The 106,972-nt window shown below is 50.8% G+C and overlaps 4 protein-coding genes and 1 long non-coding RNA gene across 9 annotated transcripts; 4 read left to right on the top strand and 1 right to left on the bottom strand.

Moving 5' to 3' along the window:
* Nucleotides 1-2,190: 2,190 nt before the first annotated feature.
* Nucleotides 2,191-22,756, top strand: TRA2B (transformer 2 beta homolog). 2 transcript variants are annotated; one of them, XM_027464592.3, is made up of 9 exons: nucleotides 2,191-2,352; nucleotides 9,005-9,138; nucleotides 13,049-13,211; nucleotides 13,981-14,169; nucleotides 15,584-15,699; nucleotides 16,946-17,029; nucleotides 20,642-20,704; nucleotides 21,424-21,497; nucleotides 22,356-22,756. In XM_027464592.3, exons 1-9 carry the CDS (start codon nucleotides 2,317-2,319, stop codon nucleotides 22,364-22,366), a joined length of 870 nt encoding a protein of 289 aa, XP_027320393.1. In that variant the 5' UTR covers nucleotides 2,191-2,316; the 3' UTR covers nucleotides 22,367-22,756. The 2 variants fall into 2 exon arrangements, with proteins under 2 accessions (XP_027320393.1, XP_027320394.1); XM_027464593.3 differs by lacking the exon at nucleotides 9,005-9,138 and having other exon boundaries at nucleotides 2,198-2,352.
* Nucleotides 22,757-29,969: 7,213 nt separating this feature from the next.
* On the top strand, nucleotides 29,970-50,382 carry IGF2BP2 (insulin like growth factor 2 mRNA binding protein 2). The gene is made up of 16 exons (XM_038183827.2): nucleotides 29,970-30,159; nucleotides 30,620-30,680; nucleotides 37,719-37,767; nucleotides 38,227-38,278; nucleotides 38,699-38,762; nucleotides 40,044-40,316; nucleotides 43,885-44,019; nucleotides 44,240-44,362; nucleotides 44,523-44,658; nucleotides 44,836-44,964; nucleotides 46,895-46,963; nucleotides 47,147-47,263; nucleotides 47,568-47,642; nucleotides 47,790-47,921; nucleotides 48,005-48,118; nucleotides 48,671-50,382. Exons 1-16 carry the CDS (start codon nucleotides 29,970-29,972, stop codon nucleotides 48,764-48,766), a joined length of 1,815 nt encoding a protein of 604 aa, XP_038039755.1. The 3' UTR covers nucleotides 48,767-50,382.
* A 2,461-nt stretch (nucleotides 50,383-52,843) lies between these two features.
* Nucleotides 52,844-72,979, bottom strand: SENP2 (SUMO specific peptidase 2). Of its 3 annotated transcripts, none has more exons than XR_005267914.2 (17): nucleotides 72,820-72,979; nucleotides 69,910-69,965; nucleotides 68,363-68,496; nucleotides 67,427-67,502; nucleotides 66,806-66,884; nucleotides 65,484-65,628; nucleotides 64,563-64,666; nucleotides 62,584-62,681; nucleotides 61,530-61,587; nucleotides 59,819-59,882; nucleotides 58,980-59,129; nucleotides 57,416-57,547; nucleotides 56,806-57,009; nucleotides 56,585-56,664; nucleotides 54,979-55,063; nucleotides 54,177-54,309; nucleotides 52,844-53,546 (listed from the first exon to the last, which is right to left on the bottom strand). XR_005267914.2 is itself a non-coding variant. In XM_027463958.3 (17 exons), the coding sequence occupies exons 1-17, from the start codon at nucleotides 72,939-72,941 to the stop codon at nucleotides 53,484-53,486; spliced, it is 1,746 nt and encodes a 581-aa protein (XP_027319759.3). In that variant the 5' UTR covers nucleotides 72,942-72,979; the 3' UTR covers nucleotides 52,844-53,483. The 3 variants fall into 3 exon arrangements, 1 of the variants encoding a protein (XP_027319759.3); XM_027463958.3 differs by having other exon boundaries at nucleotides 54,177-54,272; XR_005267915.2 differs by having other exon boundaries at nucleotides 53,532-53,546; nucleotides 54,177-54,272; nucleotides 54,925-55,063.
* Nucleotides 72,980-73,129: 150 nt separating this feature from the next.
* LOC140003189 (uncharacterized) lies at nucleotides 73,130-74,451 on the top strand. Its single transcript, XR_011811389.1, has 2 exons — nucleotides 73,130-73,752; nucleotides 73,835-74,451. It is a non-coding gene; the product is annotated as an uncharacterized lncRNA (long non-coding RNA).
* A 10,328-nt stretch (nucleotides 74,452-84,779) lies between these two features.
* On the top strand, nucleotides 84,780-92,532 carry AMOTL2 (angiomotin like 2). 2 transcript variants are annotated; one of them, XM_072042482.1, is made up of 10 exons: nucleotides 84,780-84,946; nucleotides 85,541-86,292; nucleotides 87,613-87,841; nucleotides 88,672-88,816; nucleotides 89,058-89,150; nucleotides 89,896-90,191; nucleotides 90,289-90,581; nucleotides 90,757-90,929; nucleotides 91,098-91,247; nucleotides 91,427-92,532. In XM_072042482.1, the coding sequence occupies exons 2-10, from the start codon at nucleotides 85,607-85,609 to the stop codon at nucleotides 91,483-91,485; spliced, it is 2,124 nt and encodes a 707-aa protein (XP_071898583.1). In that variant the 5' UTR covers nucleotides 84,780-84,946; nucleotides 85,541-85,606; the 3' UTR covers nucleotides 91,486-92,532. The 2 variants fall into 2 exon arrangements, with proteins under 2 accessions (XP_071898583.1, XP_027320197.3); XM_027464396.3 differs by having other exon boundaries at nucleotides 87,610-87,841.
* Nucleotides 92,533-106,972: the final 14,440 nt, after the last annotated feature.

Raw genomic sequence — 106,972 nt, 5'->3', positions numbered from 1 at the left:
ATGGCCTGCCTGTGGCTGAGCAGCTGTGCATAGCTAACAGATAACCATGAGCAGCTGGAGTAGAGGAAAAATCCACTCCCACGAATAATGCAAGAGGAGGAAAAATAATTATTTTGACACGTAGATCTTTGTGATGTGGTGATGCTCATTCAGGGGTTGATAATAACTTTGGCACTAACTAAGTGAGCAATAAGCAGTAATAACTAAGTGAAATATGACTGATATTCCCAACCTACCACTATTTAAAGCAAAATTTGATGTGGGGAGTCAAATCTGACTTATACAGATACACCTAGAGGGGTAAATTTGACACAGGGAGTAGGCTTTAGGCATTTATTTCCCATGGATGTCACCAGCTCAATCTCTTTCCTTTTTACTGAGGCAGCAAAATGTTTGAAATCCAAGTGAGGTGGAAATATTCCCCATATACTGATTTTTTCTCAGATAGCGTCCCCGGGAAGACGCATCAGAGACTGCACACATTCAAGTCCCACGTCAACGACATGCAGATTCCCCCTCGAATTCAGATGCTTTCAGCCAAAACCCTCCGCTGCGCATTTTGGGTGAGTATTACGGTTTCTAAACACAGCCCAGAATTTCTAGGTCATGCTCCTGAATGCTAAGCGGCTATGACAGCTCATGTCAGATGTTTCCCAGTACAGGATGTTCCTTCTTCCCTTTGTTACAAGCAGCACAGAGAGAAAACTGATAATTTTGGTGAGCTTTTCAGTGATTCAGTAAACTTCGGGGGTGCTTTCTGTGACCACAGCCCTCCAGGCCTGCTCACGTACAGCACTGGCTGTGCCGCAAGGCCAGACGACTGCAACGTATTGTGATAAAACCGTTAAGAAGCAGCGTTAAAAAAAAGCTCTGTGGTATCTTTAAACCAGTGAAAGCTGAGGAAATATCGCTCATCTTCCTCTTTAGAAGTTGATATATTCATCTTCACGTTCTGGGGCTGCGAGGGAGAGGGAAGGCAGCTGAGCAGCCTGCAGCTTGTCTCTTCTCATGAGTGTCAAAGGCAATAAAAAGGGAGCTGGGCCAAAAAACGAAAAACGGAGCTGAACAGCCCCTGGGCGCTTCAGGAGCCATCACCCGGACATCTGCAGAGCCAGAGCTGCTCAACACCCAGCAGAGCTCACTGCTGGCCAAATCGCTGCCTTCGCTTTGCTGCCTAAGATTTTACTGCTGGGGCCCCCAGCTGCCACCTTTTAAATTTGTGTGGTGAATACCCAGAGGAAAAAAATAAAAAATTTGAAAGATACCAGGCCGTCCAGCTTTCTGCCTTGCTGCCTGTTTAATGGCAGGCCGCGCGCACAGCATCACCCCTACTCTCACTACACAGAGAACACATTTAAGTGAAAAAAAGAAATTGATGTTTTCGTGCCAGGTGGAAGCAGTAGCAGAGGGGGATCTCGGCCTTCAGGGGAGGTGTGTGGAGCTACTGGTGCCGTGGTAGGTGCCAACTGGGACCGACCCCCTTGTTCTAAACACCTCCACCACCACACAGACCCTCTGCTTCCAACAGCACTTGGTAAGTCAGTGCAGTGTGGGCAGCGTTTTAAGCAGTGTCAGTTCCCTCAGTTGCCCGATTTTGGGCTCCCTGTTTGATAAACACGCAGCCAGAGCCGCGTTGCCCCTGTGGGGATGGATGGCGGTGCTTTACAACCTCTGAGGGGGGACGAGGGTTGTGTCTCCCCGCAGATGCACCACGCAGGGGGTTTATGACGGATTTTGTGAAGGGATTTAGGAAGAAACGACTGAAGGGCTGCGCAAAGGAACTGTGCTGATGCTGTGCTGCCCTCGCGTGGGTCTTTCAGGAACATCCCAATCCCCCTAAACGAGCGCTGTTCAGCACCTCCTCCACAAAACCCAATGAGGCGATCACGGCCATTTTTTAACCCTTCCCGGAATAAGAACTCCGCCTGGGGAGGCGGCTTGGCTTTAAAGGCAGCGGGGGACCCCTGAGGGGGCTGGGAGGGGACACACGGGGGGGGGCGCGGGCGGGAAGGGGGGGGGGGGGCACCTCGCCTCAGGGCGGGCATGGAGGGGGCGGGGCTTATTGCGGGGCGGGAACGGAGGGGGCGGGGCTAACTGAAAGTGGGCGGGGCTTAACTTAGAGGGGGCGGGGCTTATCTTAGAGGGGGCGTGGCTTCCCCTCAGCGCGGCCGCCGGGGTGGGCGGGGCGTGGCGAGCGCGCGCGCGTCGCACGTCACTTCCTCTGCGGAGAGCGCTGGCGCCGGGGACGGTCGGGTCGGGTGGTGTCGGCGCAGCGGCGGCGTTGGCGGCGGCGGTGGGGAGCGGCGCGGCGGGACCATGAGCGACAGCGGCGAGCAGAACTACGGCGAGCGGGTAATGCACGGAGCCGCCCCGCGCCGCCCCGAGGGCAGCACCATCCCCCCCCCGAGCCCCGCTCACAGCGCTCCGAGCCGCCTGGGCTGGGCGGGGAGGGCCTCAGCTGGGGGCCGGGGCCCGGCTGGGCCCGGCGGGGGGAAGATGGCGGCCGGTGAGGGGAGGGGGGGGGGAGGGGAAGGAGGGGGGGGGGCGCGCGGCGGGGCCGCCCGGCGCCATCTTGGGCTGGTGACCGGGCGCGCCGAGAGGGACAAAATGGCCGAGGGCGGGCGGGCCCCGCCGCGCCGCCTCTACCCCGCCGCCAGCGTGGCGGGGACGGGCTGGGGAGCGCGGAGCCGGAGGGATCCTGCGGGATCCTCGCCCTCCAGCCGGCTCCCTGCGGCGCTGCCCCCCCCCCCCCCACACACACACAGCCTGCTCGCCACCCTCCCGGCGCAGTCACAGCCCCGCGGCCCGGTGTCCGGGGCTCTCCTCACACGCAGGCGGCGCTGGGTGTGCAGCCTGCTCGGTGTGGCCTCGGGGAGCTGCCGGGCTGCTAATGCCGCAGGCGTGCTGAGCTTCACGTTGGTAGCCAAATCCGCCAAACCCATAGCTCTTCCTTCTTTAGGGAATTGGGCTCTGAATATTTTTATTTTATTTTTTTCCTACCACAACACACAAGTGCACTGCAGGGGTCGTTCCTGGGTTTTGTCCTTCTCGGCATCAGACTGTAGCTTTTTAGCTCGTCGCAGCATCAGAGGGAGGTGTGGAGGTGGCAGGAAGTTGGGAATCTGAACCTTGGCTAGGGCACGCAAAAATATTAAGTGCTGACTTACTAAAATATCAAATAACAATCCTAAGAGAAATCGCTATGCCTTGTAGTGTTGTTCTTCGGGGAACGTGGCACTTCTTATTCAGATTCACTCTGCTAGGCCTCAGGATGGGAGCGGTACTGCTTTGGGGAAGTTAGGCTAGAAAAATTTGGTCTCCTGGAAACTGAACTTGCTAGGTGGAATTGAACACCGAAAGGCTGCCATTGAAGGATTACGGACCTGTTCTGCCCCAGTCAATCCCATTTGCACTGATACCGCTTCTAAGAGCAATGTGAAGATCTGTTTTCAGTGCAGGGAGCATTCCTGCTCGCGTGCTCAAGATGGATTCCTGCATGTTAATTAAAAAAGTTGATCTAATTTATGTTGTGTGAGTCAGGCAGAAAACCTGCTTAAAATGCTAGCCTAACTTTGGTAAAACTTCTCATGCTAACCCGCATTGTATTTGCAATTAGGATGAATGCAAATGTTAAAACCCTTATTGTAAAGTCTTGTAGAAACATTTTGTATGGGATAATAGGACAGCAGTTGTCCCATACTCTTCTCTATTTTTATCTTCTGTGAATTTTATTTTTTTTAAATCATGGGTGGACAATTTTCATCATGAACAAGGCTTAAAATAAGCTGCATCTGCTTGTTTAGAAGAACGTTATTTCTCTGTAACTGAACTTTTGTGATTCATAAATAGGTAAGTTGTATACAGCATACTTGTGTTGGTAGAACTACAAGGTAGGACCATTTAGCTACAAGCCTTCTATTTCAGACCAATTGGGAGTGGCTTTTTGAATATTATTACCAGTGTTGTACATGCTTATTTTTGCCTAGTTAAGGCTTATATTTTACTGAGTCAATGCCTTTCTACTTCAAGCTGGAAGCACTAAAGTCTGCTCTTTGCAGAGTAGGAACGCTGCTTGGGTAAATAATCTAGGATATGACTTTACAACTGTCTGTTAAGCTGTTCCAGGTCCGTGCTGCCAACAAGAATTGTGCTCCTGAAAGTGTGTTCCTGCTTTCTCCCTCGTACTGCTGTTTGTGTAGTCAGTCAGATCTGGGAACTGAATCAGCTGAATTTTTTTCTGATTCCATTTCCAGCTGCGTTGGTTTGCAGACTTGACTTGATGATGTAGCCACAAGTCCTAATGTCAGCATTACAGGGACGAAGAAGAAATACCAGGTGCCATCCCAAATAATGGGATGTCCCGTTTTGGAGGCAACTTAACCTTAAACTGACTTTATGGCATAGGTTAAAAAAAAAATCCCTGTCAAACGATTTTTCAACTTATGAATCATGGTGAGATAAAACTAGAAACTTTTTTAAAATGAAGAAACCATAAATTTCCAATGCTGCCAATACTTCAGATAATGGATTTTTGACAGTGCACTGAAGGAAAAGGCCACTTTTTAAAGACAATTTTGTTTTCATTCATCACTATTGTGCTCACTGAGATGTGTGTAATTCAGGCATGGAAAGGTTGGAAAGAAGGGTGGCTGAAGTCTTTTTTCGAGTATTTGCAAGCTGCAGCTAGCCAGTCTCATCCTGGGAATGCGTGAATAGTAACAGTTGTTACTTGGTATCTGCCTCATCAGAAAGTATTTAATACAGTATTATTTTACTTTTTTTTGGTCAGAAGCACTTTAATGTTACAAGTGCTCATTTTGTAGATCTACTTCAAGTACTTGGTCAGTGTTTTTGGAAGTACAGCCTCTAGTACTAAATTGTGGCCTAAAGAAGCAACGTGGGCAGGTTTAGAACAGCCTGATTGATAGCTTGGTGCCACCAAAGGGACAGGTCCTTCTCCCTGTGCCTCCTTCATGAGCTGACGCTGGGTCTCACCTCTTGGTGGCCGATTGAGCACCCTAAGCAGTCAGAAATCTGCTTGTTTTTCACAGAGGGGTTGTTCTGGCAGCTCAGCGTGCCCAGGCGCTCACCAGGTCAGTGTGGCAGGGAGCCGGGCTTGGCGCCGAGGGTCTGTTAGATCAGCTTTGTTTTTCAGAGCACCCTCCTGTCTTTTTTTGCTGGAGCTTGGAAACCGTTCACTAAATCAAAACATTTAGGCATTGCTTAGAGTTTTTTGGGGGCAGATAATAGTTACTGAATGGCACATCCCTGGATTTACCTTGCATTAGTACTGCTTCTTGTTTATAAATCGGCTCTAACAGGGGCCTCGGCAGAACGCTGCTGTGTTTCTTGTTCTGCGGGCTGCTGCCAAAAGGGCTTGCTCTGCTTTCCATCTGCGACACGGATCCCCAGCCCCCAGCAGCGACCTGGTGATCGCGTGCTTTGCAGCGAGAGGCAGAAGCTGTTATTTTTTTTGTTGGATCAGCTGCTAGATTCAGTACTAGCAAGGTTGAATGAGTGTCAAGTTAGCCCCCTTGCACATGGGATGAATCTGGAGTCACGTTAGGTAATGCACGATGGGGGGCTCTGCCTTTTGGAAGACAAGTGGGAATTGCTCAATCCCTATAAACTTAGCTTAAATCATAGTAATAATTGTGTTTGACTGTATTTTAAGTTGTGAAATAACTGAAATCTGTAACTTGCATTCCCATGAGGTTCAGTTGGATTGCAGAAGTACCCAAAAAAACTCAAATTCTTGGACCTCATTTACATACCTTACAGCTCCTCCTGCCTGTGGAAATTTTTATCTCCTGTCCCCAAAGTCATTCTGCTGTTGTGGCTTTCCATGCTTAGAGGTTACTGTAACCTGTCCTTACAAATGTGCTCAGAGGTATTAAAAACAGTCTGTAATGCTGCACGGAAGATATTTTAATATGTCTAAAGTACGGAAAGAATAATTTGGAAACCACAACCCTGGACTTCAGGGCTTCCCCCTGAATTCCAGTGAGGCCTGATGACTGGGAAGAGCTGCAGGTGAAGATCAAGGGGTCTGGTGGTTGTTAAAATCCTGCACTTCAAAAAGTCAAGCTTAGAAACACCGGCTGGCTATTTAACGGTGAGCACCGGCTTTGATCCGCTTCCAGAAGTGTTTGCATATAGGTGGGACAGAAGTTTTTCATCTCTCTTCTTCCACGTGTCATGACATGAAATTGTTTTGCCTTTTTTTAAAGCTTAAAATTCTCAAAGAGCAAAAAATAGAAAAGGAAATCACGGTATTCAGAACCAAAGCAAATCGTAACTGCTCTGCGCTTCAAGCCAAACGGGGGAGAGGTTTGTGTGAACCCTCAGCGGGCATCAGTCTTAGTGGGGTACACACCAAGTGCAGGGTTTGCAGGCTCCTGGTGTAACAAAATTTGGATAGGTGAGGTTTGCTTGGGGGCAGGGTGGGGAGGGTAGCAGCTTTGAAACTTCAGGAGCTGTTACCAGTCTCAGTAATATCCAGAAAAGATCAGGTACAGCCTTTTGAGGATGTAAGCCTGTAAAATGTGACAGAAGGTAAGGATTTTGGAGAAGGATGGTCCAGAAACAAAATGCGAAGGCTGAAAAACAGGAACATTTCGTAAAGTTTGAAGTTGGTAGAGGGAAAATAAGCCAGCTGTTTAATTTTGTTTTAACACACAGGTGTCTTCAGGTTTTTCCTAAACTCCTTCCTCCGATGCTAGGCATCCGGTTTCCCCACACGTGCTAACATAACATAGCAAAGATTATCCTTTTTTTAAAAAAAAAAAAAAAAACAAACTATCAGCGATATGAAGACTTCAGTCATTTGCTTATGTGAATACCTCTTCACTATATTTCCTCAAAGCTTATTGACTTCTAAAAGCTCTGAAAAAGGTCCGCAGTGCGCTCATGGGCAAGGTGCTCCCTGCTGCTTCCCTCCCGCAGCACCATGCGTTCCTCGTGTCCTTCCCAGCCTTAGAGCTGCTGTCTTTGGGCATCGCTCCTTCTGCCTAGCTTCAATCTGCCAAGAGTTACCTCTAGTGAATGGAAGTAGTTTTCCTCCAAAGAACAGCAGCTTAGTGCTGTTTTTTACCCGTTCTTCAAACCTTGCTTTGTCTAACTCTAAGAATGCTAAAGGCTTCTTGTGGCTAACGTCATGCATTTGCTCAGAACTCAGCTCCAGGGGTTTATTTTTTTTCTTTTGAAGGTAGTAATGGATTTAGGGTAAACTTGTTATTTGTAACTTAGTTCTCGATGCTTGCACTGCCCTCTGCAGGGTCTGTAAGTGTGGTGGCTGTCGTTTAAAACACTTCTGTACACAGATTGATAAAGAATGCAGCCTTGCCGACTTTGCTTTATTTCTGTTGCTCTCGGTATTAATTCAAAATCTGCTTCATCCTGCAAGTTCCTCCACCCCAACTGGTACCAGTGTGGTAGGCAACTGCCAATAGCTAAACGGGATCGTATGTCACATGGAAGTGGTTTAAGCACAATTAAATATCGGTTTAGCTAATGAATTTCTGAATGCTTAGTCTGAAATGCCTATAAAGTTGAGTGTTCGGATTTAAGAGATGTTACAGAGATTAAAAACAAGTGGTTTGGAAGAAATAATGGTAGTCTGACATTGTTAGTCAAGCTCCTGCTTGGACTTGTCACAAAATTTGGAATTGTTCCAAATAGATTTTTGCCGCTGAATTTTAAATTTCCTCTGAAATAATACCTCCTAGGGTGTTCACGCCAAGCGTCTAAGCCACGTGACTGAAGTTGAGCATTATACTGCTTCGCAAAAATAAAAGCTGAGAGCGCTGACTAGGTTAGGTCACCACCAGAATCAGTGGCAAGCACATAGCAGAGCAGAGGGGCTGCTGTTCCAGCGCAGCGTGCGAGCGCTTTGCACAGAAGTCTGGTTTCGCTCAGGAAAGCTCTCCCTTGGAAGCTCGAGCCCTGCGCCTGTAACCAGCCTTGCACGGGCAGCGTAGCCGTGAGCGTGCTCATCACAGCGGGCTGCCAGCCTGGAAGGCTGCCCCCGGCATAACACCGAGTGAAGTCGCGGGAAGACCGAGCGCGCTGTGCTTCCTGCGTTCCAAATCCTGGCAGCTCGAGGCGTCTCTGGCCGCAGCAGGGACTTAGCTTGGCTTACGGCACTTCTTGTTGATTTTGTCTAAGTGTGTGGCTGGCAAAGTATTTGAGTTTCCGAATGCTAGAATCGATCAGTAGACCTTCAGTTGATCTGTTGTGCACTTGCTGTTAAATGTAGGCATAAATAGCAAATCCAGTTGCTTAGTGCTTAAAGTTAAACTGAATTGACTGAACCTGTTTATAAAATAGTAGGGAATTCGGTAGATTCAATTCTTGAACTGCATATATAGTAAAAGTCCGCAGAACATTTTTTTTTTCTAGTTTCAGTTTTGGCACTAGATTTTATCCTGGAGTTTTTAAATATTCTTCATCCTGTTCTTTTTCTATTAAGGTTAATGTTGAAGAAGGAAAATGCGGAAGTCGCCATTTGACAAGTTTTATAAATGAGAATTATTTGAAGCTCAGGAATAAGTGAAGCTGAAATTTGAAAAAAAAGAAAGTGAATGCATGCTAATTATCAGACCAGAAGTCCCACTTGGTAGAATATTGAGCAATTTGTGTGAAGTGGGGAAGATGAAAGAAGTCAGAATTTGAAACGGAAGAATGAAGAAAAGGAATAAAAATGAAGTTAAGATAAGAAGTAATCTGGAATCTGAAAGCACTACGCTAAGTAATTACTAGTCTGTTTATGTGTCCCTGTATATTTTGCTAAACATGCATGCATTATCTGTTTAATAGCAAAAGTATATGCAGGGTAAAGAAGTGTCTACCAGGGAAAAACTTCTTAAAAATCTAGGCAGTTCTAATGCCAACTGCCCGGACACATAGATATGAATTTTTACCATTTATTTCACTGGAGCTTGTTTACAGACCTTAGGTCAACCAGAACTTGTATACAAATTAGGCTTTCAATATCTGCGTGCAGGAATCCCGTTCTGCTTCCAGAAGCGGAAGTGCTCATGGGTCTGGCAAGTCGGGGAGGCACACCCCTGCAAGATCTCGATCTAAGGAGGATTCAAGGCGTTCCAGGTCAAAATCTAGATCCAGGTCTGAATCCAGGTGAGTTTACTTTTTACCTCTTCCTCCTCTTGCAAGTCAGTTGTCTTTGGATTATTATGTCAGAGATGAACTGAAGTCCTCTGTAGCCCAGTTCTGTTTGCAGAGGTACCTGGTGATCTGTGCACGCCGAATGCAAAGGGGCATGTGTGGTTTCTGGATTTGAAAAGCTAAACTATTGAGCTAGATCTTTGCAGCTTTTTCTGAGAGGTATTCTGCTACGAAGGCTTGTATCTCTGCAGAAGTAGTGTGTAGGTGCCCTGCCTTTTAAGTTTATCTTGAAAAAGAAAAAAAAAAAGGCTAGCTTCTGAGCGGAAAGCGCTAGGGGCTCTAGATCCTAGTTTTTCTGTGTGTTAAAATAAATCAGTATATCAGCATATTTTACACTTCAGGTCACCTTAAAGTGTTTTTTTCACTGGAAGCAATGATGCTTCCAGAGTAGTTCATGGTATATTCCACGAGAAAGACGCAGATAAGTATAATAAATGTGAATGTCAACTGATATGTCTTACCTTTAAATATGTGTTAATTCAACTTGAAAACTAACAAGCTGAAAAACTTGAGGCAGCTTCCTAAGTGCTCAGAAAAGTTGTAGAGAAAGTAGCTTAATTACTGTCATTGTTCCACAAGTGGATGCTATGAAAATGCCTTTCGGGCTGTATCACCAATCCTTACCTGTTAAACAGGCTGTACGCAGTGACAGGATTTCTCTTGAAACTGCTAACAGGCTTCTAACCGAGACGTAAAATGTGCCGGGAGCCTAAAAATAAGATGATAAACGTCACTGCTAGCCACTTAGCGTTGGACTTAACAGGGGTGTTGTGTAAGGGGTACGTATTTAAAAAGAAATGAATGGAGAGGCAACGAAGCCTGTAAATGGCTGAATGACGTTATTTTTTCTGAAGAGTCTAGATAATGCAGTGCTGACTACGGAAATAAATGTGTAGGTGATACCTTTAGTCATTCGTAAGTGTTCAGAGAAGAAAAACAACCAAAAAAAGCTCGGGTTTCAGTGGTGGGGTTTCCAGCTGAGCTGCTCACAATACATTTTTGTGTATGAGCACTGAATTAGGCTTACCAAAGCCTGGGGGTAAGGGTGTGGGAAGGATGACATCTCTGGAAGACATCATGCAGTCACCCATGATAGAAAACAGTATTGAATGCTGTGTTTATCCCTGCTTGCAAGATCAAAATGATCAGTTTGAAAGGCTTTTGTGAGAAGGTAAACACTTTAGAATTTTGACAGCAGAGAAATGGGTTTGTTTTTTCTGTGTATTTCAGGCACAGTCACAAGTGTCAGATTATGCACTTGAGAATCCCTGCAGTGGGAGAACAAATGTCAGGTTAAATGAAGAGATGCTTGGAACTGCTAGCATCAGTAGACTCCTAGGACAGCCTAGGAAAGGTCTGGTCCAAACCCGTGTTCAAGACAGATTCATCTGGGGGTTCAGGTGGTGTTCCCAGGGCTTTATCTAGTTGAGTTTTTAAAAGCTTTGAAGGTGGAGACCACACATGTTCCTTGGCCAGCCTTTTGCCTTTTAATGTGGCCAGCAAGTCAGGACAATCCAGCATGCCCTTCTGCACCCCAATCATAACCCCTTGGGCTTCCATGGTCTTTCCAGCACTCTGCTTCCCACTTGCCGAATAACCACAGTACTACCTAGGAGTGCAATCACACACAGACTGCAGTCTGAAGTGACCAGGCAAATCACTTGCTCTTGCAAGGACTCCTTTAAATAGTACCCGGGCATCTGGCACTTTGCTTTTCGATGAACAGCAGTAGATGCTTATGTCTACGATGGCTTCCTGAGCATTTAACAGCTGTCTGCAAATTCCTGCAGCTGGAAATACTGAAAGTATGTTGCAGAGTTAATTGATTCGTTAGCAGATTTGAGTGGAATTGTGTCAAGGCATGTGTTTCGAACCAATATACTTGATTCTATTTTCAGTGCCATCACTCATCTGGATGTGATCACGAGCAGGTCACCCAACTGGCTCTCACCAGAGATAACATTGTGAGATCTTTCATATTTCGTGGTAGCTTCCATCGCAAATATATTTCTGAGTCACCAGCTTCATAAATTAAACTTTGATTGACGATCAAATCTGTGTCGTGGCGTATTTATCAGTTGGGGTGTGGACATACTTGATTAAAAAGTCCAAAGCTGTTCTTATTGAAGTTTTCATCCACAATTTAGTGGAAACCCTGTACAAGCTTGTTCTGTGTGTTCATAAAGTCTAAACAATTCTTTGCACCTAAGGCAGCAATATAAGCAGTTCCTATTTAACATAAGCCTTGCTCTCAGTGTTTTGTGTAGTTTAGGAGGGTCCAGCTTTTGTTTACTGTAATGGATGCATACTGTAACCTGGAACATCGGTTCTGTGTTTGTCTTCAGGTTTTCTTTATCAAAGGCTGAAATGTGGCTTTGTGCATGTGTAGAGCTTCACTTACGTTCTTACTTCATTGTCTTTCTGTCTCAGGGAAGTTTTCTGTTTTTTTCCTTTTTTTTTTTTTTAACTTTGTTCCCCCAAATCACTTGTTCTTTCTACATACATAAGTGTTGTAAGGGGTCCAGCTGAAGTCATTTCTCTGGGACATGCATATATGCTTCAGGTCGAGGAAGACAAAACTAGCTGGCTCGCTTCTGAAGAAATCAAAGGCATTTTTTTGAGGCCTGTAATGTACAGAGTGTACGTCCCGCAGTTTGGCTGTGTGGTGACACTTACCTGGTGACAAAGCCTGACAGTGGAAGAAGCTGTTAAATGCTCAGGAGAGTAAAAACTGGTTCACGTTGAGAGCAGCGTTCATGCTGGTGTAGTGGTTGGCTTACTGTGAAACACGATTCTGCAGCAGTGGCTTCTGGTCTCAGTCAGCTTCCACAAACAGGGGCAAGGCAATTAAGGTATAAAGAAGAGTATGTAAATTAATATTTTATGACTAAGAGCCTTTGAATATTAAACTGTTTAGTGTACTTCTAAGCCTTGCAGCAGCTTTCTTTGTGCTTGCCTGACATGCAGATTAGTGACTGCAAACAGCAGACCACGCTCGGGCATAATATTCCAGTGTAAATGCCTGCCCAGCTTTTCAGCAAAGACTGCCCGTGCTGGGAGAGCTGAGGGAAGTAGAAGAAAATGCAGTGTTTGTGGCCTCGTCTCCACAGACCTGGTGCTGTCACTTCCAAACGCTTCCAAAGAGAAGTGGGCCAAAATTAGGGAGCAGTTGCACCTTTGCCTAAATACATTTGAAGGGTGAATATATAAACATTTATGAACAGCTGATGTTAAATAACTATTGAAATACCATAAGGTAAATAAACATTCTACCACTTAATTTCTTCAGCCCTCTTATGCGCTGTTTCAGATGTGTTTAGCAGATTGCTGTGCTTGTAAATATGCACTCACAAAAATATATTTGCTTTTCCATGTCACTGAAGGCAGTGTTATTCTGGAATAAGTAGAAGTGTGCACCTCTGCAATTGTGCATGTTCGATGTGAAGCCGTATTTACTGTTTACTCCTGTTCCATTTTTCTGTTAAGTCTTCCAGAGAGAACTCTCTCAGCTATTTTAATTTTACTTAGACGCTACTGTAAATGCTGTGGATATTCAAAGCATGTACTGTTTCAAACCAAGATATCCTTGTTAGACAGTTACAAGCTGCTGAGGAGTTAAAAGCTAATTGAAGTGGATGTTGAGGTTACTGTTTTGCAGTAGATATGCTCTAGAGCATCTACTGTAGTCTTAATTGTAAAGATTGAGTGGTCAGGCTTTGAGATTAGTGACTAAATTGATTACATCTTAATTGTGTAGTGCCTACCCCAGGTTCTGAGAAAATGGCTGTTTAGACTTTGTGAGTAGCTGTTATTTTTGAAGGGTCCAGGGAAAAAAACACTACTTTTTATTTTTTTTCCTCAGATCTAGATCAAGGAGGAGTTCCCGTAGACACTACACAAGGTCACGCTCTCGTTCCCGCTCTCACAGGAGATCCAGAAGTAGGTCATACAGTCGGGATTATCGGCGACGACACAGTCACAGCCATTCCCCCATGTCTACTCGCAGGCGCCACATTGGAAACAGGGTACGTACCCTGCAGAGGAGGGGAGGAGGTGTAAACAGGCTTGAGTACATCTTGAAGTCACTACATTCATTCCATAGGGTTTTCCACAAAATCATTCTGCTTCCTGCATGGATCTATTTAAAAGGTATTGGTGAGGTTAATTGTCATTTGTTTTTTTGGTAAACCTTGGATTTCCATAAGTTTGCCTAGGAACCAGTGCAGGCTAATATCAGGATATGTGCTGTAATAAACGAGCAGCTGTATGCAGTGAAGGGCAGTGGCAGAATTAGGAGGGAGGATCATTTGACTTTACTTGAGAAAGGCTGGAGAAGTAAAATATTTAGTTAAAAGCTGTCTTGACGTTCTCTTTATTAAGTGAGAGCATCCAGTCTGGCTTGATTTTAGCTGCTGAGAGTCTCAGTTGACAGAAAGCAATGTACTTCATGATAAAGTTAGGGGACAAGTGATAACTAAAACGAAGATGTGATCCAGGCCGTTCTCTGTATCCGTAGTCAGTAGTCACCCACTCTCTCTGGAGAGAAGACTCCAAGTACAGTAACTTTGTGTGTTCTCACTATAGTTGGTACAGGAAAAATGCAAAGTATTTCTGTGAAAGGGTGCTTGTGTATCTGTAGGTTTTATTGTAATAGAAGTGTATACTAGCAAACTAATCCAACCTCAATCGAAGCAGTGTGTTGTTGCTGATATTTTCAGGGACTCAAGTTTGTAAAATATACCACATGTTGCAAATGCGAGCATTTTTATTCTGATCTCTCTCTCTCTCTTTTAGGCAAATCCTGACCCAAACTGTTGTCTTGGTGTATTTGGGTTGAGTCTGTACACCACGGAACGAGATCTGAGAGAAGTTTTCTCCAAGTATGGTCCAATTGCTGATGTTTCCATTGTGTACGATCAGCAGTCGCGGCGTTCGAGAGGATTTGCATTTGTGTACTTTGAAAACGTTGAGGATGCTAAGGAAGTAGGTTGGGGTGTGGGCTGTATGGCATGTTTGCTGGGATGTATGTTCTGTCCCAGGTTGTAGCCTAGGAAAGCTTTCTGTTCGACCTTTAAAGTGGCATAGGAACCTTTTGCGCTAATCCCTTTGGCTAGGTGAAATGATCATAATGCAAGCTAATGTCACAGTATCTTATCTTCCCTGCCTTCTCAGGGCCTAAAAAAAAAACTTCGCACCTCATAATAAATGTCAGTGTCTTGGTTCAAAAGATATCTTCTGTGTACCAGAGGAAACGGTGAAAGGGCATGAATTCTGGTCCCAGTGCAGGCTGAGTTGTTGTATAAGTCACAAAAGCAATCTTCAGCCTAGCATGGTGCAACTGTGCCAACAAGAAAAAGAAAATAGAAACACATGTTCTCTTCAAATTATGAGATGGAAGTTCTTTCCGAGCTCCACGTGACCCTCTGTTTAGTATTACTGCTCGGAGTGCACCAGACTGATATTGCACAGTTCTCAAACGCTCAGGTGCCCTGTAGGAGCTTTAGCATGCATCCTGTTGACTTGTAGAGCTTCAGAAGGAAAGTGGGGAAGTATTTTTTTATGAAAATAAAAGGCCAGGCAAATATTTCTGGCATTCCTGGTCAAGTGACTGCCTGAAACCCTAAAGGACTGGGTGAATCGAAGTGGTGTCGATACCATATAATAGATTACCAAGTGTGCTCATAAGTGCTATGGAAATGACATGGGAAGGGGAATGCAATTCTATTCTTGGGCCTGCCTTGGATGGCACTGTGTCTGTGGACTGTGATCAGGTTTATCTTCTGCATGAGTTCTAATTCTTACCATCTGGGGTGTCTTTTTTTTTTTCCAAATTCAGCGTAAGACTTCCATGGTAGGTTTAAGCTTTGAATGTGGGCTGTGCTACTTGGCAGAAAAAGTGGTTTCAGGCTTTTTACTTCGTGTTTGCTTATGGCTCAAATACTACTATATTCAAGGATATGGTAGATTTTGAGAATGTCTTTGGGGGGGGGGGAAGAATTAAAAGAGCACCGATACATAGACTTAACGTCTAAGTATATTCTATGTTTAGTGTTCCATGTTGGAGTTGTTACAATTTCCCTACACAAGCACTTTTTTTCAAAGGCTCCTCTTAATCATGTTAGAAACAGTTAATGAAACAATTGGTAAATTATGTTCCTCTTAGGCATTTCACGCAATGTAAGTCACCTTTAAGTAATTACTGAGGCTTATATCCAGCTAGTTAGAATGTCTTAAGAGTTTATGTTCGGTATGTAAGTATGGGGCATATGTGAAATCTAGACTTGGGTCTTAGTTGAGCTCTTCTGAGGCCTTTCTAAATATTTCATGCAGTGGTTAGGAGCTTGTGTTGGTACTAAAGTTCATACCTACAGCTAATTGTATTTTTATCTCTGCTTAGGCAAAGGAACGTGCCAATGGAATGGAGCTGGATGGAAGAAGAATCCGGGTAGACTTCTCCATTACAAAAAGACCTCACACACCTACCCCTGGAATCTACATGGGAAGACCAACTTAGTAAGTTACCTCCTGATTTTTTTATCCTAAAAAAAAATAAGGGACAGGTTATATTGTGTCCTGTGTTTTAAAATAAATAAAACCCACAGAACCCCTCTTGTATATATTCCTTTGAGACCTGTTTCTGTGTGTTTTTCCTAGTTTATCAGGCTTTTACATTAATGTGCTATTCTGAAAGTTAGTGTCTACATGTAGTAGTTTGGTATGTGGGCACAAGAAGAACATACATCCTTGCTTCTGGTTTGCGTGCAGCGCAGTAAGTGGATGTTTCAGTACTGGGAGCTAAAATATGAAAATCGTTGATGCCTAATCATATTTTTAACAAGTCTCTTTAGGAAGAGCTGTGCTAACACTGGTGTGGCTGTTTGGCAAAGCCTCAGAAAACTAGAAACTCAGCTGATAAAAGAGGTTCTTCAGATTTATTTAAAAAGGAAAAACTCACATGGACTGCTATCAGTAGTAATATGTATCTTTCTACTCTTTAGTTATAAGGTGTTTAATTTATATAGCACTTGTCAGAGACTGATGCAGTGTCAGTCTGGATTGCAATAAGCAGAAACCTGTGTTCATTAGTTATGCCAAAACATCAGTTATCTAAACATATAAGTCTGCAGTAAGAATCTTTGTTAATTTCTAAACTATTTCAAGTTGTTTCTGATTAATGGATGTTCCCCTACGTGTTCTCAAATGCTAATGGCTTTGCAAGCTCTAGTTTTCAAGAGTACATCAACAAATACTATTGTGCAGCTTTGCAGTTTACCCTATCCGAAGTGTAAACATTTGACGAAGTTTCCAAGAATGTGAGTTGTTTTCCCAAGTGGTTTCCCAATTGTTTTCCCAAGACTCTCAGCGTATGGTATTGGTGGCTGTGTAGCTGATGTTGTATTGATGCTGTAAGCTTTTTTTTTTTTTTTAATAGAGAAGTTCTTCTAAAATAAGCTTTCTGAGAGTTAAAAGTGAATGAGGAGTTGCTACAGAATGGAATTCCTCTTGTGCCTGTGATATCCAAAGGTTAAGAGGTTTCAGACAAGGAAGAAAGTAGCAGTCTTAAATTTAAGCATTTTAAAAAGCAATCTTAGGTAGATCTGTCTCCATCTGCATAGGTGGGAAACACTCAGCCATCACTTAAACGGTGAGGACAGGAGGTAGTAATTTAAGCCAGTTAAAATGGTGTGTACTTGACTGGATGCACTGCGAACAGTGCTTTATATTTTATTAAATGTAATTTCTCTTCCATTACTTGTAGCGGCAGCTCTCGACGACGAGATTACTATGACAGAGGATATGATAGAGGATATGATGATCGTGACTATTACAGCAGATCATATAGGTGAGGCAATATTTGTAATTCTGGACTACTTTTTGAACTGTGCTTTCTCATCTATGTTTCTACCTTCAGAAGTATGCCAATATATTTTTAGGCTCATCTTAATTATGGTTTCTTCGTACAAAATCTTTACCAAGGAGGCTACTTGGTGCAAAATAGATTAGTGGGAGATACACTTCATGCTGTTTAGCAAGAGTTAATCCATAATGCTTTTTTCAATCATCAGTAAGTTCTGAAAAACAAAGTAACATTCTCTGTACTCTTTTTTTCAAAAATAATTCTTTGATTCCTCTATTACCATTAAAATGGTGGCAATATGGGTGCTCGTTAATATTCGAGTTTGTGTTACAACACCAAATTACTTTCTGAGTGTAGTAGACAAAAAGTAGGAAGTGGTCACCAGGATCCCCTGTTAACAGTGGACATTTCAAGCACTGCCAATAATGAGGAATCAGAAGTTGGAAAATGACCTGTTCTATACTGGATATTTTCATGAAAAAGTTTTGTTTTGTTTTTAGCATGCTCTTGTCAGGCTGTGTGTAGATGATCTACTTGAGGGACTTGCGTATCTTTCTTCTGTCTGCCTTCAGTCCAAACTTAAGTGTTCAACAGTAGCTAGCTTCACCAAAAGAGGTGTGAATGTTCAGGTGGCAACAGATTGTCAGAAGGTTAGGGAAGTTAGTACAGAATCTGTTGAAAATGCAGTTGGTACTTCATTGGTTTTGGAGACAGAGCTCACTTATCTTCAGCATTCTCCATTTTGACTGCCAAATGAGCTTGTCCCATGTGAAATTCCCAGAATTTGACTGGGATGCAATTAAGTCGGACAGCAAGATGACAATTCATTTTTTCTGTCTGTAATTGCCCAATGTTTAAGAGCGTCACTTTAAATGGTTGTGGAACCTTTGTTCAGTACGTGCAGCAGCACTGAGCTGTTTGGCTAGCTGTAACGCATCGGCACTGGGTGCGTTTGTGACCTGCCTGCTGCCAACAGCGCATTGGAGATGCGTGCGTTTGAATTGCGTTATCCTATTACACCTCAAAGATGATGAAAATGCTCAATTCTGTGATCCTCCTAGCATTCAGTATGCTCTTCTGTTCCTTCCTACATGTATAAGAAATATATTCTATATGCTTACATTGGTATTTGTGTGGTGATCCTCAGTCACTGAGGGCAGCTGTCTTTCTTACCCCTCCTTCTACTCTCAGACACTTACTTCTTACCTTTAGCCATTGCTTCTGTTTCTCACCTCCCTGCCTTGCATGTCTGATCTAAAGCAGGGGCCTTGCTTCTTCAGGTGTTTCAGCCCTGCTGGAGGCAGGGAGAGGTGCTCCACCTCCTTACAGTGAATGCGGGAGACACAAGTGTTCTGCTCACGGCTCTGGGAACACAGGGTATTTTCTGCCTCTATCCATTTCCCTACTGTGTCAGCAGCTTTGAGTGTTTTGGAGAACTGTAGCAGGATAAATCTTACTAAGCATACACCAAGACTTACTGGTTTTGCCTTGCCAGCTGTTGCATATAGGCTTTTGTGAAGTAGCTGTGACACAAAAGTGTATCTTTGACCAAACTTTGTTTATTTCGGGGCACTAGGTGCAAAAACTTCCCCAGGATAGTTACTGCTATAATGCCTAATTGCTTTGCTAGATTTCAATTCATTATTTTTAGGACATTGCGTGAAGCAGCTCCATAAAATGCTGGGGAACAGACAACATGTGTCTTAAAACATAGTCCTTGAAATCTGCTGTTTGTTGCTTGTGTGTTCTTGAAATGTAATTTGATCGAGGTTATGGTATGACAAAAGTCTTCCGCTACCAGGTGTTACCTTTTGTTATCCCTGATGGTGCATTGTGGCTCGGATCTTTGTAAAGCAGTATCAGAAGTTTGAATTACTTCACTTCTGGGTGTGTGCTAGTCAGCATAGTTGCAGAGACTGACAGTGAACAACTGATAGTGAGGAGGATGTGGATTAGGAGAGGAAAAGCGCGCTAATAAGAAGTGAAGTGAGAAGATGGGCTACTTCAGTTAGTGTAGTTTGTGTAGTGTATCAGAATTCACAGCTATGCTTTGGTTCAGCGCTTCGAGGCAGTCATGCTGCAGGCGATGTTCTGACTTTCCGGTGTGCTCTCCTGTCCTGTGTCTGTCGCGTGAATTAGGGCTTTGGGGGAGAAATTCTCAGAGCATTTGACAGGTCCAGCAAGAATGATTTCCATTCCCTGAAAAAAATCAGGTAATTTTTAAAAGCTTTCTGCAAAAACTTTGTCTTCTTGGATATTGATATTGCAGATATTGAAATCTAGCAGATAAAGATTGAAAGTAAGCCACAGATGCACATGGCTACTTAACAAATGCCATGGTCTGTACCAGTTAAATACCTACTTCTTATCCTGCAGGTGTTGGTTGAAGGAGAGAGAAGAATAGAGTTGCATGCAAAAACGTGTAGATACATGGCTTAGTGCCGTGGTTTAATGGTGGACTTGGCAGTGCAAAGTTAAAGGTTTTAGCAGGTGATCTTAGAGGCCTTTTCCAACCTCAGTTAATTTATGATATGCCATGGGTGCTCCCTCGACAGGAAAGGGTCTAGGGGATATATAAACTTAACATCTGTTTTGTACTCTGCCCCCAGAAAATCAATTGGTAACAATTACTTTGCATTTTCTTTCTTCCTCGCCTGCTGTGTAGAGAAGCCTTAAGGGCATTTTCAGGACAGAGTTCTCGTACTGAAACTTTAATTTCCCCATAATTTTCCCCGTGTTGCTGTGGGATGCTTAGTCTTGTCTGGAAAAGTGTCTGTAAACTGAAGAATAACCTAAGAAGTATGCACACTGGCTATCTACCAAATGGGGAGGGAGGACTTCTGGAGGAAAAAACACAAAGTAAAATAGACCTGCTGATCGGAAATGTGGTGGTTTTTCTGTCTTAAAATTATAGCCTTTTTGAGCTGCTGTGAGCCATCTGTGGTGGTCATCCCTGCTCTGTAATGCAGGCTTGATGCAATCTCCTCCCAGTAATGCTTAGCTGTATCTAAATATGTGGAGGTACTGGACTGGCCACTAAATACCATTCAATATTACGATCTATTGTTTCAGTTCTGTGCAACTTCTACTGCTGTTTTGAAGATGCCCTTGTTTAAGCGTGATTAAGTGAAGTGTTAAAATAAAAGGGTGTCTGCTTTACCCCTGCCTCAACCTTGAAATCAACTTGCTCATGTTTCCTCAGGACAGCGAACTGATCTCACTGCTTTAAAAAAATTAAATAAAAAATTGCTTGCTTGGAATGGGTAAGCATCTGAGAACAGGAGTGCTCTTAGAAGCAAAGGCTCTGTACCAATCTCAAACTGCTGCTCGTTGGAGAGTATGCCATTGTAAAATACAGCAATGGGCAGCTGAGTGCGAGTCCTCTCTTAACTGTTCCTTGCTACTGAATTCAGCCAGCTCCTCCCAGTGATGCAAAGATGAGTGTAATGAGGAAGTAATTTTGTCCAGTGTAGGTACCAAATGCTTTCTTGTCTTCACATCATTTTCCTGTATTTGACAATACTTTTGCTTGTATGGCAATATTTTTATTACTTCACTTTATACATTTTTAAAATTGATCTGCTTTTGTATTCGCAGAGGAGGTGGTGGTGGCGGCGGAGGAGGATGGAGAGCTGTTCAAGACAGGGATCAGTTTTACAGGTACAACAGGAAAGCTTTTTGTTTCTTGTTTAACAATAGAGATACTCGTATATGGTATTTTGGGGATGTTTGAATCCAGTCTGGGATAGCTATAAACATACTACAGCAGTCGAGTGGCTGCTGAATGGTTGCCACTTTGCCGTGAGCAGTACAATTTATTTCAAAGTTTCCCTCATCAAGGGGTGAGGTTAGTATAGGGTCAGGCTAGTGCAGCTTTGCACTAGTTTGGTTTTCTTGAATGACAATTCAGGGGATTAGTGGAAACAAGCAAGGAAATGCAAAACTTTTGCCTGGATTGGAAGAGTATCGTAGAGTTGAGGGTGAGATTTGGGAGGTGGCAGCAGAGAGTGCTGTTCAGATCAACTCATCATCTAGAACAAGTAATTTAAAAGTTAAGGTGTGATTTGGCTTACTCTGCTTGTTTGGGATGCTCTTGGCTTGAAACACAACACTTGGACACAGTCAGATGCACAAGAGAGCATATTTCCTTTATTAGTCAAAAGTAGTATTAATCTGACTGCTTGCTCAAAAAAAAGGGTAAGAAATTTCAAATGTTTGCTCTGTTATCCAGTATAAATGTCGATCAGCTCTTCATGTGCTCATTAGCTTCCCCAACTATGCTCCTGATAGTAGGATTGAGAGATACCCACTAAAAGCTGCTGCCACTCATCTGCCACAGGCTTTAACGAAGGGATTGTTTCTGTTCCTTTCTTCCACAGGAGGAGATCACCATCCCCATATTACAGTCGAGGGGGCTACAGATCTCGATCCAGATCTCGATCCTATTCACCTCGTGAGTAGTTACAGCTCTCATGTCAAAAGCAAATTTCCACTTTGCCTGAACTTCTTCCTTAGCTTTTCTATCCCCTAATAACTTCAGTTTGGTTGTTTTTTTTGAACTACGGTTCCCTTTAAAGTTTCATTGAGCAACTGGCAACCTTGAGGGCAGAGCAAATATTTAGTTTGCAACAAAATAAACTAGGTAACACCACTTTTTCTTTTTTAAGAAAAAAAAAGTCTGAAGTAGCACTTTTTTCTTGGGAACCCAGTTACGACAGCACTTTGTAGCAGGTTGACAGTTTGGTTGAGTCTAGGACAGCAAAGCCAAATTGCAACCAACCCTTGCAGGTTCTGGTACTGGAACTAAAATTCCTGACAAGTTGCTGAAGAGAAGGCTAAATCAGTCTGGGACCTAAGCGGTGCTCGTCTCCAAATTGCTTATTTGCACGAAGGATAAAGCTGTGCTTTTGCAGAAAGTTAATAAAACACAATAGCATTCCTAGCATGTTCCCTTTGAAATGGATGCACCCTGAATGACTAGGTTCTGTTCTCACCTTTACCATTTGTGTCCAGATGAAAACAAGTGTAACTGCTTTGGGGAATACATGGGGAAACTGGCTTCAAGCCGTTACAGTGTGTATTGCACACTGAAACATCAGCCCTGTGCATATATGATGTGAACTGGGCTTTTTCTTCAGGAAGGAACTTCCTGACAGAAGAGTACTGACGTCATACTTTGTTGTAGACAAATAAATCACTGGGCACTTGAATTTGCACATTTGAGGCATGTCTATAAAGTTAGATATGGAACTTGTAAAATCCGTTGATGCTTGGAAGTCTAATTGTATATATTGTTGTTTTTTTTTTTCAGGTCGCTATTAAAGCATGACATGTAGAGGAATTTCTAGCTACAGCCTTTGAGTTGAAATTGCAAGTTTGTGGACAATATTTTTATTGTCTCTTCTGTTTAAACAAGTGAACAGTGCCTAGTGAATAGGTGACTTTTACACCTTTTATGAAGACTACTTCTGTGATGTTAAATGCTGTTTCATTCTGCATATTTGTGTAGTTTGGTGCTTCGTTTCAAGTTGTGTTTTGAAAGGAGTATGTTTTGCATGTATTTTTTTAGTCTCAATTTTGACTCCTGAAAGGTTTCTATTGTAAAGACAAACTGTTCAGTTAGTTTTTTCTACTGATTCCAAGGTATTCTGAAGATCAAAACCTGTGTAAAATGCTTTCAAAAAGTGAAAAATAAAATAAAAAGAAGTTTGATTTTTTTTTTTCCTACTTACTTTTTCCAAGTCTAAGTTACATATTGAAAGGGGACTGCTGTACTTACTTGGTATTCCATAACCAAACCATAGCAAAAAAATCCAGAAGTAAAATTCACACTAAGTTTGTGTTGTTGGGTAATTGCTTTCTAGGTGTAATGCTTCAGGTCTGTAAATCCAGGGTGTAGGGAAGTCCATATGAAACTTGTACAGTAGCAGAGGGAAGAAACATTGTTCAGTCACACTGTAGACAGACATGGAGCAAGACTTCTTGTAAACTCAATGCTGCTGACCTTTGATTGAGGTGTGTGAGCCGTGAGATTCTTTATCCCATGTACGATAGAGACAAGTAAGGAGCCCTCAGAAATGGGGGTGGTTGTCTTTGGAAGTAGATAACCATACATTTACAAAAGGCAATGTCGTAACATTTAGATTGCTTAGATTTCACTTCACCAACAATTGTCCTTTGAAGAAGTACATCTTTATCTGCATATGTGAGTAAAATGCTGGATGCAATATAACTCAAGTGCTGCTTTCCTACCATCTTTCTCCTTAAAATAGTCAAACGTACCCTTTTTGCTTACATGTATTCATGATCATCATGCACCTGCATGAAAATTACATTTGAGAGTTGAGAGCACTGTTGAACTAGAACTTCCCTCAGCCGGGTAGCGCAGGTGATCAGCTCTCACACTTGTCCTCGTTTGGATTCCTTTTAAGCGCTACTGAGCGAAGGCTTTCATATGGCTAACTTCCAGGAGGTCGCACCAGAGGAGAGGATCCATGATCAGAAACTCTTTCCTGCAGAACACAAAACGTGGCTGTATGAACTGCTGTGCTGGCACTCGGTGAGCAAGAGAAGTGCCACCAAAGCCATTGCAGGTCAGGATTTAAGTGGTAAGATTTATTACTGTAAGCTTGTCATACTCCCCCAGAAACATGTAACCTGTGGGAGCTGCTCTAGTAGTCCTGTTGACCTAACACAAACCAAAGGCTTTAATTCAGCAGGTACGTGCATAGCATCTGAGCTATACCCCAGTTCTTTTAGGAACAACCAATTATTTGCTGTCCTGTTAAGGACAATTTTAATTTCAGGTTCCTCATAGCTATTTAGTGAAAAAAGGCTATTTTTTTCATTTTAAAAACTGGCACTGGATCACTCATTTTGGTTTTCAGCTATTAAGTTATCTGTTACATTTTAAAAAGTCTGGGCAAATGCCATCTTACTGCGTAGTAAGTGTGTGCAGTTGGATCTGTGATCTAATGTTAATACTACATGGTAGAAAATGTATTGACCTTTCCATGTTGGTTCATAGTGAGCGTATTTCATGTGGATGCAGCAGTGTACTCATTTCTGGTTATATTCCATGCTGATGTAGGAGAAAAACTTGCCTTTCCATTTTGTTCTCAGAAGGATAATTTGTCAAATTCTGTGCAATTGCATGAAGCAAGGCAGCAGGCTGGAGGCTGAAGAAAGAAGCCTTACCTGCTGCAGCTTTGCAGAGGGCAGGAACGCTGACATCAATATGCTGGATGTTTGGTAAAGGGAAATTTCTGTAGATGCTTTTTTAAAATCCATTTCAGTTTTTACTGTGGCTGTAAGAACTGACAACAAGCTTTTAGCAGTAATTATTTCTAACTGAAGTTAGCAGTAATAATCCCTTCCCTAACCCAGCTGACACCTCTGTTTAAGCTTCCCCTGGAGCATGTAGCAACGTTCTAGGCTGGAAGCTCATGCGTGGTTGCTGACCCATTGCAACTTGAATCCCTGCACGAGGTCCCTGCTCGGTGTGGCTCTCAGGGCTGTGGTTACGGACACAGGAATGAGTTATCCCTGCAGAGGTGGAGTCACCGGGTGGTGCTGACCTTTGCAGAGCAGAGGGAGGCTGTTTGTTCTTTGGACCACATTTTGTTAGTCATGATCTTCTACTTCCTTTGACTCATTAAACAGGGGGGTCGACAAAAGCAGAGTCAAGAACATGTGTCCTCCGGTAAGCTTCTTCATATTTTAGTAAAATGAGGATTTCACAATCTGTGGTGCAGTTCCTGGCAGCTGAACTCATCTGATGGCTCGTCGCTGCCCGAAGGGTGTCCTCCTGCTCCTAACCCCCACTCCTGTACCTGATAGTTCTGGGAAGACCTAAATCCCAGCAAGGAGGATCAGCTGAATGCAGGGCTGGTCAAAGTGTGTTCTCCTGCACTGCCTTAGCCTTGCCATCTGAGAGCCTCCTCTCTGCTTCCTGCTGCTGAATCACTGGAGCTGCTCGTCAAGCCCAGAAACCAGCCCCATGCGAGATGCTCCCCAGCGAGCGTAATGCTGCCCTGGTAGGCAGGAGTGACAGATTGCTGTGGTATGCGATGCACTTCGGAAACACGCCTGAATCACTGCGGGATGTCCCCGTGCCCTGCCAGCGCTTCACACAGAAATTCACCAAGCAGGGAGAATCCTCAGCTTCAGGAGAAGCCGCCCGAGTGGTGGCGATGCCTCTGTGGACCAGAGAGACTGCAGGAAAGGATGGGAACGCCGTGTGGGACAGCCCTGGCCCCTGCCGCGGTGGGGGCTGTGAAATGTGGGTGTTTTTCTGCTTGATCTACTGAGAAAACTCCTCCAAGCCCTGCGCAGGTGCTGCCGGTGGCAACCAGAGCAACATCTGTCGGGTGGATGTGAGATGCTGTGCCCTGCGCTGACCCTCCTTCCTGCGGGACTGCGGCAAGCAGCAAACCTTAAAAGCACGTGGGAAACAAAACACGGCAAGGGAAAGGCTACAGAAAGAGCTGATGCCTGGCTGCTGTTTTGCTGTGCTGGGAGCAAATGAAGAGCTGCAGAGGCAAGGTGTGAGTGGGGAAGGAGCTGTTACCAGCAGGTTTGGGGTTCCTAAAGAGGGTTTGGGGTCCCCATGGTTTCATGAGCTGCTGCACATCAATAGTCAGTGCTTCCATGCACACAGTGTCCTGTCACAACTACGTAACTTGGATTTAGGTAGCTTATTTTGTTGCTTGTGTACTGTTTCCTGCAAACTTAGCCCAAAATACAGGTGGCCATGTGTATTGCTTCCCCTAACTGCTGGGTGTGCACCTCTGGGACCTGGCCTTTGCAGGGTAGACTTGGTCCTACACCAGGATCATGTTGGGACAGTCACCAAAAGGCTTAGCCTCTTGGGAAAGAGCTGTTAGTGCATCGCCACCGGCAGTCCATCATTCCACTGTGAAAACCTTGAGTGCTAGTACTCGGCTGTGCTCAGCCCCTGCACAGCGGGAATGCCTGGAGAGGCTGCACTCAAACCCTCGTAGTCCACCTCTGGGATCTCCCCATGCTGTTTTGTTCCAGCCTGGAAAGTAACTGGGTGGGTTTTCACTCGTGTTGAAGCAAACCGAGCAAGAATACGCCACCATTTCTCTTTTTTTCCAACCAAATTCGGAACTTTCTCAAAGCGGGACTCATAGTGCTGTCTGCAAAGACCAACCCCATTTCCGTAGCAGCTGCCTGGTTTTCTGCTGGGAGGTTTCTGAAAGCCAAGGGATGGTTATCAACGTGATTTTAGAGCTCAGTTCCTGGTCTCTTCCCAGCACAGCGTTACGGTTGCAGTCATCGTCACCGTCGTGATCCTCAGCATTGTGTAGCTCCACTAAAAATACACCAAGATTTGGGAGGAACGAGGAGAGACGGGGATGTTTGTGTGGGGATTTCTGAAAATCCATCCTTTGTTAGAAACGTGGGCAGGAGCAGCAGTGTTTATCCCATAAAATTGGAGCTGAATTTCTCAAACTCTCCCTGGCTGTGCTGGATTCCCTCTGCCTTGGGTCTGTGGGTCCTCGACACATGATTCAGCTGTTTATTTTGGGATAAAAAACCTGGAATAAACCGTCTCTGACCCCACAGCTCCTTGGGCAGGCTGCAGCCTCCCTGCTGCACGTTCTGACACCTGAGGTCACTGCTGTGACTTGGCCAGAAGGAAAAAATCAGTCACTTTGCAAGGGACCTGAATCATTTTGGGAGCTGGAGGGGTTCTTTGGGTGTTATTCGGGGCTTTTTGTTTGGCGCTGTTCTCTGGTGGGCACGGCTTTTGGCCAGATGTTTGTCCCACCTGCTCCCAAAAGCTCCAGCCAAGGAATGTCCCCGGCTCCTTCTGTCCTGTGCCCGATCAACAAAAGCTCTTTTCCCCAAAAAAGTTTCCAGCTTTTTTCAAAGGAAAGCAGGGCCGTTATCTTCTCCAGCCTAAACAAACCCTCCCTTGGCGTTCCCTTGCTCTCACCTGTTTTTTTCTCCATTTATCTGTCTCGCGGCTGCCTCCTGGACTTGTTACGCATCCGACATCTTTTCGGAGAGGCGTGACCTTGTGGCACACCCCACCTGCCCTTGGGAGAAGACCTGGGTCCTGCAGCACCTTCAGGACCATCGACCCTCAGCCCTGCCCCGTGCACTTGTTGCCTCTCGAATAATTCTCTATCGGTGCTCTTAAATCCTCCCCTCAGAGCACGTCCTTCTCTTGGCCATCACATTGATCGGGACCGAGCCGTCGTTTTAAATTCTTGCAAGGTTAACAAAACTCTGGGAAAGCGAGGAGGGCTGTAGGGACGGGAAGGCATCTGAAGAAAGGCGTCGAGTTCCTTCTGCAGAGCCAAAGCCGTGGGCAGGGGGATGAGCTCACGCGGGAGCTCCGTGCGCTAAGTATTTGGGCAGGAGGAGCTGAAAATGCGCCTTCAGCTTTTCTTTGCCAGTTTGATGAAGGTGCTGGGCAGGGACAGCCCCATCCCTTGGGATGGGAAATGGGTTCCTCAGTGTCACCGAGCCCTGCTGCATCGGCTTCAGCAGAAAGGGAGCAGAGAGGGACACACCGGGCCCTAAAAGCACCCCAAAAATAAAAACAAACCCAGCTCCTGATGCTGAGCCCAGCAGGAGCTGCGCTGGGAGCAAAGAAGAAGAAATCGGAGGAGAAGGGATTCTTCTCGCTTTGCATCATCGCAGTCCAACCACATCTATTTTTGCAGTACGCATGGCATCAGGCACCCGTCACTGCTATTCCTACTCCATCCAGCGCATCGGCACCTCCGCATGACACGGGAGCGGCGGCGGCGAGAGCGGCAGGCGGGTTTCGGCGCTGTTCGCCCAGCTGAAAATCCCGGGAATCCCATCGCCGCCCTTCACCCGGCAAAGGACAGCTGGCACCGGGGCACCGCGCTCCTCTCCAAGGACACTTGTCCCCTCCCGCCAGGCCAGCGTCGCTCGCGCACCTTATTTTAGGCTCCGCTCACAGCCCTGACGCCCTTCCACGAGGATCTGGCTTTGTCGTCTGGAGGAGAGAGAGGGAGAGAAGTCAGCTAACCCGGCCAGCCGGGGCAGGTAGTGGAACCAGCTCTCGGTCCCTCGTTCCCTTGGGGCCATCCTTCCACGTGCCCCAAAGCCCCGGGCTGAGAGCAGGCGAAACTCGCTGCCGGGATGCCGGCCGTGAAGGCGCTGGGATCGCATGGGGCGAAGGCAAAGCAGAGCTCAGCCAGGGAGGGGCCGTGCCGTTGCGTTTTCCAAAGCAGCACACTGAACACAGGCTTCCCTTTCCTCTTCCTCTCTGTTCTTTCTCTTTTTCTCTTTCCCTTCCCTTCTGCTCTTTTCCTTTTTATTTTCTCCTTTTTTTCTTCCATTTTTTTCTTTCCTTCTTCCCACTCCCTTCCCTGTCTTCTTTTTTCTTTTTTTCCCTCTTCCCCTTTTTCCCTTCATTTCCGTTTTTTCCCTTTTCTTATTTTCCCTTTTTCTCCTTCCTTCCTTTTCCTTTTTATCCATTTTCCTTTTTCTCTTCCTTCTTTGCCTTTTCATTTTTTTCTCCCTTTTCCTTGTCTTCACCTTTTCCTCTTTCCCTTTTTCCTCTTTTCCTTTTTTTACTTTTAACCAATTTTCCTGTTTTTCCCCTTTTCCTTTTATTTTTTCCCCTCTTCCTTTTTTCTTTCATTTTCCTTTTTCTGTTCCATCTTTCTTTCCCTCTTTCCCTTCCTTTTCTTGCTTTCATTTCCTGTTCTCTCCCTTTTCCTTTTACATTTTTCTCATTTTCCCTTTTCTTCCTTTTCCCTTTCCTTTTTTTCTTCCTCTCCCTCTTTCCCGTTCCTTCTTTCGTTTCCTGTTCTCTCCCTCTCTCCTTTCCTTTTTTCTTTTCCCATTTCTTCCTTTCTCTTTCCCTTTCTTCTTCCTTTTACTCTATTTCCCACTTTTGTTTCCTGTTCTCTCCCTCTTCCCTTTCCCTTTTTCCTTCTTTTCCCTTGTCTTCCTTTTAGTTACCTTTTTTCTTCCTTTCCCTCTTTCCCATTTTTCATTTCCTGTTCTCTCCATTTTCCCTTTCCTTTTTTCTTTTCCTTTTCTTCCTTTTCATTTCCCTCTTTCCCTTTCCTGCTTTTGTTTTCCATTCTCTCTTCCTTTCCTTTCCTTTCCTTTCCTTTCCTTTCCTTTCCTTTCCTTTCCTTTCCTTTCCTTTCCTTTCCTTTCCTTTCCTTTCCTTTCCTTTCCTTTCCTTTCCTTTCCTTTCCTTTCCTTTCCTTTCCTTTCCTTTCCTTTCCTTTCCTTTCCTTTCCCTTTTTCCTTCCTTTCTCTTCTCTCCTTCCTGCTTCTCTCCCTTTCCTTTTCCCCTTTTTTTTCCCTTTCCCCTTTTTTTTCCCTTTCCCCTTTTTTTCCCTTTCCCCTTTTTTTCCTTTCCTTTTTTTTTTCCTTCCTATCCTTCCCCCGCTCTCTCCCTCTTTCCTCTCCCTTCTTTTTTCTTTTCCCTTTTCCCTTTTATTTCCCCTTCTCTTTTCCCTTTCTTCCTTTTCCCTTTCTTCTTTTCCCCTTTCTTCCTTTCCCTTTTTCCTTCCTTTCTCTGCTCTCCTTCCCTCTTCTCTCCCTTCTTTCCCCCTTCCCCCTTCCCCCTTCCCCCTTCCTCCCCTCTCCCCCTCTCCCTTCCCTTTGTTCCCCCCTCGCCTCCGCGACGCCCCGGGCCCCCTCCTCCCTCGGGGGGCTCCCTCCACGTGCGGGGCCGGGGCCGAGCCCCTGGCGGCGGCGGGCGGCGTGCGGAGGGCGGGGGCGGCCGTGCCGGGCTGGGCTGTGCGGGGCTCGGGGCGGCTCCTCCCGCTGCCCGGCGGCGGGGCGCTGTTGCAGGCGGCTGCGGGCCGGGCCGGGCGGGTGGCGCAGCGCCGTGCCCGTCTCGCTGCGCTTCTCGCTCTCCGGCCGCGGGGCGGGAGGAGCCGCGGGGCTCCCCATGAAGCGGCGGAGGATGAACAAGCTCTACATCGGCAACCTCAGCCCCGCCGCCACCGCCGACGACCTCAAGCGGCTCTTCGGGGACAGGAAGCTGCCCCTGGCCGGCCAGGTCCTGCTCAAGTCCGGCTACGCCTTCGTGGATTTCCCGGACCAGAACTGGGCCATCCGGGCCATCGAGACCCTCTCGGGTGAGCGGAGCCGCGGTCCCCCCCGGCTCCCCCCGCCGGGCCCCCCCCCGGCCGCCCCGCTCCCCCCCGGCCCGGCGGGCTCCGGCCCCGGCTGATTTTTCGCTGATTTTTTTCTCCGATTTTATTGAGGGGCAGCCGAGAGCCGGGCGACCCCCCCGGCCGCCCCCCCGGCACCCCCTCGCCCCCGGGCACCTTATTACGAGGTGCCCTGCCCCAACTCGCCGGGGGCGCCGAGCGGGGGGCGGCCGAAGGGGCGGCTGGGGGGGGGCAGCGCGGAGCCGGGCGGCGGCGGGAGAGGACGGGGGGGGGAGCTCCTGCGGGGCTCGGGGGGGCGAGGGGAGAGTTGGACGAAGGGGATGAAGGCCCGGGGGGGTCGTCCCGGGGAGAAACGGGGGTTTTGGGGGGGGGGGGGGGGGGGCGGCGCCGAGCCCCGCCGCCTCTGAGCCCGCTGTCCCCGCAGGTAAAGCGGAGCTGCACGGCAAAGTGCTGGAGGTGGATTACTCCGTGCCCAAAAAGCTCAGGTGAGGCGTGGGATGGAGGGGGGGGGGGGACACGAAATGGGGGGGGCGCACGCCCCACGCACACGCGTGGGGGGGGGCAGCGGCGGCAGCGCCGGGTTTTACTTTCGCTACGCTCCGCCGCCGAGCTGGGAGCTGGGGGGGGGGGGGACGGGGACAGCGCCGCCACCGCCCCTGGGGGCTGGGGGACAGGGGGGGGCGTGGGACCCCCACGCGTGTTTTGCCTGGACTCAACCCCAACGCCTCATCCGGGGGGAGCCCGGGGCTGGGGGCACCCCCGGGGCTGCTCCCCGCCAGCCCCGGCCGGGATCGGCTTCCTGCCGGGAAGTACCAGCCCCGGCACCCCGAGCAGCGGCACGGGGAGCGATAGCAGCGATAGCAGCGATAACAGCAGCGATAGCAGCGATATCAGAAGCGATAGCAGTGATACAGGCGACAGGCACAGCCCCGAGCACCCTCCCCAGGATTCGCACCGGGAGAAGTTGCGCGCTGCGGGCGGTCGCGTCCCCTCCGTCCAGCGATCCGGGTCCCTCCGTGTGTTTTTAAAAATTATTTTACCCCTCTGTTTGTTTTTTTTTCTTTATTTTTTCCCCCTATTTTTCATCCTTATGTCCGCATCTTTCCCCCCTCCTCCCAAAAAACCCGCTCCCAGGGCACTTTTCCTCCTCCCTTCAGGTGGGCGCCGCCGGTGCCGCTTTATAAAGAGCGGGGAACACCCCGACCCGCAGCGTTGCCCCCCAGCACCTCGTGGCAGCGGGGCCGGTGGTCCCAAATTTGGAGTTTCGGGGCTACGGTTGGTGCCGGAGACGTAATTTTGCAACGCGGTACCGGGGGGGGACACACACAAACACGGCGCGTTGTGTAATGGGGGCTCGGTGGGGAGCAGCTCGTGCCTGGCATCACGTGTGCCGCGGTGGGCTGCGGGCTCTGACAGCGGGATTCCTTCGGCGGGGAGCACGCACGCCTTTTACCTCCAAAGCAAGCAGGCGAAGCCACCCCCTCCGCCTCCCCGCCGTGAGGTTTCGGAGCTCAATCTCCTCCGGCAGCCTCGTGCCGCTCCGGCGGCCGCTTCTGGAGAGCGGCAGAGGGAGAAAGAGGGGTTTGGAGGGTGCCAGACCTTCCCGATGGCCGATGGAAAGCAGGGGGTCGCCCTTACCCCTGCTCCCCGTTGGGCTGCTGTGCTCGTAATTTCCCTGCCGAGGACAAAAAGGCATTTAAACAGCCCAGAAATAAATGCTTATTTCTTCGGCCGTAGACTGTTTTCAGCTCTCTCCAAGTTTTCTAACCCAGCCTGGCTCCCCAGCTCGTCGGCACCTCGTTTCGGGTCTCTTTTGCTCTCATCCCAAAACCCAAAACTCCAGCCTCAACGTTAGCACCCGCGGCCGGCAGGGCCGTGCCGTCGCCTCGGCAGATTAAAGGTTTGATTTTTCTAACGCGATTTTTGGCGTGGAGCGGAGGCTCACGTGGTTGTGTTGTAGTTTTCCCCTGCCCCGGGATTAATCTGCAGTGAATTATTTTTATTGCCTTATACATATAGATATCCAAAAAATATATATATTTTGTTTGTTTGTTTTCTGCGTGTACGTGCTCAGCACAAAACACTGGCGCACAGGGGATGCTCGGTGTTTGCTGCACGGCGGTGGGGTTTGAGTGCAGTGCAGGAAGGGGATTTGATAAGAAATCAGCCCCAAAAAAAACACATCTGTGCATTGGGAACCTGCCGGGAGGGATTTCCTCGAGGAGCCTCCGAAGGCACAAAAGGACGCCCGGTGCTGGAGGGAAGCACAGGATTTGCCCGAATTTGTGCTTCACGAGTTAAAAATCGGTCAGCGCGCTGCAGCGCGAAGGGTTTGCCCTGCTGCAGGCATGATGGGAAATTACTGTGATTGTTTGGTGTTTGGATAAGCTCTGCTGTGCATCGGTGGGTTTAATTTTAAAAAAATATAGGTATTTTTTTGTTAACGTTGGTTTGGAATTCACCGGGAACAGAGAATGTTGTTGTTCAGCTCCAGCCGGGCGAAAGAGCCCGGCTTCAGGGGTGTTTTGTGTCCAGAGCTGCGCCTCCGACCTCTGACCATCCTGCTGATGGGGAAAAAAAGATAATAATAATTAATAATAATTAATAATCATCATCAGGATTGTTTGTGCGATGCTAACAGCAAAGCCCAAGCGCCCCCCGTGCAGGCTCGTGTACAAGTGCTGGCCGAAAGCGATGAGTTTAACCGGGAGCAGCGACGTGCCAGAGCCCCGCTTCGTGGCTCCCACGCGGCGAAATTTCCAGGCTCCGCATGGCCGAAGTGCCTTTTATTTTCTGCTCCCGCCGTCATTTTCCAATTTAACAATTTTCAAATGATGCTTCTGGAAAATAATCGGTTTGAAATGAGCTCCTAGGGGAGCTGCTGGAGCTCTCCGGTTCCAGCAGGAATTATCCTTAAATCTGTTAAATCGCAAAAAGGCTCGAGGCGGGGAGGGAAAGGCTGGCGTCGCGGCTGGGATTTAGCAGGGTCGCTGGAAAACCGTCCGGACGCCTCCGGCACGCCTGGGACGCGGAGCTCGGGGGTGAGAAGTCAGCCTTGGAGCTCGGTGTTTTCCCTGGCACTTTGGGCTAAAGGCAGAGTTTTTGCCAGCAAGGTGTGCGTCTCCACAAGCGGGGTTTGCGCCCGTTTATTCCCACACCCGGCTGCGTTTCACGCTCATCTTTCCATCGTCTTCATTTATAATTTATTTTGTTTTGTTTTGTTTTTTTCATTGCATCCATGCTGTAGCACTTCGGGTGTGCTTTCTGGGGAGGGAATAATTTTTTTTCTGTGTTTTGTTTTTTTTTTTCCCCCCCTACTTCCTTGCATGGAATACAAGCACAAGCTCTTCCATCTCTCCGCGGGCGTTATCTCCCTCCCTCATTATTGTTGTTATTGCTTAGTGTTGATTGCAGATGCTTGTTTAGGGGAGAGAAAACAGAAAACCCTTGTGCAAACTGACGCTTCTGCGCGTTGCTTTGTCGGGAAAAGCCTCGAGCACGGATGATTTGCACATACGCACGTGTCAGGAGCGGGTGGGTTCGTCGCCAGCCTTAAATTTGGGGAAAAAACTTGCAGTTTTCGGTTAGTTTGCTCGTGAATAGCATTGAGCCTGCCGGAGATGTTTGGGGCATGGTGCGGTGGTTTGCTTCGGGTTGAAAATTAAATTCAAAGTGCTGAAAGTGCGTCGCTGAGGCTGCTGCTGTGGCCAGGGGCAACTTTCCTTGTTCCCTTTCCCAGGGGCGCAGCACGTGGCCAGGGTTGGCACCGCGCGACGAGCTTTAAAAACAGCATTTCCCAGGAATAACCCATTACCCAGAGCGGCAGCGAGCTGGGAGTTTCACAAATCAGGGTTGCATCAGGATTAGGGTTGAAAAAAATGCCCTGGAATAAGCTGGAGAGCCAGGGGAGCCGATGGAGAGCCGCTTCCCACCGCGCAGCCGGCGCGGGGACGTGCAGTCCGGCCGGGGAAGGAGGTTTGCTGGGTGTTCAGCAGTTTTATTTTTATTTCTTTATTTTGTTTTATTTATTTTTTTAGCTCCCCATTTTTAACCAGGATATTTGTGGATCGGATTCCTGCAATGGAAACTCGGGGGGGGGATTTGTATGCCAGGAATTCGGGGTGGGCTGCAGGCTGCCTCTCGGTGACAGGAGAGGAATAATTGTTGTCCCCCCTTGTGTCCCAACGCAGAGCAGGAACGCGGAGGGGTGTTTGCATTTGTTTTGCTTTTTTTTTTTTCCCTTTTTCCCCCCTCTTAATCTTGAAAAGCCGTGACAGATGGGACGCGGTTTCCCATTCAGCTCCCTCGTTAATACATCCCCAGGTCGCGGGGGTGCGTTCATCACGTGCCCTCCTTGCCCCCACCCCCTGCGCCCGAGGACAGGGCTTTAGCACGAATATATTTTAATTCCTTAAGAGCGTCAAGGCAAAGCCCCCGGAGCAGGCGCACCCACGGTGCTCTCGGCCGCTGCTCAAAACTGGGGCAGCGCTTTAATGCTCGTCCATCCCCAAGCTGCTGCTGCCATCCCAGCAGCCAGGGCGGACGCAGAATTTGTCGAGGTGACCCCAAAACGAAACCGACGGAGGCAGGGAATCGTCAGCTGCTGTCATCCGGGGGAGCGTGCTCGTGTCCAGCTGCAAATCGCTGGATGTGAGCAGTTCAGGTGGGCGCGAGTTTGGGTACCGCCTGCTGTTTTTTACGATTTCGGTGGCATCATAATTTTTTTTTATATATTTTTTTATTATAATCTTTCGCCTAGGACACTGGAGACATTTTTCCAGGTGGAGCAAAGTTGCTGGCGGCAAAGGGAGAGTTGTGAAACCCCGCACCTCCTAAATGTCTTAACGACATTGGGAGCTTTTCACGAGCAAGCACTGAAATATTTTGTAAGGTGGAGGTGTGCAGATTGCCCCCCTCTGTTTGTTTCCCATTTCTCTAGAAATTTGGTTTTTGGCAGGAGCCACGGGGCTTTTTTTTTAGCTACCCCGAATACCGATCCAAGGTAGAAGGTGCTAAAACCCCCTGATGGCTTTGTAACAGGAAAACAATGCACGGCGTGAATGGAAAAAAAATCCTCGTTTGGACAAAAAAAAAAAATAAAAAATAGCTTTGGGAAAAACAGGAGCAGCAACAAGAGGGTGCTGGGGCTGCTCGCATCTGCGCATCGAGGGCTGGTGCCTGGCACCCAAAGGGGCAGGGGGGGACCACGGCAGCATCGCTGTGTGGAAGCAGGCAGTGACCCAGGTGGATATAAACCTGAATTCCCATCTCCTTAATGCTTGAAGCTGGTGCTTGGGGTTGTGTTTTGTTGGTTTTTTTTTGTCTCTTGCCCCTTGCCTCACACGCTTGTGGATGGGGTTGTGCTGATGTGTTGTTGTGGGGCTCATTAGGTGTTTTTCCATAAACCGTGTTCCCGTCGTTAGTGATTATTGGTGGTATTAATTCATACTTTTCTTGCTGCAAAACACGTGGGGTGCAGTGGGGCTGATTCCTCACTAGTTCTGGTGTTGGGTGGTTGTTGGTGAGCAGCACGGGATTGTCATGGCCGTGGTCCCCCTGTAGGCCGGGTCCTCCTGACCGCCTCCTCCGTGGGGTGGGGTTGGATCAGCACAGCCCGGTGCTGGGGCCTGTGCTTGGGCCACAACAACCCCACGCAGCGCCACAGGCTGGGAAGCTGTGCAGAGGGAAGGGATCTGGGGGTGCTGACGGATGCTCACCTGAACACGAGCCAGCAGTGTGCCCAGGTGGCCAAGAAGGCCAACGGCATCCTGGCTGTGTCAGGAGCAGTGCAGCCAGCAGGGCCGGGGAGGTGATCGTCCCCCTGGGCTCTGCTCTGGTGAGGCCACACCTCAAGTGCTGGGTTCAGCTCTGGGCCCCTCGCTACCAGAAGGACATCGAGGCCCTGCAGCGTGTCCAGAGCAGGGCTGCAAAGCTGGGGAAGGGCCTGGGACACAAGTGCTGTGAGGAGCGGCTGAGGGAGCTGGGGGGGTTGGTCTAGAGAAGGGGAGGCTCAGGGAGACCTCATTGCTCTCTGCAGCTGCCTGAAAGGAAGCTGTGGGGAGCTGGGGGTCGGCCTCTTCTCACAGGTAACCAGTGATAGGACCAGGGAATGGCCTCAAGCTGTGCCAGGGGAGGTTCAGGGTGGAAATGAGGAGACATTTCTGCTCAGAAAGAGCAGCCAGGCACTGGGATGGGTTGCCCAGGGAGGTGGTGGAGTCACCGTCCCTGGGGGTGCTCAAGGAAAGGCTGGACATGATGCCTGGGGACAGGGGTCAGTGGTGACAGTGGTGGTAGGGGGATGGTTGGACCAGGTGGGCTTGGAGGGCTCTTCCAAGCCTAATGATTCTGTGACCCTGTGAGATGGGGTGGGATGGGATAGGGTGGGATGAAGCAGGATGAGGTGAAGTAGGATGGGATGGGATTGGTGGATTGTGGTAGGATGAGATGCAGTAGGATGGGTAGAACAGGATAGGATGGGATGGGCGTAGGATGGGTGGGATAGGATGAGACAGGTAAAGTTGGATAAAATGGGATGGGTAGGGTTGGATAGGATGGGAGAGGTTGGATAGGTGGAATGAGAGTGGATGGGATGGGATGGGATGGGATGGGATGGGATGGGATGGGATGGGATGGGATGGGATGGGATGGGATGGGATGGGATGGGATGGGCAGGAGGAGATGAATCTTGCTCCTTGCCATGTGAGCTCTGCACCCAGCCCTGAAATCCCTGGTGGCAGCTGGGACCAGAGAGGTCCATGGCCGCTGTAGGAGTGGGCTCTGGGAGTGCTGTAGGAGATGTCTTTGGCTCTGGCTTCCCTGCTTCTTCCAGCACCTGATTGCTTCTGGCTGGCAGAGCCCCCGTCAGGGGAGGCTGCGATCCAGTGGGATGGCGGGAGCCGTGCGTTTTCCTCGAGCAGGGGCAAAGCTGGGCAGAGCGGGCACGACCTCCTGCTGCTGCTGGGCTCCCAAAACCCGCGTGTGCCGGGGGGTGTTTTGGCAGGGAAAGCAGTCGCCGCTGCTGGAGGAGGTGGTCCTGCTCTGCCCTGCCCGGGTTCAGTGGTCGTGCAGCTGTGTGTCAGCTCCGTGAGCCACTCTTGGCTAAAAATAGCAGCAAAAAGGGAAAAAATAACAGTCTGGCGGAGGAAATTGGCTAAGGAAGGATTGCAAATGCTGCTCGGGATGGGCAATGCGTGAGTTTTGTCCCAAAACTTCCCGAGTGCGTCTTGCAGGCTGTCCGGGGAGGCGCTGGGTGGCTGTTGCCCCTTGGGGGGGGGCCCTGGCCATGCCCCGAGGTGGCTCCACGTGGGGCTGGAAGCGCCGCTCACCTCCAGGTGCCTCCTCCACGGACGTGCATTTCGGTTTCTCCACTGAAAGCCGCCAGGTGATGCTGGGAACTGCTGGAGAGTGGCAGCACGCGGCTCGGGAAGCGGGGTGCCTTCTCAAGGTCTCACCATCTTGCTCCCAGAAAGCCTCCGGCAGTCGCTGCCCTCCCGTGACCGTAACCCGGGGCTTTGTCTTTGCAGGAGCAGAAAGATCCAGATCCGAAACATCCCCCCCCACCTGCAGTGGGAGGTAAGCAGCGCCACGCTCCCGTCCCTCCCCCTCCAGAGGCTGGGCCACCCCAAAAGCACCCCACTGCACCTCCTCCATCACGCAGCACCAGCTTGCGCTGCCAGGGCACGTGGTCTGCACAGAGTCCTTCTGTTGCCTTCCCAGTATCCCCAGTAGGGAGGCAGAGAGTGAACTGGGCTCCATCTCCCACCTGCCTGGGGCTCGCTGCTCTGAGCAGAGGGGCCTGGCGGGGTGCAGGGTGGGGGAAGGTGGCCCTACAGGCGGGTGGAGACGTCTTGAGGATGGCTCCAAGCACGTGGGACCCCATGGGTTGGAGTGGAGCAAGGCACCGCAGAGTGGAGGAGCCCTGCTGGGAATGGCCCAGCCCAAATTTCGTGCTGGGAGGCAGGCAGGGTGTGAGCCAGGCTGGCAGAGGACGCCTGCCTGCCTCACCTGCCTGCTCTGCTGCTCTCTCCCCAGGTGCTGGATGGCCTCTTAGCCCAGTACGGGACGGTGGAGAATGTAGAGCAAGGTAAGACGGCCCCGCACGGTCCTCATCTGCCCGAGAGCCCCAGTGCCATGCCCCAGCTCAGCCTGTGCTGGAAAAGCCCCTCTCAGTAGAACCTCTCAGCAGAACCCAGTAGGGTGCAGTGTGGCTGTCCCAGTGGGTTGTGCTGGGCTGAAGTGGTTTTCCTTGAACAGTTGCTCAGGCTTTGGGTAGCGACCTCAGCCCAGTGCAGGGCATCTCCTTTGCTGCTCCTTGTGCCAGGGAGGAGATAAATCCATGGTGCTGGACAAGTGCAGACCGCAGGCAGTGGCTGGGCCCCCCCATGAAAAGGGTGCTGTGCTCCCACCCCCTGTGTCAGCCCTCCACCACGGCATGGGGCTGGGAACAGCGGTGCCGGCCACCTCCTCCTGCCCCCTAACGCTCCCCGTCTTGCTTCTCCCTCAGTTAACACAGACACAGAAACAGCAGTTGTCAACGTAACGTATGCGACGAAAGAAGAAGCAAAAGTGTAAGTGGCTTTTTTTTTTTTTCTTTCCCATTTTGTCTGTATTTTCGATTTTTCCCGGGAACACAGCAAAGTACTGCGTGGGGCTTGGAGTTATCCGCATCAGCCACGTTTGCTTTTTCTCCTGCTCCAAAGACCTGGTGGGGGCTGGTGTGGCCATGTGCTGAGGACAGATTTTGTCCTCGGTACCGTGGTACTCGCTGTAGAAGCATCAGGGGAGAGTAGACCTGGGGTGCTCCCAGCCCCATTGCCCTCTCATGGACCTTCCAGGCAAGACAAATTCCCAACCAACCACCCAAATTTCCCCAGTGAAGTTCAGCTCCGTTCCCCTGCCCATTTTTCCAGGCTGCACCATTTTTTATTTTTCTTCTTGACTTTTCTCTCCCCTTTGTGGGGTTGTTTCCAAGCTCTTTCAGCTTCAAGTGTGTAAAGGGCTGCCCGTCCCACAGCCCTCTGCTTGTCTCCTCTTCCTCTCTGCTGTCTCCTCCAGCTCTTGGCTGTGTCATTTGCAATTCCCTTTGGACCCCATCTTTCCTACAAGCCTGCAGGTCCTCTTTGGGGTCCCAGTGGCCTTGCCTTCGGGGAGCAAAGCACTCTAAGATAGGGAGGTGGGAGAGGTGGTGGTAATTTAGGGCAAAGCCAAGTTAGAGACCAAGATTTGCAGACTCCACTCCTGATTCATGGAGCTAAGTGAAGCCCTCTGAGCAGCTCCCAGAAGGCTTCCAAAACGCCCCCCTGCCCTGGAGAAGGGGGCATTTGGGTTCATCAGTGACCGGTTAGGGACGCGAGAGGGAGGTGGGGGTCAGCAACCAGTCTGCAGGGGTTGAGAGCAGCAGAGGGCAAATCAGCGGCGCGTTGTGTGGAGACCCAAAGAAATGCCACCCATCAAGAAGAACTTCAAGAGGACAGAAGAACCTGGGGTAGGCACCGTGCAAAGACGTGCCTGAAGACTTGCTGCATCCAGCAGAGGAAAAACCTACAAAAAACTAAGAGTTAGAAGTGCAAGGACGGAAAGCTGCAGCTTTGCAGGATGGCAGCAGAGACAGATGCCCCGAGGCGTGGTAGGTCTGACCTGGAGGCTTTGCTGATGGAAGCTCCAGCGATTTCCCACCTGAGTTGGCCCAGCACGTAGCCAAAGCTGGGTGTGTGTTGCCTGGGAAGCTTTGTCTTCTCTCTTCTCCTGTGTACCAGGGGGGAAGGAGGACGCTGGGCTGGTGCCCTGCGAGGAGAGGCGCTGGGGGTGCCACCCGCCTCTCACCCTCCCCTCCTCTCCCTGCCTTGCAGAGCAATTGAGAAGCTCAGCGGCCACCAGCTTGAGAGCTATTCCTTCAAGGTTTCCTACATCCCGGATGAAGAGGTGAGCTCCCCTCCGCCCCCCCAGCGATCCCGCCGCGGGGGCCACTCTTCCAGGGAGCAGGGCTCCTCCCCGGGGGGCTCCTCGCAGCCCAAACAGCTCGATTTCCCACTGCGGATGCTGGTGCCCACGCAGTTTGTTGGTGCGATCATAGGAAAGGAGGGCTTGACCATAAAGAACCTAACTAAGCAAACCCAGTCCAAGTAAGTACCTCGAATGGTTTTGTTTCCTTCCACGGGACTCCGTTGGGTCCACTTGCTTTCGGCTCTCAGCGAACGTTGTATTTTTGGGGTGTAGCATCAGGAGAGGGTGGCGAGCTTCCCTCATCGTGGGGTAGCAGCCTGTGGGGTCTAGACAGCTCAGCCCCGTTTCCCCAACCCATCCTTACTGGCCTGGGGGGTTAGGAGGGGGAGCACATGCTGAAAATGACCAGAAACGGGGTTTTGAAAGCCTAATGCTTTACAAAGCAGGAGAGGCTGGATCCTGCGAGCCCCGGAGCCAGCCCCAAAACGGGTGTGCTCGCTGCTTGCCAGCCAGCGTTGCTTGGCTCACGTAGCTCTCGCCCTGCAGAAATAGCTTGGGATGAGGCTTTGGAGAGAAAGGGCAGATTTGGGGATATAACGGGGATCCTAGAGGCAGCAGTGACACTGCCCTTGGGATTTGCTTATGCTGCAGCGCCCTGTAAGGGCAAGAGATGTTGCACAGGGGGAAAGGGAGCACCAATGGGCTTTTTGTAGCAATTTGAAGCCTTTTTTTTTTGCTATCTAATGGTTTTTTATTTTTGAAGAAAAAAAAAAATATATGAGGACTGTCTTGTTGAAGTTTTCCATGTTTCTCATGTCGATGTTTACATTGATTGCATGGTTTTCCTGCACGCTTTGTTCCTGCCCAGATGTGTTTGTGTTTAACCCAAAGCTGTCTTCTCCCATGTTCATCATCCTGAACCCGGTGACCCCACAGGACGTGGGACTCCTGTACCAGAACATCCTCCAGGGCGTCCTATCTCTCAGAGAAGCTTTGAGAGGAAATTACTTAAATCAGAATAGCGCATCCACTTGAGCCGAATTTGTTCCGGACCCAGCTGGTGCTCAGCTGTCTCTGAAACACGCTGACCACTACTGATCCTTGCCGCACGGCTCCCGGCGTGCGTGGCCCCGTGGTGTGCCCAGCAGAGTAGCGTAGAGCGCAGCGTAGCTCAGGAGGATGCTCTCTTTGCTGGTGCTCGCCCCTGCCAGCAGCAGGCAAAGACCGGTGCCCGAGCCTGCCTGTTCTGGTACGAAAAGTTAACCTCCAGCCTGGGTAAGAGAAATATTTGAAGATTTGCATGCCTGTGTCCCTTGGGCTGAACCCAGTGCTCAACCTCTGCTCCCCTTGCTCGTCACCATCCCCTGCTCTGGCAGCTCGCGGGCATTTTGGGTTGTAGAGAGGTCCCTGTTGGCAAAAAGAGGTTTGTATGGAAAGGGGGTGGCCCCGCAGGAGGGTAAGGAGCCCAGGCTCACCGGGGAGCGTGGCCACCTCGCAGCCGTGGAGGCACCTGCTGCCCTCCCAGCTGCAACGTGCGCCGTGCTCGGGTCCATCCTGGGCCTCCAGCCCTTCTCCAGGTGAGTCCCCGGGTGCATTCGGCAGCGGGTGCGCCCTTGCCCTTGCCACCTGAGACTGGAAAGTTTTCCTTTGCAAGCCCTGACTCCCACCCGGCACCTGGCGAGGGGGATGGGGGACATGGTTCCTCCCAAAACGCTGCTGCCTGGGGGCAGCTCCTGCTGCGGAGCCCTTCCACCCTTGCGGGTTGACCTCCCGGGTCCCCCGTCCCGAAGACACCATGCTGCAGAGGAAGGCCACGCTCCGTGCTCTCACCTGTCCAGGCCAGCCCCAGCAGTCACGGGAGGCTGCAGCCTTCGGTTTTGGGCTGTCAACCATCCTCTTCCTTGGCTGTCCTCTCCTCTGTCCTCCCATCGGACTGGAGCCGTGCCGCAGCAGCACTGGGATGTGCTGGGAAGCCTGGAGCCCTCCTCAGCCCTCCTGCTCTTTGGGGCAGGGCGTGCTTGGATGCAGCAGCCTCTTCCTGGCGCCCCAGCTCCTCCCCGCACGCTGAGCTGGAACTCATGCCCAGGTTGGGTTGGCTTGCAGGCCAGCAGGAATCATGGCCATGCCCGGCCCTGTGCTTCTCCGGGATGCTTGGAGTTTCAGAGCCTCCATCCAGCTCATTCGCAGCTCTCAGCCCCTCTTTGGCACCAAGGCACGGCCGTGTGCCCCATCTCCACCATCCTCAGCTGCTTCTGGGTTTGAGAAGCCCTGCTGGACCAAGGTACAGACCCGCTCAGAGGCACGTCGTGGTGCACTTGCCTTCCCCCCAGCTGTGGGAGGCAGTGGAGCTCCCCATGGCACGGGGCACAGGATCAGCCTCTGAAGAACCAGGTCCCCCGAGTCAGCCTGATGGAGCTCCGCAGCTGGGAGCATCCCGGAGGGTGTCACACACGAGTGGCTTGGTCCCCGTGTGCCTCCAGCACCCCAGTGCTCGGTGTGAGCAGTCTCCTGCTCCAGCTGATGCCATGGAAGATCTGCTGGAGCGACGCAGCAGTCCGACTGTATCCCCTTCCCCTCCCCGGTGCTTGGATGAGACCACCCTGGGGTCCCTTTTGGAGCTGGCCGGCTTTCCCCTTAGCTCAGGGTTTCCCTGCTGCTCCCCCTCTCCCTGTCGATGAAGCCTTCTTGGTCCTACGTGGTGGTCGGTGAGCTCCTCGAGGAGGTGACCCCTGGAAACCCCCCAGGACCCAGCATCACCCCAGCTGGGGGTCACTGCACCACGGCCTCGGCCTTGCTCACACAGCAGCACCCCCGAGCAGTGGGGTCGGGATGTGGACCCCTTGCAAGAACAGGAACAGTTGGCAGAGGGCACGGTGGTGGAGCCAGACATGTGGAGCTGGGGGCAACTACGGCACCTCCCCAGAAAATGGGGGCTGGCACGGCCCTGGGTGTGATGGGGACCCTAAGGGCAGGATGGCCTCGTGGAGTTATCCTCCAGCTGGATGAAGGCTTGGTGGAGAAGGAGAAGAGATTGGTTACGCATCACCCGTGTCCTTCAAGGCACGTGGTTCGTGTCTCAGAGCCCTGCTTTCCTCTCTCAGGGCCCTGGTCGGGTGCGGGGGTGCAGCGAGGAGCAAGCTGGAGGCCCTGCCTCCCTCCTGCCACCCCCAGGGAAGGAGCAGAGCAGCCAGAGCACGGCCTCGGCCAGTGCGCAAGGGAAAACTTTCTGGTCTCATGGGGACGGGCGTGAGTACGAGCGCTGTTGTCCGTGTGACTCCATGCCCGGACAGCCACGGGTAAGTCGTCCCTGTCCCGGAGGACCCGCAGTGCTGGTGGCAGCTGCTGAGCAGCCTTGGGTGCTGTGCATGGAGAGGCTGAGGTTGGAAGGGACCTCTGGGGACCTGGAACGCGGGCTTCTGCTCCAGTGGGACAGGCGTCAAAGACAGGGCAGGTGGCTGAGGGCTTGGTCCAGTGGAGGAGATGTTTTGCCCCGTCTTGGTGTTGGATGGTGGTTGGCATCCCGCAGTCCCCAGGCAGACCTCAGACCATAGAGGCACGTGTAGGCCAAACCTGATCCGAGCCAACTGAAGCCAAGTGCTTCAGGACCCAGGTTCAGCCCAAAGACCGAGCAGATGTTGAGAGGAGCCTGTTGGTGAACAGCCAGTTGAGCTCCCGAGCTCTCAAAAGCCTTCTTGCGACGACGGCCGCGTCTCAGGGGGCTTCTCTCTGCTGGTTGTGTCACCGTAGGGTTGACATCCATCGGAAGGAGAACGCTGGCGCTGCCGAGAAGCCCATCACCATCCATGCAACGCCCGAGGGCTGCTCCGAAGCGTGTCGCATGATCCTCGATATCATGCAGAAGGAAGCTGACGAAACCAAATCGTAAGTGCAGCGTTCACCGGCTTAACAAAACCCTCGGGTTTGCTTGTCAGTTGCCATGGAGTTGAGGCGCTCGGGTGGCTGTGCAGGCAGGCTCAGGGAGCAACACCTCAGGAAATGGATGGTTCTTCTGTTCCTCCCACCGCGGCGCTGCTGCCCCTGGCTGGAGATGGGCTTACGGGCCGGATGGGCCTTGAGGTTTTCCTTTCCTCCCCTGTTTTAGAGCAGAAGAGATCCCTTTGAAAATCCTCGCTCACAACAGTCTGGTGGGGAGGTTGATTGGCAAAGAGGGCCGCAACCTCAAGAAGATCGAGCAGGACACGGGGACAAAGATCACCATCTCGCCGTAAGTCCTGCTGCTCGCCGGGTGCTGCCCCCTGCAACCCATGGCATGGGGGGGGAAGTTGTGCTGCCCCGGGGTGGGGGGGCCCTCCTCTCATTTCTTTATTTTGGCCTGAAAAAAAAGACGTGTAACAGCGTCTCCCTTCTGTCTGCGCGCGGGCTAGTTTGCAGGATTTGACCATTTACAACCCCGAGCGGACCATCACGGTGAAGGGCAGCACGGAAGCGTGTTCCAACGCTGAGGTGGAGATCATGAAGAAGCTGCGAGAGGCCTACGAGAACGACGTTGTGGCTGTCAATGTGAGCCCCCGGCCTGCCCCTCCACATCCCCCTGCTCCAGGGCTGCTGCTGGGGCAACCAGAAAAATACGTGGGGGGTGTGTGGGGGGGTCAGTCTGTCAGGGAAAGGGCCACAAGGTTTGGGAAGAACCCCCAAGATCCCACTCAACCTTCAGCCTTTGTGTCTTTACCTCTCTAGCAACAAGCCAACCTGATCCCGGGACTGAACCTCAGCGCTCTGGGCATCTTCTCGACAGGGCTTTCCATGCTCCCGTCCTCTGCGGGGGCCCGAGGCGCTGCTGCGGCCACCCCTTACCACCCATTCGCAGTAAGTGCAAGAGAATCTGGGGCGTGGGGGGCTCGCTCGTGGGAGCAGGGTGGGCTCTGGGCCCTCCCAGCTCTTGGGTTTGGGCGGGTGCTGTGGCTGTAGGGGCCATCTCGTGGGGAGCCTTGAAAAAGCACCCCGACCCCCGGCTGTTTTGGGAAGGTCCCAGCAGCCAAGTGGAGAAGACAGAGGCTGAGCGTGGTTTGTCCTTCCTCGCACGTAGCTCCCTGTGTAGAACGGCTGCGTCCTGATGTTGTGCTGGGCTCGGTCTCGCTTGTGTCTTAGGCTTGCCAGCTCTGGAGGGTGGCTCTCTGCACGTGCAGAGCGTGGCTGGGAAGGGGGCGAGCGGTGCCTTAATGCTTGGTGCCTTCATGCCCCAGCACTCAGGGGGTTCTGCCTCTGAGAGCTAATCTTCAGACAGATGCGCTGCTAGAAACCCGTTTTTTTTTTGACGTGACCCAGGTCCCTTTGGCCTTTCTGTGGTGCAGAAGTCTCCTAAGTTGCAAGTGCAGGGGCAATGTCATGAAGGAGAGGTAGCGAGGTGTGTCTGTGATGTGGTTCTGCAGCCAGGGCTGGGGAGCAGCCCCACTGTGCTGCCCGGGATGTGGTGCCTACATCCACGTGTCCGGGAAGGGCTGCGGGGACGCACACCAGGCACGTGTGGCAGCCCACGAGGACGGTGGGCAGGAGACAAGCAGCCACCAGTCCTGTTGGCTGACACAGAGAGAAGGTTCCCCTGTCCCCCAGCACCTGCAGAGCACCCTTAGGGTGACCGAGTGACAGGGCTTAAACCCGCGAAGCCGTCCCAGCCCTGCGGTCCGTTTCCCTCTAAATATTTCTGCTGGGATGCTTGAAACGCAGGGAGGACGCCTCAGCGCCCGTTAATTTACTTGTACTGTTTTCTTTTTCTGGCACCGCCAGCAGCAGAGTGGTCGGAGGAGAACGGTGAGTGCCGAGCCCGTGGTGGGCTCACGGTGCGATGAGGCGGATGAGCATGACCCCGGGGCTCATGGCCACGCGTGGTGGCCCCAGACGGGTCCCCATCCCCCGGGCATTGCTAAATTCAGGGCAGAGGAGCAGTGAAACGGGCTAAAAGCGAAGGGAGCCCCTTCCCTTTCTGCTTTCAGCCTCCAGAGCAGGAGGGGAGGTGTCTAAGCACAGGCTGTGTCCGTGGGGCGGTCGGTCGGTGTGTGCCCGTGGAGCGGGGATGCTCTGCCTGGTGCTCGGAGAGCCTTTGGGAAGAGCCGTGTTGGAGCATTGCGGTGTTGGTTGTTGCAATGAGACCTGCAAGGTCCCTTCAGGCAGCCTCCTCCCGTGCGGGCTCCTTGACCCCAAACATCACCCCAAACAGGGAAAAATGAATGGGAAGTAGGCTCCCAGCTGGCTCCTTCCCCCCAAATACCGTGGTTCGCGTGTCAGAGCGATGGCCATGGGGGCTGCAGCTGCAACCCAGAGCTTTGGAGAGTTGCAGAGCGTGAGGGACAGGGAAGGAGGCTCGGGATGAGAGGGGGAGGCTGGGGAGGTGCTGAGGTCTCTGTGCCCATGAGGCTGGGCAGGGAGGAGCTGTGCCCACTGCCAGGAGCTGCGCCTGGGCCTCGGGTACTCAGGGGACAGGGTGCTGGCGAGGGCCCCTTGAGGCACGGGGAGAGACACGTGGCTTTGTCCCTGTCCCTGTCCCAGCCTGGCCGTGCCCTGCTGGCTGTTGGGGCAGTGTCAGCGCCAGCCTTCACTTTTTCTCTGACTCTGAATAAGGGAAGTGGTCATGGGTTCAGTTCTCGCCAAATCTTCTCCACCGGGCACTGACACTGCTCACAGCACTGTTTCGGCTTCGGTTCATGAGCTGAGGGGTGTCCCCGTGTCCCTTCCTTGTTGGGGCCAGGGTGCACAGTGCAGCAGGGCCCTCACTGACTCTTGCCCCCTCTCTCCCCCGCAGAGCTCCTCGGCGTACCTCTCGGGGCTGTACGGAGCCTCCCCGGTCGGTGCCTTCCCACACCAGCACCCCGTAAGTCCTCCCCCACCCGCATCCCCTGTGGGGTGCCCCCTCCCCGCTGTCCCCAGGGTGGGGATGCTGTTTGGGGTGGCACACCTAGCCGGCGATTTTAGGGCCTGGGGTGGTGCGCTGGGAAGGGGGGAAAGGGAAAACAACAGAATTAAGGAAAACCCCTCGCTCTGCTCTCCCCGCCAGCTCCCGGAGCAGGAGGTTGTCAACTTGTTCATCCCGACGCAGGCGGTGGGGGCCATCATCGGGAAGAAGGGGCAGCACATCAAGCAGCTGGCGCGATTCGCTGGTGCCTCCATCAAGGTGAGCTGAGGTCTCGTGCCTGGGCGGCTCCTGACGAGGTGGGGGAGAAGGGGTGCCCCAAAAGAGGGGGTGCTGCTGCCAGCGAGCCCCCTCCCCGCGGCTCTCCGCACGGGTCCCCATGGCTGGGGGCTGGAGGGATGCTGCAGGTGCACAGCAGCCAAGCACACATTTAACCCCCCAGATGGATGGATGTGCACCAGAAGTGGCGCTGAGCTGGTTTCCCCCTCCCTGGAGGGGACAAATGGCGTAGTGAGGGGACGAAAGGCTTGGCGAGCCTCTCTCACACTCCCCCTCCATTTTGCAGATTGCCCCGGCAGAAGGTCCCGACGCCAGCGAGCGGATGGTCATCATCACGGGGCCGCCCGAGGCTCAGTTCAAGGTGGGCTTGGGTGTTGGGGACGTGACTTGAGAGCCCCCCGAGGGCAGGGGGGGACACGTGGCTTGGTGCTGGGCACCCCAGGTCAGGATGCGCCTGGCTTGGCACCACCGCTTTGGCTTCATTTCACATCGCTCCCCCTTCTTGCAGGCCCAGGGGCGAATATTTGGGAAGCTGAAAGAAGAAAACTTCTTTAACCCGAAAGAAGAGGTGAAGCTTGAAGCCCACATCAAGGTGCCTTCCTTCGCAGCCGGCCGCGTGATAGGCAAAGGTGGCAAAACGGTACGTGGGGGCGCGGCGGTTTGGGGGCTGGGCCCACCGGGGGGCGGCCACCCCGAAAACGAGGGCTCTGTCCCCTGCTGCAGGTGAACGAGCTGCAGAACTTAACGAGCGCAGAAGTCATCGTGCCACGAGACCAAACCCCAGATGAGAACGAGGAGGTCATCGTTAAAATCATCGGGCATTTCTTTGCCAGCCAGGTGAGGGTTTTGCCGCATTGATGTGACCGTTCCTGCCTGGGTTTGGTCTCCAGGAGGACGGCCCCCAGCCTGGCTCCGTCAGCACCCTTTTCCTGGTGGCTGCCTTGCATCCAACGGTGTCTCAGCAGCTCTCCCCAGTGGTGCTAGCACTGAAATTAAGGCTAGGCTTAATCGAGCTAAAAATACCCATCTCGGGTTCACCATGGAAGGCGCACAAGTTGAAAACCCGCAGTGTAAAGGCTCGGCCCTGGCCTCAGCTCGCAGCTGTTGGAGCCATCGCCGGCGGCACCGCTTCGCCAGCTGCCCCGGGAGAGGCACAGGAGCAAACTGCTCCTTGTGTGTGGGGCCGAGCAGGTGCCCGGCCCCTCACTGAGAGCCTCGAGCGGGGAGAGGCTCAGGTGTGGGAGCACCTGCTCGGCCCAGGAGGGAGCGCAGGGTGCCCTCAAGCTGCTCAGGGCTTCGGGTGCTCATTTCAGAAGCCCGTGGCTGTGCCGCAGTCCCCATCCCACCCCCAAACCTCATCCTGACCCCCGCCTCTCGCTCTCTCCCCAGACTGCACAGCGCAAGATCAGGGAAATCGTCCAGCAGGTGAAGCAGCAGGAGCAGAAACACGCTCAGGGAGCCCCGGCCTCGCAGCACAGCAAGTGAGGCTCCCGCCGTGTGCCGGCCAGCACTGCCCGATGAATGTAGCCCTGCCAGCCAGCGGGCAGGGAGCAAACCAAAGAGCCCCCGAGGCGCGGGGACGGGCACGGGGACGGCTGCGGCTCCCCACGCACCGGCGCCAACGCCGCAGCACTCGGCCGCTCGCCCCGGGGCGCTGCGGGCTCTCTCCATCCCACAGCCTCCACCTGACTCGACTCCCGACGCTATCCCTTTAGTTGGACTAACATAGGCAGAGGGTTTTGGATTTTTTGTGTTTTTTTTTTTAATCGTTTTTATTTTTTACCTGAAAACGACTCATTTCGCAAACCGTTCTCTGGCCAGGCATGGCCGGGTGAGTGGAGGAGCCTGTCCGGCGTGCAGCGCCCGTGAGGGTAATATATTTTAGAATTAATATATCAATAACAAAACTAACGCCGATTTTAAATTTTTGTAAGATTTTTTTAAATTTTTTTTTTTTTTTAATTTCAGAGGGGTCACGCGATGTTTGTTTTTAGCAAAAGCAGGCTTTTTTAGACTTTTAAGGAAAGGAGCTAGTCCATTGGTTCTCTAATGCACAGTAGAGCAGAGTTGTAGGATTGCCAGCAGGAACAAAAATAATTAACCAAGTGTTAAAAAGCGATTTCTTAAGGGCTTTGAGAAGAGCAGTGCCATGGGGAGTGCCTGTGTGAGCCAACAGAAGGGATACCGTCTCCTAGAGGAGGACCCTCTCCCTTTCACACGCCCTTTCCTCTTTGCTTCACAGAGTCCAAAACTGGGTTTTGCATCTGTTCTGCCCCCCGCCCTGTCCATCTGTCCGTCTTTCTCTCCATCACCGCCAGACAAAGCCGTGCTCAACCTTAGCACCCCCCCAAAAACCAGCCTGCCCCATGGTCCAGCCCGCAGAGAACAAACTTCCCCCGTGGCTCTTTGGGGACGAATCCCCCCCTTTTTTAGTTTTGGTGTTGGAGGGAGAGGAGAGAAAAACAAGGGGGGAAAAGATTTACAAAACGTTGTTGGCCCAGGGCTTGAAGAAAGAACCTAGCAAAAGTTTCTACAAGAATGCAACATGCGTACACACACACACACACACACACAAACACACACACAAAAAAACTACCTCAGGTTTTCGTACCTCAGCACCTTGCGCTTGTGTTTCCCTTTTAGAGATTTTTGTATGCCTTGTAAAACTGATAGTTGGAGCATTTTTTTATTTTTGTAATAAAAACGAGTTGGAAAACGATCTCGACCAAGTCAGCTGCGAGGCGGGAGGAGGAAACCAGCCCACGCGTCCGAGAGCTCTTCTGTAGTCTCCTGCTAGCTGAGAGCCAGTGGCCGTTCCTTCGGAGAAAGCTTGAGAAATGTTTAAAAAAGAAAAAAAAAAAAAGGAAAAAAAAAACACAAAACAGGTAAAAGAAAAAAAAAATAAAAGAACAACAGCAATGAAGTCCAACCAGCAAGAGAAAGGACCAGGGCCGACCACCCGAGCCCAGCAAGGTGCTGAAGGCTGAGCCCGTGCCAGCGACGTACTGACAGACTGCAATGCCAGTTTTTGTCTACTGCAAAGTGTTCTGTGAAAAAAGCCAACGACAACAAACAAACAAAAATATATCCAGCTAACAAGAGCCTGAGCTTGCTCTCCGTTGCTTTCTTTCCAGTGCCCTGTGGTGGTCATGGCTGTGCTGAGAGCGGGGTGGGCAGCAGGTGCCTGGCTGGGAAGGGTGGGATAAACAAGAGGGTGAGGGCTCTTTTGGGGGTGTTTTTCTATTTTTTTAATCTTTTGTTTTAAATCCAGCAGCAGGGATGTGCTGATGACAAAAGTGTGGGGGGGGTTTCGTGGGTCCATGTCCCATCCTCCACCATCTCCAGTGCACAGCACCTTCAGTGCTGGCCTTGGGGCTTGAAGTTGACCCAAGAGGCTTGGGACCAGCCCCAACCTCCCACATCCCCCTCTGGGGCTGCAGCAGCCTCACCCTGGGCCAGGTTTCACGCCCAGACTGGGGCTGTGTATTTGGGTTTTAGTTTGGGGTGGTGGTGGTAATACAAGGGCATGGAGGCGGGTGCTAAAGAGAATTAAACGACCTGACTCACACAGCAGTGAGGGATCAGGCTCCTTCCCTCCAGCTCAAAGCAGCTCCCTTGTCACACCTCCATCCTTGGTGAAGGTGCAGGGAACAGAAAGTTCCCCCCTCCGCCTACAGTCTGGTGCTGCAGAAGCACTCACCCAAAGCGGGTCGGTTCCAATGGGTGCTCTGCCCCCACGCCCCCAGCCCCAGACAGCCAGGAACGACTGCTCCTGCCCTGACTGCTGGGCTCTGGGGCAGAGCCATGCTCACCAATGTTTTCAAGGACGGGTTTGATCCAGACGTGCTGTCTGAGCCCCCCAGCCGCCTTCCTGTGAGTAAGGAGCACGTCAGCAGGCAGCTGACGGCACCAGAAGCGCACGAAGCAGGACGCAGAGCAGCCCCCCTCTCCCTCCTCCCTGCCCAGGGAGCGCACAGCATTACTCACGCTGTGGCGCAGGCCTGCGGCGTGCTCTCGAGTCAGCACTGGAAGACTTAAGGGATGATTTCTCACCCTGGGATGTCCTCAGAACATCTTATAAGGGCATAAGGAACCAAGCCACAGCTGAAGGTCCACATCCCATGGGATGACCTCGCAGACAGAGGGGGCATTCAGCGGGACGCACACGGTTTTCTCCATGACCTCACAGAATGAGGCTTTCGACAGCCACAGACACACGCTATTTCTAAGTGCCCAGCACAGTCAGCTCTTGGTGAGGCTTCCAGCACCCTTCAGGGGTGCTTTGCAGTTCTTACTGGGAATGCACCAGCTGCCCGCCCCTCCAGCACCACGCTGCTGCTTCCATCTAACGTGTGAGCCGCCTCTTCCTTAAGGGGCACTTACGAGGAGGACTTGGAAAGCACCCTCATATCACACTTCCACCACCAGTCCTTCTGTGGGGGTTGTTTTGTCGTCACTTTTTTTTTTTTCCAAAGCAAATTTCTGCTTCCATAAGCAGAAGACTACAGGGTCAGCCTCCAAATTATGTTTGCCACATGTCAGGAGGTGAAGCTAACACAAAGGATACTTGAAGCATTCAGCTACCAGGCCCTAACGTTAATCAACAGCTGAAATCTTCCAAGTCCTCAGGGAATCCAGGGGGGATTAAATATCTCATGTAAGGACAAAACACGACAGATTGCCTTTGTAATAGTTGTCTCTTCAGAGGATCTCCTCTGATTTTGTGACGGATTAAGCTAATCAGTTTGAAAGCAAAGACTGAGCCAGCTCCTGCCCCACAACACAGATAAACCAACTCAGCAGCTCTCCCAGGAGAGCAGCTCCTCTGGTGAGTAGCAGCAGCATGAAAGCTGAGCAAGGACAGGGGATGTCCCAGAAATCAGCATCTGCCCCGGAGCTGAGGAGAGGAAACACCTCGTCACCAGCCAGGAATCACTTCACATTACGATGACTGTGCCATCTAACATTACAGAAACAACCAGACGTGGTTATTTATACCAGCGTTCAGACAACTGCTTTGCATGCCAGCTACACGCCAGCCTTTCCTCTGCAATAGCAAATGGGGAACTGAAAGACCCCAAACTCATGCCAGTTCTGGAGTGTAAGCTGGGGAGGGAAACAAAAGAAAGGGCAAAATGACTTCGGCTCACCTAAACTAACCTGGCTCAGCCTGGCTGCAAGGAGTCTGAGCAGAAGTCACCCAGACACTTGACTCAGCAGGCGTGTGGAGGCAGCACCAGCGGCAGAGGGGCAGTAAGGCTGTGACACGTTCCAGCACCACCACCCGTCTGGCTGGACCCATCCCGAACCCAGCACATCGGCACCAGCAGCTGCGGAGCACCTTTCATTCAGCAGTAGCAATCTGCAGTACCGTGTGGAGAGACTTGTGTTAAAACAGATTCAGTACTGGACAGCCCCTGCTGTGCACAGGCTGCTTTGTCTCACTGAGAGTACTGGGGTTCTGGTTCCTCATCTCCCTGCTGAATGACATTCTCACAGCCCCTTCAGGAAAAAAAATATATCACTATTTCATTACCAAGTAGAGTTTCTTTCCAGAAAGGCTCTTTATATAAGTTACATATTTATTTTAATAAAGAAAAGAAATAAATACCTCTCTCTTCACATTAGATAATTCTCTGGAGACAAAACAAAAACAAAACCACCCCAACTACAGGGGCTTCACTACGGATTTGTTACAAATCAAAAGATTGTAAATACTTCTTTTTTTTTTTCTATGGTCATCACAAATCCAGTTTTAGGAATCAAGTAGATCATAGATATTCCAGAAACAGAAGAAAGCTCTCCTTGAAGAAACAGTAGCCATGCACATTGTCCTGGGGGAGATCAGTTGGACTAACACAACAGTTACCACCATGCTCAAGAGTCCCATTTGTCCATAACGCAGCCACGTGTGCTGCAAGGTGTGAGCCTTCCACCCCAGTGACAGAGGTTCACAGCCTTTGTTCTTAGCCGCTCCCCTGGCGAGGTCACAGCAAATTTTCTGACTTGCACACAACGTGCATTAGCTAATTTCAAAGAGAGTTACTGTCTCCAAAATCAAGAAAAAAATAACCGCTACTTCATAGCCTAAAGAGGAAAATTTGTGTGCCTGCTGCCTTTTTAAATAAGGCATTACAAAAGTAATTAAAATAAAAGTTAGTCACCCCAAGGTGATCACAGTGTTACTCGAATAGTGCATGTCTCACAGCAGCTGCTGATGGATTATTTCCCACACCATCTTCCTCCGGAAGTAAGGCATGTGATTCTGAAAAGAAAAAAAATATCCATTAAATACAAAGTCACGGTAGGAAAAGGCAGAGGATATGTATAAACACCCAGCTGATTCTTTCACGTGAAGTTCATTCATAGAATCATAAAGGCTGGAAAAGACCTCCAAAGATCATCTGGTCCAACCATTCACTGTCAACACAGCCACTTTGGGTACAACATGCCTCTAATCCACCCAGCACCTAAGTGGGTACGAGACATGACAACCCAATAAAAACAGATTTACTTGGCTAAATAACAGCGTACAAGCTCTTTAACAAAAGACCACTGCATCGGAAAATAACGACTGTTTTAACTGGCCAAGGAATTAAACCCACTTCTCCAAGAGATACAAAGGCCAGATGTTACAAGCCCATTGGCTGCGGTACCTTGCCCAGGAGGAATTTCATCAGTTTGGCTATGAAGCAGATACCAGAGGTAAGGAAGGAGCACACACACCTCCACCCTGCTGAGGCAGCTTTGTAGTGCCAGCCCTTACACTACACCCCCAAAATGGAGAAAGGTACAAAGCCTCTGCCCCTGCCCCAGACACAATTAACAGATGTGCAACTTCCCCAGCTCTTCTATTTGTGCAAGAAATCAGGAATCGTTTATGACCTTTGCTCACCTGTGTGAAGGTCATGGGTTTGTCTCTGGAGATGTAATCTGCGTATTTGCATATAAAAACCCCGCAGTCACTTCCATTCAATTGCTGAGGGATTTCCTAATGAACGCAAAGAAGGTGGAGAGTTTTCTTCTATCTTAAAAGAAAAGCAATTTGGAGGTAGCACATTACCCAGCACTGCCAGTGTGTTAACCAGACACCTGTGAACCTAAGGGCATTTACTGGACACAAGGAAAACACCCAATTCACCACACATCACCCTCCTCTGCTTCCTTTTTTGTATGTTATAATCCAAATTCTTGGCAGGCTGATAAGGAATAGCAGCAAGTCCACCCTGCAAGGTGTCTCAAGGTTCGCACTACACCCAACACAACGGTATCTTGTCTCTTAAACTGAGTTTTTAGATACTGCTTTTTACTACTAATACGTAAAGAAACATTACCTCAACCCTTTGCTTTGTCATATGCCAGAATTTGCACTCCAAAGGAGAAAAATCACCTCAAATCTCAAGCCACTTTTAGAAGCCGGTGTTCTCTGACAACAGTTAAAGAGATTCTGAAATGTGACTTCTGAAAGAGGCAAAGCCAGCTTCACTGTAATTGGTACACTAATTAAAATAGAATGTATTCAGCCAGCAAGGAGAGGCATTGCCTTAAATTTCATCCCTGCAGCCCAAGATGATACCTGAAGAACATGAGATGCTTATGGATGCTCTCTAAAGGCTTAGACTTATTAAGAAAGAGTTTAAGACCTTCATGATGAGGAGTTACGGTTCACACTTCAAATCCAAGTAGTTCTCACATACATGCGACTCCATGCTGTGAAGAATCCACTCCGAAAATGATAGCTCCAAATTTCGTTTTTCCTGGCTTTCTTCTTGCAGGTACCGGCTGTTTGAAACAAAACAAAACACCACTCTTCATCTCTGTATTTTATGCCAACAAAAGGAAATGGTGAAGGATCACAGAAAGCTGGATGGCAGGACATTAAAACATCAGAAAGTCTTCACCGCCCCGATATAAGACATTTGGAGGAAAAACCCAAATCTTAATCACACAGTGAAAGACTGTGAGCTAACAGTTACTGGTCAGGAATGACACCAATGATTCCAAGAGACTTCCATAGAAGCATAAGCTTACTACTTAGTAAGGGTTTAAAAAAAATAAAAATAAGGCAATCACATGTTATCTCAAGCAAACAGAAAAAGCAAGCAAGGAATCCTAATTCCACAGCATGCCTAAACCCCACATGCTGGGTACACCTCTGGAAGAACAAGTACAAATCTATTGATCTCTAGATTTCCAGCTTCTGGAAGGAAAAAAACCCTGCTCTATACAGGCCCGTTCTTACACTTTCCCAGGCATTTGCTGTTATCTGCTGCTCAGGAGAGTACTGGACTAATGCAACACTTGGTTTGGCTCCATGAGCTGCTCTCCTGCTCTCCATCGACAAGGCTGTTGGACTAAGGGGTGGTGCTGCTTCTGCACCAGTGGTGAAGACATCTAAGGATGCTGGCTTACACAACAGTTACAACCCAAATCTACACATATGAAAAACCATGCCCACTATGTTTGAGACTTATGCCATGCCAGTACATCTGGAAATGCTTGCTACAAGACATCTGTCTTGAATGAGCATGTCAAGATGAGAATGTCAGAAATATGAGTAACACACAGTCAGGGCACAAGGGCGGTCTGATGGGGTAAGCTGAAGGGAAATGCAGTGGCTTTGTTCAAAACACCAAGCCAGAGCAGAAGAAGTATAAAAAAAAATATGAGAAGGAGCATGTCACACAGCTCACCACAGTAAAAAGGTGGAACACTACAAGTGGAGGAAAAAAACATCCTAAGGGAAGAAAGAATAAAGGAGCTAAGCAATAAAGAGTAAAAGTATTTATATTGTTGAACACAAGTAGGAGTGAATATGCCGTAGGACACTAACAGCACAGAGCTGCAGTAATTTGAAAGTTTGCAAAGAATAAGGCTCAAGAGGGAGTTAAAAAGCTCTTGGAAGTCTGTAATGCCTCCCATGGACATTGCGTTTCCTTTCATAGTTTGTTAGGTGTTTCTGCAGTTCTTCCCACTCGTCAATGTTACTAATTGGTAAAGCTGGGCCAAAGTCAGTACATTTGTGCCACAGGGCTATCACATTTGATGGTGATTCTTTGTCCACACGTACACTGGGAAGGTGGAAGAACCCAGGCACCCAGGGCCCTGGATGGAGGGGGCGATGTGAGACTAGGTAAGTAGCCAATGTCACAATTCAAGTATAATTTACATAAAGTCCACTGGAAAGATTTGTATTCCTGACCTACAAAAAAGTTAGGTATTTCCAGTGATATTACAAATACAAAAACCTAAAAACCTTCTCAGAGTTTACAACATAAAAGCATTGACCGAGCAGTTACTTACAATAATGTTTCACAAATCTTGTCCCCTTTTTGTGCCACTGAGTCGAAGTACGTGATGGTTTTCCTTCTGATATCTATGACCTGTTATTAAAAGGTGACTGTGAGACACAGCATGACCATGTGCTGCTGACAGAACAAATCCTAAATGATTTTTCTTGCTTGCTTTTTTCCTTTCCCCATTTAATTCTTCAATTAAGAAAAAAAAAAGCTAGCTTGACTCACCACTAGTGCCCAGTGCACTGTCAAGTGAATTGGGACTATGATGAGGTCCTGCTTGAAGAGATCCACACCTCTGGTCCATCTTCTTACTGCTTTGTAGCCCCCAGAAATAAGTTTGGGATAGAAAAAAGTACTAAAAGCATAGGCTGCTGGATAGCCTTCTTTTTTATTTCTTTCCACCAGAAGATTCATGTAGAAATTAATGATCTATATGATAAAGAATAAACACAAGACGTAAAATAAGACACTGCTTTACCAAATGAAAAACACAGCAATGTTTTTGTGTTAGCCACCCTTAAGCAAACAGATACCTAAGAAAATGCAGTGTCAGCTTTCAGTTTTAATTCTGAAAATTTTGTACTTGACTTACCTCTGCAGTGTAATACCTAGCACACACTCCAGTAACATAGACTAACTCCTGGAAACTGCATAATACAAGAAATAAAGGAGCTTCTAGAAACAGAAGGCCCTTAAATACCTAAAAGAAGAACTCTACAGATATTTCTAAGCTCTCCAGTGAGGGTCCTCAAATGACTTTGAAAAGAAGACTTCCGTACACATATTTTTAAATATATCCCGAACTAGAACATCACCATGCTGCAGTTAGTTTTACCTCATCATTTAGCCAGTGAAGGTTCTTCAGTGTGTGGATGTCCTCACGGGTGACCTTCAGTTTGAAGGCACTGCTCATGATCTCGTCTGGCTTGCCTTTGCCAAACGCAGCAGTGACCTCTCTCTCCATGGCCTGAAATGAGCAGTTAAATGGGAAAGGACTCGTGAGCACACCAACTTGTGAGCAGCTTTCAGCTGAAACGAGGTCTGTCAAGTAAGACTCAGGTGACATTCTATGATTCTGTGCCAAATCTATGATTCTATCCATTCTGTGATTCTATGACAGAGTAGCCCTTGACCTTGGTAATAGCAATAGTGTTTCAGAGCAGAGTATCAGTGCCTTAACCAGATTTTTGTTAAGTTAGCAATAGGACTGTATTTTTTTTCTTGTTTCAGAGTCCTGACTTTGTGCTTTAGAGTCTGGATTTGTTTCTGTTTGTTTTCACAAAGGAAGCTGGTATAAAACTACACCAGTTTGGCTAGCAAATTCAGAAAAACGGGTGAAAGACAGCAGTACAGCAAACACCTTTCCCTGCATGATGCTTAAACCCTTTGCAACGCTGGGGTTTAAGCCAGCTACAGCAGGCATTCTCCATACCTAAGCAGGTAAGTCAGGAGCCTAAAAGAACTTGAAGGTGGGGAGCTTCAAAGGGAACTGAGGTAGCTACGCTGGAGTCCTGCAATGAGTCTGGGTTGTCTATATAATTGGCTGTAGCACCGATATTTCCATCTAAGTCTGCTTAACAGATGCAAATAAACCACTAGGCTTGTTAGTACGAAGATCTCTGATCTGCAAGATCTTTGATCTGCATCTCCTTCTTGGCTGAATCTGGGCTAGCGAAATGAAAAAAAAAAAAACACAAATTTTGCCTCATACTGAGCATCATTCTGCACAGCTTGTAAACTCTAGATTTGCTAGCCCTTTTCTAGTCATTTGTCAACTGGCCAAAAAGGAGGTGCTCATTTAGATCATCAGAACCACAACTCCAAAGAATAAAAGCAGCCAAAATTCACTGAAGTAGGGGAACTGGAACAACCATGCCCTGATAAACAGGGTTAACTCCTGTGCACTGTTATATAGAGTGCTGACACGGCCAGTGTGGGATCCTGAGGATGTACACTAGATGCTTAGGTCCCTCACGAGCAATGCAACACTCAGGATCAGCAACAGCACACTCTTTATCGCTGTGGTATGACATGTTCAGAGGCAGAGCCAATGCAACTGTTACAAATCAGGTTAGCAAACAGATGCACAGTCAGCACTGCTCTACAAGACCATTCTTAAACCTGGACCAATTTTTGTCCTGATAACATAACGGTGCATGGGACTTCTGTTAACACAACCAAAGGAATGTGTGGACTATATTAAAGCCTTAAAACCAACTTTACTGCTGACCCTTGCTCTGTGAGGTCACAGCTTCAGACACTCAGTAATTGGTTAAATCTAAATTCTTAAGACTTTAAAAACAGCTGAAGAACCACTTGGAAAAAGAAAAAAAAAACACGGAGTTACTTGTGTATGTTTCACAGCTTTCTGCTTCGAACAAGACTGACAGGAAAAGTACCTCTGTGAGTGGAGAAAAGTGTTCTACTCTTTTTTCTGATCTTGGGAATTTCTTTTCTTCCACATCAAGGGCAGATGGCCTTCTGGACAAAACAGGTGCCAAACGCAATCGAAATGACACCTCTTCTGAGATTTCAGCTCCACACTGTCTCTGTTAGAAAAAAAAGGAAGTCAGGCAAGCAAGGAAACACAAATTTGTTTGCTAGGGAGTAAGGCAGAATGCCTTGCTCATGTATAAAACTGGAAGGGTATTTTGTACACACATCCAACCAGCAAACTCCAAAGTTACTTTTTATGGATGACTGCATTCAAGCCGTGCACCAATGCCATGCACCTACACAAAATTAAATTGGGGCAAGACAGCCAGAAAGTTAATTTGGCTTGAAGTAGCATTGAGAAGCTCAGCAAAACCTCTGTGTGTAGGTATCAAGTTGAGACTGAGATTAGTATTTCTTAGTCCTGACCAGAGATTAAAGCCAAAGAGATGCAACTCCTATCTCACAAAACAGGAGAAGACTAAAGATACTGCAGTCCAGCACTGTAGGTCAACTAAGTTTGTGCCCTAGTGGTTCTGAAGCTTTAACCAACAGATAAAAGGGGAAGAGTAAAAACAGTATAGTGTGATATGCTCCTAATAGTCCAGAAACAAAACTAGTGGCAGCAGAAAACCCTTTGTTATAGCACCATTCATCAAATCATGTTCCTGCTTTCCCTGGGAAAAACAACTTGGATGAATACATTACTCGCTCAGTAATATATGTAAGGAAAGACTGCAAAAATTTAGGATTGCAAGTAGCCACATTTTCTTTAAAAGTGAAATAATGAATAACACAAGCTTACCCCTGAACTGGCTTGTTTCACTGGTCTTCCCTGTTCATGAGAATTTTCTGCTGGTGTGTAGTATCTGCAAGGAGAGACAGAAAGAGAAGCAGGTTGTATCAGTATTGTGCCACATAATTCTTAATCCATCTTCTAGTTAAGGAATGCTTTTTCAAGGTTGATTCAGACTAGAGCCTCACTAGTATACATGAACATGAGATGACATTGCCTCAGCTTCCAGCAATTTTCTCTTGTAGCAGGAGTGGGAGCTTAAATTTTCTTCCATTGACACGTGCAAGACTCCTTTTGCTTATCAGCTTTGTTATTTGGAAAACAGGAAAGCAACCAGCACCTCCTCTATGAAGGGCTTTGTGCTCTACTGATGATCGATACTGAAAGCTAGGTGTTACTCTGCAAGGTATAACATGAACATCTGCAACTACCCTTGCAGCCAAATATAGTTAGTTTACTGAAACTAAGACCAGAACACTGAATTAAGAACAGGACAGCTAGAACTGTTTTACTTGCCTTTCATGCACTAGTCATGAGAGTGACTATCCCCAGTTGTAGAGGATTATCATTAAAATGATGCAGACTCTGAGGAGCAAGCAAATACACAGACAAGAAAGCTGTCCACGTGTCCCTTCTTCAAAAACAAGAATTTACATTGTCACCATAGATCTCCTCATCTGGGGGGAGACCTACAACAGACTCTAATGGTATCCCCCACTCATTGTGCTTTAAAGACATTCAATCCATCATGGTAAGAGTAGATATCACAAGCCCTGCTGAATGACTTCAGTTAGTAGCTATATCTGCAAAAAAGGCAGGAAAATGTTCCCTTTACTTGAACTCATCAAACACTATCACTTATTTTATTTCCTTCTCTCTCTCCTTGAGCTTAGAGGAATCACAGACAACTTCAGCACTGGAACAGGGCTGCACAGCTAAATATATCGTTATGGGTTAAAGCAGGGAGAACAGGGTCAGGACAAGCTACAAGAATTGCTACAACTACATTTTTCTGCTCCCATCTACACTTTGTCCCCTCTTGTTTAAGGGAAGGTCACTGCAAAAAGACATGTGCCACACAAACCAGACTGCCATAAAAAACCTCTCCCACTCGGTGTACTTACTGCAACCAATACCACGTTTCCTTCAACAACACAAAGCCATCTGAGCTCGTACTGTTGCCAGCTCAGATGGTTAATGCAGAAGCCCACTGGTCAAAGTCCCTCCCAAACAGGTGGATAACCCAACTGCATGCTTCCTTTTTAGTCTCATATTCAAACCAAAGGCATCCTGCACGTCACAAAAACTGCCTCAGTCCCACCAGGCTTTGCAAGTTCTCATTCTCACACGTTTTTGGACCCTAGTTTCAAAGTGAACAAAATGAAATGGCAGCTCATTAATGGTTTGTCAGAAAGGAACACACAAGTGAAAACTGATTCCTTGCAAAGCAAAGGACGACTTGGTACTGCCACCACTGTTACCCTCAGATAGCTTGCTTGCCACAGCAAAGGACTCTGCACCACACCAGCACAACCCCTGCTTGTTACACAGCAAGGCTGTAGCTGAGATGGAACTGGCTGGCAAGGAATTCCAGAGCCAAAAGGTAGCTACTCCCATTCCACACTGGGATGATAAATATGATTTTTCTCCTTCTGGCCACTACCAGAGGATGACACAGATACACACACAGAGCAAAACCAAGCAAGAACCGTGACTTTACCTGATTATATCGCTTCTTGGAGACCAGTGTGTGCTGCAGCTGTCTGCACGTTTGCTATCTGCACAGAAAAGCAGTAACAGAAAGACAAGAAGTCAGCTTTTAATTACAATCAGATGAACATGGCTATCAGTTTATGAGTGATAAGACAAAGCCTCTAATAAATGACCACAAGGTTATGAAGTTTAAACTCGGGCAAACAGGCCTGCTGAATATCATGGGCAAGTGTATGAGGATTGAAGCAAGGGATTTGCTAAGTTTTATGTCCTGGACTGCACCCTTTACTAATATTTTATTTTTTTTCTTTCAAAAATAAGATGAAGAAAATAACTCAGAAGTATAGCTTGTCATTTTTCACCTCAAAACAAGCTTTCCCCAAATTCTAGCACCTGGTCAGAAATTCACAACCCATGTGACTGCATAATGAAGCCAGGTACGTAAAAAGGAGCACTAATGAAGTACTACTTAAATAATGAACAGGAAAAAAAATTAACTGGAACAAAATTAAACATATACACATTAAAACGCAGTATTATAACACATTGCTGGTATACAAGAAAATAGCCTGTCAGCAAACCAGATTCACCAGCCCATTCTGCAGGAGACAGCTAGTGAAGGTGACCCTAGTTATCTATCTTCAGCAAGCTGAAGGTATGGTCAGAAACCACAGACTTCCCATGCCTAGTGCAGTTACTTCTGCAGCCAAGAACATCCCTAGTACAGTAATGGCTTTGAAGTACAGTTTTAAACTTTTTCCACTTACAAAGCCATTTCAGCCAATAACTACCCATGGTTTTGTTCCTGCTTTCCCTTTCCTTTCCTTTCCTCTTTCCTTCCAGAGACAGGTCGTTTCATTCTAAGAACCGAGGTAAGCTATAGTAGCTTAAACACGCTGTCTGACTTAGATTTCCTTACACACAGACACACCTTAACAATACACCAGCACTGACAACTCTTCTTAACGTAGACTATGCCTTCGAGACTTAAGGAAAAACCCTATTTTGATTCGAGATCTAGCTGCAAAACAGAACAGATACGAATCACGGGGGATACTCACTGGTTCTTAGTGTCATATATTGACAGACATCTCCTCCACGTTTTTGTTCATCCAGGTGACTTGCAGCCATCACTGGTTCCTTGGAGTAAGCCTGAACACTTTTGGTGCAGCAGAAAATACCAGAGAAGAATCAGAATGTCTGTATAGGCAGTATGTGTTATCAATACACACCAATTCACCAGAAAGGATAAAGCTTATTCATACACAACTATCTACACTAGAGTTGGAGACCACAGGTAAAGCAATAGAAACTGTTTTAGGTACAATTAGGCTGTTTAATCCATTAACAGGGTCATCCTGTCTCTTGCATTAGTTTTACAACAGAACCTAAGAGACATTTTCACTAAAAGGCAGTTTACATTCAAAATCTTGGCTATTTTCAACTCATACATACTGGTGACACAGGAGTCACATTTTCTGCCACTTCAGAATTTCAAGAGAGACTAGTAAGTCACAACAATTGATTCCTTTACCCCTTCACCAGCAAAAAAAAAAAAAAAAAAAAAAAAAAAGGAGCTTTACTTTAAAAAAAAAAAATCTTTACACATTGCACAAACATCTGAGGAGGATATTGTATTTTACAGGACAAGACAGCATTCGTTTTAATAGTCCTTGACCAATTCTGTTCAATTTATTTAATAAAGATTATGTTCACCATGTGAATAATGTCCACAACAGAAATTTCTGGGACATTTTACTTAGGATCTGCTCTACTTGGACCTCAGGGACTACATGCTCATTATCAGCAGGAGCACACTAGATGCACTCTGGAGGAATGCTCTTTGATTTAGCATCACCTGAAAGGAATCTGCTTCACATCCTTCAGGTCTGCTCTGACATATGAGCCAAACCACAATAATCAATGATCAGGAGATTAGATGCCAAAAGCAGAATCTTGATCCACCCTAAAAAGCTACCGATGGCGCACCAAGAATTATATGAAATACTGATTTCCGTATCGTTTTCATGCACCAGAATGTTTAAACAGGCCATGCTGTTCTGATCTCAAGACTTGTGTTCAGGTGTCTTCTAGCTGTGAACAACCAGAGACGGGGATTTTTCTAAGCCTCAGTAACAATCTATGTTTCAATGCATTAAAAAAAAAAAAAGGCAAGAAAACACAGCACTTCCTACTGTCTTTCTGTGTAGAAAGGCACAATGGAATTTTAGCACCCTTTTGGCATCAGCATTTTACAATTAGTCCCTCACAGCTTTGAAGTGTAGCTATTCCACTAAGATAATAGCTTCTATTATTTTTGTGTTTTCCCTGGTGTAGTTGATTTTATGCAACCTCTTGGTACAGTTACAGACATATCAAACATACTCATCGTTAGTATATATGAATCAGAATTACATGCAAGTTCCCTCTTGCAGGTTGCTTTAAGAACAGGCGTTCCATACACAAGACTAAGATTTCGTCATTTTAGTGTATTGCAAAGAGAAAATTTCCTATGATTTGTATGAGAAGCGCTGGAGGAGGTAGGAAGGAACAGAGAAAGACCTAGTATTCCCTGTGTTTAGGTTACATTTCACATTCTCAGATAAAATACGTCTACTGACCAAGGAAGAAGTTGACTATTGTGAATGAGAAGATAAATTCTTTTTAATAGTGTTACAAAATAACCACTCCTATGGATTTTTATGATAAATTGCACTGCCAGCACTAGAACTAGGCACTACCTTTCTTAACAGAAATACAAGAAAGGGCTATCAAAAAGAGAAACAAACCCCTAACAACTAAGGAATCTTCACCTTCAGAACGTGCCTTCACAGAATGTTCATGCTTTACTGGGGGAAGGTAAAGGCAGGGAGGGAAGAGTGCGTCATGGCCTTTTCAAAATTACTTTACTCCAGTACCTGCTCTGGGACAATCTCCACAACCTTAAGAGTACAAAATATGATTTTCCCCTCCACTTACCCATGTACAAAAGCTACAACATTACCACCAAAAAGTTAATACTTATTTTTCCTATAATTACTTGCAGAAGCTTGTCGGCTGTGAGATAGAGCGGCTTCTAGGATATTTTTCCTTTACTAGTTTCAAGAGCTGTTTGTATTTCTCCTTTTCGCCTCTCAGAACATCCTAGCAGAATAGAAGGGGAAAAAAAAGATGAGATCAGAACCCCGTACGAAGCAAATACGTGTAATCTGAATTTAGTGCAGACTGCACAGGTTGTTCTCATAACACTGGCACAGAATTCAAGTTTATTTTAGCAGAAATTCCTACACCTTCATTTTTTTCCTATCCTGCGATAAGAACTTGCATCCCACTACAATCTCAAAATTCCTTCTGCAACTGTTTCCTCAAACGTGGGCCTCTTCTCTCTAGCTGTGGTCTACACTTCTTGCATAAGAATTCAGGCTAATAGGCATTCCTGTCAATATGCATAATGACTGTGTGCTATGAGTCTCCACGGTATCTTAATCATATTCCTCCGCTTGTCATAGCCTGCTTCTCCAGTAGTTCAGTTTAAGATCTCCTCCAGTGTAAGATAGGTTTATCACATATTTTCCAATAGTTGCTTCAGATATTGGAAGAAAAGGACAGGGAAGGACCTCTTAGCCCTTCAAGAAAGAATTATCAGCAACTGTGTGGGTTTTTTTGCCTACATCATCCTTATAAAGCTGCTATGTAAAGATAGCTGTTGAGCTGGGGTAAGGACAAATAGTAAAACAACCCTGCAACGATGATATGCTAAGTGACAGGGCAGTACTTCCACTTACAACACTTGATACGCAGAAAAGCAAATAAAACATCACGCACTGATTTTCAGAAGCATTCCTTCATTAACTATATCCACTGCAGGGAATGTTACAAACTGTCACTTCAGTGTTGTCATAGCTCTGATGTGACTACTGAATTGTGTTATTTCAAAAGCCAGCTTTCTCACCCAACGCACCTCTTCCACAGTACAAAAAGGCCTCCCCATTTTGCTGACTTCTGAAGTTGCAGACTCTGGCGTAGTGTGCTCCTTAATGGGTGGCCTGAGTGTTACGGTGTCTTCTGGAGTAGTTTTGACATGGTGGTTGCCATTCCTGCTAGTGCTAAAAATACCAATGGCAAAAGAAATAGCATCAAGACAATATTCAGAAAAGCACCTCTGATTCAAGCACCACCACCAACTGTTTTGTAAGCATGTGCATTGATGATGATGAAGACAGACACGAAATGTTTATTATTTTCAGATGGAGACCTGCTGTCTTCAACCACTTAATGGGAAAATATGGAGAAGTAAGATAGGAAGTCAGTAAAGTAGGAAGTGAGAACAACTGCTTTGAATATACAATGCTGATTGATCTGGACTCAGATGCAGCACAAGTGCAGCGCCCATTCTCAGGGTCATTTCCAAGGCAGTCCAAGCCCTGAGTCAACACAGAAGACTCGAGAACCACACAGGTACGTTACCATCAAACCCTCAACTCTTCCAAAAGCTAGCACACTGGCATAGAAGTGTAGCTGCTTTCCTCACAAAATTGTTCTGGTGAGAGACTTCTAGAGATCATCTCATCTACCTCTCCACTCAAGCAGAGGCAACCCAAAGCAGGTTGCTCAAGACCGTGCCCCGTTGGGTTTTGAGCGTGTCCAAGGACACAGACTCCCCTGGCTCTCTTCTCTGGGCATCATGTGCCAGTGCTGAGTCACTCTCACAGTACAGCAAGTGCTTACTTATGTTCAGATGGAATTCCCTGCTTTTCAGTTTGCGCCCACTGCCACCTGTCAGTGGGCAACACTGAGAAAAGCCCAGCTCGCTCTTCTTTATTCCCTCCATCAGATGTTTATGCACACTGATGAGATTCCTCTGAACCTTCCCCGGGCTGCATGTTCCCAGCTCCCTTCACCTCTCCTCATATGCTTCACTCCCTTCATCACCTCTGCTGAACCTGCTCCCTTAAGCCCACATCTTTCTTATGCTGGAGAGCCCAGACCTGGACACAGCACTCCAGGTATGGCCTCACCAGGGCAGTGCAGAGAAGAAAGATCATCTCTCTTCGCCTTTTTTGATTTAAACCTTTTTTGATTTAGAAAGGTTTAAAACTGGTTGGGAAAAAAAGCAGATGGAGACCTCCCTACAGTACAGCAGCTTGGAGTTCCAGAATAGCTTGGAAAACTATTACTACATGGACAAAGATACAAGTGTTTGACAACACCCAGAACGTTCAACAAAGAAAGTGAAAGACAGCAAGTTTTTAAGTGATGTCAAAGAAACCGAAGGATTTTTACCTCAAACAGGGAATTGTCTTGTGAGAAAGGGATAGTGTTTCATTATTCAAGCAAGCGTTGGTTCCACAAGGCATTTTATCTATGAGGAGAGCACAAGTTAACGATGTAACTATAAGAAGAAACTGAAGTTTTATCAGTTTACAGTGAAGAACTTCACCAAACAAATTATTTTCATTTTTCTCTCTTGCATCATAACGTTATTTGCATTATGTTACATTATTAACAATAAGATCAGATTTCCATATTCACACCTACAGAAATTTGTGCACACAAACTACCGTTAGCCTAAACCTGAAATAAAAAAGGGCTACTGGGATCTACTACCTAAAAATTAAGTGTTTTAAACAATTTACTTCTGGCAAGCTAACGGTGGCCGTGTCAGAAGTAGAGAACTGCATTCCAGGCAGCTCTTGAACTAACGCTGAGATGACAAGACAAATGTCTGGCCCCAAACCAGAAGCAATGCAAGGATACAGGGAAGAAGCAAAGCTCCTATGTAAGTATCCCTTATGTTACCTAGATATTGTGCCTGTAACCTGTTCATAAGCCTTGTGCTGAGTCACAGAGTACACACACAATGTAGGATGAAAAAGAAATGAGTTGGTAACCTGATGGCCTTACCAATCTGTAGCATTTCTACTTCTAGCGCAGAACTTGCTGGTCTTTTAGACAAAGGGTCAGACGAAGTGGACTGAGTCTTAAATAAAAACACACAAGTATCATAGTGAGTATAAGTTGAATACAAATCCAAGCAAACACAATGTTCCTGAAATCTAGGCAGCTCTGTTATGACTCAGGGATCATGATATGCTGGTTCAGATTGCAGCAGAATGCAAATATTTGCAGGATCTCTGACAAGCTCGCTGATTTTTAATACTCATATACACAGCGATGTAAAACAACATGAGCCTAACATCAAGTTCTCCTCAGTCAGCTCCTAACTGTTCTGAAAAGCAATAGTCTTGTCCTTGAAAAATACACTTTGTAAGAGTTAATGACTCTCTCAAGAACAAATAGGTAGAACATGACAGCTTCCTATTCCTCTCTTACCCTAGTGGGGCAATAAGAAAGGCAACATCACACCTTTGAACCAAACAACGGAGTGCAGCTGTTAATGAGTCACTGTTACAGAACCTGTGTCCTACGGGAATCCTCTCGTGGATAATGAATTTAGCAGAATGATGTTTACCTGGACCAACTACATAGTTTTTCTTGCAAGGTGATGTATTTTGATTCCTTATCTACAAGCTTGAGAAAAAGAGTAACAGCTTGCAAACACACAGACTGTAGATTTGAGTACCTGTGAAATATCTGGGAGACAGCAGAAGTGTAGCTCCCCAGTTCCAAGTGCTAGAAACGCACATGCAGACTTGAATAAGGCAAAACCAGCACACAAGAACAAGAGCTGCCTTCTATCAATGGAAAAGAAGGACCTACTGCTTTACAGGCTCAGGGCAGGCCCAGCTTCAAGATGCATCAGGCAGAGAAGCTCCTTCCTTTCATCTCACACAGATTCACCCAATATCATAACTACCTACTTTCAAATTCTGTTCTAACCTCTTCTGTGGGCTCTGTGATTGGAGCTGCATTGCTGACTGAAGCTTTCCAGTGCTCGTTTGTTGCTTCAGCCGGCACCTTCGCCACAGCAGAAACTTCTTCAACTTTCTCTGTAGGCTCAGAGGTGGCGCAACCTAAAAAACAAAGACAGGCCGTGTAAGAACACAACTGAAAAGGGAAATCAGGTTTTTGTGTGACCAGAAATCCTTAATGACACCTACCACAGCAGAACTCATTGCTAGTTACAGGTTTTTCTGCCAACAGAGCTGGAGGTGAGTTTTGTAATAGGTGGCTCCAGAGGCAGTTCTGCAGAGCCGAGCTCAGCGACTAACCCACAGATCTGCCAGCCAGGTCTACCAGAACACCCTGCTTTTGGGAGCACTCCCTTTTTCCAGGGAAGCAGCACATGGAGCAATTTCTCTCCCTCACCCTCTCCACACATGCATGTAGCATTGCAGTTTATTACATGTTGCTCTTGACTACTGGAGGAGCTGTTTGCTGAGGTCTAGAAACCAAACTTAGCAAAGACTCCTGAGTATTATTGAAGCAGGGACACACAACCCCTCAGACAGTGCCCCCAAACATAAACAAGCCAGGACTGTCTGACAGGGGGCTGTGTTAGAGAATAAATGGTATCAGGAAAGCATGCGACCTGTTCAGCAGCCCCTACCATTAGATGAGGGGCAGCACTGCTGGCCAAGCAGTGAGTAGGAAGCCCCATGTCTCCCCATAAAGTGTATGCTAGGAAATGTCCCACAGCCTAAAGAGCATCAATTTCTCCCTCTTTTATGTGACTGAAAAAGGGAAGCTTTGATCTCGAATCATGACCAAAGCAGCTGGCATTGAGGTAACAAAATGGCTGCATGCAGCTCTGTAATCTTACCCATAAAATCTGCAGAGGGGGTGTCCGAGGAAGTCTCACTGAAGAGAACACTTCTCTGTCTCTGCTGTCCTCTCCCATGCCAACCCTCTGCTGCTTCTTCACCCTTCCTTACTCAGCTCTCATTTATCTTTTAAACATTCGCATGCCAAACTTTTCAGATTCAGACTGAACCCACTTCTGGTTTCAGTTCAACTTTTTTTTTTTCTTCCAAACTCACGTCACTCAGAAATGCCACTTTTCTCTGCCTGCACCAGTTTAGAGTTACCTTCCTTCACACCCCAGATCTTAAGTGTTTTTTTGGGAGAAACACAGCTCTTCTGAGCTGTCAGAGGTACAGCATCACAAACCCAGGCAGGAGGGGGCACACAGCTTCGATGCCAAATGCTCTCTGCTGATGTGGATGGGCCAAAGAGACCTGGGGTATCTCCTGCTGGCAGCAGAAGCCCTGTACCCTGCCACCATCAGCACAGATAACATCGCATATAGGGCTAGGCCCCACCATACACCCTCAGGCCACTGGCTGCACAGACGGTCACATCCAAGAGAACGGCTCGAAAAGCCACAGTTTTGGGAATCACGCTGAAGTACAAAAGCCAGAGTTTTCTAAGGTACATGAAACCTAAGAAAAACCAGGCGTATTAATTACATGGGTAATGTGCAATACCTGTTTTTTGCTTTTTTGGTCGAGTCTGGTCAGGATCTTCCAGAGGTGGCTGAGCGCTGAGGAAAAAACACACAGAACAGTGTTTTGCAAGCACAGATGAGCTTCTGAGAGACTGAGTTCCCTCTGCAGGGCCCACGCTTCCAAAATTTATTTCCATATCCCAAAAGTCTCCCCTCCAAGCATCTCTGGGATCATCTCAGACAGGAACACGCGGCTGCTGCTACTGCAGCACCTCACCAACGCCCCCCACTGCTCCGACTCAGCAGAGCACTCACAGACAGTTAATTCTCCCCCTCCAGCACATTAGGGCTCTTTCTCACATTCAATTCGTGTTTTCTGTCTGTCACTAACAACAAAAAATTCTTCAGTTAATATGTAATAAGCTTTACATATATTGCATATCCTCTTTCCTCAAGGAAAGCAACATGCCAACGATTACTAAGCCATCTGAGTGCGCTACACCGAGCTGCAGAGAAATAAAAGTTTAATTAGGACAGGAAATAAAAGGTGGAAAAGCAACTCGTGAACACCCACATAAATAACTTACTGCTAAATCAGTGCTCGTGAACTAGTTCTTTAAATCATTCTTAGCTGCACCCTTCCTTACTAAGCATTAGTTAAAGTATTATATCAGTTGATACAAAGATAAAGTCTAGCTGCCTTTTTTTTTTTTTTTAAACTTTGAGAACAGATAGCAAAGGTTGTGCCTTTTTTTTTTTTTTTCCCCCCTTATTCGATTCCAAAACCACCCTGATACATGGTGAGGGTTCTACGAAAGATGCTGTGATCCTTCTCAGATACAAGAATTTCTTTTCAACTGTTATGCTCCCAAACCCTGCTGATTGCATCACTTCTGGACTGCTTTCCTTCTGCAGCAGGAGCACAAAAATGAGTTCTTATCCTTACCTGCACCTTTCCTACAGTACGGAGGGTATTTGTCACTGCTATGCTATTAAAGTCAGGCAGAAAAATGGGGGGTAGGTGTTAAATGCAAAGCATTCCTAAAAAAATACATTCTTACTCAGCATATTTGATATTCCAGAAGGTAAAACTGAAGAAAGCAAGAATATCTGTCTTCCTGTTCAGTTTTTATCAAGACCACATTCATTCTGAAGTGGTCTTCAGTGAAATCTTTCCAGCATCGGTCCTCTCCAGAGATAAAGCATAATGCCACCTCCTCACGGCTACCTTCTGAGACAACCATGGGTTAAACACCTTCCTGTGCTGATGGTTACTGGTTTCAAATGAGAGTGCATCTTTCTCCACTTTTAGAAGAGCACCCAACACCTGCGAGACTGGTTTTGTCCTTTTTCCTTTACCAAACACAGCTTGAGCACATGGAAAAAGGAATTCTCTGTTGATGATTCAGAAGGTTGGGAAATCGTTGATGTCCTGAAGTAGGCGAGGCCAGGGAACACGAACAGGCAAAAGACAGGAGTGAGGGGAAAAAAAAAAAAAAAAAAAGGCAGATCTGTGCTCAGCTACCTGCCTGCAACAGGACTGCACAACCCACGAGGAGGTTACGCTGTGTCTGTGTCACCACACCGGAGGCTTTGCCAAGGGCCTGGGGGAAACAGGTGAGTACAGAGGGTGTTGAGCAACACCTGAAACAAGCTGAAAGAGGGGCGCCAGAAAGCAGAAGTCATTTGAGCCTGCTCTCCATGGAAAGATGCGCTCACGTCCTTCGCCATGCCCTGGAGGTGACAGCACCCATCTGTGCCCACATTTTACTCGCCTCCTTGGCGACTAACTACAGGGAAAGAAAGAAGCTACGAGAAACTCCTCCTGCGCCAGTGTCCAGGACAGCTCGCTACAGTGTATAATTTAAAATTGTAAAAATTCAACCTTTCACAGGCTGACTCCCCCAAATCTTTGCACACCGTACTTTGGCGATACGCTGTAAGAGCAGCTACTTTTTAACCACTCTCCCCACGGGTTTCACCACCTGTACCCACAATTTTTCACCTTTCTACTGTGGGATAACACCGAGTGCCAGACATCACGGAGAAGGCAGCTTTGGTGTTAACTCCCTGCTTCCCCTGCCATGTGGGCTGCACGTGGTGTGGCTCAGGGGTTTGGGACGTGTCTGCTAAAGCTGTCACACCGAGCTTGCAGCCGGGCACATTGCTCGGGTTGTAACAGGGAGCACCTGCCTGGCTTCCCTCGGAGAGCCTTGCACGTGGGAGCTGGGAACACCTTTGGCGTTTTAGCGACTATTTCAGGGAATACTTTTGCCTTTTAGTGAATATTTCAGGGAATACTCGGGTCTTTTAGCAACTATTTCAGGGAATACTCGTGTCTTTTAAGGGTATACCTCTGCCTTTCAGTTAACATCTCAGGGAACACCTTTGGCATTTAGCAAGTACCTCAGGGAACACACACCTTTGGCATTTTAGCAACTATTTCAGGGAATACTTGGGTCTTTTAGCGATTATTTCAGGGAATCCTTTTGCCTTTTAGGGGAATACCTCTACCTTTCAGTTAACATCTCAGGGAACACCTTTGGCATTGAGCACCTCAGGGAGCACACACCTTTGGCCTTTTAGCGACTATTTCAGGGAACCCTTCTGCCTTTTGGCGAACACCCCTGCCTCCCAGCGAACACCTCAGGGCCCCCCCCTGCCTCTCGGTGACCGGCTGCGGGCACACACCGCCCCCCGGCACCCCCCCGGATCCTCAGCCCCACTTTCCCTGCCGCTCAGCTTCCGCAGCCGCCCGGTACCGGCTCCTCCCTCCTTCCCTCGCCTCCCTTCCCTCACCGCCCCCAGCCCCATCCCGTCCCCCCTCAGCAGCAGCCGCGGGACCCTCCCGACCCCCCCGGGGCCCCCATTTCGCCCCCCCCCCCCCGCCCTCCTCCCACCCCCTCACCCCTCGGCCCGGCTGAGGAGCGCCCGCTCCGGCCTCGCTGACCTGTGGAGCGGCCTCTTGCGAGGCGGCGGCGGGGCCGGGGCCGCGGCCGGGGCCGGGGGCGGCGCGGGGCGGCGGGCGGTGGGGAAGAGGGCGCCGAGGGCCGCCAGCAGCCATTGGTACATAGGCCCCGGCCGCCGGCGGCGGAACTGCGCGCATGCGCCGGGCCGCCCTCGGCCGCCCTGAGGGGAGAAAATGGCGGGCGGCCGCCGGCGGGAAGGGGGCTGAGGGCTCGGTGCTGGGTGGAGGGGGGAGGTCGCCGGCAGGCGCGGCTGGCCCGGAGGGGTTTCTCGCAGCTGCCGTGGCCTGAAAGAAGTGTTTTGGAAAGAGGTGTTTTGGGGTGGTGCTGTACCCCTTGTGTCCTGTCCGGGGAGGCGAGCCCTGAGCTTGCCAAGCACTGCCCTGTTGGAGCAATGAGGGTCCGGTGCCTGCTGTCCCGACAGCGATTCACAGAGTCTTCTAGGTTGGAAGAGACCTCCAAGATCACCCAGTCCAACCTCACACTAACAAGCCCTCCGCTAAATCATATCACTAAGCTCTGCATCTAAACGTCTTTTAAAGACCTCCAGGGATGGTGACCACCACTTCCCTGGGCAGCCCATCCCAACGCCTCACAACCCTTTCAGTAAAGAAGATCTTCCTAACATCTAACCTAAACCTCCCCTGACACAACTTTAGCCCATTCCCCTTCTGTGGTGGAAATCTCTGCTTTTGGACCTGTCCCTTGTGTGAAGAGGGCTTCTCCAGTCCGGTGGGAGCAGGGTGAGGTTTTCTTTTTGGACATTGCTCAGCACCTCACAGCAATCTCGTTTCAGGTTAATAGAAGGCTTGCCTAATACAGCTGCCTACTCAAGAGGCTATTGGGTTTATTTCCAGTTTCACAAAACAAGTGATGTGTGCAGAAACAGGCTCTTGCCCACCTTTAGTTCCGGGAAGGTGAGCTGCTGGTGCTCAGCCTTTAGAGCCATCAATTAGTTACAGACTTCATTTATTTATTTATATTTATTTGTTATTTCAGGGGCTGGTGTGGTGCTGCCTATGTATTACAAAACATCTTTGCCCCAAAATGACCGCTGGCTGTTGAGAGGTCAGTGTTGCAAGGAGAACAGAGCTGCAGGGCAAGCTGGGGCCGATGAAATGCCCAGGGCAGGGTTGGCACTTCTGTGGGACGTGCTTTCCCTGCCTGCGGGGAGTCGGAGGGTTGGCAGAGCCTTGTTTTAATTAAAACAACCGTCTTCATTGCTCTAGGAAACTCATTGCTGCTCCGCTTTGATTTCAGGGCTTTGGCCAAAGGAGGTGGCAGGGACCTGGGCACCGAGCTGGGGTATGGCAGCAGGTAGCGAGGACGCAGGCAAGGGTACGGGCAGGGTGGTGAGGGCACAGGGCAGCGTGCAGCAGGCTTGGGCAGGGTGGTCAGAGAGGCAGCCTGGCCCGGCAGAGGGCACGGCAGCACTGCGCAGAGCCTGAGGCTGGGAATTGCTTCTTTGGCCGCTTTTCCTTCCTCCCAGTCCTCGTGTTTTAGCTGAATCCTGCAACAGAGAGCTGGAGGGGGCGCAGGGAGTTTGTTTGCATTCCTGCGGCAGGAAAGGTGCGAGGTTTTTCTCAGCTTAACTCTGTGCCTGCCGTTACTGTGCACAGCCAAATGTGCAGGTAGAGGGCATGGGCACCGAAGCCACAAGACAACACACCACAAACTAGGAGTCTTGGGAAGGGGGAAGGATAGGGAAGAGGCCTGAGACATAAGGCTTGCACAGCTTGTCCTGCACCCCTTGCAGGTGCTGTGCTGGGAGCAGGGATGGCACTGAGGCTTCTCTTCTGTTCTGGGACCCCCACCATGCAGGCATGAGGTCCTGGCATAGGTGAATGTCCATGGGAAGCTGGACTCGGCCTCAGGGCTGCAGGATTCCTCCAGAAGGCATGGTTACCCCCTCTGCTGTTTCCACCCCCGCTGCCATTTCCCCTCTGCAGGCTAATGCTTAGTGTCCAGATAAACATGGGGAATCTTCTCAGGAATTCTGTTTGCTATTTTAAGCAAGCTTCTCTGTGTCTCCTGATATCACCACTTCCTTATCCTCACCAGAATAATGCAAGGCCAATGATTTTAATCCTTCACAAAATGCCAGCATTAATGGTTTTGAGTGTGCTGGTAAAGCGCCTGGCAGTAACAGCAGGGTTGGTGTGACTGCGGGACTCACCAACCCTCCAAATAAACCTGCACAGCCTGAAGGTTTTGTCCCAGACATATGAGGACAGTTAATGTGGAGTTTCATGATGTAATTCTTTTTTTTACCTGGTGTTTGGTAGAAAGATCATCACAATCTTTAAAACATGAACAAACAAATAGAATCTCATTAAATTGATGCCACCAGACAGCAATCTTTCTTCTTGGAGTTGGGTGTCTGGTTGCACCTTGCATAAAATACACTTGTCTTCTTCCCTTCACATGTGGCAAACTTGTCTTTCTTCCCTATATTTTTTCAATACTGAACTTTGCAAGCTAGCCAAACTGTGTGAAGGTTGAGAAGGAGTACACAGGGGCTACACACAGGAGTACACACAGATGTGGCTTCCAAAGTGCTTTTATCAGCCAGGTTTGTGAGTTCAGCATACAGCTGTGACTGTCCTGAGCCACTGAGTGCCGCCCCTACCTTCACCAGGACCTGGCAGACTGTTTCTTCTCTGAATTTGATGGAAGCAGGTGCCCTCTCTTTGGGCATTCCTGCATCTGCAGGTTTCTATTCCATACCAGCTCTCCTGCCTTCTTTTCATTCGGAAGCCTTTCCATGTCCCCAGTCTCCCTCAACTGCTCCCTGATTCACTTCCATGTTTTGTTTTTTTTCCAAATAAAACAATAGCTAGATTGCAAGAGGTCGTATATCATAACACATGCAGTTTCTTTACAGGTCAGTTCTACATTGGCTGCATTTCTCAATCCCTGTAATTTAAGCTGATGGTTAACTTCATGACTTAATTCTTTACAATGCCTGTGAGCTTCTTGCTCAGTACATTGGTGTGTAATGACTCAGAATTATGGCATCTGATGCATGTACATCCAGAATCCTGTTACTGGCCATTTAAATACACAGGGGTTACTTGTGCCCCATCTCTGATCCCGGTAGCAAATGCATGTAATTCCAGAATCCAGGCTCAGCAGTTGTGCATTACCCAAAGTCCCTACCTTCGGAGCAGCATCAGCGTGGAAGCAATGTAGTTCGTGGATCTGGCTGCTAAAGCAGCGTGTTTCAAACTGGTATGATAACAGGGTGATTCCATTGAGAAGTTAATTTGGGGGATAGAGGAATGAATAGTGATTTTAGGGACATGCCTAATTTTAGCTGTGTGAAGTGTAGTACACTTAATCTGTCATTAAAATCATTGTTCCACGTGTGTTCAGGATGATGTCCAGGTGGCATAGCACTGTACCAAAAAGCTGTTTGCCAAAAAGGTGCTTCCTCATTCCCCCTGCCACACCCCTGCTCCGAAGCCAGCGGGCCGCAGGTGATCTCCGTGGCCACGATCTACGTCGTTGCCGTTCTTTGGCTCTGGACCTTGTGCCCTACGAAAACAACCCTGATAAAACCCCGGCCGTCCAGCCGATCTTGCTGTCAGCGCCCATGCTTTCACTTAACTTTGTGCAAATATTGGTTCCGAGTCGTGAAGAGGAGGGGCTTGGCGCGTGGGTTTGGAGCACAGCGCTCCCAAACCAGCAGTACGAGTCTCGGCAACGTGCGCTTGCCAGAGCTTTCACATTGCTTGGTTTGCTAAGCTTCCAAATTCTTTGCCTTGGGTATAATCCCACTGAATATGATTCAATTTGTCAACATAGCTACCTGATGACTAATATGTGTTTAGCTGGTCAGCCCTTTTTTATACAGTCGCTATCAAGTGAGATGGTGAGTGACAGCAGATGTGGTTGGAAAAATGCCTTATTTTTCACCCCGCATAGCTCTGAGGCTGAAACTTGCTTGCTGTTTTCCACTGCCCCAGCTCAGCAAGATTACTCTTCATAATGCAGTGCCTGTAGTTAAGGTGCATTTATAATACTCTTTCACATTGGCTGCATTTTTTCATTCCCTATAATTTACATAGCTGAAGGTTAACTTCACAGCTTAATTCTGTATTATCCCTTCCAGTTTCCTGCTCGGGACAGGAATAAATCTGAGCCCGTTTCTGTCCAGCAATGCGCCTTTGTAGCTCATCGTAGCCAGCAGGGTGTATTCACCCGAGTGCCCACATCCCTGGTGTGTCTGGGTGGGTAACCTCGTGTACGATGACCGATGAGCAGTCTACATCTGATCTCATCTCTCCACCATCGTCCTCCTGGGGTGAGGCAGCTCGTGGAAGGGCAGCACTCATGCTGTGAGGTGCCACACTCACAGCTGAGGCCAAAGAGCCAGACCCCAGCCTGTGCAGTGAGCGAGGAGATCAGTGTGTGGCCCCAGTGCCAGCGGCGCGGCGGCCTTAGGACTTTCTCTGCCCATCCCGCAGTGCCTTCAGGGAAGGTGGTTAACATTGCCTAAGTGTAGGGGAAGGCAGGGTGAAAAATGCCCAGAGCTTCCCAGCCAGCTTCCCCATCTGGAAATCCCCTTGTTCATATATTCCCCCGACACCACCTGCACCCCTTGCGTCTCCCAGGTGATATCTGGGGGTGGTGACGGCTCCGAGACAGCCCAACAGCACGGTGAGCTGCAGGGAGGGGACACCATGGGGCTCCTGTCACCCCATGAGGCTCCTGTCACCCCATGGGGCTCCTCTCACCCCAGCACCGCCTTCCGAGCAGTGTGTCGTGGCTGTCTGGCTGCGAGGTGTGATTTTATTTACCTTTCCTAACGAGCCGGGGTTGTGGCTGGTGGGCCAGGTGTTGTTATCACGGTGTGAGCTGTGTGTGTCAGGCTTTTACGGTCAGAGGCAAACAAAAACACTGCGGCGCAGAGCTGCGCTGCGAGCCTCTGTGAAAACAGCCCCAGCGATGATGACTCACGTCTCCGTAATGCCACATTAAGTTTGCTAAATGCAGCTGGCTTGTGGTGTAGCACGGGGACGGCTCAGCCCCAGCCCTGCTGCGGCCGCCTGGGCTCGGCTGGGAGCGAGGATTTACGGAATCAGAAACGACAACCGATCTGAGTAAAATCTGCAGACGTGATTGAGCGTACACCGGGAGCTGTTTGTGGAAAATGCAGCTTGTATGGTGATTTCTCACATCTGCAGCCACAGCCCCTGCTCCTGTGCAGCACAAAGCCTGCAGCGAATTGAAGCACGTGCTGTGCAGTGTGGATGTGAATGGCCAAGCTTGTGCTTGGTGTTAGGAGGATCCTGCTGGGAAAACCATGGGGAAGCCCAGTTAAAGTCATGGGCAAAGTGGAAGGGTGCAGATGCAGGCACATACAGCAGCAGAAGAAATGCAGAGCCACATTAAAGCCAACTGCAGTTGCAGGACAGAATCCACTTCTGAAGGATGTGTTTGCATCCAAACCATGCGCCAGCAGCAAAAGGTCTCCCGGACTGCTGCTGCCGTTGGCTGGTGATGAACGGAGGCAGGGAAGAGAGGAGGTAAAGAACAAAAGTGCTCAGAGGATTTGCTGAGATGCAGAGTCCCAATAATTCACCCAGAGCATCCTTGCTGGGCTGCAGGAGGGGAGCAGCGGCAAGTTTTTGCACTGCTCATGCCCACAGGTGGGCTGCAATGTGGGATAAACACGCAGGGCAATCCTTTTCTGCTTTGTGCATGGGGGGCGACTTGCTGAGTGTGCAAAAGTGGATTTTATTCGAGGATGTCCTTACACGTGTGCTTGTCTTTAACTCTCCCTTTCAGCTCATGACTTAATCCCTTATCGTTCCCCTCCGCAGCTCTTCCAGCAGCTTCCAGGACGTTTCCAGCCAACAAAGGTTCTTGACCTGTCTCACTTTCTTGCCCTGCAGTCCTTCTTCCTCCTCTTCACCCAGAGAGACACAAAGCCCTTCAGGAAGTTCAGGTTATTGCCCAACATGTCATCAGGACTAAGGGCATCACCTCGAATTCGTTGCACAGATCCTTTGACAAAGGAAGTGCAAAAGAGAAAGGGGAAGCACATAATTTGGGCTACTTTTCCTGCAGAGAAACTTTGCCTCCTGCCTTTCCTTAGGTTCCTTTGCAAACTCACACATGACAAAATATTGCTGCTGGTGAGTTTGTCAGGTGGCAGCACTTGGGGCCCAGCTGGTGGTGGAGCTGGGCAGGCAGCCCAGGAGATGGATTATCCCATGGGAGCCACCAGTGGGACCTGATTCTGCCCTCATCCGACCCCAACAACAATTCAGGAGGTGTCGTTCATCTTCAGAAGGTGTCGTGAGGCTGAGATCACCTTCACAGGGCTTTGGGGGAGGTAACGTGTGTTGGCCTGGAGCAATGGACGCTGCTCTCCAAGCCTGGATCATTGCACTGATTCGGAGTGAGCCCTGCCTCAGCTGCGAAGGAGAAAACCTGTTGGAAAGCTCACGCTGAGCTCTGCCACAAGGCTGTGGTGTCCACACAGAGCTGGGCGAGCGGTGGGGGCCTGCCCTGACCTTTATTGCAGCAAGGGCACCTCCGCTGCCCCCCTCCTTGTCCCTCCACAGGGGCTTTTCCCGTTAAATTCAGGTTGTTCCACCGAGCAGGCTCAGGGGCTGCCTGCTAAATCAGACAATTAAATCCTTGAGTCCGGGTTTTAGCGTTTCCATGTGCCGCGAGTATCTTAATCCGGGCTGCTTGGGGAATTTTTATCCCGCGGATCCCTCGGTATGCCTGGAATGTTTGCTTTTCCTACTGCGTGCGTGTGTTTGAGGCACTCCTGTAAAAACAAGAACTTCCTGCCCGCCTTGTAAATCTTCTCCCTGGATCGGCAGTCGCCTTGGGTGATTAATAAACGGGCGAGCCGAACCTGGCGCCCGCGGGGAGCACGACAGAGGGACCACGAGGCTGGCCTCCCTCCAGAGCCCGCCCAGGGGACGCGCGCGGTGACACCGTTTTTCGGTAAGAGCCTGGGAGAGGAAGAACGAAACGGAAATTCCAGCGAGCTAAGGAAATGCACCAGCGGGCCAGGGCTTCAGAGGCGTTTTCTATTGTATCATTGAGCATGCAGCTGAAGCACGTGGCTCCGCTGGGAGGTCGCTGGCCCGACATCGCAGCTCAGCGTTGGTACCGCGCTTTCCTGGAGCTGGCCGTGGGACTCCCGCATCGCTGCTGCACTGCGCTGGAGCTCAAGGTGTTGAGTGTACTCTGGGCCTGGTGTGCTCAGGGCCGATTGTAGCTGAGTTTGGTTTCGCTCTCGCTCTTTTCCTTCTTATTTCCCCACTTCTCTTGCATCCTCTTCTACCCACGCTTCTCCCAGCAGCTGGCCACAGGGCTGCTGTTTCAGGGCATTTCTCTGAACAACCCCTTCTCTCCCTGACCGTCACTTTCAGGTCACATTCTTCCTACTCATTCATTGTCACCCGCACAGTCCCCAAGGGCTTTCTGATGTCCAGAGGGAGCCCCCTATATTTGGGTCTATGGGCACGGGTGGGCTCCCCCAGCCCTCCCCTGCTCCAGCCCCAGCTCCCGCAGCCTCTCCTCGCAGCAGAGGGGCTCCAGGCCCTCCAGCAGCTCGGTAACCTTCCCTGGGCTCTCTCCGACGTGCCCAGGTCTGTCTTGTGCTGGGCAGCCCGGGCTTGGCCCCAGCACCTGGCTGTGTCCTCCCCAGTGCCAAGCAGAGGGGCAGGATGCCCTCAGCCTGCTCTCAGGTCTTTGCCGAACTCCTTGGCCTTCCCTGGGACACGGGCACGCTGCTGGCTCACAGCCATCTGGATGCCCACCGGGACCCCCAGGGCTTTTCCTGCAGATCTGCTCTCCTGCTGGGTGCCCCCAGTGAGCCCTGGTGCCTCCAGCCGTTCCTCCCCAGGGCCAGGACTTTGAGCTTCCCCGTCTTGAACTCCAGGAGGTTCCTGGCAGCTCAGAAATGTGTGGCGAGAGGGTCACGGGACATTTCACACCCTCCGTGCCCGCACACTGAATGCCTGGAGCCGCGTCTCAGTAACAAGCCCTGCGGCAATCCGCTGCCTTTCAGCAGTGACAGCTTGCTGTCACCCTCCCTGTCACCACGCCAGAGCTGGCAGTAATGCCACCGAGCCCAGTCTCCAGGGTTTCTTTTTCCCCAGGGATGCTCTGGGTGTGCATCGGTGGCACGAGTTGGGCATGGGATGGTGCTGCTGAAAAGCAGTCCCTGGAGCACCCCTCACCTCCCCGTGCTGCATCTCCTCCTCGTGCCTCTCCCCTGACACGTCTTTGAATCGAGATACCTCCCCCTGTCCCCCAGTAGCCCTGCAGCCCCTGAAGAAATGGCAAATGTGAAGTTTTTAGCTATTTAATTGTCATTCTGGTAGGACATTATCTCTGTGACATTTAAATGGGGCAAAAAGGAAGATCCACCCATCCATCCACCCGTCATTCCCACCATGTATTCCATATTCTGCTCCCGGTTGGTGTTTGGGATCTCTCAGGCCGTTAAGAAGCTGCTGCTAGCTCAGAGACCAGCCCAGCTGCCCCGACAGGCAGCCTGGTGGAGGAGGAGGAGGGCGCTGGGGGCTCTGGGAGAACAGCTGGTCTTTCTCCTGTCTGGTTTTGTTCTGTGGTATTTGCATGAAAATTTAGCAGCAGGCTGCCCGTCAGTGGCTGCTGTCTCCCTTGTCTCGCCTGCCTCCTCTCCTCAATCTTCTCCCACCTCGAGCCCTCCACAGAGCGGCTGTAAAGCCAAACCTTCCCGGGGGGGTGAGCTGGAGCCCGCGGGGCAGGCAGAGGTGACAGGAGCTGGCTCTTGTGCCACCCCATGGCCTGATCCCCCCCCCGCCCTGCCGTCCCTCCCGCCGGCAGGAAATCGCACCCAGCGCGCCGCATTTCTCAGGAAAGAGCGAAAATGCCACAAAGGTGAGAAAGTGGCCGAATTATTGCTGGCCAGAGCAGAAAAGGACAAGTTAACCTCCAGGAATGGAAATGACTCACTTCAAGAATGGGGTGGAGGGGGAGTAGGGGGGGGATTAAAATGCGGAGAAGGGGAAGAGAAGGACAGCGGCCCCTTTGTGATGGCCACATGGCTTAGCCAAAAAATTTGCACATCACCCCTCGCATTTCCTACCTTGTCCTTGACATAGGGGCAAGAGATGCCCGTGTGAGCACCAGCACAGTAGGAGCTGTGTCTTGGGGGATGGCTGTCTGTGGGGACAGCCCTGTCAGCCCCTCTGCACCGTCACCAGCCCCGGTCCCCACGTGGCTCCAGCTACGCCCCCACCGAGGCTGCCTGGGTTCCCCACCAGGCAGTGAGGGATGCTGCCCTTCTGCAAAGCCTTGGCATGAGGCTTGCAGGCTGGGCATTCATTAGCCCAGGAATAATTAAGGTTGTGGAGGTCGTGGGTTTGCAACCTGGGGACCTACAGGTTCTTCTGGAGTAAGATGCAGCAGTGGAAAGGTTTTGGGGTGAAATGTGGGGAGATGATAGCTGAGAGGGAGTAATGGAAAAAGCAGCAGCAGTGATGGGAGTCACAGCCAGGGATGTGGCACCCATCCTGACCCCCTGGTCAGGACACGGCATCCCTCTGGGACCTTTCGAGCATCTGAGGATGCAGGGTGCCACCCGAGGTGACACAGGCTGGAGATGTCCCCAGGGGCAGGTAGGACACAAGCCCCTTGTTGTGTCCCCAGGGACATCCCTGAGGTCCCTCCACCGAGCTATTCACAAGCCATGGGTCAGCAGCCCCAACAGCTCAAGCCTGCACGGATCTTGGCCCTGGGAAACAGCACGGGAATGGGGAATGGGCACTTGTCTGGTTCCTGGAGCCCCATTTTTCCTTCTTGCTTTAAAGCAGGAGCTTGGCAGAGGGGCAGGAGGGATTTTTCAACATCCCAGGGGTTGGTGGCCAGGATGTTGCACCTGGCTGCCTGCACGCTGTCACCGTCCCTCTGGGACCAGTTTGCTGGCTGCAAACCTCCTCCAAATTGTGCGCATCCTCCCCGGCTTGCGGGCTCGGGAGCGGCGGCTGGGAGCCGCGAAGAAAGCTGAGGTGATCTCATCCCGCGAGCATTTTCTTGGCTCGTTCACCTCGCTCCAACGCCTCGCCGATAAGGCTGGGCGGTGAGGTCAGTGGCAGGGTTTGGCATCGCCGAGCTGTGTGTCATGCAGGGAGCCCGCGGCCCCAGCACCTGCACTCACCTCTTCCCCGCTGCTGCCCCAGGTTTTGGGGTCGGGGCTGCTGGGAACCCTGGCTGCTTCTCCCCACAGCTGAAAAATTGCTGCTCCGCCTGCTTTTCCTAAAGGGGGGAAGCGTTACAGAGGAGATAACACATCAGGAATGTAATCTGATGGCTAAACAGATTTGAACCCCCAGGAATCACCAGCACCCTGGCTCTGACCGAGGATGTGGCACATCACTGCCTACCCAGCATCCCTGCCTCCGTCCCCGCTCCCCAGCCTTGCCAGTTCAGCCTCCCTACCCTGCAAAACTGCCAAATCTGGGTTTATGGGGCAGCCTTTGACCTTTCTGCGTGCTTCATCATCTGATGGGGAGCACAGGGAGCCCGGCGGGTCTGCGGGACGGGGTCTATGCCTGATGTTCAATAGCCAGCTGCTGTTCGGCCCCCTCCGGGGGAAGATGGAAAGGTGGAGGCTTCTCCTATCTGCAAGTGGCAGAAAGAAAAAGAGGAGCAGAGGGCTTTTCCTCTTCAGATCACTTTCCAGAGTGGTGTTATCAGCCCAGGAGGGGTTTCCTGCTGCCAAAAATAGAGCGGTGTTGAGATAGGAAGGGAAGCGGGATGACGCAGGCATAGATAATGCTGGTGGATGAGCCAGGGGAGGCAGCCGGGGGGCTCCGCTCCTACCACGCTGCCTCTGCCAGGGCCTCTGCCACGCTGGGTCCCCAAATCCCATCGGGAAGCCCCGGCAGGGCTGGGGACCCCCCCGCCACCCGCAGCGTGGTCTCCACCTTGACCTGGGCTGGAAGCTGGCGTTGCTCAGCCCTCGAACTGGTCAGTGGGCTGCCGAAAACAAGCCCAGCGCCTGCATCGTGGGGAAAGCCGGCTGCTTTTTGGGCTCTGCTCTCACCCATTGCCCTCCCGCGTGCCCGGCTGAAGGATGCCGCTGGCTGGCAGCGGGGCTCTGTCCGAGCGGAGCTTCCCCGGCCCCTCGTCCTTCCCGGGATGGGAAGGGGACGAGCCCGACGGCCCGCTCCGGCCTTTGTTCGGCGTTTGGAAGGTGCCGAATTCCCTCTCTCCGGAATGAGAGCGCTTAATGTCCCGTATCTAATTAGCAATTTTCCCTGCACCTGCCCCTCCGCTGCCCCCCTCCCCGCCACCCCCCGCACCATCTGCCGTCTCGGGGCCCGCGGGCGGACGTGCCGGGGAGCTCTCGGCCAGCACGTGGGGGCAAAGCGGCTTCGTTCCCCGCTGGGAAGGGACAGAGCCCCCATCCCCGGGCACCCCAAGGCCACAGAGCCCCGCTGTGACCCTCCATCGCCGCGTCCCCTCCATCCTCAGCCCTTCCACCCCCTGACGAGCAGCACCTCAGCGCCCATCCCGGGGCTGGGGGTGGCAATGGCTGAGGGGGGGGGGGCATGAGGGCAGAGCAGATGGGGCCGACGGGTACTTTTTGTGTGTGTTTTTTGTTTTATTTTTTAATTATTTTTTTCCCTTTCTGGGGGTGGCTGGCAGACAATGCCGTGCCCCTCGCAGCTTTGATCGCACACCAAGATTGATGCGCCCGGGCCAGCTGGCGGCCGAGCCCCACCGCCCCCCCCCCCCAACCCCCGACCCCCACCTCAGTGCTCGGCAGCTGCACCACGCCGCCACCTCCCCACCCCCCCAATGCCTGCCGCCCCCTCCCCGGCCACCGGGCACCGTCTCCGTGTCCCCCCCGTCCCTTTTTTCCCCTCAGCACCCCCCAGAGCCCCGGCGGCCGGGCTGTGTGAGGGGGGGAGGCAGCCCCGAAATGGCGGCGGCGGGGCGGGCGCTGCTCCCCCTGGCGGCGGTGGCGGTGATGGCGGCGGGGCGGGCCCCGCATTCCGGGCATAGCAGAGCCCGGCCCGGCCCGCAGTCGGCACCGGCCGCGCTCCGGGGACAGCAGCACGGCCTCGGCTCTCTCGCCATGCCCCGGTAAGTGCCGCCCGGCCCCGGGATCCCGCGGGCAGGGGGCTTCTCTTTGCCCCCCGGGACGGGACGGAGCCCCCTCAGGCAGCCCCCTCAGCTCGGGGCTGTGCAGGGCCGGCCTCCTCCCGCTGCCTCGACGGTCCCCGAGCTCCCCTCCGACGTCCCCAAGCTCCCTGCCTGTCCCCGAGCTCCCCTCTGATGTCCCCAAGCTCCCCTCCGATGTCCCCTCGCTCTCCCTCGACGTCCCCTTTCTCCCCTCCACCATCCTCTCATTCCCCTCCAACGTCCCCTCACTCCCTACTGACATCCCCAAGCTCCCCTCCGGTGTCCCCTTGCTCCCCTCCACCATCCTTTCATTCCCTTTCGATGTCCCTTCACTCCCCTCCACTGTCCCCTCGCTCCCTACTGACGTCCCCTCGCTCCCCTCCAACACCCCCTGACTCCCCTCCACCATCCTCTCATTCCCTTCCGACGTCCCCTCGCTCCTCACCAACGTCCCCTCGCTCCCCCCTGACATCCCCTCGCTCCCCACCGACGTCCCCAAGCTGCCCCCCGAGGTCCCCTCGCTCCCCACCGACGTCCCCCCGTCTCCCCACGCAGGTGCCCGCCTCGCCACTAGGTCCCGACGCGAGCTCCTGGGAGGGAAGCGCGGCATCGCCGGCGGAGATGAGGACGGCGGAGGACTCGAGCGGGACGGTCCTGCACCGCCTGATCCAGGAGCAGCTGCGCTATGGGAACCTGACGGAGAACCGCACGCTGCTGGCCATCCAGCAGCAAGCCCTGCGCGGCGGCAGCGGCGGCAGCCCCCGCTCCTCCCTGGAAAGCCTGACCCAGGAGGAAAGCCAGATGGTGCAGCAGTCCACCAGGCAGGAGCCCCAGGGCCAGGAGCATCACGCTGACCACCTCTACTCGGAAAACAGCGGCTACCGCCTCTGCCAGCCCCAGCACAAGGGCGAGGAGCTGCCGAGCTATGAGGAGGCCAAGGCGCACTCCCAGTACTACGCGGTGCAGCGGGGTGGGCAGCAGCCCGGGGGGGCCGAGAGCGGCGCCCGGCGCCCCGACGACTCACTGAAGGACCTGAAGCACGGCCACGTGCGGTCGCTGAGCGAGCGGCTGATGCAGATGTCGCTGGAGAGGAATGGGGCCAAAGCGCACAGCCCCATGAGCTCATCCCACAGCTACCCCCAGCTCTCCCGGCACTACACCCTGCGAGGGCAGCGCCCCGAGGGGCCGGAGCCGCGGGGGCCCCCCCCGGAGTATCCCTACATCATCCCCAGCCAGGATGCGGCCGGCGCTTACCTGCCCCGACCGTGCTCCCGGGATGGTCCCGGCTTCCAGCACCCCGAAGTCAGGTAACCCACAGAGCCTGCGCAGGTGCCATGCTGTTTTTGGGGTGTGGGGGTGCCATGGCTTCGCAGGGCGGCCGGGCAGCACCGTTTGCCCCAGTTTTCCCTGGCGTAGCCAGACCGCAGTTTGTTTTTTTCCAAGCGGCAATGAAAACCCCGCTGTTCTGGGAGGGATTTGGGGTTAATTCAGGAGCTGGAACCAGATCAGGAAATGGCTAAATTCGGAACAGGCACGGGCCAGTGTGGAAGGAAAATGTGCTCCCTGGGGTGGAAAATGCCACCCGGCAATCCCCAGCAAGAGATGCCCGCAGGCCCTGGCACTGGGCTCCCCTCCATGCCACAGGGGAGCTGCTGGGGACTCTGCCTCTGGCGTGGATAAGTTTTGAGCACTTCTTCCTCCAGCAAAGCCCAGCTCCACTTTGAGACCCGTGGGTGCAGAGGTTCAGGCATCGCCTGGCATTTGGGGAGGGCTGGAAAAGGGGGCAAAGAGGGGAACTGCAATAGGCAGGGGGACGCACGCTGCTCCACGCCTTGCTGACCTGCCCGGGCTGAGAGCGATAGCATCTCTGGCAGGAAGCGCTCTCCTTCCAGGGAACAAAGAGGGGAAGGGGAGCCGCGAGGAAGATGCGTTTGTTCTTCCTCACTCCTATATCACCCCGCAGGAATGCGGGCTCCAGCGGGGCGGTCACACGGCTCGGGGTGGCCGAGGCGGCTGTGGGATGTCGAGGAACTCTGAGCGCTGTAATGAGGAGGTATTAATAGTTTGGTGGTGAGCCTTTGAGCCAGGAGCCGTGCCAGGAGCCCTTGCTTTGCCCGGAAAGTAATGAGGAAAAAGGGTAGAGCTGCAGGCTTTCAAGGCGCATCCATTGCTGAGGATTTTCCTAGCTGCATCATCCCCAGTCACAGGGTGGGACTGGAGCCCCTCCTGACACAGCGGCCAGCTCCTGAGGTTCTCAGGTGTCCCAGGTGCTTAAATCCTGGCTGTGGAGGTGCTCAGGCTCCAGTCAGCGCTGTGAGATGGGATTTACTTTGCATTTGAGAGTGCTTGAGAGAGAACACAAACCCTTCCTGGCCTTGGAAGGCAGGCTGGGTGCTCTCAGAGCCTCCCTCATCCTTTTGGGAGACCTGGGGGCACCCAGCACCTGTTTCATCCCTCTGGCGAGCCCAAGCAGCACCCGCAGGTGCTTCGGGAGCTTCGTTTTTCCCCAAGGGTCACCTAGAGGAGTCAAAACACGCGGGCTGCAAGAAATCCACAGGGTGCCAGAGCTGCTTGGCACACTTTCTCCCTGCCAAGCCCCTCAGCATCCCGCTCCTTCCTCCCAGCAGGCTGATGCCATCGCCCGTCCCCGCGGCCTTCCTGCCCGTGCCAAGCTCACTGGGCTCGCTCGGCCCCGCCGGCGTGGAGGCCCTGATGAGCGCCCAGGCAGCCTCGGCCGGCAGCCGGCTGGCCCAGGCGGATGCGGTCCTGCGGGAGAACGAGAGGCTGCTGCGGGAGAACGAGAAGCTGCGGCGGGAGCTGGAGAGCTGCACGGAGAAAGCCGGTCGCATCCAGAAGGTGAGCCGGCCGCTGCGCCGGTGTTGGCATCTCGGGGTGGGATGCGGGGTCCCAGCCCTGCCATTTCTTTGGGAATTGAGCAGCGAGTGTGGATACTCATGGAGCCACCTCTGCTTTGACCCAGGGCTTTGCCCACCGAAGTCCATCCCTCTGGGAGGAGGGGACGTGGCTCCGTGACCTCCCACCCCTGTTGGGAGCTGGTCCCCCCTCCCCGCGTGGCTTGGTGTGCACAGCGAGGCTTTGTCCCCTCTTTTGGGGCAGAGCTCGTGCATTTGCTTCCTTGCCGCCTGGGGCAAACAGCTGCTGGGGAAATTCACCCCCCTTTTGTGTTTTAATCTCTGCCCCCTCCTTCTGGTGGCTGCGCCCTGCAAACAGCTGTGCTTCAGTGGCAGGGCAGCTCCTCGTCCTCACTGAGGGGGGGCAGAGAACCCATTCTGTGCCTCCAGTAGCACTCAGGCTGCCACAGAAAGCCCTTTGTGCGGCTGTGCACAAGGACAGGGCTGTTCCCCGCCGGACAGATGGACACTTGGAGGCACGGGGAGAGGCTGGGCCAGCGCAGGGGGACTGCGGCGCAGCCAAATCCACGCTAGGGCCAGTGAGAAAACTCCCTCTGTGCCCACAAAGCTAAAAGCAGGGGGAAAAAAAAACAGCTTTTCCCCCCAAACACATACTGTGGTGGGGGTTCCTCGTTGCCACTCCCATGGGTTTGCTGAGTCCCGTTGGCAGCTTAGGGCAGGTCAAGAAGCCCGGGCGATGTTTCGCCAACATCTGCCTTTCTTTTCCTCATTCCACAAATATCTCACCCCCGCCCGTCACTTCCTCCTCCCCAGCTGGAAACGGAGATCCAGCGCATCTCGGAGGATTACGAAAACCTCATGAAGGCGTCCTGCAAGCGGGAAGCGCTGGAGAAAGCCATGAGGACCAAGAGAGACGGCGAGATGCGGCGGCTCCAGGACTTCAACCGAGACCTGAAAGGTGAGGGTGGCTGCGACCCATAGGAGCATCGGGGTGGTCCACTTGTGTCCCCCGCTTCCACGGCGGCTCTGGTTGGCCAGACCCCTCCACACCCCCATCCCCGCAGGCGCCCCGAGCCCTTGGCTTTTCCCTGACATGTTTCTTTTTAGAAGTTTCATTACTCTGGGTGTTTTCACTGAGGGCTTCATCCGATCAAAACAGTTATTTTAAATCTGAATTTTTCTTTGCATTTTTGTGCCAGAACGGTTGGAATCGGCCAACAAGCAGCTGGCCAGCAAGACCCAGGAGAACCAGGAGAGCAACCAGGGCACGGTGGCGAAGCTTCTGGCGCAGAGTAAGTCCCTGGGGGCTCGTCTTCACCTGGCTCCCCTGCGGCAGGGACTCGGTGCAGAAGCCTTTAAGCTGGGGGAGGAGGCGGCAGGGGCCGGGTGGGAGCTTTTTGCCCTTCCCCGGGGAGGGCTGTGCTGCTCCGGGCGCTGGACTCGAGCCATTAATCCCGGCCGGCCGGCGGGGTGACCTGCATTCTCCACATTCCTGCTGCTGAGCCGGCTCTTCCAGCACAAAGTCCGCACTCCCTCCCCGCGCCCGCCTGGCCCTTCCTTTGCTCCTCTCTCCTGAGCAAGCTGGGATTTTTTTTTGGGGGGGAGGGAATACAGCAAAATCCATCTCTACATTTCTGCTGTCTGTTATTTCAGCAGAGAGATGGTGTTGGTGTTACAAGGGAGGAATTGCGTTCTCTTCCCTGTAGTGGCTAGCTACAAGCCAGGACTGTGTTTTTGTTTTTTGTTTTTTTTTCTGTCACAATTCAAATTTTGGGCTGCAATATGCCAAAAGGCGGTTTTCTGATGCAGCTAGTGGCCGTGCTTGTGGCCGTGTCCATCAGGACATGTCCATGCTCTGATGTCTGTGCTGCTGGGATGTCAGCCATCACTGACACACCACGTGTGCTGGGCAAGGGCTGCTCACACCATGCAGCTGGGTCAAGAATCACAGGCACGGCCTCTTTTTTAGGGGCATCCACACAGTCTTTCCTCCCTCACCTTTGTGTCTAAGGGGCTGAGCTCTGCGTTTTTCTGCAGGCTATGAGCACCAGCAGGAGAAGGAGAAGCTGGAGCGGGAAGCCTCCCTGCTGCGCAGCGCCAACGAGGACCAGCGCCGGCGGGCAGAGCTGCTGGAGCAGGCGCTGGGCAGCGCCCAGGCGCGGGCAGCCAAGGCGGAGGCCGAGCTGCGGAAGAAGCGGGCGTACGTGGAGAAGGTGGAGCGGCTGCAGGCAGCCCTGGGCCAGCTCCAGGCCGCCTGCGAGAAGCGGGAGCAGCTCGAGCTGCGCCTCCGCACCCGCCTGGAGCAGGAGCTGAAGATGCTGCGAGCTCAGCAGGTGGGGGCATCCTGGGGACCGTGTGGCAGGAGGCGCCGGCAACCTCCATCCCAGCATCTCCTCACCTTCTCTGTGGGTCTTTTTTTGTCTGCTTCAGAGGCAAGCGGGCGCCGCAGGCGGGGGGACGCCCGAGCTGAGTGCCCACAGGCTGTCCGAGCAGCTGAGGGAGAAGGAGGAGAAGATCCTGGCCCTGGAGGCTGACATGACCAAGTGGGAGCAGAAGTACCTGGAGGAGTGCACCATGCGGCAGTTCGCCATGGACGCCGCCGCCACCGCTGCTGCCCAGCGGGACACCACCCTCATCAGCCACTCGCCGCGACACTCGCCCAACAGCAGCTTCAATGAGGACCTCCTGCTGGCCAACCACAAACACCAGGAGATGGAGAACAGGTAGTCCCACCTCAGCAGGCCTGCTTTCCAACGAGCTGCTCGTTGGGCGGTGTGGTCACAGAGCATCCCTGGTGGGTCAGGTGGCCCCAGTGAGGCTTCATCTAAGGCTTCGGCTCCATCACGCTGGCCGATGGTCCTCCTTCTCTTCTCAACTTCTGCCTCTTCACCTCTCCAGGTTAAAAGCCCTTCATGCCCAAATCCTGGAGAAGGACGCTGTCATCAAAGTCCTGCAGCAGCGCTCGCGGAGGGATCCTAGCAAAGCCCTTCAGGGCTCCCTGCGACCAGCCAAGTCTGTGCCATCTGTCTTTGTCGCCTCCGCCGCAGAGGGCACCTCCCGGGGCAGTGCAGGTAAACGAGGGCATCCCAGCCCTCCTCACCTCTGCTTCCCAGCAAGGAGCAGCCTAAAATTTCCCCTTTCGATTTTGGAAGTGGCTCTTCCTAGCTGGGAGGTTTGGGGGCCTGTTGGGTGGGATTTCTTCTGTGCTGACAAATCCCTAATGACGTCTCCTCTGGCAGGCAAAACCACTGCTGACGAAGTGCCAGCGGTGCCCACCGCTGTCCCTCCACCCTCTCACGCCAAGTGTGGCAGCAAGGATGGCAGCACACAGACAGACGGGGCGGCGCAGAGCTGGGGTGAGGGCGCAGAGTGCCCGGCCGGCTCGCAGGGTGAGTCCCATGGTCCCCAGGGACGCTCCGAGGGATGCGGGAGGTGCAGGGAGCAGGGCTGGGTTTGGCTGTCGGCTTTGAGCTGAGACTAAATCCACTAAAACCGAAGCAGCCTGGCTCCGGGAAGAAAATCCTGCTTGCTTCTCCAGGCCTCACGTTCTCCCCTCATTTCTCTGCAGAGAGCTCGGCTGCCCCCAGAGCCCCAGACCTGTCTGACATGGTGGAGATCTTGATTTAAGGCTCTTCTGGCCTCCCTGCCTCGACTTCCCCAGTGCAGCCGGGGAGAGCTGCCGTCACCGTGGTGGAGCTGTCCAAAGAGGAGAGGCAACAGTGCAGTCCTCCACGTCCAGGCTTGGCCCCTGTCCCCACCATGTGCCCTGCGCGTGTCCCTGGGGACGCTGGAGCACCTGGCCCCGGTGGCAGCTGCCTGATGGCCCAGGAGATGTGACCCCCTGTAAATATGCCCCTGTTTTGTAGGACGGGAGCAAATGTATTTATCATTTCAGCCTCCTTCCCCACTTCCCCTGGGGTTTCTTCCCATCCCTCCCTTGTTGACTCCTTCCCATCTCCATCCCCATCTCAGGAGCTGCTGGGAGAGCCCTGGGCACATCCCCCTTTTTTTTTTCACAAAGGAGGGGAATGTAGTGTTAGTTAAGCAAAAAGAAAAAACAAAAACAAACAAAAACAAACAATAATAGAGGGAATGGAAGGTGGAGGAGAAACCTGCTGGAGATGAAATGCTCAGAGTGGAGCAAGCGTGCACCATGTCCAGGTGGGACGTGCCGCCCCGTGGCCCCCTCCTCTACTGGCAGCTGGCTTCTGCCCGTAGCCAATGTTGACTGCTCGGTCCTCAGAACTCAGACACTTCCCAGCCTTGCCCTTTGTGCATATATATATATTTTTTTCTTTCTTCTTCAAACGTGTGCATTTGCTGGACAACTGCATTTTTTATTTTCTCTCCCAGACACGTAAAAAATGCGTTTGGTTCTCATGCATTGTTTACAAAGCGGAAAACAAAGCAAAATATGAAAGAGGAAAAAAAAAAACCCACAACTTAATATATTTTATATTAATATTGGTATTTCTTTTTAAGTATTTCGTGCTGTGAACTTTTTTTTTTCCTGCCAAAGACGACGAGTTCTTGTTTGTGCGTTTTAAGTTATCTGAAGTATTTAAACGTAAACCTGGCTGTTTCGTTATGCCGCCCTATACCGAGATTGCTGTAGCATTCCACTTGGTATAACAATATTTTAATAAAAAAATAAATAAAAACCCACACATCTCGGCCCTCCCTGTGTTCTTTTTGTATGCGATGCCGTGCTCACTCGGGGAAGTGGAGGTTGGGGTGGAGGACACAGCCGTGTGATGCCCCACAACCATCCTCTTCCTCCTGGTGACTTCCTCGCTGCCAAGTCTTCAAGCCCTTCCTGGTCCCCAAGCTCTTCTAGGGCTTCAGCAGCCACCTCTCAGCCCTTCCCGTGCTGCCTGGCTCCCCACGCTTTTTTTCTAGAAGGCCAGAAGTTCTGGTGGTCGAGATGGGGCTGCCTTAGGACTTGCACAGCCACAAAATGATGCTCCCCGGCTTGATGCTCTTGTTGGCCGCAGTCACTTGAACTTAGTTTCTAGCAGCTGTCACACTGATGGCCCACCCTGGAAGGTGGCTTCTGAGCACAGTGGGTACCAGTGGGACGGCAATGCTGAACAGGAGCTCCGAGCCACCCTTCCTATCCGCTGTGTTCCTCCTGTGAGCATGTCTCCATCCCGCTGCAATGCGCAGCCGCTGCACGGCCTCTCTCCCTGCTGTACTCAGCACGGCGGCTTTGGAGATGCCGCGCTGGGGAGCTTTGGCTCCTCGAGCCCAAGGCTGTGGGGGAGCATGGCTGAAAATTTAGGAGCCTCCATCCCTTTAGGGGCGGGTTGGAGAGGCCCAGAGGGATGGGAAGCCCTGAGCTGGGTTGTACCTGCCCTGCCTCCCCCTGCTCCTGCTCCCCAGGGGCTGCAGCGGCCGCTGGGGAAGGGCTGCAGCATTCCTGGCATACCGCAGCGCTCACGCCCGCTGCTTTATTTACCCGAATCCGGATGCAGGTCGGCCTTGCAGCAGGTCTGGCTGCTTGCAGGCGGCTTTTCAAGAGCTGCAAAAGAAAAAAAAGGAAGGGGAAGGAAAGCCCCAAAGCCCACCTATAAAGGAGGCAGGATGGGGCAGGAGGTCCCCTGCTGCTGCAGCCAGCAGGGCCGGGGCTGCTTTGTTTTGGTAGGGTTGCTTTCCAGCTGCAGGAACAGCCTTGATGCAGCTCAGGCAGCAGGGCTGTGGGTTAGGAGGAGCTGAGAACCCACCACAATCCAGCCTGAGGGCCCATGCTGCTGCAGCAGCCTCCACCGGTGAGAAATGCCTCCCAAATTTTGCAGAGAGGGGAGGAGGCGGCAGGCAGGTTGGCTCCGACAACTCCGATTCCCTTCCCTGGAGGCAGTGCCAGGGTAGGAGCTGGGCTCTGTCCCCACAGCACTGCCCCTGTGCCTCGCCCCTTGCATCCCTGGCTCCCCGTGTCCCCGAGGAGCTGCAGATGGCTACCAAGATGGAAAAGGGCCAGCACAGGCTCTGCTCCCAGTGCCACCACCATCACCCCGGTGGCTTCGAGTCAGTCACCGCGTGCCAGGGCAGCAGCTCCCTGCTGGGTGAAGGGGAGGTGGCTCAGGTAGGGATGTTCCCATCCCTCCTGTGGTGTGGTGAGGCTGTGGGCTCTGCATGGGTCAGGGCACAGCTGAGGGGTTCAGTGGTGTCCCCCAATTTTCCTTGCAGCCTGTGGCCACCAGGAGAGCCTCATCCCCCCCACGCTGCTCCCCTGCAGCATCTCTGAAGCCCCGTCTCCTGCTTTCCCTCTTTCCTCCAGGCTCCCTTGGAGACACAGGTTGGAGCTTGGTCCTTGGAGCATCCTCGGAGCTTGGCCTCCTGCTCCAGAAGCTCCCTCCTCCTCCTCCTCCCCCTGCTCTCTGTTTCCACGAGCCAAATGCTACAACTGGAAGGGGGAAGCGGCGCTCACCGCGATCTCCCTGTGAGGGAAAGCACCTCTTTACAAAGCTGAGAAATCCCCGGCTTCCCACCAGGATTAGGCAGAGAGGGAATTTCGCCCGTCTTCCAGCTAGTCCCCATTTTTCTGGGGGAAGATTTGGAGGAGGCTGGGCAGGGGCGAGCTGCCAGGCGCTGCAGCTTCTCAGCAAACCAGTCGGGCAGAGCGCGCCATCGGCTCCATCTCAAGTCCCGGCTTGCTCCGGGGGCCGGCAGGAATGAAGCTCTCCCCGCCGTGCCAGCTCTGCCCTGCTCCCGTTCCTCCCGACCCTGGGGCTTCTCCTTCCTCCCCAGCCCCTGGCCTTTCTCCTCTTCCTCCTGTACTGCTGTGAGGGACGGCGGCCGATGGCTTTTTGGGGCCAAGCAGAAGCGGCCAGAGCGAGCCGGGCGAATTCCTCATTCCTCGTCCCCGCGCCGCGCTGCCTGCCTGCCATCTTTGCATGCAAACAGTAAACAGGCTGTGATTATCCGGGATGCTTTGAATAACTGTGGCTATTTTTTCTCTTCCCAGTATTCTAAAAAGGCAAAAAATTCCCTGTGGTTTCTGAGTCAACTTTTTTTTTTTTTTTTTTCTCTCCCCCCTTGCTCTCCCTTCTCTTTCCTTCCCACCACCTCCGTGACCTTGACAAGCCCGGCCGGTGGGCGAGCTCGGTGCCCGGTTTTGTGCCCGCATGGGGATGCTGCGGGGAGCCCCGGGGGGACCAGAAGGACCCAGGGGTACCCCCAACCTCAGCCACTGCTTGAAAGCTGAGCTGGGCACAGCGACGGGTCCCCCCCGGCCATCAGAATGGCTGAAGCCAAAGGACAAGGGGCGAGGAGGCAGCCTGGGGAGGTGGCTTCTCCTAGGGGGGATTCCACTGTCAGAGCTCCTCGGTCTCCTTCAGAGACCTCCCTGAGCAGGTCTGTGGGAGACCTGAGTGGATTTCGAACAGGTTTGAAGCCAGAAGCTCCTGCACAATAATTTCAAGCTCCTGCTTCGTTATGAGGGGCTGTGAAATCAGCCTGGGTTCGGGCATCCCTCCCCTGCGCAGCGCTCACACTCGGAGCAAGGGAAGGGAAAAATGTGAGAAATGATTTTAGGGAAACGTGTGTTCCTTTAGCTAAACGCCATGCCCACTGCCCCCAGCAGTGCTGGAGTTGTCTCCGGCCCAAAACACCTCTTTATTTCCTCATTTATTTCAATAAATAGGCAGGGGCTGCTTTCTGAAGCTTCTCATTTTCCAACGTGACATTGAAAATATGGAAATGGAAAATTTCCATTTCGACTACAGCTGGAGCAGGGCTTTGTGTTCGCTCGCAGGATTTTGCTGGAGCAGGACAGGCTGAGAGCTCTGTGGGGCTGCGAGCAGGAGGAACGTGTGCCCCTGTCCGGAAACTTCAGAGAAATGGGGACAGTCGTGTTTTTCTGCCTGGATGCTACTTCCAGGCTATAAAACAACCAAAAGCAGCCCAAAAGACGTTGTGGTACCAGGCTGGCAGCCTGTAAGAGATGCAGAACATGCTGGCATCTGCATGGGGTGTCTGGAGATGCTTTGCAGAGCGGTGGCATTGTAGGGGCAGAGCAGCCCCGACGCCAGCGCTGCCTGGACAAACGGCCTCGTCGGGATGGACAGATGACATCTGGACAGGTAGCATGGCTCTGACGCAGCCAGGAGCAGCGGTAATTTCTTTCCCTGGCTTCTCAGCTAGGCTCAGCATATTTTGGTTGCACCCCACCTCCCGTCCCACCATACGCAAGCATGAAAAATGCTGCTGGGCTCCCCACAGACGTGCACAAACACCGGGGGCTTTGCTTCGGGGGGCGCTTTGTCCCTGCACAGCGTCCCCTTGTCCCTATGCAGCGGCACTTCCCTTTCCACTTTAGAGCGAAAACTCTCCAAAACCACAAATGTGTAAGAATTTTTGTTTGTCGATCAAAGAGAAAGTATGCATTTTTCACTGTTCTCATGCTTAGGAAAATTACAGAAATGTTTTGCATGAAATGTAGGGAAAGTAATTGGCTTCGGGCGGAATGACGGGAGGGGAATTTTTAACTACTGACGCCTGAAATTGAATGTATGAGGTCTCCTGGAACTTTGTCACAGTGGGGGATTGCTTCCCTCGACTTTTCTGACTCTGAAAAAGCTGAAGCCTGTATCACTGCAAGCTGATGCTTTGGAGCTGTGCTCCTCTACCCTCACCTCCAGCCAAGGAGCGAAGGCTGGGATCTCCCCATGCCATGCCATGCCATGCCATGCCATGCCATCCTTCCCTCTGTGAGCTCCTTGTGCCGAGGTGCCGTGCTTTCCCTCCATGCTCCAGCTGGGTTTTGGCACACTTGTGTTTCTGAGCCAAGAGCTGGGACAGGCGAGCACCAGCCGGACATGAGCTCGGAGCTTGGTTTGGGTTGGAAGGGCCTTTGAGATCAACACACTTTGCTTTTCTGTGCTCGGAGGAGCTCTGTTGGCTCTTCTTGCACCAAAAGCCAGAGAGCAGGTGGTGAACAGGCAGGTAAGGAGAGAAGGACTTGTCTTGTGAGCAGCTGCAGGGCAGGGGAGTTGCGGTTATCTGCCAGCTGTTGTGCAGCGAAGGGCAGGGAGTGGGAGCCTGGATGCCTCGCGGGGCATGGGATGCTGGCGGTGTGGGGCAACAGAAAGGAGCAGCAGCACCTTTAGAGAAAAACCAACTTGCAGGGACAAAAACACCAACAGCGAGCAGCAAAACGCAGATTTTGGCCTCGGCGGAAAATGACACGCACTGGAAAATATTCCCACCCACATTTTTACAGCCTTAAAGCACGATGCTTTATTTTTTTATTTTATTTATTATTATTTTTTTTGCCTTTCTGCATCGGCTCCAGCATGAAGTAATACCACGCCTGGCCTCGTGATCCCATGGTACATGCAAGCAAATTTGCAAGCGCTGCTGTGCCTGCAGAGGGAAGGGGGCCAGGCCGGTGGGTGCCCTGTGCTGCCGCAGGGCGCTCACCCTGTTTTTGGGAAGCTCTGGGGAGCCCCCTCCACCGTGATCGTGATCGCCTGCCCTGCAACTCCTGGCACGTCTTGAAGCCATCAAAAGTTTCGGAGCGTGTTGCCATGGCAACACATTATTTTTTCCAGCTGTTATTAAAAAAAAAAGAAAAAGTGGAATAATGATAATAATAATAATAAAACGGAACCAAGAGAGGAAATTCTAAGAAAATGAAATAAGCCGGAAAGCTGGCAGGCGACTCTCTTCCCTCCCCAGCAAATATTGGTGGGAGACAGGGCAGGATCCGGCCCCGCGGCACATGCCGGGGCTCTTCCTGAGCTGCTCCATCACCAAATAGCACCGCCACCGAGGCGTTATCCCGGGGCGGCTATTTTGGGTCATGAAACATGTGTCTGTGTTGTCACCATGCATTACACAGCTCGACGGCGGGTTGGGAAGAGCCACCCCAAACAGGGTGGCTTTTTTGGATGCTGCATATCACCTTGTCCATCTATTCCTGACCCGTCTTTTCCCAGGGATTGGGAATAACCCTCCCTGCATTCTTCAAATACAGGAGAGTCATTCAAGCCGTGGCTCAGAGGTGAGAATTGTGCAAATCCTTCCCCAACTCCCCAACTTTCTCGGCTTCCCTGCAATCTCGGGGCGTCACCGTCCTTGCAGAGTGGTGGAATGAGCAGCATTTCCCTGGCGTCGTAACGCTGATGCAATGGGCTGGTGAATCAGTGGGGCTCGTTCTGCCTCAGCCACGCTGCACCACCGCTGTAGCTACGTTTTGCTATTTTAAGCCGCTCAGCCCAGGCAAAGTGAATGGCGAGTAACTCCGCCGGGTCTGATTTCAAACCTGCTGCACTAACCCCAAACTATTCTGGTTCACAAGACCTTCTCCAAACAGGACGCCAGGCAGTAACCCAAGCGTCGTGCAACACTATAAAGGGTATAAATAACACCCACGGCCCTTCTGGCTGTGCTGGAGGGGCAGGGGGAACCACAACACCCGCGTTTGCCATGGGCCGGCTACCGAGGGCCGAGGTCCCGGCGTTCCCCTCGCACGGGTGAACGAACGCTGGGGCCGAGTTGGGAGCGAACGCCGTGTCCACATTCTTCAGCCCGAGCCGGGAACGTCAGCTCCTGTCCCGACGCCAAGGGCTGCATTCCTCCCTGATGCTGCTCCCAAAAATGCCGGCCCGGGACGGTGCCACTGGGTCGAGGAAGGGGCTCGGGGTGGCTGCTGGTGGCACGTGGCAGGGCCGGGCAGGGGCTGGCGGGCGTGCGGCCCCGCGTGTTTACCGAGCAGCGGTGCTGGCCGCAGGGAGAGGCAGGAATTCGCTCCCCGCCAGACCCCAAGGGCAGGCGGGCGGACCCGGGGAATTCGCTCCTCCAGCCGGTTGCCATGGCTGCATATTTCGGAGGAGCAAGCAAAGGGAAAAAAAAAAAAAAAAAAAAAAAAAAGGAAAAAAAGAAAACCAAAACGTTTTCTTGGGAGGGAAGAAAAATAGCAGGGGGAAAAAATGCAGAAGAGTAATGAGAAGGACTAGAGAGGCCAAGAAATGCATGAGGTCATCCTTAGAAACTGGTGTCGGAGGAGTTCTCTGTAGCTCGGGCTACTCTAATATTTATTGTGTGTTGTTCAAACCCTGGCTCCTGGCACCGGCCGTGGAGCCCTTCAGGAGCTCCACCACACCATGGGCCCTTCCGAAACCTCGTGAAGAGCTGGGGCTGGGCTCCGGGAGCGGTGGAGGGCGGCTGGCAGGGAGCCCATGGGGGTGGCAGGAGGGCAGCGGGGCTCGGCTGGCCACGTTGTCCTGGTGGGCACCCAGGTGGCTGTGAGCCAGCAGCGTGCCCGTGTCCCAGAGCATGCCAAGGAGTTCGGCAAAGCCCCGAGAGCAAGCCGAGGGCATCCTGCCCCTCTGCTCGGCACTGGGGAGGCCACAGCTGGGTGCCACAGCCAAGCCTGGGCCCCCCAGCACAAGACAGAGCCGGGCACGCCAGAGGGAGCCCAGGGAAGGTCACCGAGCTGCTGGAGGGCCTGGAGCCCCTCTGCTGCGAGGAGAGGCTGCGGGAGCTGGGGCTGGAGCAGGGGAGGGCTGGGGGAGCCCACCCGTGCCCATGGGTGCCTGCGGGGAGCTGCGGGTGGGACAGAGCCGGGCTCCTTGTGGTGGTGCCCAGGGACAGGGCAAGGGGCAGTGGGCACAGACCCAAGCAGAGGGGGTTCCCTCAGGGCATTAGGGACATGGAGGGGGCCCAGGAACGGGCCCAGGCTGCCCAGGGGGGTGCAGGGGGCTCCTCCGCCCAGGGCCGGGGCTGCCCACGCGTGGCACGGCCGGGCCCGGCTCCACGCTCGCTCCCAGGCCGGGCGGGCACTGCCACCTAGCGGCCCCTGCCCGCTGGGGACCCGCCGGGCCTCGGGCTGGTTTTGGGGTTTTTTTGTTAATTAAGGAATGTGTTTTATTCATTAAGGAACGTGTTTTTGCTGGCTGGTCTCATTCCGCGCCCGGCGACGGCCTTGCTGCCCAGGTGGGAAACAAAACGTGCGAGTGAGGGGTAGGAACTGATTCTGGGGTTGTTGGACACTGGAACAGGCTGCCCAGGGAGGTGGTGGAGTCACCATCCCTGGAAGTCTTTAAAAGACGTTTAGATGTAGAGCTTAGGGATATGGTTTAGTGGGAACTGTTAGCGTTACGTCAGAGGTTGGACTCGATGATCTTGAGGTCTCTTCCAACCTAGAAATTCTGTGATTCTAGGAAATCTGTTGCCCTCTCCAGGAGGGATTGTTAACACGTGATGCCAATATTATCAAAATAACCACAGTTTTGAAAGCAAGAGGCACAAGTGTAAGCTTTCCACAGAGCTTTCACCCTGTGAAATGCCTCCAAAAGGTCAGCCTCTTCATGCTGCCTCCACTGCTGTGCTCCGCAGGGAAGCTGAAGGATGGAAAACACCGAGGTGGGACCTGTGGAAGAGACCCAAGGTCAGGCTTCTGCTTTCTGGGGAGACGCCGAGGTATGACCTACAATGGGACAAATCCCCTCTGCAGGGAGAACGGTGGCATCTGGCAGACAAACTCCCTGCACTTCCACCAGCCATCAGGTGACTCACGGCTGCCCAGAAGACGCCTGGCCTGGGATTTTGGGAGAGCTCTACATCGAGGAAGAAGTTTTAGCCAGCAGAGAAATGAGCTGGTGAGAGTGTGAGGTCCCTGCAGGTCACTTCTCTTCCTACAGCTGCAGGCCGAGATGGGGCAGGACCAGGCCTAAGTAAGTGCCTGCTTACACCATCCTTCCTCGCTCTCTTTGGGGCCTTAAAAGGTTTTTCAGCACTGAGATCTGTGTGGGAATACTGGCTATATTATATTGCATGAAATGTATTTTTAAATAGTGGGTTCTTAAATTATTTTGGTGAAGGGAGGCACTTTCATTGAATTCCAGGGGTTGTGGCAAAAAATACGAATTCTCAGAACCAGGGTATTTTTATTTAGCATTTTCACTACCTCTCCAGAGGAAGGAAAAATGTATTTAAAACCCATTCCTATTATATTATATTAAACATATATATAATATATATAATATACACATATATAATCCTATTGTATTATAATGCCATCCCTCAATACCATCCCTCAATACCATTATAATACCATTACAATATTGAGGGATGGTATTAAATATAATACAATGGTATTGAGGTGCTTGATGAAGTAATTGGGATGAAGGTGGCCAAGCTGGAGCAAGGTATCTACTTTCCTTCCCTGAAGCATGCCCCAGGCTCCCAGGGAAGGCAGCCCTGGTTTCAGCACTCCTCTTTGCCTCGATATCCACACACGTGCAGCTCTCTGTACTGCAGCCAGCAGGGAGCAGCTACGGCATGGCTGAGCTCATCGCAGAGGAGCGCGTGGTGGAAAAGCTGTGCCCCCCACCCCAAGCTGCTCCAAGACATCCCGTGCCACACAGCAGACAGGGCTGGGAGAAACAGTCAGCCTTGAAAGCAAGAAAAGAGAGCAAATGTAAATCGCATAGCAAATCCCCAGAGCCTGCTATAGTCATTTATGCTTCTCCAAAGCATTAAGCTACTAGTGAACCACTCAAACGCTGGGTATCCATGAATTCCTATGGCGTGAGCAGCTGGAGGATGAATGGTCCAGCAGGGACTCCAAAAACACCCAGAACAGTTGTACAAGTGGAGGCAAGGTTGTCTTTCTCCAGCCCTTTCCTGACCCTTACCTCATTTCCAAGACAAGGATCTATGAAAACACAGCAGTCAAAGAACAGAATCGTCAAAAGCACAAAGCATTTTAATGAGGCGAAACATCCTGCTAAGTCTTTCAGTTTATTGGTGTTGAGCATGTTCCAAGCCCTAAGAAAAGGACTCAGAAAAACTATTAAAATAGTTGGCTTACGGGACCTGCAATGTAAGCATGATTAAAATTGATCTGACTCCATTTTGGCCTATGAGAGCTTATCATCTACAGAAATCAGTTTTTCGGAAGTAAAGTAACTGTATAAATAAGAGGTGTCCAGTTGAGCTTAGGGTGCAACAGCATTGCCCAGTGCTGGGAATAAAAGCAGATACGAAGTTTGGCCACGATATAGCAGTGACTGGATCCTGTGTCCAGCTGAGGAAATCGATACCAGTGCTCTCCTCCATGCCCATGGGCAGGTCCTGGTGAGTCTGGACACCTTCTGTCCTGGTCCAAAGGCCACCAGAAGCTGTGGGAAGGATCCTGTTGCCGACAGTGAGTTTTTTAATATCATCTATCATTCATCATGGTCTGGAATGTGTGGCTACTCCAGTAGCCTAAGCACGGAGAGGAGCTTAAGAGTCATCATGCTCTCTCATGCATCTCGCTTTGATGGATCCAGGAACTACACAACCTCTTCTGGACAGGGCTGGGAGCAGTGAAAGCGGGTGAGTCAGTCAATCCTTCTTGTTCTTGTGCTCACTGACTTTTCTCCTAGTGCAAATGGGGCTTTTAATACTTTTGCAGAAAGGAAGTTAAATAAATATTTTCCACTTCCTGGTAAATGCTCCAATTGTGCTTTTGTAAAAGAAGGGTGGGCTACGGTGACTCCTCGAGCTAATTGCCTCCATTCCTGTAGTGTGTGTGGGCTCTGAAAAACCCTGCTAAACCATAAAACAGCTCAAACTGCCAGAGCAGAGGGAAAAACTTTTTTAAGTGATCTGTAAGATGTGACTGCATAAGTTTATAACTGCTGTTCAGTTGACTTCCCAAGGGAGAAGGGGAATGCACAGGGAGGAATGAGCTCTCTGAGGATCACTGCATGTGCAAGTAGGATGCTGCATCTGGTGTCACACACAAAGCTACAATGCAAGGTCTATCTTTTCATCAGAGATAGAGAACAGCCCTTAAAGACATGTTTTGAAGGTTCATTATCACTGATAAGCAATCAAAAGACCAAACAAGAGGCAGAAACCCAAGTGACTATCCTGCAGACAGCTCTCTGGGTGCAGCACGGTTGAGCCGGTGTCAGGTCCCTGCCACCAAGTGATGCTCAAGACATTTGTGCTAAGGTGATTTTCACAGCAGGGGCAGGGGGAGCTACCTGGCTGGTCAGTGCATGTTATCCATGGTCCAGATCCAGTCTGCCATGCTCAGTCCATAAAGGATGTGGTATTGCTGAACTTTGGTTCTGGGAATAGTAGCAGGGTAATAATAAAAGACCCGATCGCATGCACTGTCCCTCAGTTTTGTCATCAAAATGTTATCATTTGCCATATCCTGGCCTCTCCCAATACCAGCTCTCACCTGAGCATTAAGCACCACTTGGATGTGTGCAGAACAAAATACAACAGCATGGCATTAGGGTCTTGCTGTGCGACCCACACTTGTAAAAGGGCCAGGAATCCTGGTGTCTGTTGGCAAGGCACATGCTGTGGTTGACACACGAGCCAGCCCCCCACGAGTCTCCCAGGGAGGGAAGAGGTGAGATGGCCAGCCACCAAACACTAGCAATTTATTTCATATTTAGCAATATCACGGCGTGCAACGCTCCCCTTAAAAGGCAAACAAGGGAAAGGCATGTCTCTTACCAACCACAAGCTGAAATCGAATTCAGATGCTCTGTTTCCCTCCAGCCTCTGCTTGTTTAGTGCCATAGTAGCTCTTAGCTTGATGTTCCTAGGAAGTTTTTTTCCATTAAATGCTACATTTCTAGGAACTTGTATACTGCATTTCAGCGTGAGCTACATTTCCCTCTCTGTACATACATGTATTCCAGCCTGAATGGTCCGACCCTGCAGTGCCTGGCCAGCCTTATGGACCTGCATGCTCACAGCAAGAAATTTAAATAATAATAATAATAAAATAGAAATACATTGTGAAGGGGAGCAGGCTGAATGTCTGGGGCTTTTCAGCTTTATGTTTAGTGCTGGGTCTCTGCTATTGCAGAAACAGGACATCAGCCTTCCCAGCTTGTGCCCCCTGTTTACAGTTGATGAGACACGGGAAAAAAATAATAATAAATTGGGGGGAGAGAATGTCTTTATGTTTTTAGCTTTGAAATTTCAGCTCTTTCTTACCTCAGATGACTGCTGATCTAGGTGAACCCATCCGTCTGTCTGTATGATTTGATATCTGGAGCATTCCCTCACCCTCAGTTCTCCTTCCTGGGCTGTGGGAAAAGGGATGGCAAATTTAGAGATATGGGAGAAAAAAGTGGTAAGCCCCCAGTCTGCTCCTGCCAGACAGGAGAGGAGAAGTGGAAACCCTGGGACACCTGGCTCCTTGAAAGATAGATGCTGGACTGAAGAAGCAAACCATCTGGGCTGGGACACACACGTTTTCTGCTCCTTGGGCTGTGTGACCAACGCGCAGTTTGGTTGGACCCCATCCAAGCACTCACCTGGTACTCAGGAAGAAGAGAAACTGAAGACAAAAATGGAGGAGGAGGCAGAAGTGTCTGTTTCTGTGTGTCTAGTTCTCCACAAGGAGTGTGACGCGGTCACTTACAGTCGTGAAGAGGAGGTGGGGACAGCCACCTTTGTCACAGCACTGTGTGCCAGTGAGGCTGGACATGGGGTGATCCCAAAGCCCTGTCTCCTTTCTTCCAGCACCCCCGTAAATACACGCCTCCCACTAAGTCCTAATGTGTCGAACTCTGCTCATTGCCACCAACTGCCAGCTATTTGCTTTCTCTATTTTGTTTTGCATCCACAAATGAATACCAGCTCTTCCACGCCTCCTGGGACACCGTGGTGGTAAGCGCTGACACCATCCCGCTCAGAGCACGAGCCGTGATGCATCTCGACGCCTGGCCAAGCAAAACTTCTCTGTAAAAGTGCTGCGAACTCACAGCTATTGCTAGCAGCTTTCCGTGCAGTCTGTGTGTATCTTCTTGCAATGTAAAATCTTACCCAGAATGGTTTTGAAAGACTGAGAACTTGATCCTGCCAAAAATAGTCTGTGCAGCCAAAACAAATCAACAGAGGATCTTTAGCATTTGTGCTGGCCTGCGAGTTACATTTTTCACCTTTTTCAAATGATACGTTTCTTGACATCAATGAAACCTTCATTTGACTTGTAAACCCCCTAATTATTCTTTCAAGTGTGACAAACAGTATTTTAATTATAACGTCAGGGCTCAGTAAGCAATTAGCTTCATGGGCGTAGCAGAAAAGACACACCACCAGGGACTTTAGCCCTAAAAGCGCCTGTGTGCAGGCTGGCAGATGTATCCTAAGAATTTGTTTATTTGCATTTGGTTTATGTGGTTTTGGTGACCTTTCGTTCAAATCAGCCAGTGACTTACAGGAGGCGAGCTGCATACTCACTGAAAAGAAATGCGGTAAAATAATCTAGCCTGGGCCTTTCTGCTGAATATCACATTTCTGCTGAATATCACATCCCCGCGTCAAAGGCAGGGATGGCTGAGGCTAAGGGTAAAGGGACACGGTCCATGGATGGGGTGGCTGCAGGGACGTTGCCCCCACATTCCTGGTGGAGAACAGCAGCCCAGATGTGGGTTATCAGATATAAGGCCTGGCTGGCTGGGTGCATCCTACAGGGGGAAAGGGGGCAGAGAAAGGCTTCAGTCCCTTACTGGGACGAGGTAATGTGATGCCTAAGCCCATGCAACGTGGTTTCCACGTAGGCTGGACCCAAGGCAGAACCTTTTGCCCTTTGAGGTCCTCAGAGGTTTGTTTGGAGGCCACACTTCCTACCTCATTTTGAGGGGTAGGTGAATGTGTAGGTCACCTATGGGCCTGGCACCGTCAGAGGCTGTTTTATGGCCAGGGAGTGCCACGCAGGCTGCCTGCTTGCCTCACCGGGAAAGGCCATCAACATTTTCATTGGGAGTGGGCTGTATTTCAGGATGCATATCACTGAAACCCAGGCAAGGGTGGCTCTGCATGAGAAAATACCACAAGTACAAGAGATAACACTGCACTGGTCATCTTTGAGCCATAAGGACATAACAGTGCTTTGCTCTCAGCAACCTGAACCGTGAGGGTGTTATTGCTGCTGTCAACAGGTTATTTATTTTAAGGGAATAAACGAGGTTTGTTGTTGAAATGGGCTGATTTTGTGTTATCGGAATTTCTCAAAAAGAGCCTGTGGAAGTTCCTGCTCATTTAGTGTGCTAGTTTGGTGGATGCTTTCGCGATGATTTTTCTAACTCAGTTTGGGAATCCTCAGCCAAAAGACAACGCTCAGTTTTGTGGGTGGTCACTTCAGACCCGCAAGTTGCCTGCCTACCCGTGGGTCCCTAAGTGAGGTCCTTTTGGAAATTTCTGGAGTCTGAGATATTGACTGTGTCTGAACTGCATACAAACACTGGGTGTAGCGGGGTTGTTTTGGATTTAGAGGCTGAGGACATTGTCTGTGGGGAAGCTGTGGCACAGAGGGCTCTCTTACAGTCACCATGCTGGTCCACATCCACCAAACTGAACTCTTGCCTGTAGTTTTCAACTCAGTTTTCACCTTTTCTTGTGCCTCGTACTGCTAAGTACACAGGTTTTGTGTCTCAGGGGAAAGGTGGGCATCCTGGGCTGTGGTGTAGCACCACGCTGTGATGGAAATAATGACTTCTGAAATTTGGCACAGAAGAGGAAAAGGTCGGGAATGGCTGTACAGAAGATTCAAGGTTTCATAGAATCATGTAATCACCTAGGTTTGAAAGACCTACAAGATAATGTAATTGTTTGTCATTTCACGTTTTTATTTGATGCTACGTCCCTTCAAAGCAGCTTGGTGATCTCCAACGGCAACTGCCTGAAAGGAAGTTGCAGCGAGGAGGTGTCAGTCTCATTTCTCAGGTGGCAAGTGATGGGACACAGGGAAATGGCCTAAAGTTGGGCCAGGGGAGTTTTAGAATGGAGGTGAGGAAAAATTTCTTCTCCCAAAAAGTGGCTGGGCATTGGAACGGGCTGCCCGGGGAGGTAGTGGAGCTGCCATCCCTGGAGGTGTTTAAGAGACACATGGATGTGGCGCTTAGGGACACAGCTTAGGGATGGACTTGCAGTGTTCAGTGACGGATAGGTCTTTTCCAACCTAAATAAATTCATCACGTGTGGGGACGGCATGAAGCTGCACCAGGGGAGGTTCAGACAAGGAATTAGGAAAAAAGTCTTTTTGTGAGGGTGGTCAAACACTGGACAGGTTAGACTGGACCTCCTAGCGAGGTGGTTGATGTCCCAAGCCCGTCAGTGTCTGGCGCTGGGGCTCAATGATCCCCGC

The sequence above is a fragment of the Anas platyrhynchos genome, chromosome 9 (genome assembly GCF_047663525.1).
Source record: "Anas platyrhynchos isolate ZD024472 breed Pekin duck chromosome 9, IASCAAS_PekinDuck_T2T, whole genome shotgun sequence".
NCBI lineage: Eukaryota > Metazoa > Chordata > Aves > Anseriformes > Anatidae > Anas > Anas platyrhynchos.
Note: the sequence above shows the minus strand (reverse complement) of the source record. Positions and strands in the feature narration are given on the sequence as shown.

Excerpts from the sequence above, each read along its gene's own strand:
- AMOTL2 (XM_027464396.3), top strand. The coding sequence starts at position 85,607 with ATGAGGACGGCGGAGGACTCGAGCGGGACGGTCCTGCACCGCCTGATC. Across the intron at positions 89,151-89,895 it reads GGCGAAGCTTCTGGCGCAGA|GCTATGAGCACCAGCAGGAG; the intron begins GTAAGTCCCTGG and ends GTTTTTCTGCAG. Across the intron at positions 90,192-90,288 it reads AGATGCTGCGAGCTCAGCAG|AGGCAAGCGGGCGCCGCAGG; the intron begins GTGGGGGCATCC and ends TGTCTGCTTCAG.
- SENP2 (XM_027463958.3), bottom strand. The coding sequence starts at position 72,941 with ATGTACCAATGGCTGCTGGCGGCCCTCGGCGCCCTCTTCCCCACCGCC. Across the intron at positions 65,629-66,805 it reads AAGACAATTCCCTGTTTGAG|CACTAGCAGGAATGGCAACC; the intron begins GTAAAAATCCTT and ends TGGTATTTTTAG. Across the intron at positions 53,547-54,176 it reads AACCCATGACCTTCACACAG|AATCACATGCCTTACTTCCG; the intron begins GTGAGCAAAGGT and ends TTTTCTTTTCAG.
- IGF2BP2 (XM_038183827.2), top strand. The coding sequence starts at position 29,970 with ATGAAGCGGCGGAGGATGAACAAGCTCTACATCGGCAACCTCAGCCCC. Across the intron at positions 44,659-44,835 it reads ACGACGTTGTGGCTGTCAAT|CAACAAGCCAACCTGATCCC; the intron begins GTGAGCCCCCGG and ends TTACCTCTCTAG. Across the intron at positions 47,264-47,567 it reads TCGCTGGTGCCTCCATCAAG|ATTGCCCCGGCAGAAGGTCC; the intron begins GTGAGCTGAGGT and ends TCCATTTTGCAG.
- TRA2B (XM_027464592.3), top strand. The coding sequence starts at position 2,317 with ATGAGCGACAGCGGCGAGCAGAACTACGGCGAGCGG. Across the intron at positions 14,170-15,583 it reads ACGTTGAGGATGCTAAGGAA|GCAAAGGAACGTGCCAATGG; the intron begins GTAGGTTGGGGT and ends ATCTCTGCTTAG. Across the intron at positions 17,030-20,641 it reads TATTACAGCAGATCATATAG|AGGAGGTGGTGGTGGCGGCG; the intron begins GTGAGGCAATAT and ends TTGTATTCGCAG.